We start from the raw sequence: 108,150 nt of genomic DNA on the forward strand, positions 1-108,150 counted from the left end.
TGCCCCTTAACCCTTAAGTGAGCGCGCCTCCTAAAGTTACGTGAGTGCTCGCGTGGGGTCTTCTAGACCCCCATTAAGAAAATAATAAATATGAATGCATTCTTACCTTCTTGTGTTATTAACTATAGTTTACTTACACTATTGCGTATGTCTAATACCTATTTAATTAAAGATAACTATAGTTATTATGATTTTTATAATTTTTTATTCATTTTTACGTTAAAAGTATTAAATTGTAGTTTTAAGAAATTATTTTTTTCATAAATCGCCATATATATATATATATGTGCTATACTATACTATGATATAAAATTATTTATATTATAAGATAACTATATAAATACTGAATTATTCGATCAATAAAATAACTGTAATTCCACGTTCTTGTAGTAAAATTTAATAATAAAAATTAAAAATACAATTCAGTTTTTTTATTTATTTTTATTTTGTAAAATAAGTTATCTTTGTTTTTAAAGTATTATATAAATATAAATACTATATAGTGTTTGTTGAACTTACAAAGACTTTGTTTTGGGAGATAAAAGTAGGACTAGTAAACGGGGGAAAAATCACTTATAAAGGAAAAATTATTTGTTGAATATTGAACACACCTCAGATGACAGTAGATATGCAGTATAGAAAACTCGAATTATATGAGAAATATACCTCACAATTAAACACGTGAAAAATGTGTTCTACAGCAAACAACACATCTTACTCTCGAACCCGCTGGCCCGATTGACTACCGATTCTCGATGAGGAATCTCTTGCACATTAGCAACCTTGAGGAATCGATGATCGCAGCGTCTTTGGAAGCGAAGAAATAGTTGCCCTTTTCGCTACATGAGGCTTTATCATCTCTAATCCCCGACTTCCCTCAGAAACTTTCTTCTTTCCATTTACTTTTTCTTCTTGACAGTTGCTCAAGAAAATAATTTGCCTGCGATGTCAAGCAAGCGGTAAAACAAAACAAGGGGCCACCTTTGGCATCTCCTAGAAGTGGAATAAGTACCACGATTTTCATCTACAACATCAACCCCAGACTTGGTAGAGTTTGTAGAAAGTAATTATGTCTGGTTTAGACTTGTCTAGTGTGTCAGGGTCGATAGCAGCATCAAAATGCATTGATGATACGAGAACAACACAGCGGTCTCTTTTTGGTACATATGAAACTACAGTCATGTCATCACGAAAAGCAAAGATACTCTTACAAAGAAGTTCTGGTGGTAGTTCTCTTTTGATCTTGCGTTCCTACGTAAGTAATGCCAATTACGTAAGTAATGAGGGAGTTCCCTCACCAATGGCACACTTGAGAACCAGTTGTCTGCTGTGATGTTCCTGCCGGAATTTTCAAGATTGCTTATAAGGCGTAAAACAACGTCCTTAGGTCTATTTGACTGTTCAAATGGGCTGTTTCTGTGGTTGGGCACCAGGGTAAATCTCCATCTTGTGTATTTAAAACATTTTGGAATCTGTTGCTGTTAATATTTTAATACCATACTTTGCTGGTTTACTTTTCATAATTTGTTTTGGAGCCACATTTTCCTCTGAAGGCTACCAATTGCTTATCTATAGTAATGAAACGACATGGAACGTAATTTTCAGCACATTTTCGGTTTCAACTTTTCAAATACAACCCTGAATGCAGCTAGTTTGTCTAAAGCAAGTCTAGGTGGTCGATCATTTTTATTATCAAATCTAATAGATTGCAATAAAAAGTGGAACCGCTTCAAACTCATTGTGCAATAAAAACATTTCGATTCCAAATCCAACCCTTTCCCACAGTTCAGAAAGATTTTGGTGATTAGATCTCATAACTCCTGCCAATAGTACAATACCTAGAAATGCATTCATTTCATGTTTGTCAGTACTTTTTACATCTCTGGAACTAGGGAAATTCTGTCCTTTTCTTTCAATGTAGATATTAGTACACGTTACAATTATATCTAGTATTTCATCATCTATAAATAGACTGTAGCATTCCAAAGGAGTTTTTTTGCATGCTTACCTGCATTTTTTGGGCCAGGCAAACGTCTTATTATATTTGCAGGTGGAGCGCGAGCAGTAGCTACAACAATTGGGTCTTTTTTTCCATACAGTTTCTCTATCCTTTCCAATAAATTCTTGCACTATACTTCCAGATTCCTGTACAACTTCTTCTATGACTCTGTCTACAGTCATATGATTTTCAATAACATTTTCAACTTCGTCTAAGTCCATATTTTCAGGATATTCGTTGGCTGTCGGTACAGGTAGTTCTTTCATTATCACTCATCAGTAAAAATATTGGAGTCAAAATCACTATCTTCATCTCTTCTCTCGGTCTGTGGGTCAAAGTCCTGGATCTTCATATGTGTTTATCAGATTCAGTATCAGTGTTGTGGTCCGACTCACACATGATCAGTTTCATCATGATCCGACTGAGCATTCTCATCCTCAAATATGTCCCCCATCTTCTTCGGTTTTCAAGTAAAAATTTTCTAATTCTAGCCACTTGGAAATCTTAAGAACTCATTCTCGGAATAAATAAGTATTGTCAACACAAACAGAATATTTAGACACAATCTATATTCAAAATCCGTTAGCAATGTATATACATACAAATTTCTCCTTCTGTATCACATATAAAAATATTCACTTTCAATGCATATATCAAATAACACAAGTACGTGCGCGGGGTAAAAAATGACCCGGTAATTGCAACACTAGTAGGTAACGTGAGTGCGCGCGCGGGGGTCTAGACGACCCCAAACGTGTAATGTTTGTTTTGGAACGGACTGTACGATTCACCCGCAACGGTCACAGCCAAACCGACTGTAGGGCGCGATTACTCATCGTCTACCCGGAAGGTATCTAGCGTCACAGCAGTATAACCAACCTACTTCGAAAAAATAGAGCAATATATCTACTCGTGGGGTCGTTTGAGGCCCCCGCGCGCCTCATTTAAGGGATACAAGGCGTTCTTAGTAGCATTATACATACAAGTTGCACTCCTGCTCTCACCCAAACTCTATCGTATAGTAAAAAGATAATTCTCAATAACTATTTAAATTCAAAGAAGTTAATTTAAACTTCTGTGTTAAACTATTGAATGAAATAGATTAATTGAATACAGTTTTATCTTGTTGGTGTTAATGTGTTAAATTATGAATCATGATGCAATTAATTTATGTGTTATCACAATGCTTAATGTTACTTACAAATATTGACTATATTTAGATATTGCAGCATGGGATGCTCTGAAATTTATATAACAATTATTTTTTATACAGGTATTAATCTAGGAGTCGAGAGTCGATTTGCACTCTATAAGGACATATCCTTATATGATACACTTCAAGTTGATTGTCAGTCACACAAATAACAGTTATACGAGGGGTATTAGAAAAATAAGGTTCCCAAGATTTTTTAAAATAGACAGCTCTATATTTCTACTTAGTGTTATACATCAATTTAAAACTTAAAAGTTAAGCTATTTTTTCACGTAATCACCGTTTCTGTCCAAACACTTTTGTAGACGATACTTCAACTTTTCTATCCCCATGTTGTATAATTCTGCCGCCAATCCTTTTAGGAATCAAGTAACCTCTTCCTTGACTTCATCATCGGTACTGAAGCGTTGGCCACCCAAGTGTTCCTTTAGTTTTGGGAATAAGTGATAATAATTTAAGGCTAGGTCTGGGCTGTAGGGGAGATGGGGTACAATAGTCCAGCCAAAATTTGTCAGCAGTTCTTGAGTTTGACGTGAGACATGAGGTCGAGCGTTGTCATGGAGAAGCCTCATACCACTGGACAATGTTCCTCTCCGGCGGTTCTGGATCGCGCTGGAAATCTCAGGAATAAGCAAAGCAAGTTCGTGAATGGTGATTCTCCAATCTTCAAGCAATATTGTCTCAACTTTTTCAACAACTCCATCTGAAACTGAAGGCCGTCCACTTCGGTTTTCATCGTGAATTTCCATGCGGCCTTCACTGAATTCTCTACACCATTTCCGAACGTGTTGAACAGATATGCAGTTTTCCCCATAAACTTCGATTAACTGACGATGAATTTCAATAGGTGAAATCTCTCTTGCATTTAAAAAACGTATCACAGCACGAATTTCGCATCTGGCGGTAACAACGATAGGGAGCTCCATCTTCGAAGGCAGCTAGGCCGGTAGTGTTGGACGTAGCGAGGCGCGAGTGGTATGGATAAAGAGAGGGACACCTGATGAGTAATAGAGTGTTACCAGATTTCTCCCAACATATCGCATTCTGTCTCGGCGGCATAGGGAACCTTATTTTTCTAATACCCCTCGTATTATCGTCAGAGAACAGGATAAGGTGACTTAAAGTCAGTTTTAAGGACCCTTATATGGTTTTCTGGTATTAATTATGTGTCTTATGTTAGGTTTTAAGTGTGAAAGCTAAGAAAAATATAATTTCAGAAAAAATATTATGTAACATTTTTAACCCTCTTGGTACCATCATATTTCAACCTCCACAAAAAAATAGTGTGGCTGATAATTTCTTTCTTAGGAGAACTTTATCGATTTCAAGAGAGATTAGGTTGTGTGCTTATAGAATGCAAATTGCTTCTTGGCTCTAAGATTATGTGTTCAGACCGCCAATTCCATAACCACAAATCTTTGGTGTGTCAACCCTTCAAAAGTAATTTTCTATCTACGAAAAAGAAAAAAAAAACTTTCAGCAAAAATAATAGTTTCTATTATTACAGTTATAATATTTATTGCAAGGATTTTTCTAAATTACTCAATTTATATATTTTTATTTATTCATCATAGGATTATTATTACAGTTCCTGTAACTATCATAAACAAGTCATATAGTTAATTTTTTAAACCTTCTCAAAGGCAATAACAAAATACAATACATGGAATAACAGTCTAACATACAATACTGTTAAGGAAATAATCTTGTAAAATGATAATAAAACAAATCAGCTGGTTCTAGAAAGGCACAGATAAGTAACAGGAAGACTATCAAGTCTGAAGGAAATTAATACTTCAACTTACCAGGGCATAATAATTAATGATCTTTAACCATCTTGCTTGGATTAATTACATAGATTCACTTTGCAATAAACTCAACACAGCAGTGTATGCAATCCGCAAGATAAAAAGAACTAGTGACACAGTACTGCAAAGATTGCTTAATTCGGCCTATACAAATTTTATCTCCGTTTTGAGATTGCTGCCTAATGAGGTACTACAGCGGGAATTTTGCAACAGATGCTCATCCATAAAAATGCAGCCTAGGGAGGCACTATAGCAGGCAACTTGCAACGGATCCTCGTCCATAAAAATGCAGCCTAGGGAAGCACTATAGCAGGCAACTTGCAACGGATCCTCGTCCATAAAAATGCAGCCTAGGGAGGCACTACAACAGGCAACAACTTGCAACGGATCCTCATCCATCAAAATGCAGCCTAGGAAAGCACTGCAGCAGGCAAGTTCAACGGATCCTCATCCATCAAAATGCAGCCTAGGAAAGCACTGCAGCAGGCAACTTCAACGGATCCTCATTCATCAAAAAAGAGCAGTCAGGATTCTAAAGAACCACCACCCTATAGAACCTGTCGACAAGCCTTTACAGAGTTCAAAATACTCGCTGTGGTGAACCTTTACATCCTGGAAACAGTTCTCTTTCTCAAGTCACCTGAAGCAACAAGAACTGTTGCCCAAAATGCCAGCTATAACACCAGGAATTCCTCTAACTACCAAATTCCTATACATGAGTCAAGATATGACCTTCCCGAATACCTAAAGAAGACCAACAGGCTGCAGTTTGGACGACTTCTGAAGTTTTGGATACAAGACCATCTCCTCTTCCATCTTAATGAATTCTATTAAGGTAATGCCCAACTATTGAATTTTAACAATACGTTTTCACGACTCTTGTTCATATTTTTACAATAATGTACAACAGACTGTCAATAAAGAATAGCATTCCTACTGGTAATGTTTTCAGACAAAAGCTATGGTTTTGATATACAAGTGGACTATAACTATCCTATCTTAGAGATAAAAGAGCATGCAACCTCGCTGTTGATTAGACATCTGAGGGTCTACTCTTAACACGAGGCTTACAACTGTGTTATAAAGAAGAACTCGTTTCAAATAAAAGAAACCTTAGTTATAAATCAATTTTATTAACAGATAATTGTATATTAAACTGTTCATTAACTTTGAGGTACTAAAATTTGAGTTTTCAAAATAAAAAAGTTTTGGATTTTACTAAAGTTCCTGTTACAACACAATTTTAAAACTTAGCCCCAAGTTATAAGCGGAACTTCCAGTCCTGATCTTTCATATGATAATAGTAACATATTTCATTGTTCGTTCTACATAAAGCCGTTGCAAACTTTTTCTTGTCATTAAAAGCAGAATCATTTTTACTTTAGTTCTTCATAATCTCTTAGTTCTTTGTGGTTGAAATACAATCCTACTTAAAAGTTAGCCTTATTTTTAGTGTAAGACTCAAAGGGCAAACACAGACTGTATTTATATTTAAAAAATACATTTAATACACTTATTTCAGAATAGTGGTAAAAACACTAGTCATTTACAACAATATATACATTGTGATTTCTTATCTCTAAAGTAATTATTTTACATAAACTTTGGTTGTTTAAAACATTATCAGCAGATAAATATGTTTCATCTGAATCTTTTCATTTGTCATTAACTGGATTGCCTTTTATTTATGAAGATTCAATAGAAATTTCCAGAGCCATAATTATGCTTGGTAACTATCGAATAAAAAATGGTCAGAGATAAAAGGTCGCTAAATAGATAGTTATGGCTCTGGCATCCTTAAATTAAAAAAATGTTCATATTATGTGGATTGCATCACAACCTGTACAACAAAATTAGATGGAATAATGTAGAGGTCAAAATAATATTTTTGCTCTAAAAGCATATTCTAAAACCACTCCAACAGCCTTCAAAAGTGTGCAAAAAGAAATCATTTAAAAAGTGCCAGCTACGCTTTTTGGCAAAATTATATTCCTAATCATGTTTTTTGAGTAACATTTATCTTACGCTAAGCAAACAATCTGTATAATTTCAAATGTGATTATCCTGGTCAGTACGACTGGAATAAATTAGGAGAATAGATCGTACAATCATATTGTTGATGCTTATTTTTTTAATTTACTTATTTTCAGTATATGAAAATGGATGAAAGCTATAGACAAAACAATTATTTGTGAATAAAAGGAGGAAATTGTCACTTTATCGCCTTAAGAGGAAGGTTTGACCGTATGAGATGGCAATTTTCTCGAAAGAGGCAAGGAACTATCTTCCCAGATACACAAATAATTTACACCCACCTATAATTGTAATAAATAAACTGCAGAAATAAAAAAATAAATTCAAATTTATAATTGATTGTGATTATTTCCATCATAATCTCAATATAATTCATTAACCTAGAATGTCTGTTTTGTAGTAAATTGTAGGTGTTCTCAAAACCAAACCAAATTAAAACTTGAAAACTTGTTTAGAGGAAGAAAAATAGGAAGACTACTTTGCTTAACAGCTGACAAAATACAGTATAAAAAATCATGCTAACATTATGAATTTTCGACATGTGAAATAAATTTATTTTTGTAAGTATAACGCAAACATCTATATATCTTAGGAAGAATATAAAATTTGTCACATCAACTTAGATAAGAATACGTTTTACAAGTTACAATACAATAGAACAGGTAAAAAGAAATTTCAAAATCCAAAAATACATTATTCAAAAATTATTTACAAATAAAATGACCATGATGTTTAGCCTCTAGATTCTTGAATTAATTCAATTTGATATGAATAATATACACCATATTAAAAAAAACATTAATAATTAATAAATATAATAGAATACTAATAGAATTGAGTTGATTATTGAGTGAGAATGTATTGTAAAACATGTATATTATGTTACTTAAGGAATGCATAACAATTAATAATTCACTGCAGAATAAATTATGACATTTTTATGAATTAAAGACACATACTAAAACAGAATTAATTAATAAAAACAGCTATATACTACTTGTATGAGAGTTATAATAATCTTAATCATCATCAAAATTATTATTTAAACTGGTTAACTTCAGTAATTTTCTTAAATTTTTTCACAACCAAACAGATGTTATAATTTTAAAATCTAGAGTAACATCATTATTAATTGAGAAAACCATAAAACTTCTCTAAAAATTGTGTTGAAATTGTTCTGTTGGTTGTTAGAATGGCTAAGATAAATTTTACTCTAAAAACACATTGACTATCCTGGTTTATTACCATTGATAAGAAGGGCATGACTGCCACATACTATAAAATATGAACTACACATTCTTTACATAAAGTAAGGTTAAGAGCCAGCTGTAGTGGAATGACCTTGATTACTCCATAAGGTTAATGTTAAACCTCAAATACTTTAAACCATTATGTTTGGTTGTAGAATCATGGTTGATGTCTCATTTTAAACATATAATTAATATACATCCAAACCCTTTTAATGTTTATTGTAAAATGTATACTTTTTTACAATAAGAGAGCAAAGTGCTTGAGGCTTAACATTGTTCTTATGTAACTAAAATAATGATGCCTACAAGTAGGTTCTCTTAAAAATAGTAAACAGTTTGAGTTTTATCCTATAATGAAAGTGTTAACCCTCTCTAAAACAGTTAATTCTCTTATTGTTGATCATAGAATATGGCGTGTGACTAATTTTAATGATACTATGCATTCAAATGCTTATCGGTTGTTTTTGTAAAGCATATAATTTTTAATTAAAACAGACCTTTGTCTTGAATTGCAATTAATGATATTGCAAGTGTTTGGGTGTGTATTAATCATATCTTTAAAATGAGACATGTTAATAATTGACATACAAAAATAAAGATGTAAAATCGTTTAAGGTATAACATTGTTCTGGTGAGTCTAAAATCAAGATGTCTGCCATTAAAGCTGGCTCTTAGAGAGGATATTGTTTGTGTAATCTAGTTTTTGTGAATATAAAGAATTGTTTCATTTACAATTTGAACATTTGTTAAGCCAATGCAAATTAGAATGTAGGAAACTGAACAAAATATAAGTAAAATTACTTGTTCTCCATTTACGAAGTGGTAACTTTAAAACTACTGTTTTATATTCAGGCTAAGGTAAGTTTATATAATCACAACTGAAAAGAATGGCATGAATAACAATTCCACGAGAATTCATGAATATATACTTAAATTGTTTTTAATATAAGTGTATTTTAGTAGTAATACACGTTCACCATAGTATTAAGCAAAGATTTTAAGAAATATATTACTTTTGTATTTAGTTTTATAAAGAATATTCAACTACGAGTATATTTTAAAAATATAATCAAAATTGTGTTTTTTGATAGTTCAACAATAAGACATTTTACACTTTAATTAACTTAATTACCTAAAAAAATTATACAATTCTCTTTAGTAAGAATAGGTTATTATTGTTACATTACTTGCACAATTTTTAATTTTTGAGACACGAATATTACCAACTAAGACAAAGACAAAAGTTATATTATTTTATTATAATTCTAAATAATATTGCAATTCTCATGACACTTAAAGACTACATAAATATAACAAAATTTACAAACTGTAATTTTTTTTTTATTTTCACAACAAAACATGCAGTTTATTCACAATTATTAGTAAATAATGAGAGTGAATCGTTCTAGCTTCATCGATGAGCAAGTGAAGGTCACTCAAGTATTTCACATGAGAGGAGGCAAGGGGTTTAAACACAATCGATTCCGCGATGTTGGCACTATGTAGTACAGTAGGGGCAGCACCAAACTCAGTCAGACACTTGTGGAGAGACACTATTCTGTACACTACCCAGTATTTTTTCTATTCCTCAATAGAGTTAGTCCTTGAAGGTTTCGGGGATATAGCGACCTTGAGCAAGCGAACAATGGGTGCCTCGAATGTCATGGAGATGGCGAATGATAGCAAGAACGATGTCACAATGTTCCCGAAGTAAAGCACCATCTGAAAAATAAACAACGGCTAGAATTCAACAACCATAACATTCTATTTATTGATTTTTAAAATGTATCTAATACATATTCATTTGTAAAACACTTAGGTATTAGTTTTCGGTTTCACTTTAAATAATTGAATCACTTGAATAGTTATTTTTCTCAAAATTAACCAAAAGTAACCTTTTTTTACTCTACTCATTACCATAATACACTTAAGAGTAGTCACAGTGCCAGTGCGCACGACAGTCTGGAGGCGGTTTTAGATAACTACAGAATTTTTGCTAGCACTTTTGTTTTGTCAAAGTCAATTGCGTGTTTGGTTTTCTAACCATCTAGCACTAATACATTTTATTTAGAAACTAATTTAATAAGTACTTATAACTGATGTTCTGAGTCAATTTTGTTACCATACTTGTACTTGAACAATTTAAAATCACAAATTTTTAAAATCATTATGGTTGGGTGGACATTGTGATAGTGAGTATGGAAGGGACCCGAGAATTGTATTACCGCTATTACATTCTTCATTAATAATAAATCTTGGAAATTAATTATAAAATAATGATTTACCAGTATTCAGCAGTCAATAGTACTAGAGAGGACCTAAAATAGTAAGTTTGGTATGCGTGACAAATAAAATTTGATTTAAGGATCCACTTGGACTCACCACCAATGCGTTGTGGAGATGGAGAGGGCCATCCATCTGGAAGCTGACAGATGCCATGAGCACTGGATGTATGAGGTACGCGCAGTACGTCAGGCGGGAGAGAGGGTGTAGCAGACGACATGACAGCAACGTGTTGATGTAACCTGAGGAGCAGATACAGTTATAAATTGAACAGCACAGTTTAATATGCTTCACATCAAAAGTTGCGGATCAGAGAGTTTTTTTTTTTAATACTGATCTCTTTCTGAAATTTTGATTGTATTTCTACAGTCTGTACAAAATAACTTGTCTCCTGACTCTCCATCCAGGGACTGGCCCAGGTCATTCATGAGTGATAAGAATCAAATACAGAATCGAATAGTATCCGATACAGCCCGGGTATCCACATATTCAAAAATTTTCTAATTTTAACAAATATTTAAGAAGTACATAACAAATAAGACCAACAATACTAAACAAGAAATATAAAGGTAGTCTGTTTAAAACTTGTAACAATAAAGTTGGCTTTTTTGTAATAATATGGCAATGAAATTACATTACCAGTATATATTACAAAAATACTATTCCAGTACAGTGTATTGTAAAATTTGTAATACCAGCATCTTGTTTGAAGTTTATTATTGACGATAGGATTGTGAAGGAAACAGGATTTTTTCTGGACATTTGCCATTGTTCAATGACACAGAAAATCAGTAACACTAAGATTTTAGATCCGAATCTGATCTCTGATCTACCTGATGAAGGGATCAGAGATTGCAGATCTCGAAACGTAGTATTACTGATTTTTGTATCACTGAACGATTGCAAATGTTCAAAAAAATCCTGTTTCCTTCACCAGTAAATTGTGCTCACTAACTGGTCATCAGCACTTCCTTATGGCTAGTCCTAGTACTGTATGTGAACTCACCGCCATGTCCGGTACAGCAAGCTATGACTATCCAAGCTAGGGCAAGCCCCCAGGCCGTGTGTCCCAGTGCCACGTAGATCGCAGAACCAGAGACTCCCAACTGAGCGTTGAGCACACCGTACACCAGGCTGGCCAACACCATGAGGGACAGGACCCAGCATGCCACCGTTGTGAACTGAACAGAACATTGGCAGTACTGTTAGGATGCGGTGATAGAAATACTTAAAATAACATAGGTTTCTAACATTTAGAGGAAACAAACATAAAAAGGAGTGTTTGTTAGGGAAATGGATCCCTAAGGAAAAGTGAATAGCTTGGAGTCCTGAAAATAATTCAATTTACAATTTTGGATGAGAACTAAACCAGATCTCATAAATAATAGTGTTTAGGTTTTATTTGAACTTGAATTTAGACGATGTTTTCATTAACCAAGATATTGGACTACAAGTACTTTCTCAATGCTGAATCTGAATGTGTCCCAGCACCAAATACTGAACACTGTATGGATGCCATATGCACATCGTAGAAATTTTCGTCATTATTCTGATGACCTTAACACCTTCACTGCTATAATATGTTGGGTGTATATGTGTTGCATGAGACAGATGGGGTAGCTAACCTATTGATGTAATGCATCTACCATAATAAATGTTTGACAAAAGGTAGCAGTTGACTAACACAGCTTGCCATTATGGATGTAAGGCCGCTGACCTACACACCTTGTGTCAGCATTACTACAGCTCTAGTCTGACAACAGTTTTGTTTTGCAAGCATATTACAAAACACATCTGACTACCACATCTGGCTACCAATTAATTGACAAAGATTGTTATCATGTCTAAGCACCCCTGTAGTATTTGTAATATTGGAGTTAAATACCAAGCTATACGCTGCTCTGGGCCCTGCAATATGTGGCATCATTCACGATGTTTGAACTGGTCTGACAAAAAATTTAAAAAATCTAACGACTCAAGAAACTATGTCTTGGGTATGTGATAAATACAAACCAAACTTAGAAACTACTCAAACCGACATTGAAGATCTAGAGAGTAAGATACATAATCTCTCACAAAGAAATAGTCTGGACCATGAAACATCTCTAACCCTAGCTGCAGAAGTCGGGAATGCATTACTAAGTGAAAATAAGATATTAAAGGAAAAACTACATCAGGAAAAAAATAAAAAATCTGAATACCACCTTGAATTAGAAGACAAAGTAGCTGCTGCAGAAGACCTTATTAAGGACATCACAGATGAAAATAAAAAACTACAAACTGAAATAAATCATTTAATCAAGAAAACTTAACAACGAAAAGAAGCTTAGAGATGAAATGACTAATCAGGCTGAATCTGAAAAAACACAGTTTTTAGAGCAGATAAGGGAACTGCTGTCATGTAAATCGACCTTTAAAGACCAAATCAATAAACTTGAGGAACAAGTTCGGTCTAAAACATGTAGCACTGACTTACTTCAGGAACAAAATGATATTTTAATAAGAAAGTACAAGATCTCTTGAACAAGAACTAGGAGAAAAAAAACAGTTTGATTAACAAAATATCACAAAACTGTGACCAACTGACAGATAAGCTGTGTGAACAGGCTCGAACTGCAAGAGAACATCTCCAAGCTCTCTTAAAAGCCTGTAAACCCATCTCCAGCACTGTCAGCTCATCTATCAAAGAAATTGACAATTCAGAAAAAACCATACTGCCAGACAAACCTAATGCTTGATTTGACAGAAAGAGCAAGCCAGACTTCACACATGAATTTTATGACCTGACCAGGAGAGCCAGCCAAACTCCTACAAAAAAACTGAATCATGACTTGACCAGGTGAGCCAGCCAAAACTCCTACGAAAAAAACTGAATTGTGACTCGACCAGGAGAGCCAGCCAAACTCCTAGAAAAAAACTGAATCATGATTTGACTAGGATAGCCAGTTATACTACTATAAAAAAATTGAATCATGACCTGAGTAAAGAAAAAATACAAAGTTTCCTCCAATGCAAAAAATATTTCTTCTAGGCGGGGTGTGAAAAAGAACATATTCAGTATTTCCCTCCAAGTCTCAAAGAATCAAGAAAGGTTGAAAAAGAAAGAACATACTTTCTCTATTGGCTCATCAATGTTGTGTAAGTCAGACAAACAAAAAATACAACTCTCAAAAAATACCCCGATGTATGCAAAACTGAAGCCTAAAAATCAAAGTGTGGATGAGTTTTTTACAAAAAAATATTGAATTCTACCTTCAAATTATAAATCAAAATCAAAAATTACACTAGAAACATTGCCTCACTAATTTCCCCACCTCCTGAGACACTGCCCCAGCTTTCACCAGTTTTTTTTGGGAACGTTGGAACAGGAAATACTTCAAGCCAGTCCAGGGAACATCTAAGTCTTACCCACCCATACCCACACTATCTCCCCAGGAACCTGGAATGCAGATCCTTGTGTCAGGCAGAAGTACACCAGCCCAATTCTTTTTTAGGCCAAAAAGAAAACACTAAGTCCAGGAAAAATACAAAGTCCACATCTATGAGAATAAACATTTTTCATCAAAATATAGATAGAATGGGGAACAAAATTGACATGCTAAATCACCTACTACACTCCAACAGTCCAGATGTAGTTGTACTAACTGAACATGGCCTTAAACAGGACACAATTTTAAATGCTAAGCTAATGAACTACACACTTGTGACTGCCTACAGTAGGGAAAAACACATTAAAGGAGGTGTAGCCATATACAAACACTCTAGGTTTACCAAAGAAAACCATAGCCTGGATGTTGAAAATTACAGCCGAGAAATGGAGTGTGAAATATCTGCAATAAAAAATAAAACTCAGTAGGAAAACACATTTATGTGTCCTAGGTGTTTACAGACCGCCAAATGGATCTTTAGACACTTTTCATCATAGCTTGACAGAGATATTGGACAAAATGGACGCCTGTCAGTGTAACATCATTATTGCTGGAGACTTTAATATTGACTCCCTGAAAGACTCAAGAGAACAAAAAGAGGTAACGGAACTCCTAGCATCATACAAAATTCAAATTCAAATTCAAATTCCTTTAATGTCGTAAGACAACTTTTGTTGTATGACAGAGTCAAGTACATGCTGTATATACATAGGTTATAAAGTAAAACAATAAAAAATACAATGGTTATACAACAGTAAATATTATACTAAATATTTTTTTATTAGTTACATAATTATAATTATTGTAAAAAAAAAAAAACTTGTACAACAATACAACATAACAAGAATGACTCTCCCACCAACACGCATAACAGCCAACTCTGTGACTTCAATAGACGCTATCTGTACAAACCTGGAGACCAACAAAGTGACTGTAAATGTTTCACATACTGGACTATCAGACCACACAGGACAATTTTGTTACCATAGAGCTACCTGAAAGGTGTTCAGTCAAATCGTTCACAAAACGCAGACATCTGAATTAAAAGAAATCTTTCTGAATTAAAAAATCTCGTAGCTGCAGAAAACTGGGAAAATGTCTTAAACACTGACAATGTTGACGAAGCATATAATTAACTTCAGTAATACCATTGTTAAGAGCTTTGGACTGTACATGCCCATACAGAAAGTTCGCAGATTACCCAGCGACGGTCACATATAAAGATGGTCTACAATGAAGAAACAAAGGTCCTGAAAGATGAATTTCTTAAAGCTCAAGAAAATTATAGATTGACAGGAAACCAGGAAGACAAAGCTGAAGCTGCTAGGAAAAAGAAAAACCTATGACTTGAAGCTTAAAACAACTTAGAAGTGAAGCAAGCACTGAACACATTGCACAGGCTAGTAACAAGAGCAAAGCAATATGGGATGTCATAAACAGTGAACGGAAAGCAACACATGAAACTTCAGAAGTAACTATGACATGCTTAAAAATTGGTGAACAGGAAGTGACAGATGCTACAAAAATTGCAAATAATATTAACTCCTTTTTTTCAAAATTGCTGAAGAGACACTTAGGAACCAAGTGAGGCATAACTACTCGCAGGAGAACCTCACTGAAATTGCAACCCCTCTATCTATCCTTCATCCTGCAACAACTGAAGAAATACAGACAATTATAAATTCCATTAAACCAAAATCATCAGCAGGTATTGATGGACATATCTTCAAAAATCATCAAAATCTGTGGAAGAACTCTTCTGACTCCAATTTTAGCTATCTGTAACAGGTCCCTTAACCAAGGCATCTTTCCCTCCAGACTTAAAATTGATAAAATATATCCCAAACACAAACAAGGAAAGAAAGATGAACCAGCCAAACTATAGACCCATCTCTCTCCTACCTACTACTTCAAAAATTATTGAGAAAATAGTTCTTGCCAGACTACTCACACACCTTCAACAAAATGGCCTCTTGACAGACAAGCAACATGGCTTTACAAAAGGGAAGTCAACAACAACTGCAATTGCTGATCTGGTAGAGTTCATAGTAGAGAACATAGAGTCCGGCAACACCATCTCCAGCGTATACTTAGACCTGAGTAAGGCATTTGATTGCCTTGGTCACGATCTCATTTTGGTTAAATTAAAAAGCCTAGGCATTATAAAAACAGCCCTAAAAATGGTTCGAAAGCTACCTGAAAGGACGGACCCAAGTAGTAGAGGTGAAGAAAATGAACATGGGCAAACAAGTACTGTGCGATCAGATCCAATACCAACAAGAAGAGGCGTACCACAAGGATCAGTCTTAGGGCCAGTACTATTTATTTTATTTACAAATGACCTACCAAAGTACATGACACCATACAGTGAAACAATTATGTATGCTGATGACACTGTGCTCTTATTAGCCAGTAATAATAACGAACATTTGGAAATTGACACATACATATCTGTCAACATGGCACAACAATACTGCATGAGTAATGACCTTGTTTTTTAATCAAAATAAAAACTAAACAGATGTATTTTGGAAGAAATAGAAAGGACTCAACAGCACTCCCTGATCTTCAGAATGTAAACATGCTGAAACACCTAGGTGTAACACTTGATAGTGATTTATCATGGAAAAATCATGTAGACAATCTGTGCAAAAAAACTAAGCTCTGCCATATTTGCCATAAAAAGAACCTCAGCAGTCAGTTCACCAGAAGCTTCAAAAATAGCATACCATGCCCTTTTCCAAAGCCACTTACAATATGGAATAGTTGTTTGGGGGGGAAACTTCAAATGCCAAACCTGCAGCGCCTACTGAAATTGCAAAAGAGGGCTCTCAGAATAATGACTGGTCAAGGCCCAAGAGAAAGTTGTAGAAATACATTCAAGGATTTGAAGATTCTTACAGTTATTTCCATTTACATATTGGAAACTGTTCTCTTTTGTGTTACTAGAGACCTAACAAGGCATAGAGATCTGCATGGACACAACACAAGACATGCAGGCAACTTCCACCTTCCGGCACACAGAACAGCCACCTATGCAAAAAAAACCATCTTATGCTGGAATCAAGATATATAACACACTGCCTGAAGACTTGAAGACCAACAGCCCACAGAACCTGAAGAAGGAACTCCGGACCTGGCTCCAGGAAAGACCCTTCTACAGCATGGAAGAGTTCTTCAATTGGAGGGACAATGCATGAAGACCCAACTCATGAGGAAGAAGATATGTTTTGTCTTTAAACTTGACATGTATTCTAATCTTGATGATTATGAATAAAGAATTTATTTCTGATTTCTGATTTCAAAAAACAACTCAATTTTTTTTAAATAGTAAAACAAAACAACATCTAACAGATCATAGATCATGCTTAACTATTTAAAAAAAATATTTTTATGTATAAAAAGTGAATGCACAGACAATAAATGTTATACTAGATAAAAAAATTTGTTTAGTTTTCCAATTTATAAGAACCGTTTTTAAACTGAAACCTGTAAGTTTCCGGTTTATATTACATCATAACATTAATCATACAGTTAACTTCTTGAAATATTTAAAGAATTTAATTTAAGCTTATTCAAATGTGAACATCCCAGAAGAATTAAAGTTATTAAAGAAATTGATTTACTGTGTGATTTAACTACTTGGAGATTAATGAATTATTTGAGGTTGAGAAAATTAGGTTTAACATTACAATACTCTAAGCTAGGTATAAAATTGGTGTTAAGGTTTGATTTAATACAACTAGAAGAGTCTGGTGTTTTAGAATTAATCATTCTGACCTCCAGTCAGAGCTTGAGAAGGTCTCTGCAATCAATTAGACCAATTATTGTAATTAGACTAATATCTAATTTATTTGAAGCCTAAGTTTTGTAGTGTCTATAGTTCTCCTGGAAATCAGTCCATTAATTAATGGTCTTTATTGTTGATCAGTGGAATTTAAATAGTAACTTGAGTCTGCAGGCAAGGACTTAGCCAGTGAGGGGATCCAAGGGGTCCGGACCCCCTCAGATTTTTAATCTTTTCAATTACTTTTCTAGTAAATGATTATTATTATTTAAATAATTCATTATTACTGACATGTACTGCTGAAAGATCGTTCACAGCAAAGAAAAGAGTCTAGAACTTTTTAAGGAACTTTTGTTTGAGGAACAAGATGGAGCCCTACTCTCTGTTCACTACGGGAAAATATCAGTAGTCTGGAACCCCTCCCACAAAATCTTTTTCTAGCTACGTTTTTGTCTGCAGGGAATCATCATGCTTTCTTCACATAGTTTTCTCACATAAAGGATTTGCACTATTTCCCTAAACAAAACAATGTAAACTCCACAAGAGTTGAACAATAAAGTTCTTTGTTTAATGTTTGTTACTGACAATGGAAGGTTTGACAGGATAAAAGGATTTCAGACATTTGCCATCGTTATGGTTAAAAAAGGTATAACACGTTTCGAGGATTGGAATCTATCCTCTGTCAGGTGGGGGAAGTATTAGTACATACCAAAATAAAGAACAGAAAGAAGAAAAGAAGGGAAAGGGAAAGGTTCATATACACCAAAAATAATAATAAAGTACCTTTGAAACATGAACTTTGCATTTTGTCTTGAAGAGGAACCAGCCAGAAAACATCCCCACAAGGTAGGGTCCAAGTCGGGTCCAGGGCTTGTCATACAGCTCATCAAATAGAGCAAACGGCTCTTCCACCCTACAACACTACACCTTTAATCGCCATAAGAAACTTATCATTAATCTAAAGTTTTAGATACCATAGATATTTATTCCCTTGAAGTTTAAATGATTTTGGAGATTCACAGAATAATACAGAATAGATTTGCTAAAGTAAGATAATAATGGCAACATTATACTAAATATTGTTTCATAGACATTGTTTAAATTTAATCCTTTTGGGTTTCAAACGTCATATATGGTCCAAGTTCAATAATTTCACATCTTTTGAGTGATTTAACAAGCATATAAATCAATGAGGTATAGGGTAGCTATGATGGTAAGGGTTGATTTTAGGCAACCTCTTTTTTAGATCCAGGGCCCGATTAACCAGTAGGCTAAGTAGGCTGCAGCCTAGGGCGCGAGACCGGTGACGATTTTAGGGGGGCGCTTCGGAGTTCAAGATGAAGTGCTTTTTATATGTAGTAAATAAAATGGTATGGTCTAAAACTTCACTATACATTTTTGTACATTATTTACACATCCACCTAGACCTTAGATTTACTCCATTTACTTAAAAATAACTATTAAGTAGAAAAAGAAATTAATTAATAGCGATTAGTGACAACGCATAGTAATTATCGTAACGGTAGGGAAACTAAAAGGGAAATTTTGCTTCGCGCGAGGGGCGCCGCCGGCCGCCGCCCTTCGCCGTTTGCAACACTGACGCTCTCTGACAGATAGAGACAGAGTGTAGCTGCAGCTGCAGTCAGTCGTCTCCTCGTCTGCACTGCTTGTTTTAGGCCTATGGCCTATGAATTATTTGGACTTTCGTTGTGATTAATTGGTGTCATTGCTCGTTATTATAAACACTGACATTTATTCGTAAGTCGAGTAGAGTGTTTGATACTGAAATATTAGAAGAAGCAGTGGTTTGCTTGTTTTACATATGTAGGCTACATTATGAGTAAAAAACCAAGTGGTTCCGAATACCGTAAACGGGCCCGGGAGCGTAACGAACGGGAAAGTGCTCTTCTAAATAAAATTCATAGACTAGACGATTTTTTCAATAAACCCGAAACTCCCAGTTGTTCTGCTGAGACATTGCCGGTCGTCACGGGAACTGAACGAAACGTTGTGAGTGAGGACAGCGGTGTTATAGTGGAAGTGGAAGTGATTCAGCAGCCTGCCAGTGCCACTGCTACCGATGTCTCAGACACCACAACGGAAATTGCACCTGTACACTTCCCTTCACCACCATCAACCGAGCAAATAGCAGATTTGGGACATCAGTTGCAAGATTGTGTACCAGCAAATAAAGAGGTAACCGATTCAAAAAATCTTGATGATCCCGCTTTATGGCTGGTAAATGAGGCATTGCGTGAATACTTTGCAGTGCACAGCATCAATCAAAATGACAGTGGGGATTTTTCCCAATCAAAGCGGCAGTATTCTGACCAAAACCGTTATTTGAACAAAGCTTGTTTTTTCAAAAAACTTGTAAATGGAGAGATTGTAAAAAGAACTCATTTAGTTTATTCCAAATCAACTGGCTATGTATACTGTGCTCCTTGTAAGCTCTATGGGGGGACGACTGCCTTAGCTACATGCGGCTTTAATGATTGGAAAAATTCACACAAAATTCAAGAACATGATAATAGTCTAGAGCACAGAGAATGTGTGAACAAATATTTGACCCGGATGAATGCACCTCAGAGAATTGATGCAAAACTACTTGAGCAGCATCAAGTAGAAGTGAAGTATTGGAGAGATGTATTGTCAAGAGTTGTTGAAGTAGTTAAGTATTTAACTTCTCGAGGGCTTCCGTTTTATGGTCAAAATGAAATTTTGGGGTCAACCAGTAATGGTAATTTCCTTGGCTGTATCGAGCTTTTGTGCAAGTTTGATCCTTTCATGGCTGACCATGTTGCTCGTTTCGGAAATAAAGGTAAAGGAGTGCCCTCATACTTATCTTCCACGATCGTTAACGAGTTTATTACTCTGTTAGCTGACAATGTTAAATCCAAAATCGCGTCAGATATCAAGAATTCTAAGTATTTTTCGATTATTGTCGACTCTACTCCAGATGTTTCCAATGTGGATCAATTGACTTTTGTCATTCGTTTTGTAGCACCTGACGGGTCACCTAATGAGCGGTTCATAACGTTCATCCCAAATTGTGGCCATAAAGGGGAAGATATGGAGAAGGCTGTGATAAATACTCTTGAAAGTTTGAACTTAAATATCAGTGACTGTAGAGGTCAGAGTTACGACAATGCAAGTAACATGTCTGGGTGTTACAAGGGGCTTCAAAATCGAATCAAAGAGCAAAATCCTCTTGCTCACTACGTTCCTTGCGCAGCTCATTCGTTACAGCTAGTAGGTTCGACCGCTGCAGAAAGTAGTAGTAGTTCTGTTGAATATTTTGCCCTGGCACAGCAAATGTACAACTTTTTCCATTCATCTACACACAGATGGGAAATTCTCTTGTCGCAATATGACAAAGAATGTTTGACAGTCAAGACCCTTTCGAAAACTCGCTGGAGTGCAAGAGCAGATGCCAGTAAAGCCATGCACAAGTCATATAAACAAATAATCGCAGCGTTACAAGACATCACTTCAAACGAAGAAAATAAAAAAGACGTACGACTTGAAGCCAAACAACTGATAGAGAAGCTCCAGTCTTTGGAAATGACCATGATGATTTGTTTTTGGAATAAAGTACTCATGAAGTTTCATGACATCAGTGTACGACTTCAATCTGAAGATGGAGACTTAGATCAGACAGCACTTTCGTACGAGCTCCTAGAGTCTTTTCTAAGTTCATTAAGAAATGAGGAACAATTTTCTAACTTTGAAAGTGAGGCAAAGCTTATGTGCAATTCTCAAGAGTACAAACAAGACAATACAAGGAAAAAGAAACCAAAAATCCCTTTTGGAGAAAGCAAAGAGGGGCACACTGAGTTTGATGGGCGGAAATCATTCCTGATAAATTGTTACTACAAAGCAATTGATACACTCCTAGGGCAACTAACAAGGAGAAAATCAATTTATGTCACACTACGAGACTCCTTCAACTTTTTATGGAATTTGAATAAAATTGAGAGTTCAATCTTGAAGGAAAAGGCAACAAAGCTAATGAATGAATATTCAACAGACCTAGATGATTCATTTCCAGATGAGTGTTTGTATCTTCAAAAATTTTTAAAAGATGATAATACATTCTATGAAGAGGAAAATGTACTGTCAGACAGAATGGAGGAAAAGAAGAAAGTCAAACCGACCGGGACTAAAGCCTACAGGCTATTGAAACATGTAAAAACCCTAAAACTTGAATCTCTTTTTCCGAACGTGGAAGTGGCATTGCGGATCTTCTTGAGCATGGCGGTGTCTAATTGCAGCGGAGAAAGATCCTTTTCTGCTCTTACTCGAGTCAAGAATTATTTGAGGTCGACTCTACGGCAAGAAAAACTCCAGGCACTCGCTCTCTTATTTATAGAAAGTGACTATGTACAGCTCGTTCCGTTTGATGACTTGATCGATGCGTTTGCCTCATCAAAAGCACGGAAGAAAGACTTTGTTTAATCAGGGAATATATCGTCATGAGAAAATAAAAAGTTCTTTTGTTAACAGTAGGCCTAATAATTTTATAGTTCTAGCTCATTGTTTGTTATTGTGATTAAATGTTCAAGTCACCAAGTTGTATACCAAAGTCTAATGTCATTTCTATGTAACATAATGTACTTGAATAAACCAGAGAAAGTTGATGACCAATTTGACCATGTTCATTGATTTATTATAAATCCTTTTCAGTGATTTACAGTTAAAACGCTAATTAAACAGGCTATACGTAGCTACTAAGCTTTCTTATTAAAATGGACAACAATAAAATCTCCATTATTATGGCAGCATTTATACTGAAGTAAGAGATAAAATTCACATAATTTTAACAGCCTTAAAATTACAGTATGCATTTTAATTTATTTTGAAAAAAATAAGCCTACAGATTTTTTGAAAGTAACATTACAAAGTGCTGAACTTTGAATTTTGTGACTATTTAATGATAGTAATCTACAAAAAATGTATAAGAATTAAAAACTCATGTAAGGTTTGGCTGTAGCTAGGACACATTTTTGTATGTCCTACAAAACCAGTGGTAAATAAGAACCCTTGATTCTCTTTAAAGAATGTTACCTACAAGTCTACAACAATAGACCATATTCCATTTTAAAGATACAAATAAATGCTCAGCAGTAAGCATCCTTTCCCTTTGCAAGTTTGCACTTTCTATAATTTTGCTGTTTTTGTTCGTTTGTTTGTGTGTTTTTAGGAAATGACAGCAAACAGCATAGTTCTTTTAACCGTTGAATTTGAACATATTACATAGCAGTTTATACATACATGTATCATTAGACCTTTGAACAATAATTAAAGTTTATAGTTAGTTGCTGAATGTTGTTCTTTTCCTAAAGTTTAATACTCTAAATGGTCTCTCTCTGTAATGGTCTTTAAATTTAAGTAAGTTGAAATTTTATTACAAAAATATAATATGGCCGCTATACAGCAGAACACTTTTTATTATTGAAAATTGACAGAGGGAAGCCGGCCGGAAACCGTTGGGGGGGGGGGGGGGCGCGAAGTACAAGATAGCCTACGGGCGCCAAAAACCTTAATCGGGCCCTGTTTAGATCTCTTCAGGCTAACATGACGCCAGATTCCAGGAGTCATGTCTGTGACAGCCAAGTTTCCAGATGCTGCACTAAGAGTAAGGGGGACTGGAGTTAAACTCGACTCACAGGTAGCGAGCGGTTGGACTGAGAAAATCAAGTAAACTGTAGTCACTCCATCAATGCAATGTCTTACTTGCATTATTTATTTTTCTCTTTGTTCATATAAGTTAATAAACTTGATTATCTTTTAATTCCAGTTCACCCCACTTAAGATATTGATAATACTAACACAATTGTAATATTGAAATATTTTAGCCTTAGTATTATTGTAATATTTTAGCCTTTGCTCTGGAGGGCCATCTTGTTAAACTGAAACATCTTCAGTTAACCATCAATTTCGTTTGCTGTATCAGTTTTCTTTTTTATAAGCTGTAAAAATAAGGAATAACAAACGAAAAGTATAAATGGTTTCAACGATATCTAGAAAAAAAATACATTTTAGATTACATTTCTAAGTATAAACGGAGTTACATAATAAATAACATAGAGTACCTCAAAGTTCTATTTTAGGACCTATTTTCTTTTTATGGTCTTTAATTAAAATGAATGTAAAATACTGTAATCATCATAGGTTCGTAAATATAAGCTAGAAATTGTATTAGAAACAAGTTTTAAGAAAACTAGAGACTAAAAGTTTAGAACTGACCAGAAAAGAAATTTTAAATTTGGATGCAAAAGCTAATTCTGAAATAAATAAAATTATGCTCGGCTTAAGTAAATATTTTGTGATGAGAATAAATTCATTTCATTTTCTTACATATAGGTTTTACATATAGGTTGATAATAACTTTGGAACTGGTTTGTATTGGCCTAAAGCAAATCATAATTTGAAACGTCTCTCCAAAAAAAGGGCTACATGAATAGTGTTACACATACATTGGCCAGAGTCTGTGAATGCAAATTTACAAAATTTGAAATTTTTTATCTTTCCCCACCACATTACACTTTTGAAAGCATTAAATATGCAAAAGATTTCCTATGCTTGAAAATAAATTAAATTAAATAGTTGAATTTACGTCTTGTATTATATAAATGATTATGTGGAATCAGCTAGTTGAATTTATATCTTGTACTATTTTAATGATTACGTTTTAAAAAATGTGTGGTTTGTTGCGAACAAACCTTGAAACTGAGAGACAATAAAGAAAGATAGGCTACAAGTGTCATGATACCCTCTGGTCGAAAATGACCTTTACATCTTTTTATGACCTTCAAGCTGTCATTTTTAAGGGTCGCTTTTTTAGATGAAATCCCTTAGAACCCTTTTCAAAGAAGCTACGACCACATTACCCCAGAACACGAGCCCATAACTGGGAATAGCATGGAATTAATTACAGTAAACTGTCATCATAGTTCTCCTATAAAAAAAATCAGAAAACATCTCTAAGAGTATTTTGCAATTCCATGCCTCATATCCTTTATATTTGTCTTCACACAATTGTAATGTTGGGTCCACTGTCTCAGTATCATTTTATATTGGTCTGGTGGCCCTTCTATTAAAAGCCTCAGCTCTAATTATAATTTGAAAAGGGTTAATATCATCTCAACTCTTGGAAATCTGAGGTTATACGTTTTCTAGGACAATCATGAAGTTGAGAAAGAAATTCAAATACCTCTTGTTTTTAATCCTAAATGGTTACCGACATAACAATCATAAAGTTTTTTAAATCCTAAAACCTTACAAACAAAATAAAAAAATACTTTTAAAAATTTAAAAATCTAGATTACTTAACCTATTACAAAGTTGAAAGTTACACCTTAGATTAGTAGGACAAAATTGATTCTCAGATTAAATTATAACTACCTGAACTATTACAGGTTTTTGACAGACAAATTTGTTTTGATCGACTTTTGCTGATTATTAAAAACTATAATCTTTTCCTTATTTAGCGACGGTTATCTTGAACATGCTTACCTGACTTTGTACTGATAGTGGACAGAGACAAGTCCTGTGACGACCCAGGAGCTGACGAGGAAGGCGAGAAAAGCCGCTACAGCCACACGGAAGTGCCTGGACAGAAAGTCACAACTTGTGTATAATGTACAAATAAAATACTAGCAGTGATTGAAGGGGTAACATATAACCTTATTGAAACGCAAACCTAAACCATTCATATAACGTAATTTATGAATATGTCCTACGAAAATATGAAATCAATTATTGGTGTAATAGAATAAATGCCACTAGTAAGTAATTTCTAAACTCTAGGGAAAAGAAGATAAACAAAAACTGTAATTTTTGGTTATTGCATTGCGCGGAAATAATATTTACCTTTCATATTTTACTAAGGATTCAACCCAACTACATATATATATTTTTAATCGGAGATGTAACTCATCATCAGAAAATAACAAATTTCTGAATACCTTAACCTAGGAAAGATGGCAGAAATAATATTTGTTCCTCATTCTTAAATCACGAAAATGATGTTTGACTTTGCTTTTCTTCTAACTAAAAAATAGATATTAAAAGTGATTGATAGTATTTTAATTATATTTTGGAGATAGAACAATTTGAAATTATAACATTCATTGGAAATAGAAAACACAAAATATGCTACCGTGGTTGGCCTTAAAGTTTTAGGCAAAGCAATGTTTTAAAAATATGGTGTATCTTTCTGTAGTTAATTACGCTAGTTTTACGCAAAATACACGTAGGCCTAAACCCAACCACAAAAAACTCACCTGATAGAAACAAGCAGAATCAGGATTCCGATAATGTAAAACTGAGTGTCATTCGCCAGGTACCAGCTCCACAGCATACACTGTAACACCATAAAATTAACAATCATTCACCAGGTACAGGCTCTACTGTAACAACACACAACTGTGTGTCATTTGTGAGGTACCAGCTGCACAGAATACACTGTAACACCACACAACTATGTGTCATTCATTAGGTACCAGCAACACTGTAACAACACACAACTATGTGTCATTCATTAGGTACCAGCTCCATAGGATACACTGTAACACCACAAAACTGTGTGTCATTCACCAGGTACCAGCTCCACAGCATGCATTGTAACAACACACAACTGTGTGTCATTCACCAGGTACCAAGTGAGAACAATCACATTTATTTGGTTCTGTTCAGTAAATTACAAACTAATATAAGGAAAAATCAATGATTTTATTGTTACATCAAATTAAATATAGTTAAAATTTAGTAGCAACAAACAGATACCTCCTCTCATACAATGTACATAAGACTGTTTTTCTAAAACAATATTTATGCGATTTAATTTTAAAAGATTTGTTAGCCTGCATGCATTTGGAAGCATAAACAAAATCTATATAAATAAAACACGTAAGCGATGCATAATAATACGCATAAAAATAATTTATGAACGAATAAAAGTACAATATATTTATGTTAAAATCTGTTAAGTAGTATTTTTTAAGCCTTGAGGTTTCTGAACTGTCATTTAACATGTCTTACGTGACAGACATTTTGTGAATGTTTAACAAAGATTATGTAAAATAAAAATATTAATCTTTTTCGTATCAAAATATCTTAATATGTGCTGTTTTTCTAATAAACATACAACAAAAGAGGTTCATTATAAAAAAAATATATTTAACTGAAGGGGCCCCTCCTCTTAGATGGTATCATGTATGAGGTGTCTGAAAATGCCATGAAGTAGTTCTTACTAACTTTAAATTGTAGGGCTGGAGACGAACATGTTTAATTCTTATGTATATCATAAACATAATTGCAGAAGGTATACAGAGTGTGTTTGAAGACAAGGTAAGAACACAAAGGCACCAATTTGAAATTTCAAATGAAAGCAATTTATTTTTCGGATCGTGTATTATTGAATTGAAAGATTTTAAGACAATTTAAGATACAAAACTTAATGAGTAAAATGTCTTTTTAGGTTCTTCTGGTGGCCTAAATCCAAATCTGTGTTCTTATTTTGTATGTCATTGAATACGAAAAAATAACAGTCTAATAAAACTAATTTGATCTATGAGACATAGCACTGTTTAATTGTTTCTGCATGAGTCACATCTGTTATTAAACCATTGCCATAAGCATTAAGCCTAAAATATTTAAAGAACCATTAGGAAATCTATAATGAGAAACCAACGTACAGCAGTTTCACAGTATGTTACACAACTGAATATCGGTCTATATCTTGACGATCTAATCGAGCCATATTATAGATCGCTATCTTGTGCTCAACTTTTAGTTGCTCTTTTGTGAGTTTTTACTTTAGAATACTGACATTTCGACAACAGCTCCCTTATAGCTGGTAAGTTTGTGATTAAACAGTCATATTTTTATTTTTATTAAAAAATTACATTATTATTTTGGTAAAAACCTAAATTAAAATAAGATTTATTCTTTTTAGGACGAGAAAGTAATCAGCACAAATTTCACGTTTGCAAAAGGAACACAGACAATCTTTTTCATTTTTAGTAGTTAGTTCGCTTTGAGTTTTTACTTCTACGATTATGAGAGTTTTATACCACCGTTAAGTATTTGGTTTTTAAAGATGCAGTCTATGCAGTCTGAAATCAGTAGTGCTCAAAATTTATCTGCAAATACATATAACATTACATTATACTGTTTTAATGATTAAAAAACAACTGGTTATGACATTCTTCGGGTCTTTCTCGTTAAAGGGCCAGCACAAAAGACCCTAGCTTGCCTAATCAAAACTCAGATCACGCGATGCTTGCCCGCTGCGCAGCGCTTTGCGCTGCTTGCTCTTTTAGAAAAAAAATTAACTCGAGCTTGCAAAGTCCAAGCCCAGATCAACTCACCACGCTTTATTGAACAAGAAAAACTAAGTATAACTCACTCGTGAGAAAATGGAAGTAATTAAGAGCAAAACTTCTTGTTCTATAAGACGAGTTTATACTGGAAGTAGTACCTGGACTACTGCCCTACGAACTAATAACACAAAAAAACGATTAAATGCACTGTCAGTCAGGTATAGTATGTTTGTAAGGTGCTGGCCCTTAAACGAAAAAGACCCTATTCTTCTGTTCTATGTTTTATTTATTATATTTTGATACTCTATGGATCAAGATGGAAATTCATTCAGCTGATTCCATTCTTTTCGTAGTAATTGGGATATGCGGATATCTGACCCCCTTTTAAGCCTTATTCTGTCCATACTAATGCACTGGCATGTGTGATCGAAAAGGATAAGAGGAGAGATGATACAGTAGATGGTACTGATAAAAAGTAGTAAGGTCACAGACAGGATTTAAACCTGCACTATCTCTAGCTCAGATCCAAAGTCCTATTGGCCAACGGCACTCACAATGCGCCTCGTACCCATATATTACTGAGATTTGAGGTTAGGTTCTGCAAAATGTTGATTTAAGTGGATTAAGGCAATCTTGTTCCCATTATGGCGTATTGTAAAACCACCGAGAGCAGGGAATTTAGTTACAGTTGACATCATGCTTGCCACGGAGAATGTTATGGACACGTAGAAAACATTTATTACTTGTCAGGTGGAATTAATTAAATCAGCAAGTCACTACTAGAACTAGATTTTGTCCAGTAACTGGGCATTTAGTACGCTCACCGAAAGAATTACTAAATAACAAAGAGTTATAACTGCATTACAAATTTCACATTATCAAATAGTCTTGTCAACGTATATGACTTCGCTAGACATCAAAACACATAATAATAAATATGTACTAGATAAAAAAAATGCCACTTGTTGATCTTGTCAAAGAACAATTTGCCAATTATGAGCAAGCTTTGATATATTACTAAAGGATTCAGCTTCAGGGTCGTTTATTCTTAAAACCAGAGATCTACAGACCTGCAGAGTTCTATTTTACGAAGATTACTGTATTTACTAAGAGTTATTCCTGTAAAAATGTTAAGTTAAGAAGTATGTACCTACTGAAATCACACTAATACGTGGCTCTCGTAGCTAATTTATAATTTCTTTCTTCTTACCATTAAGAAGAATAAAAAATAAATTTTTAAATTACCCACTAATTCAGTTTGTCATTTCACTCATGACAAAGTATCTTCTGTATGGTAAACATTATGGGGTTCTCTGGAAGATTACGCTGGAATATCTAGGAGGGACCACGGATGAGGATGTCATTAACTTTAATGACTATAAAGCTCTGGTGCATTTTACTGTTCTATCTTTTTATATAACGAAGAGAGAGCAGTCAGGATACTTCACAGAATTGTTTCTCGTGAACCATTAGAATCACCTCGGATGGTGAAATCCTTTAAGACATCCTTTACCTTTTTTCCATTGTTTTAGTAGTAACAATGTTGGTGGCCTTGCTCCTACTGGGTGCAGGATGTACTATAACCCTTGCTTCCCCACATGGAGCAAATGTGAGACTAGGGACCGCACCTGATCAGAATATCCAGCCGTTTCAAGTCTTGGGAAGCTCACTAGGGGTAAGTCAGCATTGTTTTTGAGTTTAAGTTTATTTATTTGTACAATGAGTGTAGATTCAGAATATAGACCTACGGCGCTTCTTTAGATTAACATCCTATATTAAATGCCCAAAACGTATTTTAGGAACAATCACAAGCAGTTCGCTAAGTAACTGAAATATTTAATAACACGATTTTGTGAAACAAGATATTATATTATTGTTTGTAACAGAGACATGTTGTGACGTAACACGATTGTGTGAAACAAGATATTATATTATTGTTTGTAATAGAGACATGATGTGACGTAACACGATTGTGTGAAACAAGATATTATATTATTGTTTGTAATAGAGACATGTTGTGACGTAACACGATTGTGTGAAACAAGATATTATATTATTGTTTGTAATAGAGACATGATGTGACGTAACACGATTGTGTGAAACAAGATATTATATTATTGTTTGTAATAGAGACATGTTGTGACGTATCTACATAAACATGTGTTTCTCACGCTTTACCTTCCCAAACCACGAGTCTCAGCAACTGCTGCCATTCTCAGACAGATGAGAATTTCCAAATTTGATATGAATAGCGCCCGATTTTCCGGAGCTTCCAGATAAAATGAATTAGAAGGGAGTCGTATTGAAGGGTGCAGGGCTGACGTGGAATTTTTGGTGTAACAGAGCCATTGTGGATATTTCTTGTCTCTATGCCACCACTAATTGTAAAGTTCCAAAAATATTTTGGTAAAGCACTTAAAATTCGAATCGCTCGCAAACCAGAACTCAAGATCAAAACGCAAATACAAATTATAATTTTTTTTGGAAAGCAAATATAATAATGATCCTGAATTAGAACGGAAATATCCCAGGAAGAGATAACACGATGACAAGATTGTACACATTGATCAAGTGGTCGAAACTAAAAGTGGTAGTGAATCATAACGTTTCGCTAACGAAATCATATCTCGGAAAGCCTTATCCAAGGAAGAGGTAACACGATGACACGATTGTACAAGTTGATCAAGTAACTTTAAATAACTTTAATCATTAAATACTGTATTTTTAAGTGTTTAATAACTTTCGTATGATCCATGTTCATATAAACTTTCACAGTTTTAAAAATAGAGGAAACTATGCCATTCATTATTACTTCAAAGTCAAACTATACTTGTGAATCTTATTAAAACATGCATGTACCATAGGATTCAAATTTATTATCTTGTTGAACTTTATAATGTCGTGGGGGAGGGGAATTCGATCCTCTGTACTCATTTCAGTACGCCACTGCCCCTAACAACATAAAACATCCCTTAATCACAAAACAGTTTATTTAACTGAAACTTATAAATCCACACATGCGTATTACTCATAATCACACAGGTGCAATGTACAATGTGTCTACTTCAGGTGTTCCATGTTCCTCAGTTCCAGTTTTACGTGGAACATTCCAGTGTTCCCTGCCGACTGAGACGGCGTACTAAAAAAAATAATTGTGCAAAATCGGCAGCAGAGCTTTATTGAATCACAACGATTTTACAAACATTACATAAATATAACATTTAAAATCAAAATAATAAAATTCGCTTCAGTGGAGCTTAATAACATTTAATATAATTTATATTAATTATTTTCCCGTACTTATTAAATCCTGCAATGCTTCGCATTGATAACCTATACGCTGCAGTAATAGTTAATAAGAGGTTTCTTCTACCTAAAGTTGTCCTCATAGTTAAATAGTATTAGCGCCTCTACCATACCAGGTAGGTAAACATCAGAAGTCAAACTTGACCTTCAATGACTAGAATGAACTTCAAGAACTGGTAGTGGTGTCTGAAGTTGTGATATTGCCAACAATTTTAAATAACTAGAATAAGGAATTCGAATAGTGTGGTCTATCTTACCACATGGTAGTGATAACAAAATATGTAAAATATAAAAATAATTAAATTATTTAATAAGTTGTAGATATTTAGAATTATTTTTAACACACAGTGTTGAAGAAAGTGTCTGGATTGAAAAAATAAAATTTGGTTCCAAGCGGACATATCACAACCTTTTTTGATACTGCTTGATTGCATCTACTAATAAATATGACCAATTATATAAAAAATGTAATTATTAAAAAAATCCAAAAAGCAATGATTTTGAAAAAACAAAGAATTTCTGTATTTAAAAAATTACTAGAATCTCAGAAACAATTGCACAAATTTAATAGCTCTCTCAATAGAAATTTCTAATTAAACTGGCAAAAGGTTAATTTTAATATTGGGTTAGATGGAATAAAACGATAGCTAAAATCTTGAGACATCTGCTTGCATATCTAATTTGTAAACATGCTCAGTTAAGGTTTTCAATGTTGTTACGTATATTTCTATTGTGAAAGAGGTAACCTTTTGCCTCAAAGTGTTAAAGGTCTTTGTACCCTCAGGCTGCTTCATTATTTGATAAGGTTTGGAAACTGACACGTCCCTGTCTGGAATGCAAGCTGGAAGCACCAGCCTGTGAAGATCCCCTTCACAGGAATTCCCATGATATAGAATGATATCGAAAATAATCATAAAAGACATCCTCATAGATATATCTGAACGGGATTTCACAATTTTAACAAAATCTTTGCAGCAGGAAAAGATTACAATCTTGCCTCCGATTCTCAGATTCAGACTAGATGTGTGTTTCAGGCGGTACCACAAACAGACGATGTTGACAAACTCAACGATGGACTTGGCCTGGAGAACGTTGGCCATATCAGAAGACGCAGGTTGGCTGACGACAAAAAACTTGACCTTAAGATGAAAATGCAAAGGGTCAAGAAAGTGGTGAGCATGGATGCTATCGGCTCCTACAGCCTTTACCGCAGCAATGACCGCAGGACCTCTTTGAAGGCTTTTGGTTCCACGGAGCTGTGGTACGACGGCAAAGGATTCGGCCTCAAGAAGCCTGGCTTAGGAGTCCAGTTCACCATCTACTACTAATATGACATATAACATTTCCCCTCATATTTGTAACTCCATAAATAAAAATAGATTAAACACGCATAAGTAGTTTTTATTTTAAACCATTCACGATTGTATTCTTTGATCTTCTACTTAAGAAGAAAAATACATTCAGTGATCAATCTTTCCTTCGGTGAATGGAAGAACGTACAAATCTGTCGCATTAGATTGCACGTATTGCATTGTAGCAAATATCTAAACACAACAGGATGTGAGTATCCCATACTCATGTTGGGCTCCGCTCAAGATTCCTGTGAAATTTAGAGAGTTCTTGAGATATCCTGAGAAGACAGGCAGATTCTCACAATACCCTTTGGACAGTTAAGTTTTGCCGACTCTCAGAAAATTCCTATAGAGTGATTGCATTGCACAGCAAGCATCACTCTATCTTGCGTATAGATCAAATCTATGTTACAACTCGTTCTGCGGAAGATACAGACAGATGAACAAACGGAATTTTGCCAGCCCTCTGAATGTTAAAACGTATCTCAATTGTATTGTTTCTTGCCCCCAAGGCCTCAAACGTTTGAGTTATGTACCATTCTAGGAAACTAATCTAAATAATTCAACAATGTACAGAGAATCGTCTGAATTTAAAGGCCTAGAAGTCTTGAATCGCTCATAGAGTCAGATCAATCACCCGTGGAGAGTTAGGTTTTTAGTCTTTATATACATCCAAAACGCATACTTCATGTTTCGCGACTATTTCAAGCCTGGCAACTCCCTACTTGCGTTTCTTTCAAATTATAACTATTTCTCATAGTATCTCTACTTTAGAAGTATGTAGCCTCTGTCTGCATGAGCATCGTATTAGACCACCCTTCTAACCTTTCATAAAAGGATATTATGACGTTTTCTGCTTTGTATCCTTGGTGGAAGTAGGTAGGTTTTAATGGAAAAGACATTTTTTAGATACTTCCACATTAAATTTATTAAAACAATTTTATTGAATATTTTTTATAAATTTAATGTGGAAGTATCTAAAAAATGTATTTTTCATTAAAAAGATATTATGACGTGTCAAGTTGCCTTCCTAAACTTCTAAATGTATGAACAATAATGTAATTTGAGTTTTTTATAAAATCAAGAAAACGGGCTCTGAAACTTTCTCATTCCACTGCTAACTGTAGGTTTGTTTGTGTTCAAAGGTGAGCATGTCTGCAATTGAACAATATTAGCATCCACGAACATCTGTCAAATAGAATCTTGTTATATAACTGATCACTATTCACAGCTTAAAATAACTAATGCAGACTATCTCTTCATATTTAATTTTTTCAATGACTGTGGTCAGTGGTCTTCTTCAGTGAGCAGTGTTGAACCATTTTTCTGCATATCGTCATGCTCAAAAGATTCTCAAAGTCCCTTCTCTGTTCTGATCATTTGTGTCTCTCTCCTTAGCTCAGGATGCACTTTGGCCAACTTCTGCTATCACTTGCACTGTCCTTGCTGCTACACCAAAGCAACTCTACATTGTGCCTTGTAAAAAATTTCAGTTGCTTGAATAATCTCGTGTTTGTGCAAGTGATTTATGCAAGAGCAAAAAGGGCTAAAATCTCTTTGGAACCGGCTCAAAGTCCACCAGTATTTCGCATTAACCGACATAAAGAAGATGTTCACTCAGCTGATGGGCTAGCTTGTTAACTTGAGTCGTCTTTTGAGTTTTACATCCCAACGTACATTATAGCTTTTTCTGAGGATTGCCACGCTGTTTAGTCAGTGCGTAATTTAAATCCAAGATTGAATTGGTTTTACGCGTTTTCTTGTTGGGGAAGGGGTAAAACCGATCACTCACATCTCAAGGGGAGAATGTTAAATCTATTCTTCTTATTTTAAAAATTATTTATTCAAATAAGAGTACTGGAGAATGTGGACCGACATTTTAAAAATCGTTGGCGGGATATAATTCAAATCCATTTCATCTATGATTTTGTTTCATTTATCATGTTATTCTCACAATTTACCTGGTAATTAATATGAGATGTGTTTCTCATATACTTTGTTGAAATAAATAAAATAAACTAACCATCACAGTTCTTTTTAGGTAGTTTCTTCATAGGCAGATAGGTTGAACATCTGTAAGTTGAACATTACCGAATGGTAAGGCAGCTATAACAATGCCTAAACTTACAGGCATTTACCGAGCATGTAAATTAATGTCAAATTTTACTTCTGCAAATTTCTATAATACGTCTAATAACTTGCAATAAAAATAAATAAGTTACTTTACGAGTTTTCTCACGCTGTTTAGCAATAAAATGTCATTTGGACAACGAACATTTTTTTATATAATTGCTTTATTTTAATTTTTAGTAAAAAAGCTATTTTTCGATAATTATAATATTATTTGTAAATAGGTTTAATGAAGTTTGTGGGATTATACGAAAATCGAAAACACTAAAAAGCAGATTAAGTGTTATTAAAAAATACGATTTAAAAGAGACTAAAAAATTAAAATTGTTACATTTCTATAAATTGATGATCACGCCCAGATTGTGAATGTTTTAATTATAATCGTAGTAGCGAATCAAATTTATAATATTGAATTCTAATAGACGTGAAAATACAAAACAAAACGTGGGGCATACGGTTGGCTTTTGCCAGTTTGGATTACACATTACTGTCGACCGCCGCCATTTTGTTGCTATTGCAAATATCAAAGTAAACATTCTATACTATACATTTTGAGTATATTTCCAACGTGTATGCAGAGGTATCTTGCAGAACTACTCTCGTATCAAAAAGTTTATATTGCCGAGTTTGAAAGATAACTACAAAGTAACTAGTATATCTACAATAAGGAAAGTTACATTAAAATTAAGCTTGAATATTCTTGCCTTAGAAACAATAACTTCCAGTTTTTATATCGTCAAAAAAAATGGAAAGGCAATCGCGGGACTGACCGACAGAAGTGACTACTTCAATATAAACCTTGGGAATATAAATGTTACAATCCTATAACTTGCAACACCTTACATACTTCAGAAGTTTTACGTAGAGAAATCCATAAAAAAATTAAAATTTCAATAATGTAACAAATGATTTAAAAACCAATTTCAAAACATTTATGATATAAAATTTGAGTACCTAAACTATTAACTATAGTTATTCACACATACCACCATAACCTTTTCATTTGTACGCGTTTTAGAATGTTTGAGGTTATCTGGTGAATATAATATTCCACAACCCTGTATCTCAATAAATATGGATTTTTTCCAAAAACACAAAAGAACAATTTGTGTTTAAAATAGCGCGTTTTGTCTAAAAGAACTGTCGTCCTATAACTTTAATTTAATTTAATATACTACTGGAATCAATCAAATGTCATAAATTTAATAATTAATTTTGTAAAATCCAATTAGCAAAACAACTTTATTTCAGCTTTTTTTTCATTATCAAGTAAGATTAATTGCACTTTTCTTTGGCAAATACATGTAGGCTATAGACAGTATATCTCCGCATTTAATTTCTGAAGAATCCTTCTACCTAAGTTTAAATACATCTTCTAGAAAAATATTCTAGTCCTACAACTTGCAACCTTTTACTTACCTCAGTAGTTTGACCTAGAGAAATTAAAATGTTCAATATTGCATTAATGTAAACCCAATTTCTATATTTTTATGGTATATAATTAGATTACCCAAATTATTAACAATAGTTATTTACACATACCAACATAACCTTTTTATTTGTACGTATTTAGAATATGTGAGGTTATCTGATGAATATGTATTCCACAAACCTGTATCTCAATAAATATATATTTATTAAAAAAAAAACACTAAAGAACAATTTGTGTTTAAAATAGTGAGCTTTGTATAAATAAACCTCTCTCTAGCACGCCTGGATTGCCACTAAAACGCAAAAGCGTGACGTGACGTTCCGTTACGCAAAACGAAGGTTTTTCCCTCGTGGAAAACATACAATCAAAACCCGTCAAAAGAAGAAGTTACTTCAATAAAAACGATACCGGTTTGTGGATGCTTTTCAACCCAACTGCAACTTGGAAAAATTTGTAACTCGGAAATTTGTGATCCAATTATGACAAAACTTTTATACGTGATAGGTTCAAGTGTACCGTTTTCGGCTATGTAATTTTAGAGTTATACGAAATTAACTTAACTTTTATTCTTAGTCGGGTGGTTGATCAACTTCGGCATAGGTCATGGGAGTCATTTTCTTGGTCATGTAATTTTGTAAACCACTATTTAAAACATTTAATTTTTAACACCGACTCAATTAAGAAGGCTTTGTTAATTTACCGCTTGCTGGTATGAACGTGCAGACTGCCGTGGTAACAAAAAAGACAGTCCGGCAATACAAAAATTTTATGTATACGACTGTTACTAAGAAAACGCTTTTTGGATCAATATACTATTTTGTGTACAGTTAAAGCATGAATCACATATCTACTTCAAGTTTTTAATCAATTATTATTCCTTATCCAATCATTATATGTTTATGCAAATTATAAATATATAAAATCTGTAACTAATAAAGCATTTCCTTCTTTTATCAATGGAATCAGAGGCCGATGTGATTGGTTGATACTGTTCATCAGTGATAAACACTTGCTAACAGCTTTAGTTGTGATGCTCGAAGTGATAAGAAGTTGTGGTACAGTTTCAGAAGAACAAAATTTAATTGGTGAGTTTTAACATGTTGGCAGCACTGGTCACTGTTTACTTCTTTAAGGACATGGTTAGATCGGAAAGGTTGTAAAATATTTGTGAACACAAGAATATATTTTCTAATTATAATGACGCTGTAAAAACTTAAATTAAGATGCTGTAGATGGAGCTTATATTGGTCACTGTTAAATTACATGAAAAACATAAAACCAATATTTAAAACTTTTATTGTTTTGTGAGGCCTTTCGATAGCGAGGCTATCTTCTTCAGACACATAAAAAAAATTGTGACGTGTCTGAAGAAGACAGCCTCGCTATCGAAAGGCCTCACAAAACAATAAAAGTTTTAAATATTGGTTTTATGTTTTTCATGTAATTTAAATTAAGATGTTAAATAATGCTATACATGTATAATTCAACAGCCGAAATAAAAGTGTAATGAATAAAATAAACTCAGTATTTCGAACCAGTCCTTAAATAAATGGTAAGGCACTACAAATTTTGCACAAACCAGCTACCATTCGTTAACATCCCATTACGTTTCTACTAAGTTTCATGTAGGTACTGCTCTTTTTCTCGATAGCGTATTGAAACGTTTGCAAAATTAAAGAATTAGTGGATATAAGTTAAGTACAGCTGCTGAGTTTAGTACAAACAATTACTAAGTGGGAAGTCCTTGATGAAGGACGGTTCCAAAATGTGACCATCACGCCCTCTGGGGTTGTGCTATCTTTTCTAGCTCACCGCCATTGACTTCATAGACTAGCACTCTAGCTTTGTGGTATAGTTGAGAATAGAGTGGCTTAGTAAGCGGTACTAAATCGCTAGCTGGCTTAGCCTATGCTGTATTACGGAATAAAACTGGCAATATAGGCGACAAGGCCATGTTAGGTATATGGATTTAAAAAATAAACTTACTCCTTAGGCAATACTACGTTTGTGGTATATTAAGGAATAAACTAGTTAACTCACTAGACTCGTTATAGATTAGCGAATAAACTGGTTCCATAAGGATTATTATCTCGTTAGCTTGTGGTATACTAAGGAATAAACTGGTTTCATAAGGAATATTACTCATCCAGTTTTGTAGTACGGTATATTGCAAAATAAACTGATTCCATAAGAAATGTTACCTTGCTAGATTTGTGGTATACTAAGGAATAAACTAGTTTCATAGGGAATGTTAACTCACTAAACTCGTTATAGATTAACTAATAAACAGGTTTCATAAGGAATACTAACTGGTTAGCTTTGTGGTATATTAATGAATAAACTGGTTTCATAAGGAATATTACTCATCCAGTTCTGTAGTATGAAGAGGCATCATAAGGAACACTACCTTTTTAACCTCGTGATAGATTTGGAATTAAACTGGCTTCTTAGGCAATACGACAATGTTATGTTATTTGACATATTTGAAGTGAATCTTTTATTATAAACACAAGAATATTAAACTTAAATTTAAAAACAGGCAATGGAGTTAATTGTTTGTCTGTTCCAGAAAAATGGTCAACGCGTTGTCCTCTACTATCCTTTTTTTCTTTGGGGTGCCGTTGGTCTTCGCAAGGACTACTCAACCAGCGGTAACTAAACTTTTCATAATAAGACTAATTCCAATAATTGTTTGATGTTTAGACCTTTGTTGCGTCAATACTCAACATCAGCAAAGGTCTTCGTAGTAGTTGCAATGGTAAAACATCTTAAATGGTCACGGAATACAAATGGAATTTTTGACAAATTAAACTTTGTGAGGCACTTCGCTTTCAAGGAAAACATCCATGCTTACAGGTATTACAGTGGGCTAAGAGCCTGAATGATATGAAGCCCGACGAAAAGAACTCTGGGACATCTCTGTTCTCCCAGGAATATGTCAACGTCCTGGATGCTGACAGATGGAAGGAGTTGCTGACCAAGGAGAAGATGCGGGACGTGATCAAAGTCATTCAGAAGGCTGTGGGTGAGTAGGTTTATCGGTATAATTAGGTTTTACTCTTTCTTTTTTGAAAACATACAAACTCTTAAAAAAACATACAAATAAAACTTTCCCTTTAACAAGCAACAAACTAACCCAAATTTAGGAAACCCTAAAGACAAGATTTCAAAAAATAATAAATCAAGAATTTATAAATTGGGATGAGATGACTGAGACAAAATTTATATTGGACGAACAAGAGGAGCAATAAAAATACGATTCAAAGAGCATTATCATAAACAAAATATAGAAGAGTTGAAAAATCTCCGGTAGCCAAGTACTGCATTGAATCAGGACACAGGATATCAGTAAAAAATCTAAAATTAATAAAACAAGTACCAAAACCAATGAAACTAAACCAATGCTTGGGAAACACTGCACATATGCAAAAATAAGGAAAAATTCATAAACAATGAAGAGGGTTCTTTTGAAAATTCCAGTCTTCTATCTTCTGAATGTATTCAAAAATTAAACTGTAGTCATATCTAATTTTTCATAGTGGCTTAAATATTTCCAATTATTTGTATTTGTATATTTACTCCATATGGTATTTTATTATTAATTGTAATAAAAATAATGTAAATATTTATTTGGGTAGTCGCCTGATGATGAAACCTTTGGTTTCGAAAGGTCTTGTTGTTTTAATAAGATTATTACTATATTTCTTTTTTATTGTTAATTAAGGAAAAACAACTTTTGGCATTGTTTCAAAGAAAGCAAAGTCGATAATTTGATGAATTTCTTTACAGTGAATTTCTTTTAGAATTAAAAAAGTTATTTCATAATTTGGTTTTTTTATCATAAAGTATTAATTGTCATGATTTGTCATAAATTGTTTGGGCACTCTTTAATTAATTCTAGCAGATTATATTACATAAAAGATGCCTCCAAGACTTAACCAATAGAGGATTACAATGGACAAAATTATTTGATTACCAAATATCACACTATACTTTGTTACAACAAAACAGGATCAAATCTAACATCAAAGTCACTGGTTCCCACCGTGTCTAAACATCAGTTACCTTCTTGAAATATTTCTGCCTCACTGTGGAGAGCAAGTTTTAGTCATCAGATGTTGGACCGAAACTACCAATAATAAGCAGCCGTCTGTATAGGCGAGTTGTAGGGGGGGGGGGAGCTCTATCGTGATAAGGAAATTCGATTCCACAAAAAAATATTACTTACGAAAATTCTCTAGCGTTATCCAAGAGTAATAAGACAAACTTTAGAAATAATCATGAACCAAAACAACTTCAACCAAGAAGATATACAGCTAAAGGTCGGCATCCTACACCGCCATATTAAGAAATATTGGTTGCTGGTCAAGCTTCACGATAGACCTTACGTGATTGGAAGTTTCGGTTTACCATATATTGGCTGAAACTAGCCTTTCACAGTGAGGCTGAATATTTCAAGAAATAAATTGTGTAAACAATTTTAGACGCGGTAAGAATGTGCCTAACAATAACGTAGCTATGGTGGGAAGGTTTGATTCAATGTGAATATTAAATTAGCCCCATTTCACCTTCCAAGAAGTGCATTATCTGGAATCTGACCTTGTCACAGACGTGACTCATGGAGTTTGGAGTCAGCTTCGTCTGAAGAGATCCAAAAAAGGTCGGCGACGAAGTAGCTCAAAATGAACTCTTTACATCGTTTCGACATCATAGAAACATAGACTACAAAATATAAACATATAATAACACAACCCCCCCCCTCCACCTAACTAACGTGAAACATGAAGACCCTACCTTCATGGTGGCTGCCGCGGAGTCGATCTTGTCGCGATATAGAAGTGAATAGTGATATAAATTGCTCAAACTGGGATTTCTATTTCAAGTATATTATTGTTATTGCACTACATAGTCTATTCTTGTTCACTTCTTGCTGTTTAATTTATTAGTTGTCACCGTATTTTTCAGAGTTTACTTTAGTGTTGTTATTTTTTCTAAATTCTGCTTCAAAACTGTGATACTTATATGAGGTCTTTTTGTTCGTTTTACCTTTTTTGGCGGGCCTATAAATTACTCATAAACCTATTATATAGTTATACTTTTGCATTCTATAATCTGGATGAAATTATGAGATTTCTGTTTTCTAGTTTGTAAGACATGCTTACACTGTTAATGCGACGAATGCATGAACTTTAAAACTAGTGGTAGCAACCTCGTAAGTTGTTTTCTTTCTTTTTTACTCACATTGTAAAATGGTATACCGTTAGAAATAAAATAAATAAATAAATAAATTTAATGTGGGTAAAGAGTTTTGAGCTTCTTCGTCGCCGTCTTTTTTGGATCTTAATATTGCAGGATGTAAGTCTATGACAGCATCAGAGACGCTGCATTTCTTGGAAGGTGAGTACTTTTGAACAGACTGGAAAATGAATTGCCTACAGATTAAATGAATGGCATGCACATTATCATTCCCATAGATAAATGAATTATCAGAATATCCTTCAGTATTGAATGTATACTCCTTTTTCCCTCAGGACCCAACAGACCCATCCGGGTCCGCACCCAGTGGGGAGGTCCTGAACCTGAACAAATGGGCAACTATGTGCGGAATACCGTGAACTGGCAAGCCCACCAGGGCGAGAAGACTAGCCTAAACCTCATCATGGACTCCAAGTTCACCAGGAATGATGACGGCAAGGTGGACATGGTAAACCCTAACCTCGGTATCAACTTCCAGATGAAGTACTGACAACGATACAACTTTTTGGGAGCAAGGAGAACACTACGTCATCCCTTCAAAGCTTTGGCGCCCTTTTTAGCCCTTTGGAGCTAATGTTACCAAGAGGTTCCTTGTTGATATGTTTCGAGATAGGTTAATTATCAATAATATACTTTGTTGTAAATCAATTATTTTACTATTTTGTGTTTTTATTTTATATTAATAAAGTCCATTGAAACTTCTACAAAAACACTCCCTTCTTTTATCCCTAAAAGAGAAAATTTCAAGACTTGTACCCAGCAATCGTTGTGTTTTCTCAAAAGGAAATAACCACAGCTGTATACGACGGCTGTATAATTTTACACTTTGGAGTTATTTTAGTTTAATCCATCAATCTACACCTTCCCATTGTTAAAAGACTAGTTGTTAGTCTATCAGATCGTCATAGCCAGGACAGTTTTGTAGTGGAATTAAACAAACAAAACTAAAACCGGGTGTCTTATTTGTTATCAATAGAAATTTCCAAACTGCGCAGTAGAGAGTGTAGGCAAGCTTTCAAAGACCTAAAATTGTTGACATTACTCTGCCTCTATATTTTAGAGACCTATCCTTTTTTAATCTAAATGTAATGACATACAATCTTATGTGACCACAGGCAGAGAAAACTACCGAACTGGGGCACACAGCACGGTACTGTTTGAATGATTGCCTTCTCAGGCAAGAGTTCTCTTTCTCAACAGATTACCAAATTCGCTAAAAACGCCCCAATGTCGAAGGCATTTAAAGCTAGTCTGAAATCAACTTTAGTCGCAAACTCTTTTTACAACACGGACGAGTTAATGGCATTCAATTGGGAGTCCCTCGATTGGCAGAATGACTAGGGACTAGAGTGGTACAATTCCAATGAATGAGAGAGAGTGTGACGGCAAACAATGTATGTATGAAAGATACTTTTGTCGTAGAGTAAATGGAAAATTTTAGCTTTCCAAAGTTGACGATTTTTATAAATGTTTTTTAAGTGTTTTATGGAGTACAAGATTTATTATTATTAGATGGAGTCATTTACTTTGAGGGATTTTATATGACCAACTGGGTTTTTGATGTATGAACATTTTTGACCCCCCCCCCCATCTGGGGTATTTTGGGGGTAAGTCAAATCTCTTTAATAGGAACCCCTAGCAAGTGAAACCTAATTTAAAAGATATTTGAAAAAGAAGAAGAATGGCGCAAACTAGAGGTATCTAATATTGCTCCCTAAAATTTGGTGGTATCCCACGTTATCTGTTATTGGTTACCAGTTAGTGTCTGAGACACATTCAGTCAACTTTAACAAAGTAACTGAACTTTTAAAACGAGGTGTCACGTGCTAGGGATTCCTTTTTAATAATTTCGGCTTGCCCCCAAATTACCCTAGGAGGTATTTAGGGGGTTGAGTGGTCAAAAATTTAATACATAAAAAAACTCCTCAGTTAGTCATGTAAACATCCCCCAAAGTAAATCATTCCATCCCCTATTCATAAGACAGTTGTTAGGGGGGGGGGGGGGGGAGGGGCGGTTATATATTATATACGAGTATAGGCTAACCACAGACACATTTAATTTCTGTCTGTCAGCTCAATATTTCGAAAACTAAGTGGCCTACAGACTTGAAACTTTCGATGAACTTTATTTATATATCAGGAACACTGAGCTCGATTATGGTACATGTAACTCAATGGAACTTTGCTGAGTGTTACAGAAATTTTTACATTGGTCTTATAGGTAACCATGATGACAACGAGAAAATAGCTGAATACATAAATTTGTTAAAAACTAAATACACCCATAAGAGATTCTAACAAATATAATGTAGATTTTACATTTCATAAAACTTCTTTTCAACTTAATTTCTACAAACAACGAGTTCTACAAGATGCTTCATTTTCCTGTCAACTTCTTTTTGAATTTGAACTTCTCTCTATATGATCCCAGCACATTTAGAGAGTGAAATGAGCTATAAATTATAAATTTTGCATGCAACCTCAGCAAAGTCTGTAAATGCACGTGGTGCGGGCGTACTTCTACCTTGTACTTGAAAAGTCCCGGAACTTAGTCTCGGTTTAGTAATTGTTTTAATATTTCTTGTAAAGCAATAAGACTTGGTATATCAACCTTACCCATAAAAATCTAATTTTTATGCGATTCTCAAGTTTTCATCTTATCAGGAGGTCAATATGTTTTCTATATTTTAAAAACTTAAACTATAGCTTATGTGTAGTTTTAACGACCTTAAACCCGGACTCTGGCATTAAAAGGGACCGATTAAATTTAGTTTATTACAATTTTATTTAACTTTCACAATGCGTATCTCTATATCGGTTATATTGTGTAAGACAGAGTGATTCACACATGACTAGTTTTCACATTATAGAGGTTATGTAAATCTTTAACATTTATAACAAGTCATTTAGATAGGACAAGGCACCACGTGCGTCTGAAATCATTTATCTGATAAGATAGATTGACTGATTATGACTCAGTAAAGGAAGCAAAGTAATTGTTGGTACACCCCATTCTTCTGGTAGTAAGTATTACTCATTGTGTATAGTTAAAGTTTAAAGTTTGTTCCACTCCTGAGTGTACTCCAGGTCACAGGAACCACTCAGACTTTTGTATAGGTTTGTATAAAATCTGATATTGATTTGCTCTTTCAGGGATTTGTGATCAGGACTTCTAGAAGTTAATTCTGTTATGTGATAGCAACTATCTCTAGGGTTGTTCTTTTCGTCGCCATGAGTGAGGAGTAGCACAGAAGATTCTTAAGGTCGGACACAAGGACGTCCAAGCCAGATTGAGTCCAAGGGGTCACGATTCCCCCCAAATTTTTAATTTTGTCAATTACTTTTTTAGTAAACTATTATTATTATTATTATTTAAATAATTCAGTATTACTGATATGTACTGCTGAAAGATCGTTCTCAGCAAATAAACGGGTCAAGAACTATTTAAGGACACAATGGGGCTTACTCCCTTTTCACTAAGGGAAAATATCATATCCTTCGATAACTTAATTGTTGATTTAATTTTTTAATTGATAGGAGCTATTTAATTTTTAGGATGATAAATTTTGTTGATTCTTTTATGTACGTTAACACATGGCTATATGGCATTAATATTTATGATCTTCATTCCTTCATCCATCTGCTCTGAAAGGAAAGTAAATATGACTAATTTTACCAGCCGAAGTTAGGGCTAAGAAACCTTCTCTGACACTTAACCTGGGGACCAACGGCTTAAAGGCGACTTCGGAACCACCACCAATCGCCGGGCAGGCGGGCTGCTTGCAAGGACAGGATCTCTCAGCGGTCACCCATCCAAGCAGCAGCCACGCTCGACGTTGCTTCATCCGGTTATCTTGCGATAACCGTTGTACCCGCTACACTGCGCCATTGGCAGTGAAGAGGTTTATTAATAGCGGAATGTCTCCTCGCTGTGACTTGTTCTATGTAACTTCTCCACTGCTTTATCTAGGCTAGTCTTATGCACCATTTGTCAGTTCTGCCATTTTAAATATACGCATCCAAACCCTTTTATTGGATGCTTCGATATTTTTTTTGGATATTCAAATAAAAATCTCAAACTATGCTGTAATTTTTCATTGAAATTCTCAAAAAGTATATACTAAAAAGGGAGTTTGAATTTAGAATTAAAGTTTATCTTTAAAATTAGACACTTCCCATATTGCTATGGTGAAAAATAAGGGCAGAAAACTTTATGTAACTTATAGGGATAAATTCAAGGCCGTTTCACTGTAACCAGTTCTTAATCTTCTCAAGAATGTAATCAATAAAATCCAACATGTTCTGTACAAAACATCGTGATGAAGGTGTACTACAATGTTACTAATGTCTAGACAATGTTGGCGGCCTCTGTGCTTCTGTCGGTATGTGCGGCTGTGATGGGTGCCCCTCCAAACCTCCACAACCCTCCTGCAGCGCCCAATCTGGACTTGCTACTCAACCACGGTGACCTCCACAATGTGAATGGCCTTACGTCTAAGAGGGAAGCAGACCGTCCCATTGAGAACATGTACAATGCACTCGATGTGCAGTCCATGGTCAAGGCTTTTGATCCTAAGGTATGTATAAATCCAATGATGTGGTCTTGAGACAAACTTTACAATATTTCACCACATAACTCAAGGATCTAATACATTTGACAATTTATGGTCTTACAGAGTGTATGTATGAGAAGAAAAAAGAAAAAATATGAATAGAAATAAATTTATGTTCTTAAAGAAATTTAATTTTTTTAAATCATAGCTTAGCTTGTAATTAATGCTGTAATTATTCTAACGTTGTTTATGGTTATGGCTTACTTCGACATAGTTTTATGTTCGGTTTTACGTTAATGAAGCTCAAATTATTAAATTCAGTAACTCCATAAAATTGCTGAATACTGTTTTCACAATAAATCACATGGCTGTAACGATTTAATAAAAATAAAACTTGTTAAAAATGCATTTAATTGTTTCGATCCATTTGATTCTTGGTAAAACATTAATTTGTTATGATATTTTTATAGTAGTAGATAATCTATAACGAAATAGAATTCATAACAGGTATTTGCTTTATTATAAAATGTTGATAGTCAATCCAAAAATTAAAAAATAAATAAAAATCTAAACACAATTTCAGAGAAATTTTCGGATCAACCGATTAGTCAATCATCAGTCTAAATTAAAAGGTTGCCAAATTTGAAAAGCGGCCAAACAACGTAACTTAAATTTTTCAACAGATAAAGAGTTGTAATAAACCATTGCGGATTCAAAATATGGCATTGAGAAGTTAATTTAGAAAGAAGTAGTAAAAAAATATAATTGGCCCAACCCCGTTTCCTTATTACCCGCCATATCGTTTCTGCCGTGACGATCGCTATTTACTATTGGCTCTGGCAGGTTTCCAGTGGTTGGTCGTTCAGAGTTGACTCACAACATGTTCGTTGTGATTCTTGACTTACGCGTATCACCAAGTTCTGATACGATTTGTTTACATAACCTAGATTGTAGTTATGTGATAGGACAGTTATTCACCTGAGGAAGAGATCAGATTGTAGGTCTCGAAACGTAGTGTTACTTATTTCTTATATTACTGGACGTAGGCAATTGTCCGAAAAAATCCTTTACTCTTCACTCCCATCATCAAAAATAAAAAGAGTTGTCCGGATCCTTTTGGCTATAAATATAAATATATCACATTTACAATATCTTTTGAAATTCGATAAGAACTTAGTTACAAGAGATATCTGTCTAACAGCTGGTGGTAGTCAACGAGCAGCACGGAGAGTTGCCTGCAGGGATCCACGACGCCCTAGTGAAGAGCCTCATCTCTGACCTCCACGCTGCAGATGTACCTGTCGTGTACGCTCAGAAACGCAACATCCCCCTCGCCTAGACTAGGGGTTGAGCCTCCTCGATGTTACTGTTTTGAAGGATGTAAGGATATTTATAAACTTAAGAAATAAATAAACCTGATTGCATTTTGTTTAAATCAAACTCTCCTTTTATTACCCTAGATTGTTCTCTTCGTACGTAATATAAGGGAATACACAAGAATCTCGATTAACCGGAATCTGCTTAACCGAATTCCTGGACTAACCGAATCAAATTCTGAGAAAATCTGTGCTTCACTTACAATAAATGAACCGATACAACAGCGTTTAAAACGATCCGACATCCGACTGCACTCATGGAGATTCTTCAGAGAACTTACTAACTGACTGTAAATTTGCTGCCCACAATTAGTAAAATTCTTCCTTAAATCAAAAGGAACCTACTTTTCAAGTTTCTAGCCTCTAAGACCTTTCTTTCAAGAGTTATCACTTAGACAGAAATATAGGCAATAACACGAATTTATAAATTACCTGTTACGTCCTTAATGACGTCATTGTAACAAAATAAACCTCAAATTATTTCCACTGTAGTATTATGTATCGATAAGCATAAGCCATGCTAACACACGTTTTAGCTATAAAAATGATAATAAAGTAAACAATTTGCAACACAAGGAAACTCATGGTCAGTCTTATTCTGCGGTTGTATGGTGAATTTTTAGTTTGTGCTACTAACTTGACGCTGTGTTTCAAGCAAGTTTATGTTTTTGACGTAGAGTCTTTTAGAAGTTAATTGTTAGAATTTAAAACCTGAAGAAGAGAGTAGATACCAATCCTTGAAACGTTATACTTTTAACAATGGTAAATGTCTGCAGTTCTATAATCCCTTTAAGTTAGCAATCGTCAATAACGATCTTTAGACAACGAGTCTCAGAAATGCAAATAAACAATAAAACTGTACATTATACAGTGCATAAGAGCCATTACTACTGAAAAACAATCTTATAGTATTCATTACAAGAATGAAATTTTGTTTTTACATTGCAATAAGTGTTAAAGAAACACTGGTAAATGGTAAGTTGGGTGGCATTAAAAGAGAAAAGGAATGATGTAAAGGGCCCTTTATCGACAAACTGGCTCTTTCAATTGAACCAAAAAATCTGACACGCAGAATATGGACGGACACTATCTGACCATACAAAGTTGTAACGATCAACTTTTTCGGGGGTAAACTCAAATTTATTTCGATGAGTGAGTTTGTAGTGGTTAATAACATATGTGTGCTATTAATAATGAGGGAAAGGCAACATTATATAATAACTTGTATATGTGTATGTTACGAGATCTTTTAGAACGTTGAATGGTTTTATTTGTATCTGGCAGAAAATGTGAGGTAAAAGAAATTTTGAAGAGGTGCCTCAGAAAAACCCTAGAGGTGATTCACATAAGTATCCCATTAGCTAAAATATGCAATCTGAATTGACCGAAGCTCACAAATCATACAACAACGCATGAAAAGCAACTATATTAATTTGTTAACACTGTAAATATAAGTAGAACCAGCTCAATATTTGGAAACCACGCAAGCTCAACTACAATACAATATATATTGTATATATATATTGTATATGAATACAATTAGCAAATACAAGTAAGGCATTGTTAACGTACAAAAATTAAATTGGAAGAGGAACTTTCCTGAATTTTTATCGCCAACCATACAGTTTTGATGGGGAAGATATCGAAAAGACTAAAAGTATCAGACGTTAATTTTCTTTTTGGATCATGTTTTTCTACGAGTAGCCTCGACTTGTCAAAATCCAAACGTTAGACATGTAAATAATAATTGTATTAATCAGGCATTTCGATGAACAGACTAAAAGTCGCAATTTTCAACCAAAGAGTCCGTATTCATCTGCTGACTTAACTGCTGATTGCGGATTTGACGGTTGATTTAGTGAATGGAACATGGGGGGTGAGGGGTGGGCCTATTTTACAGGTTCATCTGTATCCAGAATGAACCGATAAAAATGAGCCTACCGCGTTCCTTGCTTTACGCCTTCTTCTTTCCTCAGTAACAACCTCAATTTGCTATTGGCCACTGCACTGATCAGTTGTCAGTGGTTGTTTGTTGCGTGCCTTCTTTAGTTTAGTTTACTATAACTATTTGAAGTTTTATTAATTGCACTTCTCACAGATAGTGTGACTGGAGTAGACACAAATGATGTTGTTTTTATTCTAAACTTACGTGTTTACAACGCCTTGAAATTATTTGTTTATTTTAATGTAGGTTTTAATTATGTGTCAGATTAGTTATCCACCTGAGGAAGAGATCAGATTGCAGATCTCGAAACGTTGTGTCGCTGATTTTTTGCATCGCTGACGATGGTAAATATTATAAAAGCTACTTCAAAGTTCTTGCAATGTCGTAAATGAACTTTAAACAACGAAAAGGGTTGGTTTTACGCGTGTCAAGATAAAAAAATATTGTTTAATATTTTCAACCCTCTCAATACCGTTCTATTTCGACCCCAACGTAACCTAGTTCGGTTGATGGTCGAGGGGCAATTCCTCTGATAATTTCATTACAGCCTATGTTATACGTGGATACAATGAAAATATTGAAACACGCAACAGTTTCCGACACAAGAAAACGACACTTCACTGGACTACAAGGAAACAAACATTTTCTACAAATCAAGCTCACCATATCTTTCATAGGGAAGAGACTGTTGATGTACAGGGCGTTCCTCCACCAGTAGCGGTCGCAGTTGATCTGGTCCAAGGACACCGGTTCGAACACTGAGTTGTTCTTGATCCACCTCATGTTCAGCTCGGCCACTCCCAACACGAACATGTACGCTGGCGTCAATCTGTGTAACACATGTCTGACATTACTTGGTTGGTTCGAACACTGAGTTGTTCTTGATCCACCTCATGTTCAGCTCGGCCACTCCCAACACGAACATGTACGCTGGCGTCAATCTGTGTAACACATGTCTGACATTACTTGGTTGGTTCGAACACTGAGTTGTTCTTGATCCACCTCATGTTCAGCTCGGCCACTCCCAACACGAACATGTACGCTGGCGTCAATCTGTGTAACACATGTCTGACATTACTTGGTTGGTTCGAACACTGAGTTGTTCTTGATCCACCTCATGTTCAGCTCGGCCACTCCCAACACGAACATGTACGCTGGCGTCAATCTGTGTAACACATGTCTGACATTACTTGGTTGGTTCAAACACTGAGTTGTTCTTGATCCACCTCATGTTCAGCTCGGCCACTCCCAACACGAACACATGTACGCTCCCCGATCAGTGTGTACAGTCAATCTGTGTAACATATGTCTGACATTACTTGGTTGGTTCGAACACTGAGTTGTTCTTGATCCACCTCATGTTCAGCTCGGCCACTCCCAACACGAACATGTACGCTGGCGTCAATCTGTGTAACACATGACTGACATTACTTGGTTGGTTCAAACTGTGCAATTATAGTATAGTGGTTTAAATGGTAGTTCAGGAGGTAAGAGTAAATTTGGGTGGTTTAGGAACACAGCCTTGTGTTGTTGAAATCGATAATAAAATTTCCGTAAGAACGAAATCGATTTTGTGCCGCGCTAGTTTTGGTGTAGTAGTATTTCGACGGTACTAATAGAATTAAATATATTAAACAAATATTTTTTTCTCAACTGCATTATTTTTAGCTTGACTTTTAAAAATTGTTTTGAAAATAATTCGTCAGTTGTGCATTTATAATTAACATGTTATTTAGTTAGCATTGTAAATGTAAACTAATTGCCTGTGTTATTTTACAAATAATACAAATTTGTAATGTACATAAAGTCTATGTTTTTATTTACTTCATGAAATGATGGAAATAATCATTGATATTATGCATTTAAAGAACTCCTCTCGTACATAATGAGAATTCAGGTGTAATGTTATATGATTAAATTGTAGCTCTATCATAGAAAAGAGCTTGTATTGGATTCAATTGGTGAAGTATACAGTTCGATATATGAAACAAAAGAATTCAGTTGTTTAATTCAAACAGTAATTCCTTGTTTAAAGTCTGCTGTTGACGATGGAAGGTTTGAAAGGATAATATGATTTCGGAGATTTGCCATCGTTATATGTTACAAAATGTATAGGACAACATTTCGAGGATTGAAAGTCAATTTTCTTTCTCTTCTTTTTATCTTTATTTTCTCTCTGTTGTAATGGGATGTAATTTTAAGGGGATGGATTTCGCTCCTCAAAACGTGTGTTATACGTTTTGTAAGATATAGGCCTAACTATGACAAGTATCCGATATCCTATCATCCTTTCAAACAAAATGTATAATACAACGTTTCGAGGACTGAAACTCAATTTTCTTTCTTTTCTTTTCTCTCTTTTGTATTGGACTGACTATTTTTCCCCGATGAAAAGGATCAATTTCAATCCTCGAAACGTGTTTTATATGTTTTGTAAGATAAAACTATGACAAATATCCGAAATCTTATCACCCTTTCAAACAAAATGTATAACAAAACGTTTCGAGGACTGAAACTCAATTTTCTTTCTTTTCTTTTCTCTCTTTTGTATTGGACTAACTATGTTTCTCCGATGAAAAGGATCAATTTAAATTCTCGAAACTTTGTGTTATACGTTTTGTAAGATAAAACTATGACAAATATCCGAAATCTTATCACCCTTTCAAACAAAATGTATAACAAAACGTTTCGAGGACTGAAACTCATTTTCTTTCTCTTATTATTATCTTTCTTCAGTAATGGACTAACTATTTTCACCTGATGAAGAAGGATAAATTTCAATCCTCGAAACGTCGTGGTAAATATTTTGTAACATATAACGATGGCAAATTCCGAAATCCTGTCATCCTTCCAAACAGTAACATGCAGGAAACGAATTTTCTGTTTACTTCTAGATGGGTTTTGTAACATATTTTAATCTAGATTAGTAACACTCAAGCTTTCAAGAAGATACTCTGGCTGACCTGATGAACCGATAGCCGACAAGGGTGAAGAACCTCCTCGCTCCGTACTGGAACTGGGAGCTGCAGTCCTGGCTGCGTCGGGCGACAGGTTCAGGTCGGAGGGTCTTGAAGTACAGGTACGTCACCAGCAGTCCACTGTACAGTACGTACACTTTAACTGTCAACTCCTTGTTAGGGTTATACAACTCACCTAATCTTTACGATAAGTAGAGCACAGTATTTTCAGGAAATAAATGTAAGTACTATTGAAATTTTTGATAAATGCTTTCATTAAAGTACTAAAATATTTATACTAAACCATTCAAACCCTACCAGTCACGATCTGACACGGGAAAATAAAGTAATTTGCAAGTATGATTTAAAGGGGTTTCCTTTAAACGAGTATTTAAACAAATATTGTATTCAATGAATATTCACTAAAGCAATGTTCAAACACAGAGAATTCGATGTGAATGTCGATTTTAGCTCCAGTTCACCTTTCTCTTAGTGCAGCGTCTGATGCTGGCAACGAAGAAGCGCAAAATGAACTCTTTACGTAGTTTCGAGATCAGACACACAGACTGCAAAATATAGTGTAATTTAGATGAAGAAGTATTCTCATTTTTCCATCAGGTGCACAATTATTTTATCTCTTCAGACGAACATGACTCTACATTCCAGGAGTCAAGTCTGTGACAGCGTCAGATTTCAGACGCTGCACTAAGAGGAAGGTGAACTGGAGGTAAACTTAAAATTCACATTGAATAAACCCTTCCCACCATAGCTGCGTTATGTACAGAGAACTTTTTGTATGGTTTTTAAAATCACAGTTATAAACATTGATCAGGTGGTAAAGTTATGTTAAAGTTGCCCAGGTAAATTTGAATACTCTCATTTTGTAAAATGTATGCCAGATAAATTACAGAAAGTATGTGAGTTAAAAAACAAATTAACCTATTACTCCGAACATAGCCGAGGGTTTTAAACATTTACACTGATTTAATTCATTGCTAATTGTGTTTGGATATAAAATAAATGTATGATTATATACGGACACACCTATGCATGAATTTAAATTATTTGGTGCTGCAAAAATAGATGATCAAAATAGTACTGTAAATAATTATATGAAGAATGATTGTTTGTGTTTGTAGCTTGTAAAAATTAAAATTAAACCTATATAACTTTCATGGTTAGATATAGTAATAGAATTACGTTATGATTTTAGCATTAAGTAAGTAATCTTTTCTTTATAATTTAACATAAATTTTAAAGGTCATAGTGTGTCAATCATATTTTTTAATTTAAAACGTAAAAGAATCATTTTATTCAATTTTCTAGCTGAGAAAAAAGTAGAACATTTGAAAAATATAATAACGAAATCTAGAAAACATTAATGCTCACGCAGATTTTCGGTCATTATTCATCATTATGTTAAACAAAAATTGAAAACCCCTTTGTTATTCTTTTGATATATATATATATATATATATATATATATATATATATAATATATAGGTAGATCTTATAAAAATTGACCAAATTTTGAAATATAAATTGTTAAAAAATCCAAAACGGAGGATTAACGCTGAGAAGAAACAAAAAGGTTACTAAATATGTTTGACTGGAGTTTTAATCCATACAAAGAATTATAAACATTACATAATTTTACGCATTTTTGTTGGTTTTTTCAATCTATAGCCTAAATAAACAACAATCAGTGAGTTACCTGATGAAGAAGAAAGTATCAACAGAAAACGTTGCGTTACTGACGGTCTGGAACATGAAATTCCTCTCTGTCAAAGTCCTCAGAGTCTTGTTTTCTGTAAAAAAATCACAAACAATATTGTTTTATGCAGTTTGTAAAACATTACAGAAAATTAAACAATAGTACTTTGGCAAAATCCGGAGGCCACTCTGTCCCTATCTACTACTCGTTATTAGGGGATGTAAGTACTGTACGTTTAGATTAGTTATCATAAATATGTAAATATGTACCAAAGTTGAAATTGACTTTTACAAGCGTTCACGTAGTTTTATCTTCAATTTGAGTACTACCTCGAGGGATGTTTGTCTTTTTTTCGCCAGAAGTACCAAATCGTCCAACGTGGCGTTAGCAAACCGATCGAAAATGCCTGGCCATCTGTGCAGGCTCGGTTGCTTCGCACTTCTGGGGAAAAAAGAAAGACATCTCTCGAGATAGTTTCTAAATTCAAGCTTAGATCACGTGAGCGCTCGTAAATTTTAACTTTTTACACTCAATGAAAACATGTTCTTGGAATTCGGGAGGAAGTTACCTGCGATGGCGAACACCTGAAGGTATGTGTGGACCATGATGACCCAGGCAAGACTGAAGAACCGAAGACCATGGACGCACGTCAGAGAGTCCTTGGGAGCTGCTCCGCAGTGCAGGATCTTCCGGGCGTTGGACAGGGCGGAAAAAGACAGGAATACTTGTCCAAGGACACTCACAGGTTCTGTAACATCGAAGCTTGTACATTACTGCTCAGCCTTCACTACGTCATAGACGTGTAACATTTTATAGTTCTGTACTGTCAGTGTTGTAGGGGACCAAACAAAATATCCTCATACATTATATAAATGTATCCTTAATAGTTTTAAATATTTTTACAAATCCATATAGAAGTCTGATTCCATATTTTCGAGTGCTGCCACTAATATGATTTTGGCTAGAAAATATACTTGAGAAAAATTAAGTAGTGCTAATATATTGCACAAATTATGTGTTTATATTTTACCAAATAAATAGTCTTGGAAAATTATTGAAATGTTAGGGCTCCAACAGTTATTTTAGTCACAAATAATTCTTAAAATTGCTCAGAATTAGGATGTTTTGGCGTAAAAAAAACTAAATTTGAATTGCTTAGCTACAGAGAGAAACAAATTTTCATTGAGCTTAAATTAGGGTATGGACGTTGGATTCTGTCTTCCGTTTCCAAATGTGGATAGAACTGATTCCATGAACCGTAGTATGGTCATTTTTGTTTATTTGAAACACCCTCTTCCTGACAACTTTACAATGATGACGTTTTACCTCTAAAAGAATCAGATTCAACAGTTCGTTTAGTCACCAATCATTCATCTAATTCTTCAGAATTAGGAAGTTTTGGTATATTAAATTAAAAAACTAAAAATTGAATTGCTTTAGCTATAAAAAGAAATTAGATTTTCATTGAGCTTAAATTAGCCTATAAACGTTGGATTCTGTCTTCCGTTTCCAAATATGGGTACAGCTGATTCCATGAACCATAGTAGGACCATTTTTGTTTATTTAAAACACCCTCTTCCTGACAACTTTATAATGATGACTTTGTACCTCTAAAAGAGTCAGAGGTGGAGATGTCAGAGTCGGAGTTGCCCTTGTGGGCGAGTTGGCGCATGTCTGCAGAGATCTTATCCAGGGGTGAGGCCAGCTTGTTGTCAGCCTCATTGTTGTTACTAGGGGCCTTATCTCGCCTACGCTGCTGCCTCTCCAGATGATTCTCGTACGCTGTGCCGACAGCAATCATCACCAGAAGAATTGCCGTCACAGTCCTGAAACACGTTTGTGTTAGTAATATTTGATTGTCACTAGGCAAGATACAGACAATTCATACGATGAAATCATTAGAACCTAGAGATCGTCAAAAGATTTCCCGACACAGTCCAGAAACAAGTTTTGTTAGTACTCTTTGAACGGCATTACAGAGACAATTCATGCGATGAAATCATTCGAACGTAGAGACCATCAAAATATTTCCCGTCACAGTACTGAAACATATTCAGGTCAATAATCTTTTATTGTTACTGGAGAAGAAGATAAAGAGAAAAAGAAATTTACGCGATAAACCATTCCAAAGTAAAGATTATCAAAGGGTTTCCCGTCACAGTCCTGGAACAAGTTTGGGTTAATAATATATGTTTGCCACTGGAAATAAAGATAAAGAACATATGCATGAGATGGAGCCATTCAAACAATTGTACTGTCCATCCAGGAGTGCCAACTGTTTATACCGATTTATAAAATTGAAGTTCTTCTAAATCTAAAGGCGTATTGGAGATTTTCCAACTGTTGACGTGTTGTCTCTCCGTCCCAAAATCCTGGATGCAACTTAAATTGTTTACACCTTAGCTCTACTATATATAATAGGATCTGTAAACTGTAGAGCATAAATGAAATTATCAGTTAGCGAGATGTTAACAAGTCCAGTTGCATATTTTAGGTGAACGTGTTTAAAGAGAGAGGAAGATGGATGTAGGCATTATTCTCTCTTTCGTATAAAATGCCAATGAAGAAGATTTGGATTTGAATATATTACTATTGTGCTGTTAATCTAAGTCTATAATTATCAGAATCTCATCAGATTTGTCTACCAAGTCGATTTACAAAAATACTACAATAATATTCTCTTTGTTTGAAGGTTATTTTTGACGATGGAAGGATTGTGAAGGAAACAGGATTTTTCCGGACATTTGCCATCGTTCAGTGAAACAATTAATCAGTAACACTACGTTTCGAGATCTGCAATCTGATCTCTTCTTCAGGTAAAGAACTAACCTAATACATAATATTACAAACTAGGTTAAAATAAACAAATCTTACCAAAGCGTTGTGGCACGCCTAAGTCAGGAATCACAACCTACATGTTGTTTGTCAACTTCACTAACTCTATAAACATGCACTTAATAAAAAACTATACAAAACACTAATCATTAAAACTGAACTACGGAATACAGGTCACAATGCGTCTTCATTCGTCTACTAACCACCTACGACTAACCAAAGGGACTAGCCAATGGTAATCCTAGTTTGTAATATTATGTATTAGGTTAGTTCTTTACCTGAAGAAGAGATCAGATTGCAGATCTCGAAACGTGGTGTTACTGATTAATTGTTTCACTGAACGATGGCAAATGTCCGGAAAAATCCTGTTTCCTTCATAATATTCTCCTTTATACATTAGAACACATTGTTTATCCATATTTAATGAGAAATGGGGTTTCCCATGTTTAAATTACAATTACACAAAGTTGTAAAATGGATTAAATTTTTAACTAATGAAAATAGCCATTTCACTAACAACTTTCACAATACTTATGTTCAAAATCATCTCATAACAATATAATATAAGGTGAAATGAAAATTTGAACAAATAAAATAGATTTATTACGTTGTAAAATACAACGGCATTTTCTCCGCAATTCGGGTACGGAAGTGTAAGGCTGATATGGTATTTAAAATATTGCAGGCACCCTACTTTCAACAGAACAATATGCAAAGTACAAAATTCATAATTTGTTCCTAACTAATTCCTATTTGGAATCTTTGCTATTAGGAACCAATTATATTCAAAATTAGTACAAACTTGCTTTCTAAATTATACAGAATACATCTTTAAACTGTTAAATATAATTAATTAAAAAAGTACGTTTTTAGGATTTGTGTTTGTAACGATTTAAATTTTGTGGGTTTTTCATTCGAGTACTTTTTATTGAGTTATTGAATTAGATATACAATATGAAATTTTAAGCTGTACAGATTTAATGCAGTAACAATATCTTTCTATCAATTCTATAACTAGAACATTATTGTACTTAGAACCAATACAATAAATAACAATAAGGAGTTTCTTTCATTAAAAAAACTTCTAATGTTGTTTTTGAAACAAATATGGCAATTCCAATGTGTTAATACAATATCTACAAACGTATATTTTTTTAATGAGTTGCAAAAAAGTTAAAAACAAAAAATACAATTTTTTATCAGTTTTATTTTTCAAATGTATACATTTTTTATGTGTATGCGAAATTTACCTATAAACAATAATTGTTATTTAAAACAAAAATTATTTAAATCAATGATTTCTAACTTGGCAATGGCTACACTAGCAGATGACTTTAGGGTTTTGGTAAGTTTGATTGATTAAAACGAAATCAGACGTTTTTTTGTCAGGGCAGATCATATTTTGGAGGTGCTCATTCACCAACATTATTTAACATAGATCACCCAGACTCCCATCGATGGATACGGCCCTGTATACAACTTGCTTGTGCAGCCACCGTAAAGCAGGTGCCGTGCCAGTTGCAAGAAGTCCAGCAGGCGTGCATACATCGAGTTCATTGCGACATTCCCGCGACCGGTGGCGCTTTCTCTCGGCGGTTAAGATAACTTTTACGTAACACGGCTAAAGCCAGTACCAAAGTACTAGAGCGAGCTTATTACTTGCGTGCAAAGACCAACATACCCATTGCTGCCTCGCGTTATGTTGCAACCTACTCGCTCGTTCGTCTCACTTTCTCGCTGAGTAATCGAAACACTTTCGGGCAATAGAGTACTAATGACGACTGTTTTTGTTTTTATTTGAAAATAATTATCACGACAAATATCCGGCAGTTTACGTGAGTTTAAACCCGCCTAAAGAAAAAAAAAAAAAACAAAAAACAAACAAACAAGTATGAGTAAAAGGCACTCAGAGAATGCTGTGATGAAAAAGGAAGCACAATAATTGTTACGTTTGCAATAGTTACAGTTTTACATATATTGCGGCAAAAATTATATACTGTACCATCATGTTGTATGTTGTTTGAAGTTTGTACTAAATTAAAAAGCTGTTTAGTGAGATAAAATTTTGGGAAATTAAGTTGATCATAATAATGAATAAGCGTATTGTACCTAAATCGAACACGTAAATTAATGCTGAATAAATTATTGATATACAAATAAAACCCAGAAATCAATAAATTAACCATTTAAAATTAATTAACCATCTCCACTAAAGTTTATTCTAGGTACGGCTTTGCACCAGAAACGTCAATAAAGTTCTGATGGAAGCTAGAATTGAAGTACATGATGTCTTAAATCATTGGAATAAAATATATCATAATATAATAACGAGACTTTACAGATTGCAATTGTACAGTAGATCAACTTGAAACACAAATGAACTAAGACGGAAGATTAATGAATCCTCGGAACTTGAGAACAAAGGCGAGAAAGATGACTCTAGCCAACGAGCTTGCAGACTATGGCGTCATCTGGTAACCACCGACTACTTCTCAACCTGTACGAGTTTTGTGGTTTATGGCCACTACGACAATAGCTCCATAAACTTGAGCCCTGTATGGATATAACTCATAGTACAGAATAAAATATAGATATACTAAATGCCATACTGCAGTTGGTAGAGTTGTCATGGTTAGTGATGACGAAATTATTACATTTGATTATATTTATATTTGAATAAAACGAACAGATATTTATGACCACAAATGTGTTTTCCCTGGAAATCTAAGGCTTCCATACTAGTTGTGAAAAATAAAAAAAGAATATTGGATTAGATGTCTTTGCCGGCTTTCGGTAGACAGTAGGCCTACGTGTAGCCTACCAAGAGGCTTGAAGCGGAAATTTCACATACACACAGTTCTTGCCAATGTCTGTATTTAGTTCAAAATTTATAAAAGTGTTCAGTATTTGGTTTACTAAAGGGCAATCTAAATTGTTATTGAATAATTATAGTTTTAATGTGACAAATTTATAAGGTGAAGAGGGATTTTTCCATATATACTAATCATGTTTGGCATATTTAAATAAAATGATTAGAACTAGTCGTAACAGTGTGCTCAAAATTAAAAAAATAAGATAAGTCTGACAGCCGTACCAATTTCTTCTTAAAAATAATTTTGAGTATCAAGAGGACAAAATAACGTAAAAAAACAAATTCTCTTCAGAGAACAAAACTGCGTTGCGCGCAAGGCCCGGAAACAGAATCAATTTCCAGTCCTGTAAATTATACTTGTTAAGCTAACCAGTGCTAAAATAAAAATCACAATTCTTAGTGCAATATAAAGTTACGACTGATCTAGTTGGGTTCAGTTAGTTTGGCGAAGTCAAATAGAAGAGCTATTGTTCCCACCATCATAGACCGGAATTGCTTTTTAAACCACAACGGTGAACCGGTAGCTGTTATTTACACTACGACACCAGTAGAATTTAAACCGTTCAGATCAATATCCGGCTTTCCGTATCCGGCTTTTCCCGATATCCGGCGCAGCAACAAGCCGGATATCAATGTACCAAAGTTCTAAGAGTAAAGACTCAGGAGGGAGTAAATTTGAGGAGCCGGGCGTTCGCCCGTGACAAGGTTATGCCACAAAACTCAAGGTCAACCCCGGCCCAGAAGAAAGTCACCAGCACAAGGACTGCCGGTCAATATCTGTCGCTGACCGGGAGATCGGGTTGCCTAACCACCCCACCACCCTTCTTCCTGTCACCCGTTCTGTAAAATCTAAATAAAATATTGCATTAATAACAATTTAGAAATGCAAGAAAAGCCGTAAACTTGATACTCTCAAAGAATTGTTCAGTTTAGTTCGTGTTTTATTTTTAACAATATTCTCGGACAGTTTATCTTATCAGCAGCTTATAAACCAACCGATAAGGAAGAAACAGAATGAGGATCTAACATCTGCACACGTCAACCTGTCTACTGTCCGCTCGGGTATGGATCTTGTGTGCGAGGTAGACATTCATCGTATTGTATCTTTGTCATTAGTCCTTATTTATTTTGTAGTTGTGTATGTATTATTTGTAACATTTTGACAACCCCATGTGGAGCATTTAAACTTTTTTAACCACCTGACGAACAAACATTCGTTCCGAAACATGCAATGAAGATCGACAACATTTGGAACTGCTTTGACAAGGTTTAGTACCATATTTTAGTTTAACTCAACGACTCAAACCCAATTTTGAACTATGGAAACAAGATACTCCTGCAAGAGGTAGCTGGACCTTCAGCTAACTCATACCTAAGATTGGGCGGAAATTGCACAGTGGGGAATTATTATCCTACATTTCCCTCTCTGGACAGTGACATTTTAGAACTTACTTATCCAATGTTGGAAATTTGTGAAACTTGAGTTACCATAGTGAGACTTCCACTAAATGACACCTCCTTCTATTGCTTAGGTGGGAAGCGCAAGATAGCCATTTGACTCTTTGCGGAATCTATCGTCTGGAAAAAGTACTCTGACCAACAGGTGATCATATTTTTCTAGAAGTCCTATATGAATAGTATTGGAATCAGTATAAAACTACCCAATCTAAAGTATGTGTAGCATAGAAGAAAAAAACAGATGTTCGGCTGCTATTTTGTAATGGTTGCAGATACGGGAAAAGTTTACTGTAAAAGTTGTTTATTATGAAAATATCTTAAATTTAAAATACAACACAGCAGATCTTTGCTTTAAAATATTTTAGTTAGTCTAAAGTTTGAATTTTAAAAATTTAGGATTGAGAGCTGTACCTACCCAAAAGTTTTGAACATCCTACCTTATGAGGTTTCTTTTGAATAAAATCTTTATGTAAAGTAATAAGTTAAACCAAACCGAATGATGATAACAGCAACTTGTGTATATGGGCGACATTTTAAAACGGATTAAGATAAAAAAGTAAAACACATTTTTAAATGTTAGGTTTGACGCAATCTTTAACATAATGCATCAATGTTTTCATTTCAACTTTTAGAAATTCGAACCCATGATCCTCAAGTTTTATAAAGAGTCTGTAAATTGAAACTAATTTTATCGGATAGTAAAGTTAGTTTGGAAATTATTAGCTCATACCGATCTCCTCATATCAACAGTATATATACAACATTAAAAAAAGGAAATGAAAGTAGCCTTCTTTCATAATGGCAATGCTACACAACATTAAATATACTGCATCCTGGTTGGTAAGGTGTTAATGTTTTATGTAAACTTCACTCGCTTTCTAGTTGGCACCAAAAGTACAGTTACGTATCACGCAAAACCATTCTCAGGGGCGGACATCCTAGAATGTGAAAGGGGGCAATAGAGATTGGCACGACGCGGTGTTGCTGTTACCGATGTATAAATGTTTTGTTAACAACCACAAATACAGGATGACATTTAAATGTCGAAATGGTGATAGTTAATTAACTATCAAAATAGGTTATGTAATTGTTAACAGATTAAATGTAACATAATTTTATTTTATTGGCTATATATCAAATAGTTACTAATTTAATTTTAAACGTTTATTCAAAAATGTTCCAATTACATGTTTATAATTTTATTAATTCTAAAACCAAAAAATTTGTTATAACTCAAATGACCGAAATATAGATCTGCCAATACCAATCCTACAAATACGACCGCCAAGCTAAAATTTTCAGACAAATTCGACATGGTTACCGAATAAAATTAAAAGTAAACATACATGTCGTGCATTAATGTAACTATTTAAATTACCACATTAACAAAATACCAGTGAAGTTAAATTTTGACAAACCTGACTACTTAAAGTGTATTATACAGTTCATGATGATTTCCAATTCCTATTGGTAGGTCTATCAATTGGCATAAGTGACTTTGGGCAATTTTCGTCAGAGTCAGATAATTTAGCGGAACAGGAAAATATTGATTGCTTATGGTTGAGAATACAATTATACGAATCCTACGTAAGTACATCGTAAATAATGCGTTTTAAATAATTTTAATTTTAAACTTTGCGGATTATTGAAAAAACATTTAAATTCTTGGAAATTTAAGAAAACTTTGTCAATATGAAATTTGTAAAACATAAACGATAATTTGTGAAATATTTATCTAAAAAATGTCTAATTGGTGAGTGGAGGCCTATTGTATTATACACGAAAGTTGGTATTTATAAGCAAAACTTCCATAAAACTATCCATAAAGGGATCATAAAACAAAATTCAGAAGGTATTAAAGAGCGCAGGCGTGCACGAAAGCACGAAGATTTGAGGTTATGTGAGCGACCTTGAGTAGTCGCGTCGGTCGACCTTGACCGTCACTACTGCACGTGTCTATGGACCAGCTGTTCTGTTCATCACTTTCCTCATCTTCCCTTGTGCAACCTGGTTAACAACTGGGAGTTTTCGTTTATTATCGTGTTATCGATTCCATTTTTTTTTTATTTCTACATTGCTTTAGTATTTTTCACTGGATTGCCCACGAAAAGTATCGTTTAACAACTTTAAAATTCGAATATCAAATTCCCAAACTATTTACAACTTTTAAAGTTAATTTCTCAAACAGAAAGTAGGGTTCGTGTTGTTGGTTAGTTACAAAAAACTGTTATTTAACGACAACCGTGTGTGTATATATATATAATGCTAGATTCAGTTGTACAAGGGGAATGATTGATTATCTGGAATATAATTGTTTCGCACTGTGATAATTCTTTCCTTCTCTCCTTGTGCGAGATAAGGAAGAATAGATCCTCATTCTCTCTCAAACTCCTGTTATCTACTAAAAACGTTATCTTGTAAACATTGGTCATATCTGTCTGTTTGGATAATTATTTACACTTTAAAAGTCTTTAAGAGCACGATTTTCAAATTTAAAGTTGTAAAGCATTAATTTTTGAAACTGGTGTACAACTTTTGTCGTTACGTTACGGTATGCTACTCATTTTTATTTTCCAGTACGCTACAGACCACAATTGTTTACCATAATTAGGAAATGACTAGTTGAAAGTGCCTGTCATTTGTATATACCAAATAGTTATTTGAATCTATATTTTTAGCCCACACCTACTCAAACTTTTCTAAAGGGTTTGTATACATTCTAATACTTGATTGCTTTCTCACGCATTTTTTATAATACACTCCAGAATATTATTCCACTACAGGGCAAAGTTTCCTCCTGGACTCTGAAGGTGCTGCCGCATTCCACACTGATGGCTAGAGGCATTAGATAAGATAAGATAGGAACAGTACCCGACCCTCATTCCTCCTTATAAACAAGGTGAATTACATTTCCGCGGAAAATAAAACCTCATAATGATGATTAACAGTGTGGTTGTTCCGTAGATAAGACTTTTCTAAGTTCAGTGTGGGCTAATACAATAGACCCAATTATTATTGACAACTTGTGTTTGATTGAGGTTTCGTAAATTTCAAAAACTTTATTCTATTTCTAGTCTTATTTTCGTAACTTTGAATCTTATAATTTCCTGGAGCTATGCTATTTATATAGATCCCTTCGATATATCGAAGGGAGAGTTGATTGAGATAAATGTTAAGAAAATACAAATTAATACGTGCTTAAGACACCCCTCCACCACACAAAGTGTAAAATTTGACTTTTTATTTCCCTAAAAGAATAAAAAATTCATGATTAGCATACAAGAAAAACCTATAACAATAGTAGTCTATGTACACTATTGTAGTACACATTGAACGTAAGGGAAGTTTATGTATTACACTATGATTACGATTAATTGAATTATCATGTACGTACCTTACACCTAGTTTTACAACATTGCGGACGCTAGGACGTAGCCAGCGAGAGGGTCCAAGGGGTCCGGACTCCCTCGAATTTTCAATATTTTCAGTTACCTTTTTAGTAATTATTATTATTGAAATAATTCAGTACTATTGTCATGTACTGCATAAAGATCGTTCTCAACATAGAAAAGGGCCAAGAACTTTTTAAGTAACCAAATGGGACCTTAATTTCTGTCCACTACGAAAAAATATTAGTTGTCTTCAACCCTCCCGCCCCAAAAGTTGTCCCTGTTTACGTTCCTGTGCGGACAATAAATCGAAAAAGGGATAATAAAAAGAGAAGAAAGGAATTATAGTAAAGTGATATGGATGGACAAAATATATCCACCATGTAGCTCCCGTAGCTGTGGTAGTTATCTTGTACGACAAACATAAATTATTTAAGATGCCTTGTAGAACCCAGGAGTCAGAAGTGTTGAGGAGACGTAAAGCAACCAATACGTGAGACCCAAACTTAAAAAAAACCCTGCATTCAGAGATTCATGAATCACAAAAGGACTGTATTTTTGGAGTATTTTTTTTTTTCAAACAAACCTAGCCCCAAAAGCTCGTTATACCAATACAAGGTCTCTGAAAAAGAATGCCGAGATTTTGAACGGCCGTTACTTCAAGAAAACTAAACTATGTTTTGAATAGTGTTTAAGTAACGGCCGTTCAAAATCCCGGCATTCTTTTTCGGATACCCTCGGAATAGGCGAAAGCCTCTCGAGACAGTACCCAGCACCGGCAATCGGTGACAACCGAATGTACTTTGGCGCCCTCGTAACGTCAACGCAGAAGCATCATTCATTCGTTTTCCGAGCACCTCTTACTCGGTTGCCTTCTACTGCAGACGTTACTAATCAGAGTGAAACAATACTTGTGAGTCATAGTCCAACCAGAATTGGATAAAGCCGCCTTGTCTCACACTCCATAAGGTTTGATGAAACTGACATGCTTTCTGTAGTAAAAGTACTGGGGAGACTAATGTAAGTTACAAGTATAAAATGCCTCAGCCATCTTGGGGTCCGTGTAGTTAAATTTATCGACATGTTTGAACACCTCATGTTTGGTAGCAGAGCCGTTGGTCTCACGGCCCAACGTCTCACGACGTTGGGTCTGGTTGGAGACAGAACGGGTTCAGACCCTGTTGCACTTTTTATCAGTATAATGTGTCGACCATCATCTTTGCTCTGTTTGATCAGATCTTTACACAGACTACTGATCCATGAATACGAGCAGAATAAGGCTAAGAAGGGAAATGAAAAAAAAAAAAACAGATTTTGACCTTCTCAACCTTGATATAGCGGAGGGTGCGAAACTTAGTGTTTTTAAAATTATAAAATTTACATTACTGATTGATTACACTCTGTTATATAACTCAATCGAATGTATAATATTTTTTCGAATTTTAGTACACCTTTGGCCTATGAAAAAATTGTATAAGTAAGGAAATCTTTGTTATTTGTAACAAAAGTCAGACTCGTACACCGTCTATTAATTCAATTCAAATTTGGTCATTATAACTGGATTGGTTAAATTATTCAGTAACAAAAGGGTTTGTTCAGATAGTTTAATGGTTGAGCACTTTGAAGTTAAAACATATCACCGGAGTTATCAAAGTAATTTGGAAAATGATGATTAAAATGTATGAATATAGATTATGTAATACTTGCATAATTATTTGTGAAGGAAACAAGATTGTTTCAGGCATTTGCCATCGTCCAGTGGTACAAAAATTGGTAACAGTATGTAAAATTAACAAATCGTACCAAAGCGTCGTGACGCATTCTGGTACGATATGTTTAAATAACCTAGTTTGTAATGATGTGTTAGGTTAGTTATTACCTGAATAAGAGTACAGATTGCAGATCTCGAAACGTAGTGTTACTCACTTTTTGTATCACTGAACGATGGCAAATGTCCAGAAAATCCTGTTTCCTTCACAATAATTCTATCGTCAAAAAGAAACTTCAAACAATGAATTGCCTAATTCATTTTATTAAAGGTAACCAATGAGGTTGCGGTGTTCAGTACATGAAAGATGGTTTCTAAATTTTGTAGATACGGTAGTTTGAACATAACACTACTTATCTTATTTCTTAAGAAGATTTGAACTGTTATGCTTCAAACTGCAAGTCAAACTTTATTTATTATTATTGTTAAATAATAATAAATAAAGGGGTTTTAACATAAATGTATGCAATGTGACAGAAATCGTAATAATACGTGACACTTCATTGCTTCTTTGATTGTCAAAGTAAAATAAGTGTTAGTTAAGAAAAAAACGAGAACAATGCGCAGAAGCATTGTGAAAGTGTGTGATATAATATAGGAATGTCCGTCGGCTTGGGTTGTGCAGAATGCCGTTGGATAATCTGATTTCTGAAGTGTTTTAATTACGCAGAGCGTAAAATAATTACGGAATAGAAGTCACCGAAGAAGTTGGAGCTTCTTTCTCTTCCTGTCGTAATGTGGGAATATGTCCGCGCTTCCTACACAGCTAACCACTTAAGTGAGGAACAGGAAACACTCCTGTGAACAATTCATACATTCCTCATCTATTTAGTAATTAGCTTTCCCCTTCTGCTATGAAAAATTTTCATTTTCTTCGTCCGTCTCTGAAACCGATAGAAGTTGCTTAACTGAAAGAAACAAGGATTGTTTTTAGATTTCATGACTACCCGCTTCTACATCCTAGGGAGGACTTTTAAGAAGTTTCTTGGTTGACCTTTTGTTGTTACTTTTTCATGTACAGTTAATTTTTGTGAAAACAAAGTGTAGTTTGATTGAAGCAGTATAAGAACTTACTTGATTAATACCGTAAGGATAAATATTTTAAAGAAAAAGTAGCGATTAAAAAGTCCAGCCATTCCTAATTACAAAATACAGTGGAATTACGTACCCAATTTTAAATAAATATGGTTCTTACACATTAATGTACAACACAAGGTAGCCTCTCTTTTCTCAAAGTCAACGTTAAACACCTGTATTAATGCCACATTATAATGCGTAGCTTAGCACATTCACTATCCGACCAAATATTCAAATCTATATATATATTTTTACAGTCTGGTTTGTAACAAATATAGGATATTTCTCGTCTCCTACCCCCACCGAGTAAAAACGTAAGGGGAGAAATTTCTGTTTTACACGGGATTTGAACACTACGAGCTCATTTAGTGATACACTCTTTTCTGGTCGTCCTGTGTAGATGAGCGTGTATACACTATAGATATATACGTGTATACACTATAGTATTATATAATTCTTTTGTTATCTCTGACTCTAGATTCGTAAGTGTGTTTATTTCATCTTGGTGTTTAACCGCATTTGCAAATGAACTGTAATCGTTTGTATACAAAAGGTAGTATTTATTGCCTTAGTTGCCTGTATTACAAATATAGACATCTTATACTCTATTCAAGACTTCTAACTTTGGTTTGAAGTATACAAATTTTTGGCTTTTGTGGTGATTGTTCTTGATTTTCCTATCACGCATCTCACTTTTCAAGAATCTTTTACATCAAAATCATGTGGAGTCTTCTATTTTTAATCACTATAGGACATTTTTAGCTCTAAGTTAGATCTTAATAAGATAAAGAATGGTCACATTTTAATATACCGTAGAAGATAACAAACAATAAAGCTTCCGAGATTATACTTTCTTAGCTTATAACACTTAAGAACAATCATCCATACAGATAGTTATATCAGCGTCAAACTGCGAGATAAAGAGAATAAAATAGGCCAATTTCAGTAAAAATGTCAGTATTCTTAGGGTTGGGATAGTACTGATTTAATTTTAATTTTCGTGCCTTACAGTTTTGACTGTGTTAAGGTAATAAAAATCTGATTTTGAAACCTTTTGTAATAGTTTGATATTTTTAACCATTCAGATACTCTCCCATTTTAACTCCTACTAAAACTATAGTGGATGGCGATGTCTTTCATAGGATAATTATTCTATCGATTGCATAAATACTGATTCTGGTGTATTGAGAAAAACACAAATATAGAAACAAAAATAAATTCAAAGCTAAAAAATCTGTTTTTGTTGCATCCGTATGGCAATATACACATCAATAGCTATAGATGAACAATGAAATCACAGCTAGGTTTTTGTGACATTACTGGTGCTAAAGTAGCTCCCTGCAGTCTAAATATACAAAACCTAATTCATCTAAAGTTGTACACTCATCGCTGAGTGATCAATATCGTAAGGCGGTATTACACTTACAAGATTGCTATTACACTCATGCCAGATTGCTGTAATAGAGATTGGGAGGTGTTCTAATACGAAGGGCGTGGCGCTACGGTAGTTTAGGGTTTCACCCATAAAACATTCACAGCAGCAGTGAATGTTGGTTTTATTACCACTTCAGCAGTTTAAGGACCGCGACATTTGATCATGAATTTTACTCAGCACGGTATTCAGCAGTTTAAAGTCACGCTTTAAAAGAGAAAGTGTATTCAAAGGAACGATACATATCACCGTTTATACCAAAAGGAAAGAAGAAATATTAGCGATAAAAACTTAACGAGTGTTTCATCTAACTCTAGTGTATTTGGGATGTATAATTTGAAACATTAATCAATAAGGTGTGGAACACTAAATAAATATGTTCCAATTACGATCTAGCCATATTTAGAAAAGAAAAAAAAAATTATTAGAAAAGTTGACAACCGATATTGTAGTATTCATACATGTCATAACTAGATAAGCTTTCACCAAGAATTTAGTGTAGCACTCATTTGAGTCGGTGCTGAATAATGGGCTGAAGTTTCAGATAAACCATAATCCCCTCCCCAAAACACACGTTAGTTTAACGACGAGAACAAGACACTCTAAAAATCCTTCTCTTTTTCAGTCAAACAAATGTAAATATAAAAAAAACGAGTAAGGAACAAATTGCACCAATCGTCCACGAGAAGTTCATTATTGCTGGATATCAACATTTGATTAATCAAGTGATAGCCTATGGCAGAGCTTACGTTTACCAATGAAAATTTATATTATTAATGTAAAATGAACTAGGCCATAGAAGAATGCAAAATTCTCTAGAATATAACAAATTAAAACCATAGTCTGCAAAACAATGTAAAGTAACAACTATAAAAAACAATGAAAGTTTATAAAGGTACTCTGCACAGCTCTTCTCTCTCTTCAGCAAAGATCTTACAACAAGTAAAGTAACAAATTTCCACCAACAAGAACCAACCATTTTCGAGAAATTCACCATCGATAATAACATCATATGACCAAACAAAGGGCACTCTATTATAGAGCATGACATTTTAAGCCATTGAAAAACAAAGCTATATTGTCTTATTAGAAAATTGAAAGCCGAAGATGAATTCAGAACACTTTAGAAAGGCTCCCAAACGTTGGGCAACAATAAGAAAGGAACGAAGCAGAATCAGCAACTTTCCTAACTCGAGTCACTGTTGTTACAAAAGATCGGTGGGTAAGAGCAAAGCTCTTCAACATTCTGTTTGCTCTTCAAACATTACACTCACCCTGAAGAGATTGATGATGACGTATCAATCATATGAATAATACGATGCATCTGAATGACTTTGATATTTGAATGCGAAGTGCTTTATTAAACCACTAAGAAAGTATTGCATATAAGCAGTTACTTTCTCGAGTTTCGCTAAGGCTAAGCCTAATCTAGGCGTTCTTAAATTTGGACTTTCTTATCTAAATATTAATTAGTTACCCTACCACATTATTGTACTTTAAAGGGTTGAGTACCTTAAGTGCCGTCCATAGTTCGAATGAGTAACAACTAAACTATTGTACAAAATAATGCACGCCTTTATATTGTAGCAAAGAAAACAACGTAAACACACATTTGGTAATAATTTGCTTTCAATTCTTTATTATATCTTCCGTGAATAATAGATACGTCTTATCACACAAGATAAAGAAACGATGATAAAACGTTACCCTTATCCTGTGCATTTTCCATGAGGTCTGAATAGCCGCTATGGAGATGCTAGCCAGAAGACCCGACCTTCTTTCACTAGAGCATGTTTGAGACGAGCTGAAAAGGCATGGTCACACCCTACAGCCACGACCTAGTAACATGGCCTAGCTGGAAGCCGCCATAATAGAACAATGGATCATCATCTCTCAACATCACCTCCAACATCTCGCCGAATAGATAGATGACGTATGCTAGCAGTTTTAAATATGATACAAGATACTGACAGAACAGCCTACCAATCATCATTGTACTAAGATAATTTGTACTGTGCGACAATCATACGTAATGAATTAATCCAAGATTTTCTTGAATTGCATTTCTGTTCATTGACGGTTGAACAGTAAAGTGTCTCCATCATGCTTGATCGTAACAAATTACCAAAGACACCATCATATTATTCCTTCCTTTTTGGTTAATAACCGGTGGTGGGAAACAGCGTAACATTTTCATACAAACTCGTCCTTTACGCAACTAAATACGTACAAATTTAAGTAAATTTAAGAACGTTTTAATCCACACTCACAACAATTAAAGAATACACAATATTTCTTTTATGAACTTTGACTTTGACTTCATAAAATACAAATGTATCACACAGTTAAACCTACTCAACATTGCCAGATCCATTTTGTTTATTGTGAAATTGTCGTGGAACGCTACACTTATACAGAGCTGTAATCAGAGCGCCTCATCACCAAAACTACAATGATTGTCTACAACAACTACAATGACTGCATTCCTCCTCCACCACGATAATCAGCATTAGGACCTAACATTGTAATTCTGCGGTTCTTACCCAATTTCATCATTGTAAATGTGTATTTTCACACCGAGATTATTAGCGAGATATTAGATATAAGTATGGTCATTTAAAACACATTTCTTAAAACGTTTGTTGAGTCATATTTCGTCTACTAAATTAGCTTCTGTTTTCTGAACAGCACGTTTTTTGTTCTCTTAGGACAGGAAGCATAGAAATTGAACTTAGTACTAAAAGGACTTTTGTGTTGTTTCTGGAGTGGCAGGATATTCAGCATGGGTAAGTTAGGGGCCACATCCTGTTGAGATCCAAGAAGAATAATTTAGGGCATTAATCTCAGTCATGTTAAGTGAAATGTAAGGGTTGACCATCTACGATTAAGTTATCCTCATCCCCTACCACCACTTCTTGATCTTAGGTAAAATCAGCCCGCTGAGGTCTTCGGTCTGGTACTGCTCATTCATTAAGTTAACGTGTGAACAATTCGCTCTTTTGGCGAATTCAGGACCGTAACTATCACAGCCCTAGGGGGTGATAGGAGCCCTAGTTCTGGGTAGTAATTGGACACGAATTCAAATCGAGGTTTTATAAGTATTAATGACATGTTTGAAATGTTGACAACACTGACATATGATGTAATGAGAACTTTAGAAGAATAGCGAATCGCTGGAATCATATCTGCAAAAATGTTATACTTACGCCATGATGTGAAGCTTCGTATCCCTCAGGAGCCTGTACTCTCCTGGGATAGGGCGAACTCTGAGGACCTGTAGAGTATGGGGAAGGAGTGCGGCCTCGGTTGCTGGAACCTCGGGTTGCAGTAGAGCAGAGATGTCCTCACCCCTGCAAGCCTTCGGTAGACACACCCCAAGTGAGATCTGGCGACCCTGTGAACGGCATAAAATATTAAATGGATGGAAGTAGAAAAGATTTTAGTTTTAGCATAAATAAGTCGTCTGGCAACCAAAATGTTATTAAGCTACCTTAAACAAACCAATGGGTAAGAAAAGAAAGTAAAGTAACACCGAAAAAGATTAATAGTTGAATATAGATTGTGGGTTTTCTGAAAGAAATAGGAGATGAAATATATTACCAGGCGGGATCACAATAATCCTCCAATTCATTCCATTCAGCTCTTATAGAAGGAATAGATGATCTAAGATCCCATAGCTCTTGCAGCTTTGATACCAAATTATTCTTATGACTTAGCCGATGAATCCTAATGGTGATTTTGTTCAGCAGTTTATGTTCAGGTTCAAAGTCAACAATAACATGCCCTCAAAAAGACTATCTGATCGTCACGGAGTTACGGATCTCAAGAAGGTAACCGATCTCTGTGTGACTTGGTTCACGAAATAGAGTCTGAGGTTTGCAAAATGCGGAACTTTCGCAAAAGTGATGATATTGTTTACCATCCACATCCGGCCCTAAAGTGTTTGTTGCAGCGAAAAACCGCTACTTCAACACACGAACTCCTTAGCTGAAGAGACAAATTGAAGTCGAAACAAACAAACATTCCAAAAGGTGTCAGAGTGTTAGCTCAAACTGCTCTTATGAGATAAAGTCAATGTAATTGTATGGTTATCTAATATTAATCCATTTTTGAATTTACACACCACTTTAAAAAGGCTTTCTCCTTGTTTCATGAGAATTTCAAGTGGTGTCAAAAGTTTTTAATTCATTTATCTTGTTTTTATTTTTAACCGTAATTAGTTATTAAGAGAGAGTTCCTGATTTTGATCGTTCACTGATGAGAGTATTCAAAGTACTCCTTTGGGGAGTTTTAACTAAGTTCAAAGAAAAAACAGCTGAAAATCTTGTATAGAATGTTTACAATATGAAAACAAATGACAAGGAATTTGCATGTTTTTGAATTATTTTTGTTATGTTTGCATGATTCCATTTCCTGTCCGTTTGTCCACTGGCCTGATTTTGAGTTGGCCTTCGTTTTATTTCAATTGTGTAAAATTCCATGTTGGATCATAATTTTTTCAAGTACCCTATCCAGAGAAATTATCTTACAGGACTGCGACTATAAGATTAAAAAATAATTCAACGACAACCGCAATGACGTCACTTTAAGATGCTGAGCTCGACGGTAAAGAGGAACAGAGGATCTGGAACGGCTTCCCTCCTGAGTAGGCCATGGAATAAAGTGCTCCTTGTCACAATCCAGCAGTCATAGGATAAAGCCATCAGCACAGTTAATGACATGACACTTATTGCAACTATCGTGAATTGGAAACCCGTCAACTCATCCTTGCATCGTTTATCACTTTTAATTTATGAACATTACCATCATCAGCATCTCCACTTACCATATGCCCTGTTAGAACTGGTAGATGTTGGCCACAATGAATTGCCTTCCTGTAGAGTGCAAACTCCACAATTCTCATTTGCCTAACCAATGCTTTTGTCGACCTATTGAAATGTCCCTTGAGAATGCCAATATTGACAGAGGACATAGCAGCTACCTGCTCCACAGGTTATGAACACGTGTACTACTGTTGATGAGATGCCAAAATTCTTCCACAGATAACAACAGATAGAGACAGTATACTGTGCAAATATATTTCTTACTTGGGCGAGAGATAGCGGATTGAAGAAGTTTTCACGCCACTTTTGAGCAATTAGATAAGAAGCTTCCTATTAACCTTGAGACATACTCCGGATAAGTGCATCAATAATTTTCATCGAGTGCATTAAATCATTTACTAATTAAAGTAAATTCTTGAGCAACATTGTAACTATCAGTGTCGCAACGCGATCAACTGTCCGGAAGAGATAATTAATTTCTTCAGAGTAATGCAATAGTGTATTCATGTGATTGTAATTATATAGTTGAATCCAGGACAATAACAAAAGAACTGGCACAAAAGTAACTGCAGTAGCGTGTAAGGGGTGTGGTTAGCATGGCATAAGTCACCTGTGAATGTCAGTGTGTTATAAACACGTGTTTTAGGTTCCCCTCTGTTTGTGCACTTTTTATATGTAACATAACAAAAACAATGTTACGATAAATATACAGAAGTAAAATGCTAGTAACTGGTAAAATTGAAATATCGTAATAATTGGACACTGAATGGAATGGGGGCAGAGGCAGACTAGAGGGGCATGCGAATGTTGAGTTAGTCTTCATTTACCTTCTCCTTAGTGCATAATCTAAAATTTGACACTGTCTCAGATACCTGTAGACATCTTCGTCTAGATTACACTGAATGGCTACCAGGTTAACCAGACAGAGCTCTTTTGTAGTCTATGTGTCTGTGATTTCGAAACGATGCAAAGAGTTCGTTTGAACGTCTCCATCACCGACTTTCTTAGGATCTCTCCAGACGCACGTCGAGGCTAGATTCCGAGTCAAATCTGTGACAGTGTCAGATTTCAGTCGCTGCACTAACGCGAAATGGAGCCTAAGTGAATATTTGCATTGAATAAACCCTTTCCACTATAGTTATGTTATGTGTAGATGAGCATGTTGTTAATGTGAAAGGCAAGAAGGGAAGGTGAGAAACCGCTTATGAGGAGATGATCACTTTAGCGGTCACCCTACAGGTAGCCACGTTGTTGCAAAGGCTGCGCCGGATATCGAGAAAATCCGGATATGGAAAGCCGGATATTGATCTGAACGGTTTAAATTCTACTGGTGTCGTAATATTGTAAATGACAGCTTCTGGTTCACTGTAGTGATTTAAAAGTTCATTCCGGTCCATGATCATGGGAACAATAGAGCTTCTATTTGAGTTCGCCAAACTAACTGAACCCAACTAGATCGGTCATAACTTTATATTGCACTAACAATTGCGATTTTAATTTTAGCACTGGTTAGCTTAACAAGAATAATTTACAGGGCTCGAAATTGATTCTGTTTCCGGCTCTTGCGCGCAACGCGAAGTTTTGTTTTTTACGTTATTTTGTCCTTTTATTCATTTTATATGTCATTTTATAATTGTATTTTTATTACAAAAAAAAATTGCTTGATTCGGTTATCTCGTGATAACAACTGCACCGTCTACACGCCATTGGATTTTCTCTTTCTTTTTCTGACATGATTTTATCTCTCACCTTACCAACATTTTTCAAAAGTTCATAAGAGGAAATGAATAGAATATAGAATAGAATAGAATAGAATAGAATAGAATATACTTTATTCCAGAAAATATAGTTTACAAAAATTTACATCAGTACTGGTAGGAATTACTAGCCACAGTATCCAGTAAGCGTGGCTAGCTCAACTGAAAGTTGTACTTCATTGTATAATGATCAGTCAAAACTTAACAAGTACATCGTGCGGTTAATCAATGTTTATACAACAGGATCCACGACTATTTTTTAAGACAATTGGGATGTATATATCTAGAAAAGCCGATGTAGAAGATGATACTTACTCTGGGGGTGAGCTCGTGAGGAAGCCTCAGCCGCAGGATCGCCACGTGGAAGTTGACCTTGAACGGAGGAATGACCTTGTTGGTCCTCGGGTTCTGGAGCTCCTGACACAGCGTGTGGGAGCCGAGCCAGAAGTCATTGCCGAAGAAGAACTGTGAGGAGTAGCGACCGCTTGCGTCCGTCACTAAAAACAGAGATTTACAGGTCAATTCCAGCAAAAGGTACTCGTAAAAACAAAAGGTACTCGTAAAAGCTAGTTAAACTTTTTCTAACAAAGGGCCTGTAAGCCAAAGACCTCACGTTCCATTAAGAAATATTTTTAGATTTGAATTCAATCAGAATCACTAATATTCTTTTATTTACTATTTTTTCCGAATTTGTTTATGATGAATCAATGAGGGAATCTACGACTCTTTACTAAGGCCCAAGATAAGTGTTGTAATGGAACAGACAAACATATTAGCAATCAATGTTCGAACACTCGAAATCTCTAAATGAATGGTTATATGTCAATTCACTTATTATATTGTTGTAACCACAAGTCTTATAAAGAAAATTCGCGGTGTTTTAATTAAAATAAGATGTCTTGAACTTGTAGAGCTGTCTTTACTAGAACGAGAGTGACTATTCAACTAATTACAAAAACATTTTAAGTTTATGTCTATAAATATATAGATTCATGGAGTTTTATTCTGTATTTTCATGTTATATTAAAAGTACGTTTTTGTGTTTAAAATTTCAATCCATGGAAAGCAGGCTGAACCCAAGAGACAATCTTCAATGTTTTGTGAATTTCGTAGTCCAATCTCAATAAACAGAATTACTAATCAAAGATCTGATTTTCAGTACTTTCAAAAAGTTATAGTCCAAAGAGCGTAAATTTGAGAGATTTAATCTAAAATAATTAAGTGAATGAAGAAGGAAGGAAGTCGATAACCTTCAAGTACTGTTCCGAGTCCTAACGTATTCGCAGTTAATTGAACTATTGTATTCAAAGCAGCTTTCAACGAGAATGCTACACCGGAGACAGTATATCCAGAAAGCATCATCGAGAACTCGGATACCCATAGGAATATGTTGATGATAACTAACATAGAGAGGTATGTCTGGACATCAAATACACACGCATAATTACTACTTCTCGTGTTGTTTATTTACATAACCCAGCACCATGCTGAGTGCGAGCATCACTGGGGCATAAAGGTCACGCGCTTTCTCTGTCACGCGTTTGTTGCTGTTGCGAAACCTCGGATCTTCCTGCACTGCTGACTCGACTCAGCTTCCATTAACACTCTATCTCGAACAAACAAGAAGTGAACAATCGTGTACTTTCCTCCGCACAATCTTTCCCTCTTAGTAATATTCCTTGCAAAAACCCCAATGGGGAATTCAGTAAACCTTTCAGTAGTTTGATCAAAATATTAGTGAGCAAAAACTTTGGAATCAAATGAGTGTTCTAGATTTGGAGCATCCTCTGAATTTCTGTGAGGCTTTAGGTTATAGTTGAGTGGAAGATAAAGGACTGTCCTTTCAGAGGACCTACCAAAAACATTTTGAGATGAAAACTACGGAGGTATGGTAAACGATAGTTTTAAAAAGTAAATTACTTCTCAATTGAAAACAATACTTTATTTTTTAAGCTCTAGCCCAAGACTGTTTATAGCATTACTTCAGGATAGACAGAGAATATTACATTATTTGTCAGCGCGTGAAAATACCATACCCAAAACGGGATTCAACCCTGGGGCTCTGAGGTGATTTTTTTGTTCAGCTGAGAAAATGCACTTAGTCCTAAATTCCACTTAGTCCTGAACTGATTCCAAGGTGACAGGATATTTTGGATAGGTAACGTCGGGGGTAGGGGCCCCCTCCTGTTGGAAGGAATTAGGACATTAATCTCAGTCATGTCCCCTTGGAAGAAGGATAGGCTAGCTCTGTACCAGCCCTTATGTCCGGGCTAGCAACATTTAGGATACCCCACCAACCCCAGACAGTCAATCTCCGCAATAGAATAGACCTACCGATCTACCCTTTCACCCCAATATCTCAACATTTGCGGTTAGTGATGTGTCACTCCTGGATATCCATAGAGTTGCCCAGATCTCAGTAACTCATCGGTTTTTTGCTATACCTAGAGTAAGTTTAATTGGAAGGTATAAACCAGACAGAAGTGAACCCTTCTTGGGAAACTCTAAAGTGATTAGCTGATACGAACATTAATCAACTACCAGCGACAACAGGCGGATGACAACCTCTAGTATTTTTAGTGGAATTGACATTACTGACAATAATATTCAAGTTTCCTTAATTTTTTTCTAATATTTTTGACAATACACTCATCAATTTCATATTGCTGGTAGCTGTATTGTAGAAAAGTTGAATTTCATTACTGTATTATTCAATACATAAATATCAGTTCACTTTTCAATAATACTGACAATATTTGTAATGGAGTAAAATCTGACAATACATTTACATTTACTGTCATTTACCATCATTGATTGATCACATTTTCCCGTCAACTTTGACGTGACATCGATATGTGTTGGTACGTTTACCTTTTTGCATACTTAAACTTATTTTTAAATATTTTAAACTTGAAGAAGAGGATAGATTCTAGTCCTAGAAAGGTCCTGTTTATTGTATTGTATTACAAATTTTTATTGCTTTTATCCTTTCACATCATAACATTTTCTTGCTAGCACTCAGTTATCAGTATTGTCGGTAGTTTTGTTGTTTATTGTTATTGAACTTATTGTAATATTGCCATCTCAGAGCTGTATCTTTGAGTTATAATACTATTACTCGGTTATGTTGATTCGCTTTGCAGGTTAAGCCTGTGCATAAAGTCGTTTTTTGTTGTTGTATTTATTACCATTATACCATATATTACCTATGTTATAGTATTAAGCCATCGTGTTATTTAAATATAATATTGTAAAGTGTTATTAGCGTAAAAATGAATAAATCAACAATCGTCAATAATGAATACTTATATTTATTGTTCGTCAACAAACAAAGAATACTTTTAAAATGATACCGATATACTTATATGACATTTAGCTAAACCTTAGTAAGAGCAAACTATACAGAAAAGTTTTCAAACGTCCGTTACACTAGACGTGGAAGCGGCATAAAAAGTACTACAGAAGCCGGTTACCAGACCTCTCTCTGCCGGATACGCAGCTTTTATAATCATCCGGTTAATGGCTTACCCAGGTTGTGTCACTGTTATGTCACTTCCAACGGCTTGGATGTGAACGAATGACATACTTTCGATTGTCTTTAGACTAATCGGTCTTTCTATTACTCTTTCTATTGCTGGTAGCTTTTCGGTTTGTATTAAGTTCTAAGTAATATTAAATGCAACAGTCTTCAGGTTATGGTGTTTTTGGCTTTCTTTAACTTTGATGTTGCGTTCATTTTTAGTTCACTTATGGCAAGAAGCTTGGTAAACCTCTTACTGCAGTTAATCTTATAAGGACTTCCGTGCGGCTTCTAAGCGACGGCCTTTTTTTCCAACTGGCATTTTTGACGAAATTGACGTTATACCAGTTCCTGAAAACCCTAATTGCAAACTTTGTAGTGAACTGACTTTGGATCCAATCTGTTGGAAAATAACTGAACTAGAAAAATTACAAGATTCCAACTACCAACATGTAGAGCAGTTTTTTTATTTTGACAAGGTTTTAACTGCTTCAAGTCAGCTATTCTGGCAATACAGTAATATTGAGAACGGCAATCCTGCCGACATGCTGTTTCAGTGTTTACTAAGCAAGCAGGGAACGATACTACCGCACGTTCAGCCTAGCAAAACCATTTGACAGAGAGCTTCGCCTACTCCAAAAATCGAAACAATACAGTTTTATCGAGTTACTTTTTACCAAGATTCCGACAGTTTGTCACTTCTAGACATCCAGTGGTTGTCCAAATGTGAGTGAACATGGGTTTTTCAATATCTAGTGTCCTGGGGGCAGTGCATTTATAGTTGGATGGAAGAAATATTGCAAATTTTAGTTGGTGCAGGTTTTAGAATAGTGTGAAACGTGATAAAATACAACTGGCTTTATCTCTCAACGTCGTTCAATTGAGATTTTTTCACTACAGTTTTTTCTCACATAAATAAATTTGTGTAAGGTCACAATGTTGAGAACATAGACATTTTGTTTTAGGCAGATGATGTGTCAATAATAATAAAAAAATGTTTTACCAATTTGACAGATATTGTATTTTAAAATGTAAGACACATTATTCCATCTATCTTTCTACACAGAACTTCACTCATCTCAAGCATTCAAATTGTTCTAATCTAGCACATTGTCTACCAATGATGTGTCCTGAACTTGTCTGAAATGTAAAGTTTCAAATTCCTTAAGCATCGCGACACTATTAATCACATCTGGTGATTTGTTCATAATAAATTGAGCTCCTGCATGTGGAGGCAACTTTTATGTATGTTCTACAATCCTGTTTCTACAGTTTGGTAGTTCTCTCTGTCTCTAATTGCAGAAGAATATATGCCACTGCCTCTTATGACGTCACATTTCGATTTGAAAAGAGACATTTCTCTAAAATATAGAGTCAGGATAGTGTCAACAGCTTCAAATGTTTCAAAGCTGACCTACGCGAATCCCTCAGTTGCGGTTTTGAAATTAGTCTTCTATAGTACTAGAAATAATTAGAATATTACTAACTAAATGGTTCACCCAGAAGGAATCACTTCAGGCTTGTTTATACTTTCCAGCTTTACTGGGCACAGCATAAACTGATGTGTCACTTAAATCTGGGCAACCTTATGGATGTACACATCACTAACCGCAAATGTCGAGATTCTGGGGTGCAAGGGCAATTCGATAGATCTAGTCTACTGAAGGAGATGAGTGTTGGAGTTGATGGGCTACGTTTCCTAAGTTTCAGAGGTTCTTGCTAGCCTCAACAAGGGTGTGCTACCCCCTGCCTGCATTAACTGGAGAACCTGGTTCAGAGCTGTCCCCTTCTACCGGAGGGGACAGAAATTTGAGATTAGTGCCCTAATTCTTCCTCATGGATCTCAAAAGGAGGCGGCCACTCCCCCAACTTTACCCATCCTGAATATCCCATTACTTCGGAAGCAGCGCTAAGGCTCTTATAGGACTAAGCTCAATTTATAAGCTTCTTGTCCAAAGGTAAAAAAAGCAAAATAGTTGATAAAAGGAGAGTCTATGCATACAAAGGAGTGAAGATTGCTGCTTAGAGATAAAATTCTCCCACAGTTTGCCTTTTGAGCGTGTACAGCAGGTCTATCCACCAATATTGTATTCTATTTTCTTTATTTCACTACTTTTTATCCTCGCCTAGTTCTTAACTGTGAGATAGAATAATTTGCACATTGAAAATAAGAAAATTAATAATTAGCAACGATTGAGGCCAGTATTCATATGCATAGACTGAACCACTTAGTACCAACACCAGCTATAGTAGCTGGTGTACCGATCTTGACTTCTAGAACACGTATTAGGTGGTTCAGAAACACAAAACGTAAAATACGTGTTTGTAAACATTACAAATAACAGTTTGTAATATATCGTTGTAATACATTTCTTTATTGTACGAGACAACAATTGTTGTAAACAATGCGTCAATGTGACACTGGACATGGTCCTTTCACTCACCATCTAGACATACAGGGTCAGACATGCTGTTGGTACAGCTCTCCATGGTCCAGTCTGGGTCTGCTATAGGAAAGGAGAGGGGTTTTGGATGGATTTATTTAAAACAATAACAGTTTTGAAATTTCTTTTAGAGTTAATATATACAAAATTCTCTTAAGAGAGGATACTTTTTTAAAACGTACACCGTATTTCTAGCTAAAACATTCAACATAAAATGTTAAACTTAGTATTTAGCTATGAAACTTTTTATGTTTGGCCCTTGAAAAAACAAATTTTGAATATTACTTCAGCCATCCTGAACTATAAATCACTTCGTAAATCAGTGTAATGCAAAGTCTTTGAAATGATGGAATAATAGTATATTCTCTGTAACTTCAATTATGATTATTGTACTATGCATACATATACTTTGGTTTTCTTTTTCTTTTATACACGTCTAAACTGGAAGATGTAAGAATATTTTCTTTACTTATTGTAGACCTAATTTGTAATATGTAATTAAATAAAAGATAATATATTGCGTGATACATATTTCAGTTAGAAAATATTAATTTGAAGGAATACAAATAACCTGATGATGTTTTTGATTGCGTAGAAATAGCTGCACAATTTTGAAATGGTAACCCTTATCTGAATACTTTTACTACCTAAATCACAAAAAATATTTTTCAAGAATATAACAGTAACAAAACAATTCAAATGCCTTTAAATTTTGGTAATAATTAAATATTTAAGACAAAAAATTAGTACTAGTTTCTAGATTGTAGAGAGGCAAATTTTCGCAGATTAAAAATGTATTTAGTTCGTTTGGAAACAAACAAACACCTTCTTGTGATACGCACTGGAAAGAACATAAGAGTATCAACAAATATTTTAATGCAACGTGAAAAGCTTGATTTTTAAATGTTTTATAATTTTGCAATTTTTGGTAATTGATAAAATTAGCATTACAATAACCACAAATAACAATTAAAAGGTACCAATAAAGGTTGCATAGTTTGACTAAAAACAAATTAACCTTCTATACATTTCAGGTGGTAGGCTCTTTTAAAATTTATTTGTCCCATGGAAACGTTTAATTTATTTAAAAATATGAGCATTTTTTATGTATGGGCTCTTGGGGATTTATTTCGGTCGTTTCAAGGTTATCTTATACTTCAAAATTATTTTCGTATTTACATTTGTGTAGTAAACCCTACATGTTTAAGTAGGGTTTACGGTATTCATTTGGTTCAACCCATTCTGTGACCTTGAATATCATCCAAAGTGAACAAAAAAACCACATAGAATTTTCTTAAGAGACCCGCGTTTTTGGTTTTACTAAACAATTATCTCAAATACGAGTTGATATTTTTAAAAACCTTAAATTGAGGATGCTCCACTACTCTAGTGTGTTGCTATCCCCCAACATTTTGAATTCGCTAAAAACGTTCTTTGTTTTACATAGATACGTGTATATTACCACTTTCTGCAATTCTGATTCAGTGTCTTCACTTATTACATTATTGCAGGAAGCGAAATCTGCAAGTCATGATGAGTGAGCAAGCGTACACCAGCGCGGTGAGGTAACAGTTAACAAGTGACAGTCTCAGATAACGGTTCCACTAATGATAATTTGTGCCTTCACTCGTATACCTGTTACTCGTTATTAGGTCACTGGTAGTCTTCACGCGGATCTCTCCCTCCATAAACGATATTAGGTTGTATGAGGGAATGGATTTGCCTGATTTGGTTATATCGCCAATGTTTTAATACTTGTTATATTGGTGATATACACATTTCCCGTTATTTCTAATAAGTAAAGGGTATATGTTCCCACATAACGTAGCTATCTTTGGTGGGAAGGATTGATTCTCAATTCAGTTGTGCACCTGATGTGACAATGAGAATAACTATCTATTTATTACACTATATTTCTAAACAACTATAGGTGTCTGATGTCGAAACGAAGTAAAGAATTCATTTTCAACTTCTTTATCACCTACATGTTTTTGTTTTTCTTCTGACGAACATGAATCCATATTTCAGAAGCCAAGTGTGTGACAATATCATATTCCAGACGCTGCACTAAGAGGAAGGTGAACTGAAGTTAAACCATTCAAGCTAAATGTTTATTTTGAATGTCACTGTAGTGAAGAAAACATGTCATATCTTCATCGACATATTGTTATCTTATTGCGTATCTGCAGCATAATGTGTGGGGGGGATCCAGACAACTGATATTTTTGCATAGTGGGCAGAGAGTAAGGAAGGTCCCATTTAGTTCTTTAATAAGTTCTTGGCCCGTTTCTTTATTGAAAACGATCTTTCAGCATGACAGTCTACATGTCAGTAATACTGAACTATTTAAATAATAATAATCTTTTACTAAAAAATTAATTTAAAAATTGGAACCAATTTTGCAACATTTTTCATAAAAATAAAATAAAATGTATAAACTTATACTATGCCACTAATGTAGTGTATTATTCAATAAATACCTTTTATTGCTAAATGTTAGAATTATTCTATGCTATCTTATCTTATCAGCAAAGCAAGCAAAATATTACGTGTGGTGTTTTTATTGTTTTACTCCATTCATTAATTTATCACCATTGTTTTATTTTCATCCAAACAGATATAATATAAACAGAAAAAAGTCTAGAAGACAATCCAATGTTGTGTTTTGACTCTTAAACACGAATTTATAATTTGACACAGTTCTCACGGTTTCGGAAGAACAGAATAAATTAGCTCTATTTCCACCATTTTGCTAACTAGTCATTTGGAGCTAAATCGCGGTGGGGGCTTCTTATGTGATCTAAGCAATAAAAAATGAAGACGTAAGCCCATAAAATATGTAAGAGCGAATGGGCAATAGAAGTAATATTTACCACCATTTTATAATTTTTTCCTTTACAATTTAATTATTCAAAGAACTTTTCAAGAAGACTACACTATATACTTTAAAAATTACTCCAGATTTGCATATAAACCCTAGTTTTATTTACTCAAAGTTTTAAAAGTTTGACTCGTACAGAAATTAGATGTTTAACTTAAATTGTTATAGGTTTATAAAATAATATAGTTCTGTAGTTATTTTTGTTCAAATGCAACAGATAAGTACAAGAATAGACATAAAATGACTACTAGAAAATATGTAGCACAGTACATAAAAGAGCACACATTTTGGAGAATAAAATTAAGCGTAATTCCGTCTGTCCATCAATTCTTATCTTGAATCATAGGAAAGGTAATATTTTAGAAATCTTTCCAATTTGATATTTAATTTAATGTTGAGTTTAGTTTTATCCTAAATTCCAACTGTCTTAATTAGTTCCAACAGCCTTACAGAGGAGGTCCTTTTTCGAGTATTTTGTTCTTCAGCATGTCGCTATTTTCCCTACGTGGCCAAATCCGCTCCGCCTAGCTTAAACAATCAACATTCCCTCGCCCACCCTTTCCAAAATTATGGGTAAATAAAATATTCTATTATTTTTTCTTGATTATTTATTTGAAAGATATTTATTAGTGTCGCTATGCTCGTAACGAATATAAAATTGACTCAGTTTTACACGAGAATGTTTTCCATTTTAAAATATTAAGGATTTCCCAATCAATGAAAATCAAAAGTGATTTTTTCAAATTTGAAATTGGTGTTTTATACTTCTTCACTTAATTGTCAATTGTCACTCTTGTAGATCTTTTATTGTGAACTATTTTTGAGCAAATCTTGTTTTAGTGGACACACAAGGTTTTTCATGAGTCTGCATATTTAAAAATTTTTAATTAAAGAACAATAAAAAACATGAACAAGTATTGATAAAGGAATTCACTATTAAATAAGGGCATATTTCTAAGCAAACAATGAATAGATTTCATGTAATCGTCAACTTCAACCGTCTTTGTCTATCTGGTGTATATATTTTTATTTTATCTTGGGGAATTAAACCAATAATACAAAGGTAAGTAATATAACTATTGACAAGTTATGATTTTATCAATAGTTATAATAAACTCAATAAAATGTAACAATAGTAATAAGAGATCAAATAACACGACAACGAGAATAGTAACAATGCCTGAACAAATGTAACTTTCGGAGGAAACACCAGTTTGATCAAAGAAGTCTAAATGGTAAAACAGACAACTTTTCACTTTAATACGAGCAGGTTTAATAGTATAGGCGCGGCTAGAAGTTATAAATGAATCCAGACTCGAATCACTACAAGTAGAAATCACTGCAGGAAGTGGCCCTCAGCAATAACCGGTACAGCAGTTGCGGTGAAGTGTGCTGCATGTGTTGCAGATGGCCTAGAGAGTGAAGGAAGCCGAGTCGGCTTGACCTGGAACTAGCAGTGCGACTCGGTGCATGCAGCGGCAGCGGTGGCGTGTTGAGGTTATGTAACAAACATGGCGGCGCTTTCCCTGCGCTTGACCTTTGTCAGCTGTGTAACAGGTGGGTCATTCTCACGCGCAAGCGTACAGCGCTGTACCAAACATAACCTCAAACTGACCGGTTAAGGTGAGAGGATATCGAATATTGGTTAGGATTATAAAAACACAGTGATTTAATAAAAGGAATTGATCACAGCACAGGGAATTTTAGGCATTAACAGTACAGAAGTTGGGCAATTTTCGAATTAGTTCCTAGTAAAAACGGCTGAAGATAAAAAGGTGTGTTTATTACAGTAGAATACACAGGTCACTTCTATGTGGATTGACGTCTTTTAGGATTTAACTAGCGGACCCGGCGCGCTTCGCTGCGCATTTCAATAAGTTTCCCGCGGCTTCGCACGCAATTTCCCGTTGAAAACAGTACACTATATTCACTTATTCATTTTCTATCACATTCTAAACATTGCTGAGATTAATTGATAGTCGTTCCTTCGTGAGCTTCTTGGGCGCATTATGAAGGTATGTACCACATTCCTGATACTTCTGTCAAAAAAAAACAACTAAGGTTGATTTTATAACATTCTTTATATTTGTAGCCAACGTAAGATAGTAATTATGATATCTGCATTGCTCTTCTGATCAAGCATGAGCATGGTTTATATTAAATAAATATTGCAGTTAAAGGTGAATTTTTACGTCAAATTTGAATTGTATTATCTGGATAGTAAAGTCTATGTTTAACAGTGATTGCAGAAACAGTTTAAACAAAATTTGTCGTTTCTCTTAAGCTTACTCTATGCTTTAAAACTATAAGTGTAGTAATTAAATTATATATAAATATATTTTTTGTCGCATTATATATGTTTACAAAGAACAGCTGATTAAAAATTTGAAAAGACTCTTTCACTTAATAACATATGTTTGCTGCAATGCATTTCTTACGGGTATTTCTGTAACCAGTGGGGCGGAATCCTGAATCGGGAAAGGGATAAAAAGTATCCTATAACCTTCTACAGATCAAGACGAACAAATTAAAAAAAAAATTAGGCGAATCCGTCCAGCCGTTTGTGAGTGATGCTGTTACACACGAACAGTTTCATTTTTATATAATAGATGAAGTCTTCTTAGAACATTTTGCGTTCAGACTCAAGGTAAAACTGCTGAAATTAACGTAACGAAAGGATTTGTTTAGAGAATATATATTAGTTATGTTATAAGAGAAAGTTATGTTTTAAAATAAATCAAGATTCAAGGAAATAGTACTTTAAATAAAATATATTTTGAGAAAAATGACGATAAATAATATTTACAGAAATTAAAAAGACATATTTTATAATTATTAAAACTTTATTCCAAACAGTAGTTTTATATGTATTCACTGTGATTTTTACAAGTTTTTGTAACTCACAGACACGTCTATCTTATCCTTTTTTTGAATAAATTTCCATGCAAATATTTGTTTCTCAATGTTAAATACTGGAGTCTGCTGACAAATAACAATGATAATTGACAATCATTTATGTTATAATATGTTTAACACGTTAATAAAAGAAAAAGTATCAAAATGCACTTAGGTATTGGCATTACTATATAGAATCAACTATGTATCGAGCAATGGTCTTGCTCATACAATGTCTTCTAGTATTTAAGGGTACATAGAATGCTTATCAAAATTATGCCATGTAAGCGAATAACCAAATGCCATAAAACTCCAAATAATCATACACAAGTATATTACACCAGTTATACTTTAACACGATGAAGCACACTTAAAATACTACAGTGAGATAGTTTTTAATTTTTGGATTAAATCCGCATTTATTTGGCAACAGACTCAAATGAGATGTTAGAAAAAGTGTCCGAGTGTTCGCAGACCTACTTCCCAAGGATGTCTCGATTTCCTCCGAGGACCGGTTGGAGGAAGCACGTTGAGGATCACGACTGTTACCCAACACAACAGATGAGCCGCTCCTGCAAGAAAGAGGACCTTCTCTGGGCGGAACTTTCACTAGGGGATTTGCGGCCTTTCCGGCTAACGCGGTGTCCTTGGTGTCGTCGTAGTCATTAACGATGCCATTTGAACTGGAGAAAATTGCATTGCTTTTGTTCCAGTAACAGGTAGGTCTATTGAATTTAGAATTCTAGACAAAAGTTTGTTGATGGATTTCCTATAGCAAAATGAATTTGTTCAAATCATCGTAGTCATTAACAATGCCATTTGAAACGGAGTAAATTGCATTGATTTTGTTCCAGTAACAGGTAGGTTTATTGAATTTAGAATTCTCGACAAAAGTCTGTTGTGGATTTCCTGTAGCGAAATGAATTTGTTCAACCATACCGGAAATAAACCACTATAAACCTAAGTACAAGTAGATCAATTTAGATTTTGATACTTGCTCTTAGAAAATAGCCTCTGATGTTGGAATTTAAAGAAGTAATTCAACTACAACAAAGACTAAAATGTTACATAAAGAGAATTAAATGAAAAAAGCGGATTTAGGGTCACTTATCTTACCTCCAATTCTAACCGATTAAGAATTATACGTTCTTAAGAGGGTTTCGAAACATATCCTTTGTAGTTCAATTCTATCAAATTGTATAATGTATTTATATAAAATTTAATTCTAGTTCTTCTGGTTCTTACCGAGTAAGAAAAATTGGAGGTTTAACTCAAAAAATAAAGTACGTGTACAATTGCAGCACAATGGGGACACAAAACCCACATATGCGCAACAAAGGGATTTAAAAAGTTACGTAGACGAGACCCTTACACTCTCGTATGATCAAATTCGTAGATGGTTTGTATAAGAAGAACCCTATTTCTTTTTCAGGTTCCCACGAGTAATGTAGGAAACTAGTTTTCAAGTCAACAAAAGAGGCTCGTTTCCATTACGGCTGATATGTTAGCGGAATTACCACGCTCGCGCATTATCCTGTAATGACATCCAGGTCAGAGCGGACTCCAGCTTTTACCAAGTCGTTGTCAAAAGATCCGCTCATATTGGAAGTTGCGGGAGCAGCACGCGTGCTGGTGCCGGGTACAAAGCAGGAATTTGTAGCGTGTCCTGATCGCCGCAGGAAAAACCTCGGTTTCGTCAACAGTTACGTAACGCTCGGTTGCTTCGCTTGTCAACTTCGTCACAGTTTCAACATATCTGGAGACTGGTCTGCTTCTTTGTCAGTTTCGACGAATTCCACTGATCCATCATTACCATAACGCAACGTGGTGGCTGGTCACAATGAAATGAATAATCCATTCTAGGAGATTTAAGAAAAGTTTTTGTAAAGTACGATTTGTATGCCCAACAAGTATCCAACTCATTTGCAATTATAAAGGATCAGTTGTTTCATGATTGTTTTCATAGATTTTAATTTTCCTTTCCTGCTGTACACTTAACCGAGAATTAATGAAGGAAAGGCATTTCAGATCCCAGAATTATAGCCTACATGTTAAAGGAAATTCTGATTCCTATAGTTTTAAATTCCATAATCTTGAAATATTTTAGTCTTTTAACTATGTTAGCTATGGGCATCTTGGATTATTGACTTGAAATCATCGAATATAATTTGTACTGAAGACTCACAGCAATCTTATAGTTCAGGAACTCATGTATATAGTTAGGTGAAGCTCAACATGCAAGGATATCAAAAGGGTTAAAATATAAAATGATAAGTTTTTCGAGCTTTAAACACATACAACCGACTATCAGATAAATAAACAGAAGTTATATAATCGTCAGAAAACAAGATAAAGAGACAGAGTTTCAACTTTAAGGGTCTGTATATGGTAAGCTGACGCTGATTTAACATTTATTCGCGTATCTGACGGTTGGATTTTAAGTCTGTCACGCTAAGAAAAAATATTATTTCATATTTTTAAACATTTTGATACCCTCGTATTTAGACCTCTATCAAAACTGGTGCGGCTTAAGTTCGATTTTTTTATGGAGAAAATGTCTTTATCGATATAAAGAAAACAAGTTTCCATATAAAAAGCAAACTGGTTGTCGTTTCTTAGACTATTACACCCACTAAAATAGAATAAACGTGTTATGTGGTAGTCTGTAAGGATTAGGAGGTCTAATATAAACTGATAAGCGTGTCTCCAATGTTCAACGTTGAACAGCCTTCAGATAGGATATTAAATTCCTTAAACAGCCAATGACTATTTTAATACTTGCGACAGAAAGTAGTGTGACAGGTAAGTAATGTGATAGAATATCCAAGGAAGGTGCCAACATCACCAGCCTTTCTGGAGAAAACACTTCCCCACCAATAATTGAGAAGTTCTATTTAAATGCTAAGATGCTGTTCCAAATCCAACCGGGCTAGTCAAAGGACAGCCTTGCCACAATAAGAGCTTGATTCCTCCAAAATGACTATAATGAATCTTGACTATTTTATGAGAATAATTCTCAGAGAAATCATGTGTAGAGTTTTCCGAGCAGGTTCATGAACTCGTTTGAACAAAATCTCGCTATACCCTACGAAGTCTACATAGAGTGAGGAGATTTGTTCATCAATCCCATCTCTTGAAATTACTCAAAAATGTTAAGAAGGAAAGCACTTGGAACATGATGTTCAACTGAAACAATCTCCGTGTCTTTATACTGGACCTTTGTAGCATTAGTAATCAGAGCCTAAACCAAACGGAATGGTGGTGACTGCATCAGAATCAAAATTACTAGAGCTTTCTACTTTCGCACGTGTGTTCGTCCAATTCTACAACACTGCATCGTCATACAAAGAACTTGGTGATAGGTGAAGTAGAGCACGTCTTACGCACTACGTAAAGCCCATCATGAATCTCTCTGACTTGGCGGAGGCAGGGAGTGTTTAGCACACGTCTTGACATTAGCGTGGTGGTTACGTCGCATCGTTGACAGCTTTCTCCTGAGGCGGCAACATGAGGTGTGACATGTGACGATGGCCAGAGTCGGCTACAAGTCTTTAGGACCTGGACTGTCCATAGTTTATGGCTCCACTTCTTCATCGAGGTTTTAAGGAATATTCTACGGTCGGTGTCTTGAAGTACCAAGTTGAAGAATTCGTAACGTTCAATGGAATCAGTTATAAAGTTCCTAAACAAGTCAGCTGAATACGTAAACGTTCTTATCACAGGCATTCAATTAATTATAAGAGATTTTGAAACCAATATTGAATGGTATCCTAAAATTTGAAGATACATTTTGACAACGATGGCAAGAATGTGCACTAAAGTACTACGAATTGAGAGATTTTGCGGTTGTACGAATACACAAACAGGGTATTATCTTTGACATCTAATAGAATGTTTCTGCAATTCGGTATCAATTTCCTTGACCACAATGACTCGTGCATGTGAAACCGAGTACAAGAGTTTTTATTAAGGAAAACCACATTACTTTCCAACAGGACAAGTTTACAGACGCTGCAATGAAAGGTGAAGGAAGCACAGAAGAAGTTTTCAACTTCTTTGTTGCAGTTGTTAAAATTCGAATGGCCAATCATTAAAGTTCTTCCGTTAAGATCATTATCATTTAATTACAATATGGGCGGAACATAATTTACACCAAATACCACGCTTTCTCCACTACGCAGTCATTGAGACCGAAACAAAATCACGCACAAGAATAAATCTTGGGACATCTGGGATGAAGGAAAGTCGCATGTCCGGAAGGGAAGGTGCTTGGACCAGTTGGTTCCTTCCGCGCCGTGGCCGGACCACCGGATGAGGGTTCCTTGTCCTCTTCCGGTGCGGTTCCGTGGTTCCAGGCGTGGTTCCTCCGGCGTCATTAGGCGACGCTGACTCAGCTGTGAAATCTATAAGGTAGGAGACGTGCCAGGGTATCGTTCTGTAATAGTCTTCTTTTTTTTAATTCATTTCCTATCATTCTCAAGTACATTTTATCCATGGAAATTTATTGGCTGGTATTTAGTTTTTATTTGATTCACAGGTTAATGTTTATATTGGTCTAAACGAAATAATCAGTGTTGATCAAATTTCTAAAAAATATTTTACAGTCTGGAATACACAATTACGAACAACTTTAAAATTTAGTTAGAGTTTCCAAACCTGGACGTTACCATTTTGGTATTCAGAAGACAATTGAAACTTCTGACTTTAGACAAGTTTAAACAAGATGTTGATTTTATTATCCTTTAGATATTTCGCATACCCGTTGCAGATATCAAGTTGTTTGGCGGAAAGTTATTCAGGAAACCCGATATGTTAATGTGTTTGCTTCATATATATGACACCCTAGTATCAAAAGAGATTGGAATACAGTGTATATATTTATGGTCTGTCTCAAGTAACAATACCTAAGGAATTCCAAGGTGGAGCAGATGGTGTTAAGACTGAGTAGGTGTAAAGTCACGTGGGCAGTGATCACAGTGACACTTTCTACTCTGATTGTACTCTGATTGTGATTGTCGACTGATTTATGGTTGTAGCTTGGAGTTGATCCAGAATGTGACTCTGCTGGTGACACATGATACTTCGCGATTAAACAGATAACACAGACCAACAAACGGATCTCTCATATTGATCTTGATCTTGAATAGTTTCCTTGAAAAGTTGTAGTTTGCATTTATATTATGCATAACTAACCACATATACTCCCGATCCTTTTGGATCAGTAACACTCGTATTTCATTGATTTCTCCAATTCCGAAATTAAAATTTTCGATAAATTCGATGCTGCATTAACTTTTCCAAAAAAAGCCAATAGTTGAAAACATAGCTCTTACATTTAACCTTTAAACTATCGTATACTTTAGCCCTAATATTCTGGAGTTTGTTGTTTTGTACCCCTAAAATGTTTCTATACTATTTGTTATAGAAAAACAAGCAAATAATCTTGCACTGTAAAATGAAAGTTTTAGTAGTTCATATAAAGGACTCTTCAACTTATTATCCCATTATTATTAATGCACCCCCAAAGGTGAATAACGTAATTATCAATTAATCCAATTAATAGCGCATGTACAAGTAATTTTTAAATGTTGTTAATATGTTATATGAATTAAAATATATGAAATTCCATTCTCAAAGAGACCATCATTAGGTACTACAGAGTTTATAATAACAAAAATAAATTAACATGTGTCAAAAATTACCGTTGTGGCAAAATTTTGTAAGTAGTATTTAATAAATGATTAATTTAAATTGTGTAAAAGTGAATCAAAATAATACATATTTCGGCATAACATCGTTGTCATTTAATAATATGTCAGAATTATTGTTGACACTTTTATAAATTCAAAAATGTTGACATTAGATTAGTCTTCTTGCATATATTTAAAATTTCAAGATTATATTCAATGTTAGTATATTTTGAATTCGATAATACTTGTAAAGCGTTTATGTCCTCATGGAATCTAATTTATCATAACCTCTGTAATACCTGTACATGTTTTGCTAAGGTGTCCATAATGTTTATTAATTCCATTAATATAAATCATTAAAATGGGAATATGTCAGTGAGAATCTTACAAAGACAGATTTAACAGAATACATAAAGAGGTGAGACATCATCTAGCGTTAATAATGAAATTGTATCTTAAATATAGGTAATGTTTAGATGTAGTAAATTAAATTTCTACAGAACCACGACCATGTAAAGAATTGCAATAATGAATACAGCTTTGGTGGAGAATCTCAGAACTATCGTTGTTCCAAATAGATGCACTTTAGTGATAAGGGACAAAAAACCACCCTTCACTTTCTCCAGTTCGTTATCTGTGTTTTGTACCTGCCTTATAAAAATAGACCTAATGACCCTTTTACACAACACATCTGGCATTAACGTTGCATATCTTTTTGCTTTCAGGTGATCAGTATTCTTTAGTATTTCAAACTGTTCTAAATGCAAACATGTTTTACTATGATAAGGAAGTGAACTGATTAAAAGTGACCATGTTATATATCTGCAGAATAAATTATTTTGTTTTGTTACATTATTTCTGTGTATATTTGATTAAACTCGATATTTTTACCATTTTACATTTTGCACATTTCTGGATCTGGACTCTGTCGAACAACTGGGCTAAGAGAGGTACATTATTTGACAGCACAAAAAATGATTAAGTTTTGTTTCTAACCTCTCCTTATAATAAGTATTTATTTAATCACGTTTGAAATATGTTGCAGTTATTGTTTAATACGAACAAGTTTATTTTCTTGGCCTTTCCTGTGCATTTTATATTCATCCCTTTTAGAAATAAATTATTTTGCTACAGAAAACCAGTGGCGTTTGAATCGCGAAAATCAGGGGCCTACCCTTTCAATAACTTCTTGAAAGTTAATAACAAAATGTATTTATAAAATCTTTGTTATATATAGAATATAAATCATATTTTATCATAACAAGATGAACCAATGCACTGTCAACTTTATTGGCAGTTGAAACAGTAATGGAAACAATCGGTTGAAAACAATTAATTCATTCAATTGTTGGAAAACCACACTCAATCGGTTGGTGTTTTTCGTATCGGTCGAATGTTTCATTCAATTGTTTTGGCAGTGAGTGAAACCAGTAGTTTCAGTCGGTTGATTTAGTTCGATTAGTTGTTTTCTTTCAGTGGCTAAATGAATAGAACCATTCAACTGTTTACTCTATCGGCATTTCACTAAAACTACTCTGACAAAAGTTCTTTGAAAATTAATCTCTGAATAAATTACACTTACAGATTGTGCTCTGAATACCCAGTATACAAAATATTATCGTATAAGGTTTACTATAAAATACACTTCCTGAAAATTCATTTCTAAAATGAAGTTCTCGAACTCTACTTATTACGTCATATAGATAAGTATTTTTAATATTCTTATGGATTAATAAAGATATTAAGAATGATTTTGAAAAATAATTTTCAGAGAATCTATTTATTACAAGCATTTCATAACTGTCCATATTAAAAAATGATAAATGTTTCCAACGTTTAGGGTCGAATATTACATAGAGTTCAAAAGGCTAACATATAACTGGTTGTTCTTATAGCTAAACAGTTTACAAACACTCAGGGGCGTAGTCAGAGAAAGGCTGTGGGGGTTATTAAACCCCCTCCAAGAGGGATACCTAAAATTCTCTTATTGGTACGGAAAAATGTATTTGAAATATATAATTCGCGTCATAATAATTTAATATTTAAAAACTAACAAGTGGTGGAACTATAAAACTGAAATTTGGGAAAGGCAAAAATCTGATTGAAAAGCACACTGCCCCGGAGGGTTTGGAATAAATTTGAATAATTTAAATAAATTAGATAGGCTTAATCAAAATTAAAAAGTTTAACTTGGGTATCCTTGATTATTTAAAAGAAGTTAGATTAACGTTATGTAATCTGTATAGTTTTTAAATGTGAAGAAACATGATTGTTTCCGGACATTGGACATCGTTTAGTGATACAAAAAATCAGTAACACTACGTTTCGAGATGTAAAATCTGATCTCTTTGATCTCTCTTTTTCAGGTAAATAACTAACCTATTGTAATATATAATTACATTGACATATAACCTAACCATTGACATATAATTACAATATAGGTTAAAATAAACAAATCATACCAGAGCGTTGACAAGCGTAAATCGGGCATATGTGTTAGGGCTTCGGTGGGGGAGGTTCTACCCCCCTGTTCCTCCTGTAGTTACGTCACTGTGACTAACTAATTTACACTTTGCATAGTTGATAATCATTGGTTTTATTGTGGTGCTGGGTTTTGCCATTGTTCAAATGTGCAAACATCTTTAAGCCCCCTTTTGAAAATTCCTAACTAAGCCCCTGCAGAGACTCCTAGGTCTCACACCGATAGACCTAGAGTGTGAGGTGGTGTCAGCACAGCACTAGAATCAACATTGATTTACTAGCGGTAGGTGGCGCAAGTGTGAAAGTCCCCAGCCACCCAGTTTCTTCAGCTCTCGCTGACCATCGTGACAGAAAATAAGCACTAGCTCGTTGATTAGAATCGTGCTTCGAGTTCTAGACCTGGATTTCTAAATCTGAAAGAATGTAACTGAAAGATTTCTTGTGAATTTTAGTTGAGATATTACTAAAAAACATGTTATTATATAACTACTGTAAAATTTCTTATTTTATATAAGATTTCGGTAAGACAGTTTTTCATCATTTCAATTAGACTAAATTCAATAGCATCTGATAAATCACAATCTTGGCCAAAACATCAACTTTCTTGCAAATTTTATGTTCTAAATTGCTTTTGAAAGAAGTTTATAAATACAAGGTAGTATTACGCCACACCACATGTTACTTAACAGGCTTTGCTGAGGTTCAAAGCAAAATTTCGTCTATAACTCATTTTATTATTGACAGATAGAACTACAGCCAATCATACGAAAAATAACTTGATATATTCTTTGGCAAACAAAAGGGAAATTGTGGCAGCCTACTGAGTAATAGGCTTCGATTACACTCCTAAGTCCATAGTTACACCATCCTGTTATTCTTGTCTAAGTGTAAATGAAGTTTCATGTGAAATTTTAAGTCGACAGATAAAATCCGTCCTTAAATATCTTACCACATGATACATTCACTTTATTTAGTTGAGTTTCATAGTAAAGTTTAATAATTAGTCATCAAATCATCACCAAATTAAGTACCCATGCGTGTTGGGTTAGTAAGGCTACATGCGTTAATATGTCATATGTTAAAATCTCCCATGAGTGTGCTTTGTTTGCTTAAACATTTATTTATTCTGCTAATTTCTTGTTGTCACTACGGCTACCCATAAGACCAATGTACAAATATTCTCTGACGCTCATCCAAATTCAATTGAGTGACACGCACCATAATAGAACTCAGTGTTTCTTATATACAAATGGAGTTTCGTTCAAAATTTCATGTCTGTTGAATATAACTCGTTCCAAAGATATTACAAAAATTATATATTATAGATCTTCCTAGCCCCTCAAGTGACAGGCTTTCCTGACTCTATTGCACGATTAGGAGTATACAAGACATTTAAGGTAAAGATAAATATCATATGGTTTTTGAGTTAGTCAGCACTTACTACAATCAAACCCTCCACCTAAAAATTAGAAGGGAGAGTTGACTACTAATTCTTAGCTATCACGGTGATTTCGGTTATGTTCTCTTCTGTGAAGTGCCCTGGACCACCCAGCCAGTGGCTATGATAAATGGCGAAGAGAAAGTAAGGAAATACAACTGGTAAGAAATCGTTATCACAATCTTGCCAACCTGTAGAAACTGATTTCAGCGTAGATACTATTAGTTGATTTCAAAGCAGTGAAAAGTCTACATCTAGCTCATTAGGACTTAAATAGCTCATGGTTGATTATCAATTGAATCTCATTAACCCTGGAGAATTACATTTAATCCACATTTAGCAAATCATGAGATGAAATGCTTTTGCAATGAATAGCGTTTCAGCTTCAGATCCATATACTCGTCGGTTTTTGTCCAGCTGTTCAGTGTTTACTTGACATTTTATGACAGCTAACTGTCAACAGAATCAAGCCAAGGTCTCTGCATATCGAGGTCGGCTCCTACTGAACTCCAATAAAAGACGACGAAGCATTGCTTAATTATGTCGAGTGTGCAGAGTCATTAATGAGATATGAGTGTTGGATTTACAATGGCAATGCTCCACATTTTAAATTACATGGGCGTTGAGTATTCAGATGCCGTAATACAGAATGCATTATCAATCAACGGTTACTGTTGAACAGCATATGCTTTTTTGATAAGTTCCTTTTTCATAAATTATTCCAAAAAGGTGTTTAGTGCGTAAACTGGATTTTTGGTGTTTGAGAATATTGTAAAATTTCAAGGAATGTTCGTATCAAGCGAAAATGGCTCAAGGAAATTCTATTTTAAATTAAAAGACCACAGATTTTGTTATACTTTGTCTACTTGTTATACTTATTTAAATTACTAATTCATGTGTAAACTTATGAGGCGTTAGAAGAAAATACTAGACTTGAGAAATTTCTTCAATACTTCAAACATTACAGCAAGCTTTAATCTAAAACGTTCTCTGAAAAAGTGCTTAAAAAACATACAAGGTAATGATGAAATTTGAACGTTTTTGGATCCAAAATCATACAAGTGACATATATCTATGGTGGACCACTTACAATTCTTATTACCAGCAATTGGTCTCTGAGATCATGTGCACATCCAAGAAAACTGACTTGCTGTTACCAAAGAGGTGTCACTGTCACTAGTCATCGCAGAAAATACATAACGTTTGCTAAGTTAGAAAGTGCCAATGAAGCGTGCAGGAGTGGCCACTGGTCAGCGATTGCTCAATGGTCACTGGCCGGTTAAGGCAAGCCTTGAATGAATCTCTAGACCGGAAACGATCACATGACTTTCTAACGTGATTACGCAACATCAGGTCCACATCTCGTCATGACCGGGCTTTCCAGCGTCTGACCTACCGACCCTCTCAGAGCTCTACCGCAGAGCTGGGGTCTGCAGGATGTCTGCTCCCGCTATTCTATTGCACTTCACAATCTTTCAGAGTCTGACATACCGACCCTCTCAGAGCTCTACCGCAGAGTTGGGGTCTGCAGGATGTCTGCTCCCGCTATTCTATTGCACTTCACAATCTTCCAGAGTCTGACATACCGACCCTCTCAGAGCTCTACCGCAGAGTTGGGGTCTGCAGGATGTCTGCTCGCGCTATTCTATTGCACTTCACAATCTTCCAGAGTCTGACATACCGACCCTCTCAGAGCTCTACCGCAGAGCTGGGGTCTGCAGGATGTCTGCTCCCGCTATTCTATTGCACTTCACAACCTTCCAGAGTCTTACATACCGACCCTCTCAGAGCTCTACCGCAGAGCTGGGGTCTGCAGGATGTCTGCTCCCACTATTCTATTGCACTTCACAATCTTCCAGAGTCTGACATACTGACCCTCTCAGAGCTCTACCGCATTGCACTTCACGATTTACCAACGTTTCACTTACTAATTCTATAATCGCTCTGCTGCAGTTACCAGCAGATTTGCAAACTGCAATGCGATTGCTCCTGCAATTACGTAGAGTGTAATATCCTTTCAGACTGTAATTTCCTAATACTTTGTGTTTAACAGCAGTACCAGATGCTCCAGTGTGTCCACCTCAGCTATTTACCTGAGCTAAATATCCTTCCAACGTCTAGCTTAATGATTCTCTCAATGGTTTATTGTAGATCCAGAGTATCCAGCGAGTTTAGTTTGATCTGGTTATTATTAACCGGCACACTTACCACTACTTCTACCAGGCATTACTTCTTACGCTCTACTGGAGGTTGGATATTCTCCTAATTGTTATTCCAATCCAGATCTTCATTTATTGATTCTCTCAACGTAGTATAGCTACAGATGGGGATCTCCATAGTATCTGCCTTAGCTATATCTACGCCTTTTCTTCAGCCATTCAGTTACTGATCCAGCCTCAAACGTTAATTTCATCTAGAATCTGTGGTAAGCATTCTCCATGCTTGATAAATAACCTTCTGGAGCCTGACATGAAACCCTATCGCATAGAATCCATGAAGTCTATTTTAACAGTCTCTCTAGAAATGGATAGTTATTTGTTTTTTTCATCAGTAACGTGGGAATGATGAGGAAATAATATAAATAAAGAAAAGCAGTAATTTGATTCAGTTCAAAATAGTGATTTTAACTCAATCAACACCTTTTCCATGGGGTAGCTAAGAGAACTTAATGCTGCACAATCCCTGACGGAAAACCGCTGGAATTCAATAGGTTGCGTCGGAGAACCCTAGTCAGTTTTCAATATATCAAGTTGAACATTCCAAAATAATTGAAGTTGCAATGATCAGAACTCCTATCAGGTGATCATGAACGAAGAGAAAACGATGTCACTGGCTCAAAAAGACAGGGCTAGTTCTATGGTTTTTTTATATCTATACTTTTCAGCTTACAAACCACTCATACTACACTCATAATTCCCCTAACATCCTAGTATTAATAACAAACAGATCATCATCTATTTTCCATATCTTGTTAGGTTTAAGACTTTCTTCTTCAGAATTGACCAATAACAAACAGATTATCATCTTTTTCCAGATATTGTTAGGTTTAAGAATTTCTTCTTCAGAATTGACCAGTCCAACCAGAATTTCTTCTTGTATCACAGTACAACCAGTACCGAATAATGCCACCGCTATCTTCATACTATATAATTACGTTTAATATTCCTACAATTTATTCTGACACAAATTTGTATCTCGTGAAGTAACTCCGATACTTGGAAGCACAAATTACTCAATGACACACAGGTCGTCGTCAGTTCTTTTTCAGACAATATCGAATTTACGGCGTCTACGATCAATCCCAACAATTGATCTTGTTCTCAGTACAGCCATTGTCAAAGCTACGCTGACACAAATCGATTACGCTCGCCTGTTGAATACGCTGTTGAGCTAAGACCTCATGGATGTGCTTGACGATAGGAAGTTGGCAGTCTGAACAGTGTCGGACAAACAAGGAACATCGCTGTACTGACTCAAAGATTGTAACATGTTTGTATAGGTTCTAGAGCCCCTTAAATACCTCTTTCAATTTTGAATGCTCTTTTAAATTCCCTAAATTCACTTGATTTATTGATACAATCTTCTCTAAATCAATGCAGCACTTGGGTTTCCGAAAACAACTTTTCTTTAAACGCAGAGAAAACAAAAATTATACACTTCAAACCTGGAAGAGACCGGACAGAGATTGTCAGTGCGCTCGGTGATGTAACAATCTCCCAATCGAACTCAGGAACTTTCTCGGACTTCATATGGATAACAAGTTCAAATGGAGTACTCATACTGAACACATATCTTCTAAGTAGTGCCATGTTTTTATTGAGATGCCTGTCTATTTTTCTGAATAAGGAGATCGGTATATTGGTGTATTTCGGCTACTACTTTCTTACACAACTCATATGGGTTACTGTTTTGGTCAACGCCTCAAAATGTAATCCTTAAAGTCATCTATCCTCTGAAAAGCCGCGAAAGTTGCGGAGACACCAATTCTTGACCTTTCCGTCTCCATGTATTTATGAAGTATCGGTGTTCACCTTGAAAAATATCACATTCTTTGAGACCCATGCCTACAACTATCAAACAAGAAATAGAGGTTGCCTCGTTGTCTCAATGCGTATTAATAATCTATATAAAAAACCATAAAGTAAATAGGTCCTAAAATCTATAATGTTCTTCCGGTTCATGTCAAATCATCAGAAAGCTTTGCATGTTTCAAAAATAGACTTATGCAATATATTATACTAAGAGGTGTTTTATAATCAGTTATTAGTTCGTATATATTGTATAGCTTTAGTTAGTTTTACTGCTAAGGCCATATATCTAGATATGACTGTGTTCCGTGCAGCATTGTTGACTATGAGCAATAAAGATTGATTGATAATGTAGTAGAGCACAACCAAAAACAATTCAGTAGGAAACATTAAAATTAACTGTTTATGATAATAAAAAGATAAATTATTAAATTAATGTATATAGTATTTAGAATAAGTTGAGTCTAACAATGAATAGCTGAATGGGCTACTGAGTTTAATGTACTCTTTTAAGAATCAGCATAGACTTAAAACGTCTGATATGGGAGTACACTTAACTATACATGAGTAAAAAAGATTACGTTAAACCTTTATATAGCATGTATGCATTTAGATACATAATCTCAATTGTGTCTAAGATTGATTGTGTAAAATATTCAATTTATACTAAAAAGTAAAGAGATCAAAATTTAATGTTGCGTAAAATGCCTACTTCCGAAAAATTACTACTGGTGGACAAGATTCTGATCATGGGCGCAGATTGACTTTATAGTTACGTAAAACCCAGTGTGAAATATTCACTTTATTCTGTAGAGTAAAGGGTTAAATAGTGAAGATTGCGTAAAATACCTACTTCCGAAAAATTACCACTTGTGGACAAGATTCCAATCATAGGCGCTTATGACTAAAAATTATGTAAAACCTTGGTTCTAGATACCATATGGAAATATACATGACGTTTCTCTTCCATTGCATCATGGTCCGTACGCAAAACACAAGACTTCTGGAGCAGTCGCTCACGGTCAAGTTACTGTTACTCAGCGATCTGTGGAAGGCGGACCGGACGACCTTGTCAGCGGACAGAAGGTCCTGGAAGGGTGTTCAACCCGCAACCCACTTTCACAGCTCCGCAAACTTGTAAACAACTTACTAAAGTATTGAGTCATCCCAGCAAAAACTGGAGGAGAGATCAAACCAATATTATTAATTAATCCCGTGTATATTTTCAAATATAAAACATCGCATCTGATTGTAATGATTTATTTGTACTTAATTAAGAGCAGATTTTATTAAATTGGTTATATGTAAGTAAGTATCCAAATAAAAAAAAAAAAACAATTGTATTTTACATTGGAGTGTGCAAGAAACACAACATCTGTAAATATTCTTAATATTTTTATAATTTACATACGCTCTTAAAGCCCCTAATTATTTCTTCTCCAGAATATTAGTCTACGGTATGTCTGTGGTATATTATAAACGCACTTAATTTGAAATTACAATTTTGTTGATTTTGTAACTAAAAAATTGTTTACATCCTGTTCTATGTAGAGGATGATTTAAACAAAGTTTTGCAGTTATAACAATTACATTTAAAACCCTTCAGTAAGCGGCTGAAATGTTGTCATCTGTTAAAACTGAATCTATTTTCACCACATTGACAGCTAGAACTTCATCATTGACTTCTCATTTTGTAATTTCGCAAATTTGTAGACAGCGCCACCGAGCTAAATATTTTGTTTTAGAGTTGTAATCCATTTAAGTGCTCTAGTAATGACCTCGTTTTATAAATTAAACCTACCTCTGATACTTAAGGACGAATCCCACCAACTCCAACAGTCACTCCCGCAGTGGACTAGACCTATCGAATACCTTTGCACCCCAGAATCTCGATATTTGCGGTTAGTGATGTGCCGCTCCTGGACATCCATAAGGTTGCCCAAATGTAATTGAGACATCGGTTTTTACTATGCCCAGTAGTAGGTTCAACTGGAAGGTATAAACCATCCAGAAGTGATCCCTGCTGGGTATGATATACTCTTACGTCTACCAGATTATATCATTGGATGATGCGCGATGATTTATAGTATGATACAGGTTATAGCATAATGATTAATCTCTTGTGTAACCAATATCCATTCAATGCTAGAGTCACTCTATCACTCTTAATGGATGATCATTAGATAGACTCGTTTGGTTGTACACGTGCAGGGTAAGAGTATTTAATGACGTCATCAATAAGCTGTTGTTCGATGACGTCATAAGCGGTTGGAGGCATGGGTTTGGTGAACTCCCAACCCACTTTCCCACCTGAGATCTGATCAGCTGATTGAGTGACAGCGCTCCTAGCAGAAGACGGTGAAAACAAAGATATGCTAATTGATGTTATATCACCGCGGGACTATTAATCAATGATATATTATGGGATGAGAGAAATTTATCAAGACGAAGATCGATTGGGGAATAATCTATTTTGGGCCGACATCGCCATTATGGAGATAGTAATTGTCCTTAGCGTAAATATTATAGTAAGAACGTTCTTACTGTCTGTGTAGAGAGTTTCGTGTAAAATATATCAAATTGTTAGAGAAAGAGCAGTGAGAAAGAGGTATATATTTAATCGGTATAGATTTACTTATTGCATAGCGACGTAACTCCATCATTTCCTATAGACGCGTTTTATTGTTAGGTATTTCAGTAACTAAACATTTGAAACTAAACACAAAGACAAATATTTTTCATCGGCATTAAAATTGCACCAAGACATTTTGAGTGGTAATATCTGCTCCCTTCTCCAAGAATCACATCTTAAAAGTTAACAATTTTGAATGTGTTTGTAGAATAATATTTTTAGAACCACCAATCCGTGCTCAAATATTGTTGTAACATATTAAAATTACAATGTTATACGGTATTTTGACAACTATACCGTCATCTTATTTATCATAATTTTCCCTTCATAAATAAAAATTAATATATCTAAAAGCATAATTTTAAAATGTTTTGTGCATATTTACTCAATATCCTTTAAAATTGAGTTGGTCACATGTAGCCTACATGTTTAAATACACTTTACGTAAGTATTTTTAAAGGTGTTAATATTATGAAATATAATTTAATTCTTATTAATTAATCATAGCTCAATTAAAATTTCAACTGCAAGAAAAATTCATTTAGTTTTACTCTACAAGAGCACTGTTACGCCTTGTAAATTTTCCCGTTATTTTTGGCCGTAGACTTAGTAACATGTATAATTTACAACGTACAGGTTATGCAGATATAAATGAATTTTGAATATTTGAAGAAATCATACAATGTTTTTGTAAAAGAGTTTTTTTATTATATTTTAGTTAAATTATTGACTGCAATACTCATCACTAATCGTTTAGTTTTCTTAGTTACTGTCAAACTAAAAGGGACTTGACTGTATGTATATTGTAATCAAAACTTACAGTGAAATATTTATAAAATTAGCATTTTTATTGAGAAATAAAAGTCAAGATACTTTCCAGTACTGCCGTATCTTACCATCAGTCTATTAGACATATCTAAAAACTAAATAAAATTGGATATATTTTTGGGGCTAAACTATTCATTTATTTAGCAGGAGTGACTTTTTTATTATTATCTATTAACGTTGCTCTTTACTAACTCTCCACCTTATTCTGTTTGATAAACCAAATGCCCATGAAGAAGGGCAGAAGAAGGCTGAAAAGGGAGTTGGCTTCTCCTCTGTATTTAAAATAAATAAATAAAATTGTCATACATAAAACATTAACCACCCTATACGCTCGTTTACAATGGAAACTTATGCTGATGTTTATATATTGTATCACTGAAAGAACAGTTATTTTTTATGTTGGCAATGGACGACACGTATGTGTTGAGGAGAAAGGAGAGTCTGTGGCGTCTGTGTTGGGTCTCTTCCGAGGTCGTAGCAACCTTTAACAGTGTTGTCGTCTGTGTTGGGTGTCTTCCTAGGTCGTAGCAACTTTTAACAGTGTTGTCGTCTGTGTTGAGTCTCTACCTAGGTCGTAGCACCTTTTAACAGTGTTGTCATCTGTGTTGGGTCTCTTCCGAGGTCGTAGCAACTTTTTACAATGTTTTCGTCTGTGTTGGGTCTGTTCAGAGGTCGTGGGAACTTTTAACAGTGTTGTCGAACTTGTACTCTACCGACTCTCCCTTCTTCTATTTGTTCAGACCCGCACTCTGGGTTATTACCAATTTAATTAATTAGTTTTAATTTATACATAGATAATAAATTGTAATGCTCCTTAATGGATAGACAATCCATTGCGTATAGGACAATAAATGTGATTCATAAAACTAGTAAACCTAAATTACTTTTGTTATTAATGCATTTGTTGATCATCCATAACTTTTTATGAAGCACTGTTATGTCGGTGGAAAATATTTATGTAATAATAATACACATTTATATACTACTATATGTATATTCATATACTACTAGTTGCTATTCGTAGGTACACATTTGCATCATTGCTAACGTTTTTTCAAAATATGACTAGAATAAGTGTAGTTAAATCTGGTTGGAAGATGTCCCCATCTACAGAACAAAACCCAGATTGTTGCTTCTAGTTAATATCAGTAAACCTGTTGCTATAGATATAATTCTATTGTTTTGTGAATAATTTTAATTGTACACTTTTATTTCTTGTAAGACCTTAATCGGTTCTCCTAAAAACTAATTAAATTCAAAGAATACATACAATTTGCTATTGTATGGTAATAAATACGTTCACTAACAAAATAACTCCGAGTTACATTGGCGCTCAATGGGGTCGACTGGGGGATAATTGTTGTCCAGGCGGGGAGAATCGCATATGTGGGACAATACGGTACGGGTCAAGGTGGATTGTCACACCTGATTATGTATGTGTGACGGGTTGTAATTGATGGAACAAGTGTCAATGCGTCTGCGTGTCAGAACATGATCGTATGTGATACTGTGGCGTGAAGTAACACGTGTTGCTCAATGTGATGTGACTGTGTTACCCCGTTACCACTGTGTTGCTTCATAAGAACATTCTAGTATAGTTTGGAAGACGGCAGAGGCAGTTTGGCACAGTAGATTGTGTTCTAGATGCCAAGACTTTCGTCAATGCCAGAAAGGTTTGTCAATACGGTACTCAAAATGCGGGAACAGAATTATATGCTGTACACATTGGAAACAAATCACGGTGCGTATTGCAGAAGTGAATATGAAATCAAAAGACTGGTTGTAGTGCGTTCTTGATGGCTGTATCGAAATAGCGCTTATTATAATCATGGAGGCAAAAACAAATTTACACGAACGCAACTTTCAATTTCGAGTGCTAAGTTCAGCTCTATTTCACTTTTCGCTCAGTGCACCGTCTGAAATCTACGTTGTCACAGACTTGACTCCTGGAATCTGGAGTCAGCGTCCGTCTGATGAGACCCAAAAATGTCGCCGAAGAAATAGTTCAAATGCATCTTTTCACATAAGAGGCTACAAAATATCCAATCTAGATGAAGATTTGTTCTCAATTGTGCACCTGATGAGACAATTGTTTTGTCTCTGATGCCGGAACAATGCAGAGTTCGTTTTGAGGTTCTTTGTTACCCACATTTTCTGGATATCTTCAGACGGACACTGACTTCAGATTTCAGGAGTCAAGTCGGTGACAGTGTTATATTTCTAACGCTTCACTGTATAAATATAAGGTGAAATGGAAATGAACTCAATATTTGCAACACATTTATATTATACAAAGAACACAACAAATGCCTTTCCACAAAATTGATAGTGGAACCTTCCCTAAGAAAGGAACTGGCTTATATTATCAAAAATTTTCAGGTTCAAATGGAAGGGTAACAAAAGGTATAAAATGTTTTTCTGGTGATAATATTTTTAGCTTGAAATTATGAGAAACATAATTAGCATCAGGCAACAAGATAAATACCGAGTCTCCATATTCAGTGCCATTGTCATTGGCTATAGCTGATATAATTACGTATCTAGAGGTAAAGTAAAAAAGTTAGGAATGTCTTATTTGACCAGGCTAGTTACGGGCTAAGAAGCCCTCTCTAACATTTATACTGACCAACAACGGCTTAAAGGTGACTTCCGAACCACCACCAACGGCCGGGTAGGCGGGCTGCTTGCAAGGACAGGATCGCTCAGCGGTCAACCATCCAAGCGGCAGCCACACTCGACGTTGCTTGATCCGGTTATGTTGTGATAACCGCCGTACAGAACGCAGTCTTTATCCAAGAGACTTAATTTTGGCTCTTGTCATCCAAACAATTATTGTGAACTGTGACTTTGAGATGATGACATATTTAACCTAGATTTATTTCAGCTTGTAATACATTTTTAAGTTTGGTGGTAGGAATGGCAGGCAACCAAGGGAGTCGAAAAGTTTATATGGAGTCCGAACCATGAAGATTGCGGTCTTGACTGTTATGTGCTGCTGTTGTACTCCAGTCTCTAACACCAGATCACATCCTTTCACCACCCAAGCAAGACGACCTCAGCATAGCTACAACACTGTATATCATCTAAGGAGTCAGTGCAGTTAACTCCAATATATCAAACCACGCTCAAAATACGACCACCAATAGCAGGGTTACGACACACCAGCCGTATGTAGTCTTTTTACACTATGTAGGTAGTGTTCACACTATCGCGGTATAAAGCAGCGCGTCATTGTTGTTTAACTAGTAACAAGAGTTGCTCATTTAAAACAGAAACATAAAATCATTTCCAACACTTTAAAATAATAATAAACACTTTAATTTTCAATACAAAATAAAAATAATTACTGCATGTCTGGAACCTTTAGGCAGTTGGTCCCCAGGTCAAGTGTTAGAGAGAGCTTATTAGACCTAACTTCGCCTGATAAATAAGCCCCACCCCCCCCCCCCCCCACCCCCCCCCCCCCCCACCCCCCCCCCCCCCCACCCCCCCCCCCCCCCACCCCCCCCCCCCCCCACCCCCCCCCCCCCCCATTTAAAGTTAAAGAAGAAATTAACAAAATTACTGAAGGGTAGCTGAGGGAACAATAAATTTCCCACACTAAAACTGGTTATAGTTTTAGCTCAATTGTCATAAAAGGATAACAGGATTTCTTATATTTGCCATCGTTATAGGTAATAAAAGGTATAACAATAACACCGTTATTTTTTAATTTATTAATACCTCCCCCACCTGATGAAGAGGATGGATT

General features: G+C 34.8%; 4 protein-coding genes across 6 annotated transcripts; 3 read left to right on the forward strand and 1 right to left on the reverse strand.

The window, feature by feature from the left end:
* Nucleotides 1-7,922: 7,922 nt before the first annotated feature.
* LOC124361160 (nose resistant to fluoxetine protein 6-like) lies at nt 7,923-81,572 on the reverse strand. The gene is made up of 14 exons (XM_046815200.1): nt 81,527-81,572; nt 75,878-76,059; nt 72,189-72,376; nt 55,760-55,977; nt 54,720-54,899; nt 54,152-54,245; nt 52,444-52,578; nt 50,144-50,309; nt 26,091-26,170; nt 25,321-25,416; nt 18,586-18,715; nt 11,594-11,768; nt 10,687-10,829; nt 7,923-10,026 (listed from the first exon to the last, which is right to left on the reverse strand). The coding sequence occupies exons 1-14, from the start codon at nt 81,570-81,572 to the stop codon at nt 9,886-9,888; spliced, it is 1,974 nt and encodes a 657-aa protein (XP_046671156.1). The 3' UTR covers nt 7,923-9,885.
* Nucleotides 27,505-32,827, forward strand: LOC124359968. The gene is made up of 3 exons (XM_046813171.1): nt 27,505-27,664; nt 29,663-29,805; nt 32,471-32,827. Exons 2-3 carry the CDS (start codon nt 29,671-29,673, stop codon nt 32,762-32,764), a joined length of 429 nt encoding a protein of 142 aa, XP_046669127.1. The 5' UTR covers nt 27,505-27,664; nt 29,663-29,670; the 3' UTR covers nt 32,765-32,827.
* On the forward strand, nt 37,283-42,307 carry LOC124359967. 2 transcript variants are annotated; one of them, XM_046813170.1, is made up of 4 exons: nt 37,283-37,435; nt 38,920-39,001; nt 39,207-39,375; nt 41,882-42,307. In XM_046813170.1, exons 2-4 carry the CDS (start codon nt 38,924-38,926, stop codon nt 42,094-42,096), a joined length of 462 nt encoding a protein of 153 aa, XP_046669126.1. In that variant the 5' UTR covers nt 37,283-37,435; nt 38,920-38,923; the 3' UTR covers nt 42,097-42,307. The 2 variants fall into 2 exon arrangements, with proteins under 2 accessions (XP_046669126.1, XP_046669125.1); XM_046813169.1 differs by having other exon boundaries at nt 37,422-37,503.
* On the forward strand, nt 44,472-47,594 carry LOC124359969. Of its 2 annotated transcripts, none has more exons than XM_046813174.1 (3): nt 44,472-44,629; nt 45,959-46,183; nt 47,361-47,594. In XM_046813174.1, the coding sequence occupies exons 2-3, from the start codon at nt 45,962-45,964 to the stop codon at nt 47,496-47,498; spliced, it is 360 nt and encodes a 119-aa protein (XP_046669130.1). In that variant the 5' UTR covers nt 44,472-44,629; nt 45,959-45,961; the 3' UTR covers nt 47,499-47,594. The 2 variants fall into 2 exon arrangements, with proteins under 2 accessions (XP_046669130.1, XP_046669129.1); XM_046813173.1 differs by having other exon boundaries at nt 44,570-44,723.
* Nucleotides 81,573-108,150: the final 26,578 nt, after the last annotated feature.

Source organism: Homalodisca vitripennis, chromosome 4 (assembly GCF_021130785.1).
Source record: "Homalodisca vitripennis isolate AUS2020 chromosome 4, UT_GWSS_2.1, whole genome shotgun sequence".
NCBI lineage: Eukaryota > Metazoa > Arthropoda > Insecta > Hemiptera > Cicadellidae > Homalodisca > Homalodisca vitripennis.

What these genes read in the sequence shown, in the direction of transcription:
- LOC124359967 (XM_046813169.1), top strand. Translation starts at nt 37,448, where the DNA reads ATGTTGGCAGCACTGGTCACTGTTTACTTCTTTAAGGACATGGTTAGA. An exon ending in CAAGGACTACTCAACCAGCG is followed by an intron (nt 39,002 to 39,206) that starts GTAACTAAACTT and finishes CCATGCTTACAG; the next exon opens with GTATTACAGTGGGCTAAGAG. An exon ending in AGTCATTCAGAAGGCTGTGG is followed by an intron (nt 39,376 to 41,881) that starts GTGAGTAGGTTT and finishes TTTTTCCCTCAG; the next exon opens with GACCCAACAGACCCATCCGG.
- LOC124359969 (XM_046813174.1), top strand. Translation starts at nt 45,962, where the DNA reads ATGTTGGCGGCCTCTGTGCTTCTGTCGGTATGTGCGGCTGTGATGGGT. An exon ending in TCAAGGCTTTTGATCCTAAG is followed by an intron (nt 46,184 to 47,360) that starts GTATGTATAAAT and finishes TCTGTCTAACAG; the next exon opens with CTGGTGGTAGTCAACGAGCA.
- LOC124359968 (XM_046813171.1), top strand. Translation starts at nt 29,671, where the DNA reads ATGTTGGTGGCCTTGCTCCTACTGGGTGCAGGATGTACTATAACCCTT. An exon ending in TCTTGGGAAGCTCACTAGGG is followed by an intron (nt 29,806 to 32,470) that starts GTAAGTCAGCAT and finishes TGTGTGTTTCAG; the next exon opens with GCGGTACCACAAACAGACGA.
- LOC124361160 (XM_046815200.1), bottom strand. Translation starts at nt 81,572, where the DNA reads ATGGAGAGCTGTACCAACAGCATGTCTGACCCTGTATGTCTAGATG. An exon ending in CTCACGAGCTCACCCCCAGA is followed by an intron (nt 72,377 to 75,877) that starts GTAAGTATCATC and finishes TGCCGTTCACAG; the next exon opens with GGTCGCCAGATCTCACTTGG. An exon ending in ACGAAGCTTCACATCATGGC is followed by an intron (nt 55,978 to 72,188) that starts GTAAGTATAACA and finishes AACGTGTTTCAG; the next exon opens with GACTGTGACGGCAATTCTTC.